The 144,179-nt window shown below is 44.5% G+C and overlaps 1 protein-coding gene across 2 annotated transcripts; it reads left to right on the forward strand.

Moving 5' to 3' along the window:
* The first annotated feature begins 25,482 nt into the window (after nt 1-25,482).
* DET1 (DET1 partner of COP1 E3 ubiquitin ligase) lies at nt 25,483-115,697 on the forward strand. 2 transcript variants are annotated; one of them, XM_069766233.1, is made up of 5 exons: nt 25,483-25,528; nt 40,738-41,843; nt 62,321-62,511; nt 65,613-65,804; nt 110,849-115,697. In XM_069766233.1, exons 2-5 carry the CDS (start codon nt 40,746-40,748, stop codon nt 111,036-111,038), a joined length of 1,671 nt encoding a protein of 556 aa, XP_069622334.1. In that variant the 5' UTR covers nt 25,483-25,528; nt 40,738-40,745; the 3' UTR covers nt 111,039-115,697. The 2 variants fall into 2 exon arrangements, with proteins under 2 accessions (XP_069622334.1, XP_069622335.1); XM_069766234.1 differs by having other exon boundaries at nt 40,738-41,837.
* The last annotated feature ends 28,482 nt before the right edge of the window (nt 115,698-144,179 follow it).

Raw genomic sequence — 144,179 nt, forward strand, 5'->3', positions numbered from 1 at the left:
CGTATTTAGGGATGTGTCAGGGATGTGTCAGTTGTCAAAGTGTGTGCTGTAGTTTACTATAGGGATGAGCAAGCACTAAAATGCTTGCATGCTCATTACTTGAACAGAGCAATTACTAATGCTCAGATGCTTGTTTCGAGTAACAAGTCAATGGGAGTCAATGGGAAATCTGAGCATTTTTCCAGTAGACCCTACAAAGAGGTCTGGGTGGCAGTGAAAATGTTTGAATGGATGGGAAAAGTGCTTAATGGAAGGAGAAGAGCATGGGGAAGACTCCTGGAAGCATCTCTGACTCCCAGATCGCTGCTGAGAACAATGTCACACTTTTACTCCACTTTAGGGACTGACAAAAAAACATTACAATTCGACAAGAAATTGGAGTTTACAAGAATAAAATGTTAAGAAACATTCTTTCCCGTATAGCGACTTGTGTATAAGGCAACATTTTAAAAGGATTTTGAAAACAATAATAATTTAAGTAAACAAAAATTGAAATTTGTATTAAAACAATGAAAATTTCAGTGTAATTTATGAAGGAAGCAATATCTGCCAAAAATACGATGGAAGAGGGACTCAGATACACCCTGTATTAAACATAAAGGAGGGCCTCATACACATTCTGTTCAAATGGTCATGTAGTGCTACCTAGACTCATAAAGGCTGTGCATTAAATGCAAAGCCTGCCAAAAATGACAAGGGTCATCCATACACCCTTTAAGTCACCAAATATAGTGCCTCATTCAAATATTAAGAAAGAGTAGTTGTGGTACTTCTATACTCATAAAGGCTCTGCACACAGCACAAAAGCAGTATAAAATTAATCTGATGGTCATCCATATACTCTTAAAAGCACCAAGGGAAGGGCCTTATACAAAAATTAACAAAGTGTAGTTGATATACTCATACACTCATAAAGGCTTTGCTCAAAGTGCAAAGCTAACCAAAATTATAAGGAAGGTCTACATTCCAAAAGAAAGTCAAGGTATGTTCAAAGGCTAGACAATATCCGCCTTACATATTAGGTCCCTTGGAGACACATACTGCTTTAGATTCAGCAGTATGGTTAAATAAGACATGTACACAACGGCCTTTTCATTCCGTCATCACCAGCTTCTGTAGTGGTGTCTCTCTTCTTACACGCTGGTCTTTATGATGGGATGATAAAGTTACACTTAGAGATCCTGGAGGTTATTTTGTTCTCATATATACCAAAATCAATTACGGTATATACTCGAGTATAAGCCGAGACTTTCAGCCCAAAATTTTGGGCTGAAAGTGCTCCTCTCGGCTTATACTCGAGTCACGGTGGGCAGCAGGGTCGGCGGGTGAGACGGAGAGGGCGCTGAGGTATACTTACCTAGTCCCGGCGATCCTGACGCTCCCCCTGCCTGTCACACGGTCTTCGGTGCTGCAGCTCTTCCCCTGTTCTTCGGTCACGTGGGACCGCTCATTAGAGAAATGAATATGCGGCTCCACCTCCCATAGGGGTGGAGCCGCATATTAATTTCTCTAATCAGCGGTGTCGGTGACCGCTGATAGAGAAAGAGGCTGCGGCACCGAAGACCAGCTGTCCGGGGGAAGGAGCGGGACACCGGGAGCAGGTAAGTATGTCATATTCATCTGTCCGCGTTGCACACGCCGGCGCCGCTCTGTCTTTGCGTCCTCTTGCACTGACTGTTCAGATCAGAGGGCGCGATGACGCATATAGTGTGCACGGCGCCCTCTGCCTGATCAGTCAGTGTGGAGAGACGCCGGGACGGGACACTGAGGAGCTGCAAGCAGCGAGGTGAGTATGGTATTTTTTTTTTTTATTGCAGCAGCAGCAGCAGCAATGGCACAGCTTTCTATGGCACAGCTATGGGGCAGGAATGAACGGCACAGAGCACTACATGGCACAGCTATGGGGCAATAATGAACGGCGCAGAGCACTATATGGCAGCTATGGGGCAATAATGAACGGCGCAGAGCACTATATGGCACAGCTATGGGGCAATAATGAACGGAGCAGAGCACTATATGGCAGCTATGGGGCAATAATGAACGGCGCAGAGCACTATATGGCAGCTATGGGGCAATAATGAACGGCGCAGAGCACTATATGGCAGCTATGGGGCAATAATGAACGGCGCAGAGCACTATATGGCACAGCTATGGGGCAATAATGAACGGCGCAGAGCACTATATGGCACAGCTATGGGGCAATAATGAACGGCGCAGAGCACTATATGGCACAGCTATGGGGCAATAATGAACGGTGCAGAGCACTATATGGCACATCTATGGGGTAATACTGAACGGTGCAGAGCACTATATGGCACAGCTATGGGGCAATAATGAACGGTGCAGAGCACTATATGGCACAGCTATGGGGCAGGAATGAACGGTGCAGAGCACTATATGGCACAGCTATGGGGCAGGAATGAACGGTGCAGAGCACTATATGGCACAGCTATGGGGCAGGAATGAACGGTGCAGAGCACTATATGGCACAGCTATGGGGCAGGAATGAACGGTGCAGAGCACTATATGGCACATCTATGGGGCAATACTGAACGGTGCAGAGCACTATATGGCACAGCTATGGGGCAATAATGAACGGTGCAGAGCACTATATGGCACAGCTATGGGGCAGGAATGAACGGTGCAGAGCACTATATGGCACAGCTATGGGGCAGGAATGAACGGTGCAGAGCACTATATGGCACAGCTATGGGGCAATAATGAACGGTGCAGAGCACTATATGGCAGCTATGGGGCAATAATGAACGGCGCAGAGCACTATATGGCACAGCTATGGGGCAATAATGAACGGTGCAGAGCACGATATGGCACAGCTATGGGGCAAGAATGAACGGTGCAGAACACTATATAGCACAGCTATGGGGCAAGAATGAACGGTGCAGAGCACTATATGGCACAGCTATGGGGCAAGAATGAAAGGTGCAGAGCACTATATGGCACAGTTATGGGGCAATAATGAACGGTGCAGAGCACTATATGGCACAGCTATGGGGCAATAATGAACTGTGAAGAGCACTATATGGCACAGCTATGGGGCAATAATGAACGGTTCAGAGCACTATATGGCACAGCTATGGGGCAATAATGAACGGTGCAGAGCACTATATGGCACAGCTATGGGGCAATAATGAACTGTGAAGAGCACTATATGGCACAGCTATGGGGCAATAATGAACGGTTCAGAGCACTATATGGCACAGCTTTGGGGCAATAATGAACGGTTCAGAGCACTATATGGCACAGCTATGGGGCAATAATGAACGGTGCAGAGCACTATATGGCACAGCTTTCTATGGTACATCTATGGGGCAATAATGAATGGTGCAGGGCACTATATGGCACAGCTATGGGGCCATAATGAACGGTATGGAGCATCTATTTTTATTTTTGAAATTCACTGGTAGCTGCTGCATTTTCCACCCTAGGCTTATACTCGAGTCAATAAGTTTTCCCAGGTTTTGGTGGCAAAATTAGGGGGTCGGCTTATACTCGGGTCGGCTTATACTCGAGTATATACGGTATAAAGGAAATGCAATGCTTTCCATTTACAACCCTCATTCAGCTTCTCTAAATGTAATCAAGTGGGTGGTGAGCTTTACCTTAAATTACCGTATATACTCGAGTATAAGCCGAGATTTTCAGCCCAAATTTTTGGGCTGAAAGTGCCCCTCTCGGCTTATACTCGAGTCAAGGTGGGTGGCAGGGTCGGCGGGTGAGGGCGCTGAGGCATACTTACCTGCTTCCAGCGATCCTGGTGCTCCCTGCCTGTCCCACGGTCTTCGGTGCTGCAGCTCTTCCCCTCTTCAGCGGTCACGCGGGACCGCTTATTAGAGAAATGAATATGCGGCTCCACCTCCCAAGGGGTGGAGCCGCATATTTATTTCTCTAATCAGCGGTGCCGGTGACCGCTGATAGAGGAAGAGGCTGCGGCACCGAAGACAGATGTCCGGGAGAAGGAGCGGGACGCTGGGACCAGGTAAGTATCGCATATTCACCTGTCCACGATCCAGCCGCCGGGCGCCGCTCCATCTTCCCGGCGTCTCTCCGCTCTGACTGTGCAGGTCAGAGGGCGCGATGACGCATATAGTGTGCGCGGCGCCCTCTGCCTGATCAGTCAGAGCAGAGAGTCGCCGGGACCGGACGCCGGGAGCTGCAAGCAAGAGAGGTGAGTATGGCATTTTTTTTTATTGCAGCAATGACACAGCTTTATGTGGAGCATCTATGGGGAAATATGAACGGTGCAGAGCACTATATGGGGCACAGCTATGGGGCAATATGAACGGTGCAGAGCACTATATGGCACAGCTATGGGACAATATTAACGGTGCAGAGCACTATATGGCACAGCTATGGGGAAATATGAACGGTGCAGAGCACTATATGGCACATCTATGGGGAAATAATTATCTATTTTTATTTTTGAAATTCACCGGTAAATGCTGCATTTCCACCCAAGGCTTATACTCGAGTCAATAAGTTTTCCCAGTTTTTTGTGGCAAAATTAGGGGGGTCGGCTTATACTCGGGTCGGCTCGAGTATATACGGTACCCTGATACATCTATGCGTATGAGTGAAAAAATGTCCAATTTGCCTTTTTTGCTGTTTTTTGTTTTGTTCCAATGTATGCAAGAGTATTAAATGTGTATAACAAAATGTGTAATTGCAATAATTATCTGGGAGAAATACTTCATTTTCTGGACAACACTTTCGGCCATGACTGAATGTATAGAAGCACTAACCAGGTCTATGGTAATATTGGAATCTGAAAAAAAAGCCTCTAAGAGTCATTAAAGTTAGGGAATATTAAATGTGCTGAGTAGTGAAGTCATTCTGATAAATTAGCATGAGCACCGCCCGACGATAGGATTGGGGCACTATCAGTTGTTCTGCCGTATGTGTCCCTATTACTGCACCTGATACCCCAATACTGAGATGCTGCTGCCGTATGTGACCCTATTGCTGCACCTGATACCCCAATACTGAGCCGCTGCTGCCGTATGTGTCCCTATAACTGCACCTGATACCCCAATACTGAGATGCTGCTGCCGTATGTGTCCCTATAACTGCACCTGCTACCCCAATACTGAGCGGCTGCTGCCGTATGTGTCCCTATTACTGCACCTGATACCCCAATACTGAGCCGCTGCTGCCATGTGTCCCTATTACTGCAACTGCTGTGTGGTTTAATAATGGCTCCTCTTAACGCCCCACATAATAATGCCACCACTGTTCCCCTTACATAGCAATAATGACTCCTTTGTGCTCTCTAGAGAGTAAAATTGCCCCCCTGGAAAATATTAATGCCCTTTCCTAGTGCCCTCTACATTTTGCCCTAGAAGTAATAATACTCCATATGCAACTTTGATTGTCACAATACTCTGAGTGCCCCTATAACAATAATGCTTAAGTGCCCACTTAACATTTAATAATGTGCCCTAAGTTCCCCCATGTACTGCTCCATTATACACAGTATGGTGAGCTCAAAGCTTCCCTATACACAGTATAAGGCCCCCACAGCTCCCCTATACACAGTATGATGATCCCATAACTCTCCTATACACCGCATGACGTTCCCACTGCTTTCCTTTACACAGTATGATGTTCCCGCTGCTCCCCTATAGACAGTATGAGCCCAATGCTCACCTTTACACAGTATAATGCTGACAGAGCTCCACTATAGAAAGTACAATGCCCCCCAGAGCCCCCTATATACAGTGTAATGGGCTAACCGCTTCAATATGCACAATATGCCTTCACAGTTCCCTATGCACAGTATTGTGGGTCCACAGCTCCCTTATACACAGTTTGATGAGTCCACAGCTCCCTTATACACAGTATGATGGGCCCGCAGCTCCCTTATACACAGTCTGATGGGCCTGCAGCTCTCGTACAAACAGTAAGATGTCCCCCACAGTTTCCCTGTACACAGTATGATGAGCCCGCAGGTCCCTTATACACAGTATGATGGGCCCACAGCTCCCTTATACACAGTACGATTGGCCAGCAGCTCCCCTATACATAGTATGATTGGCCCACAGCTCCCATATACATAGTATGATTGGCCCGCAGATCCCTTATACATAGTGTGATGTCTCCCACAGTTTCCCTGTACACAGTATGATGGGCCCACAGCTCCCTTATACATAATATGATGGGCCCGCAGCTCCCCTATACACAGTATGATTGTCCCGCAGCTCCCCTATACACAGTATGATTGGCCCACAGCTCCATTATACACAGTATGATGGGCCCACAGCTCCCTTATACACAGTATGATGGGCCCGCAGCTCCCTTATACACAGTATGATGGGCCCGCAGCTCCCTTATACACAGTATGATGGGCCCGCAGCTCCCTTATACACAGTATGATGGGCCTGCAGCTCCCTTATACATAGTATGATGGGCCCGCAGCTCCCTTATACACAGTATGATGGGCCCACAGCTCCCCTATACACAGTATGATTGGTCAGCAGCTCCCCTATACATAGTATGATTGGCCCACAGCTCCCGTATACACAGTATGATGGGCCCGCATCTCCCTTATCACAGTATGATGAGCCCACAGCTCCCTTATACATAGTATGATGGGCCCGCAGCTCCCTTATACACAGTATGATGGGCCCGCAGCTCCCTTATACACAGTATGATGGGCCCACAGCTCCCATATACATAGTATGATTGGCCCGCAGATCCCTTATACATAGTGTGATGTCTCCCACAGTTTCCCTGTACACAGTATGATGGGCCCACAGCTCCCTTATACATAATATGATGGGCCCGCAGCTCCCCTATACACAGTATGATTGTCCCGCAGCTCCCCTATACACAGTATGATTGGCCCACAGCTCCATTATACACAGTATGATGGGCCCACAGCTCCCTTATACACAGTATGATGGGCCCGCAGCTCCCTTATACACAGTATGATGGGCCCGCAGCTCCCTTATACACAGTATGATGGGCCTGCAGCTCCCTTATACACAGTATGATGGGCCTGCAGCTCCCTTATACATAGTATGATGGGCCCGCAGCTCCCTTATACACAGTATGATGGGCCCACAGCTCCCCTATACACAGTATGATTGGTCAGCAGCTCCCCTATACATAGTATGATTGGCCCACAGCTCCCGTATACACAGTATGATGGGCCCGCATCTCCCTTATCACAGTATGATGAGCCCACAGCTCCCTTATACATAGTATGATGGGCCCGCAGCTCCCTTATACACAGTATGATGGGCCCGCAGCTCCCTTATACACAGTATGATGGGCCCTCAGCTCCCTTATACACAGTATGATGGGCCCGCAGCTCCCTTATACACAGTACTATTGGCCCGCAGCTCCCTATACACAGTATAATTGGCCCACAGCTCCCATAAACACAGTATGATGGGCCCGCAGCTCCCTTATACACAGTATGATGGGACCGCAACTCCCTTATACACAGTATGATGAGCCCGCAGCTCCCTTATACACAGTATGATGGACCCACAGCTCCCGTATACACAGTATGATGGGCCCGCAGCTCCCTTATACACAGTACTATTGGCCCGCAGCTCTCCTGTACACAGTATGATGGGCCCGCAGCTCCCTTATACACAGTACTATTGGCCCGCAGCTCCCCTATACACAGTATGATTGGCCCACAGCTCCCTTATACACAGTATGATGGGCCCGCAGCTCCCTTATACACAGTATGATGGGACCGCAGCTTCCTTATACACAATATGATGGGCCCGCAGCTCCCTTATACACAGTATGATGGGACCGCAGCTCCCTTATACACAGTATGATGGGCCCACAGCTCCCGTATACACAGTATGATGGGCCCGCAGCTCCCTTATACACAGTACTATTGGCCCGCAGCTCCCCTGTACACAGTATGATGGGCCCTCAGCTCCCTTATACACAGTATGATGGGCCCGCAGCTCCCTTATACACAGTACTATTGGCCCGCAGCTCCCCTATACACAGTATGATTGGCCCACAGCTCCCTTATACACAGTATGATGGGCCCGCAGCTCCCTTATACACAGTATGATGGGACCGCAGCTTCCTTATACACAATATGATGGGCCCGCAGCTCCCTTATACACAGTATGATGGGACCGCAGCTTCCTTATACACAATATGATGGGCCCGCAGCTCCCTTATATACAGTATGATGGGCCCGCAGCTCCCTTATACACAGTATGATGAGCCCGCAGTGCCCTTATACACAGTATGATGGGCCCGCAGCTCCCTTATACACAGTATGATGGGCCCGCAGCTCCCTTATACACAGTATGATGAGCCAGCAGCTCCCTTATACAGTATGATGGGCCTGCAGCTCCCTTATACACAGTATGATGGGCCCGCAGCTCCCTTATACACAGTACGATGGGCCGGCAGCTCCCTTATACACAGTATGATGGGCCCGCAGCTCCCTTATACACAATATGATGGGCCCGCAGCTCCCTTACACACAATATGATGGGCCCACAGCTCCCGGTCATGATTTGGCAGTCTGCAGTCACATAAAGTGAATGCAGACATTTATTCCAAGCCTTTATTAACTTTATAGTAATAAATTGCTTATTGTTAAATTATTAAAGCACCACTCTAGCAGGTTTTTTTTTCCAACGCTGGAATGGTGATTTAAGTGCAAGTCCCCTGCCCTGGTCATTTAATCATCCTCCGGCATATTCACTATTTGGTGGGCGCAGCTTCTGACTGGCCAGAAGGTAGAAGCTATGTCACAAGCGCTCAATGTAAGTATGAGAGTGAGAAAGAGGCCAGAACGAGGCTCCCATAGACTCACATTGATTAGTGACCTCTGCACCGCTCAATGAAACACTGGAGCTGCGGACAGGTTACAAACTGCAGGAGACAGAGCCGAGGGGGAAAACAGATGAAAACGCCGGAAGGTGAGTATTAGGGAGTCACACACAATGTTTAAAAAATCTGTCCGATTTTGTCTGCTGAGAATCGCACAAATGTTCTCCGTATCGTATAGTGATCCGTATCTCATCCGTGTGCAATGCCAGGATGCGTTTTAGTCTCAAAAAAGTATCCATGTGTCATCCGTATGGTGAGATTTTCTCACACACTTGCAAAATGAGCAAATAATGGCTGAGCCTTTCCTGTCACCTGCCCAATGCCTGAGAATTTCTCGCAAGTCACACGCATGGTCCGTGTGCTGTGCGATTTTTTTCTCGCACCCATAGACTTGCATTGGCGTTTCTCGGCTGAGATACGCGGACAATCGCAGCATGCTGCCATTTCTCTCGCAAGTGTAATACAGACGAGAAAAAAATGGATGATGGGAGCTGCCCCATAAATTAACATTGGTCCGAGTGCTATGCGAGTTTTTATCGCATAGCACTTGTCCGTATTACGGTCTAGTGTGACCATGGCTTTAGAGAGGGGGCAGGAGACTTGGATTTTCAGCACCACTCCAGCAGTGAAATAAAAAAATACTGGAGTGGTGCTGTAAATGTGATGAAGCTCTTGGTTACTGTATGGGGGCTCCTTATACTAATACTCATAAAAGAACCAGGTGGTAAGCATCAAAAGCCCCCTAACCCCCCCATCTCCAGCCTCCCCAGACAGCAAGTTACATGTGATAGAGTACATATAATAAAATAACATAACAAAATAATATAATATTCAGCCCCCAGTGCCCTCCCCCCCCCTCCGTCCTCAACAATACCCCCAGCATCTCACATCCACCCGCTCAGTGCCCTGTCCCCTTTCACCCACCTTCAGCCCCCACAATAATAATCTTAATAATCTTTATTTTTATATAGCACTAACATATTCCGCAGCGCTTTACAGTTTGCACACATTATCATCGCTGTCCCCGATGGGGCTCACAATCTAAATTCCCTATCAGTATGTCTTTGGAATGTGGGAGGAAACCGGAGAACCCGAAGGAAACCCACGCAAACACGGAGAGAACATACAAACTCCTTGCAGATGTTGTCCAAGGTGGGATTAGAACTCAGGACTCCAGCGCTGCAGTGCTAACCACTGAGCCACCGTGCTGCCCAACAATACACTATGCCATGGCCTCACATTCATCCTCCAGTGCCCTGCCCCCCTCAGCCACTTTCAGCACCCACAGTACCCCAATGATCTCACATTCACCTCAAAGTGACATACCTGAATTCAGTAAACCTAACAAGTTCCATCCCCACTTAGGCTACTTTCACACATCAGGTTTTTTGCTTCAGGGTAAATCCGGCTCTTTGGAGAAAAACCGGAACCGGAAAAAATAAAAACCGGAACTGGTTTTTCCCCCATTGACTTGTATTAGCACCGGATTGCGCCGCATGGCCCGGCGTTTCTTCCGTTTTTTTTCCGGATCCGGCGAACATTTGATTCCGGCGTCTGGAAAAAAACGTCTACTGTAACGTTTTTTGTCTCCTGTGAAAAAGCCTGAAGCGCCGGAAGCGTTTCCGGCTGTTTGCTAGAATGGAAGCCTATGGGAGCCGGAAGGTGCCGGATCCAGAAAAAGGCGGATCCGGTGGCCTGATCCAGTTTTTTAAACTGAGCATGCTCCAATATTTTTTTTTTTATCCAATCTAGATAGGCTAGCTGGATCTGTCAAAAAAAACGGATCCGTCGCATCAGTTTTACACAATCTGCGCCGGATCCAGTTTTTCCAACGCCGGATTTAGCCTGAAACAAAAAACCTGACGTGTGAAAGTAGCCTGACTGATGATGAAGTTTGCAGGCAGGACCAGGAAGTGTCAGTGAAATGCAAGGTGTGGGCACTAGGACCCAGTGTGCACACTGCACGGAGTGAAGAGGAACTGCAGCCGGGAAAAGCTTCATCATCAGGTCAGACACAGGCATCACCGTTCACTGCAGGAGGGAGACTCTGCAGCCGGCCACTGTGCTAGCAAGCTTGCAGAGTCTCCATCAGACGGCAGCAGACACTATACTACTCTGTGACTCTGCTCCTATGCTGTGTTCTTCCTCGTCACAGAAGTGACCCCGCTCTGGCTCCCAGTGGGCCCCTTCATGTGACAGGGCCCAGGGCAACGGCCCCCTCTGCCCCCCTTCCCCAGCAGCTACGCTACTGCCCAAGACATAAAAAAGCCAGGTTGGAGTTTGCCAAAACTTACCTGAAAAAGCCTAAAACGTTTTGGAAGAATGTTCTCTGGTCAGATGAAACAAAAGTAGAGCTTTTTGGGCAAAGGCATCAACATAGAGTTTACAGGAGAAAAAAGAGGCATTCAAAGAAAAGAACATGGTCCCTACAGTCAAACATGGCGGAGGTTCCCTGATGTTTTGGGGTTGCTTTGCTGCCTCTGGCACTGGACTGCTTGACCGTGTGCATGGCATTATGAAGTCTGAAGACTACCAACAAATTTTGCAGCATAATGTAGGGCCCAGTGTGAGAAAGCTGGGTCTCCCTCGGAGGTCATGGGTCTTCCAGCAGGACAATGACCCAAAACACACTTCAAAAAGCACTAGAAAATGGTTTGAGAGGAAGCACTGGAGACTTCTAAGGTGGCCAGCAATGAGTCAAGACGTGAATCCCATAGAACACCTGTGGAGAGATCTAAAAATGGCAGTTTGGAGAAGGCACCCTTCAAATATCAGGGACCTGGAGCAGTTTGCCAAAGAAGAATGGTCTAAAATTCCAGCAGAGCATTGTAGGAAACTCATTGATGGTTACCGGAAGTGGTTGGTCGCAGTTATTTTGGCTAAAGGTTGTGCAACCAAGTATTAGGCTGAGGGTGCCAATACTTTTGTCTGGCCCATTTTTGGAATTTTGTGTGAAATGATCAATGTTTTGCTTCATTCTCTATTGTGTTTTTTCATTTAAGACAAATTAAATGAAGATAATAATACCAAATAATTTGGTAGAAACTGAGTATTATCTGTCAGAATTGCAGGGGTGTCAATACTTTTGGCCACAACTGTATGTTGTCTGTCTGTATATGTGGTTTTTTTGTACATTCAACACATTAGCCGGATGATAGGACGATGCCTGCACACAGAGACACACACCAATGAACCCCCCCCGCCCGAAGCAGACCCCAGCACGGCCAGCGGACCCATTGCACACACCCGCAGACCCCAGCACCGCCCAGCGCCCGCACATGCCGGCGCAGCCACGCAGACCCCCTTGCGCCCGCACAGCCACGCAGACCCCCTTGCGCCCACATCCCAGCGCAGCCCCACCCATCCCAGCACAGCCCCGCCCAGCGCAGACCCACCACACCGCCCGCACATCCCAGCGCAGCCCCACCACCCCTTATACATAATATGATGGGCCCGCAGCTCCCCTATACACAGTATGATTGTCCCGCAGCTCCCCTATACACAGTATGATTGGCCCACAGCTCCATTATACACAGTATGATGGGACCACAGCTCCCTTATACACAGTATGATGGGCCCGCAGCTCCCTTATACACAGTATGATGGGCCCGCAGCTCCCTTATACACAGTATGATGGGCCCGCAGCTCCCTTATACACAGTATGATGGGCCCGCAGCTCCCTTATACAGAGTATGATGGGCCTGCAGCTCCCTTATACATAGTATGATGGGCCCGCAGCTCCCTTATACACAGTATGATGGGCCCACAGCTCCCCTATACACAGTATGATTGGTCAGCAGCTCCCCTATACATAGTATGATTGGCCCACAGCTCCCGTATACACAGTATGATGGGCCCGCATCTCCCTTATCACAGTATGATGAGCCCACAGCTCCCTTATACACAGTATGATGGACCCGCAGCTCCCTTATACACACTATCATGGGCCCGCAGCTCCCTTATACACAGTATGATGGGCCCTCAGCTCCCTTATACACAGTATGATGGGCCCGCAGCTCCCTTTTACACAGTACTATTGGCCCGCAGCTCCCTATACACAGTATAATTGGCCCACAGCTCCCATAAACACAGTATGATGAGCCCGCAGCTCCCTTATACACAGTATGATGGGCCCACAGCTCCCGTACACACAGTATGATGGGCCCGCAGCTCCCTTATACACAGTACTATTGCCCAACAGCTCCCCTATACACAGTATGATGGGCCCTCAGCTCCCTTATACACAGTATGATGGGACCGCAGCTCCCTTATACACAGTATGATGGGACCGCAGCTCCTTTATAGACAGTATGATGGGCCCACAGCTCCCGTATACACAGTATGATGGGCCCGCAGCTCCCTTATACACAGTACTATTGGCCCGCAGCTCCCCTGTACACAGTATGATGGGCCCTCAGCTCCCTTATACACAGTATGATGGGCCCGCAGCTCCCTTATACACAGTACTATTGGCCCGCAGCTCCCCTATACACAGTATGATTGGCCCACAGCTCCCTTATACACAGTATGATGGGCCCGCAGCTCCCTTATACACAGTATGATGGGACCGCAGCTTCCTTATACACAATATGATGGGCCCGCAGCTCCCTTATACACAGTATGATGGGACCGCAGCTCCCTTATACACAGTATGATGGGCCCACAGCTCCCGTATACACAGTATGATGGGCCCGCAGCTCCCTTATACACAGTACTATTGGCCCGCAGCTCCCCTGTACACAGTATGATGGGCCCTCAGCTCCCTTATACACAGTATGATGGGCCCGCAGCTCCCTTATACACAGTACTATTGGCCCGCAGCTCCCCTATACACAGTATGATTGGCCCACAGCTCCCTTATACACAGTATGATGGGCCCGCAGCTCCCTTATACACAGTATGATGGGACCGCAGCTTCCTTATACACAATATGATGGGCCCGCAGCTCCCTTATACACAGTATGATGGGACCGCAGCTTCCTTATACACAATATGATGGGCCTGCAGCTCCCTTATATACAGTATGATGGGCCCGCAGCTCCCTTATACACAGTATGATGAGCCCGCAGTGCCCTTATACACAGTATGATGGGCCCGCAGCTCCCTTATACACAGTATGATGGGCCCGCAGCTCCCTTATACACAGTATGATGAGCCAGCAGCTCCCTTATACAGTATGATGGGCCTGTAGCTCCCTTATACACAGTATGATGGGCCCGCAGCTCCCTTATACACAGTACGATGGGCCGGCAGCTCCCTTATACACAGTATGATGGGCCCGCAGCTCCCTTATACACAATATGATGGGCCCGCAGCTCCCTTACACACAATATGATGGGCCCACAGCTCCCGGTCATGATTTGGCAGTCTGCAGTCACATAAAGTGAATGCAGACATTTATTCCAAGCCTTTATTAACTTTATAGTAATAAATTGCTTATTATTAAATTATTAAAGCACCACTCTAGCAGGTTTTTTTTCCAACGCTGGAATGGTGATTTAAGTGCAAGTCCCCTGCCCTGGTCATTTAATCATCCTCCGGCATATTCACTATTTGGTGGGCGCAGCTTCTGACTGGCCAGAAGGTAGAAGCTATGTCACAAGCGCTCAATGTAAGTATGAGAGTGAGAAAGAGGCCAGAACGAGGCTCCCATAGACTCACATTGATTAGTGACCTCTGCACCGCTCCATGAAACACTGGAGCCGCGGACAAGTTACAAAGTGCAGGAGACAGAGCCGAGGGTGAAAACAGATGAAAACGCCGGAAGGTGAGTATTAGGGAGTCACACACAATGTTTAAAAAATCTGTCCGATTTTGTCTGCTGAGAATCGCACAAATGTTCTCCGTATCGTATAGTGATCCGTATCTCATCCGTGTGCAATGCCAGGATGCGTTTTATTCTCAAAAAAGTATCCATGTGTCATCCGTATGGTGAGATTTTCTCACACACTTGCAAAATGAGCAAATAATGGCTCAGCCTTTCCTGTCACCTGCCCAATGCCAAATACTGGAGTGGTGCTGTAAATGTGATGAAGCTCTTGGTTACTGTATGGGGGCTCCTTATACTAATACTCATAAAAGAACCAGGTGGTAAGCTGTTGTGAATTCTGTGGCTGAATTCACTCCTGTGGTCACAAGTGGTACTGCAGCTTCTGAGCTTCCTCCCTCAGGTGTTCTGGTGAGCTCGTTAACTGCTTCATTACTTAACTCCGCCTGATGCTGCTATCCTTGCTCCTTGTCAATGTTTCAGTGTTGGATCTGAGCTTCTCCTGATTGTTCCTGTGACCTGCTGCTCTGTATAGCTAAGTGCTTTTTGCTTTTTTGTTGCTTTTTTTCTGTCCAGCTTGTCTTTTGTTTTGCTGGAAGCTCTGAGACGCAAAGGGTGTACCGCCGTGCCGTTAGTTCGGCACGGTGGGTTTTTTTTGCCCCCTTTGCGTGGTTTTGCTTTAGGGTTTTTTGTAGACTGCAAAGTTCGCTTTACTGTCCTCGCTCTGTCCTAGAATATCGGGCCCCACTTTGCTGAATCTATTTCATCCCTACGTTTTGTCTTTTCATCTTATTCACAGTCATTATATGTGGGGGGCTGCCTTTTCCTTTGGGGAATTTCTCTGGGGCAAGTCAGGCCTATTTTTCTATCTTCAGGCTAGCTAGTTTCTTAGGCTGTGCCGAGTTGCCTAGGTAGTTGTTAGGCGCAATCCACAGCCGCTTTTAGTTGTGTTTAGGATAGGATCAGGTGTGCAGTCTACAGAGTTTCCACGTCTCAGAGCTCGTTCTTGTATTTTTGGGTATTTGTCAGATCACTGTGTGCGCTCTGATCGCTAAGCACACTGTGTTTCTGGATTGCCTTCATAACACCTGTCATTAGCAAACATAACAGTACAAGGAGCCGACTAATGATTCTCAATAGAGGGAAAGAAAAAGTTCTGACATCATTTTTTTTTTTTTTTCTGCTCTGTGTTCACTTTTTTTTTTCCCCTAGACATTTGGGTGATTCTGGACACAGGTGTGGACATGGATATTCAGGGTCTGTGCTCTTCAATGGATAATCTCGTTATAAATGTACAAAAAATTCAAGATACTATTGATCAGAAATCTATGTTAGAACCAAGAATTCCTATTCCTGATTTGTTTTTTGGAGATAGAACTAAGTTTCTAAGTTTCAAAAATAATTGTAAGCTATTTCTGGCCTTGAAACCTCATTCTTCTGGTAATCCTATTCAACAGGTTTTGATTATTATTTCTTTTTTGCGCGGCGACCCTCAAGACTGGGCATTTTCTCTTGCGCCAGGAGACCCTGCATTGAGTAGTGTCGATGCGTTTTTCCTGGCGCTCGGATTGCTGTACGATGAGCCTAATTCAGTGGATCAGGCTGAGAAAAATTTGCTGGCTTTGTGCCAGAGTCAGGATGATATAGAAGTATATTGTCAGAAATTTAGGAAATGGTCAGTACTCACTCAGTGGAATGAATCTGCGCTGGCAGCTTTGTTCAGAAAGGGTCTCTCTGAGGCTCTTAAGGATGTCATGGTGGGATTTCCTATGCCTGCTGGTTTGAATGAGTCTTTGTCTTTGGCCATTCAGATCGGTCGACGCTTGCGCGAGCGTAAATCTGTGCACCATTTGGCGGTACTGCCTGAGGTTAAACCTGAGCCTATGCAGTGCGATAGTACTATGACTAGAGTTGAACGGCAGGAATACAGACGTCTGAATGGTCTGTGTTTCTACTGTGGTGATTCCACTCATGCTATTTCTGATTGTCCTAAGCGCACTAAGCGGTCCGCTAGGTCTGCCGTCATTGGTACTGTACAGTCCAAATTCCTTCTGTCCATTACCTTGATATGCTCTTTGTCGTCGTTTTCTGTCATGGCGTTTGTGGATTCGGGCGCTGCCCTGAATCTGATGGATTTGGATTATGCTAAACGTTGTGGGTTTTTCTTGGAGCCTTTGCGGTGTCCTATTCCATTGAGAGGAATTGATGCTACACCTTTGGCCAAGAATAAACCTCAATACTGGGCCCAGCTGACCATGTGCATGGCTCCTGCACATCAGGAAGTTATTCGCTTTCTGGTGTTGCATAATCTGCATGATGTGGTCGTGTTGGGGTTGCCATGGCTACAAACCCATAATCCAGTATTGGATTGGAATTCCATGTCGGTATCCAGCTGGGGTTGTCAGGGGGTACATGGTGATGTTCCATTTTTGTCGATTTCGTCATCCACCCCTTCTGAGGTCCCAGAGTTCTTGTCTGATTATCAGGATGTATTTGAAGAGCCCAAGTCCGATGCTCTACCTCCGCATAGGGATTGTGATTGTGCTATCAATTTGATTCCTGGTAGTAAATTCCCTAAAGGTCGATTATTTAATTTATCCGTGCCCGAACACGCCGCTATGCGCAGTTATGTGAAGGAATCCCTGGAGAAGGGACATATTCGCCCATCGTCATCACCACTGGGAGCAGGGTTCTTCTTTGTAGCCAAGAAGGATGGTTCGCTGAGACCGTGTATTGATTACTGCCTTCTTAATAAGATCACTGTTAAATTTCAGTATCCCTTGCCATTGTTATCTGACTTGTTTGCTCGGATTAAGGGGGCTAGTTGGTTCACTAAGATAGATCTTCGTGGTGCGTATAATCTGGTGAGAATCAGGCAAGGAGATGAATGGAAAACTGCATTCAATACGCCCGAGGGTCATTTTGAGTATCTAGTGATGCCGTTCGGACTTGCCAATGCTCCATCTGTGTTTCAGTCTTTTATGCATGACATCTTCCGTGAGTATCTGGATAAATTCCTGATTGTTTACTTGGATGACATTTTGATCTTCTCAGATGATTGGGAGTCTCATGTGAAGCAGGTCAGAATGTTTTTTCAGGTCCTGCGTGCTAACTCTTTGTTTGTGAAGGGATCAAAGTGTCTCTTCGGTGTGCAGAAAGTTTCATTTTTGGGGTTCATCTTTACCCCTTCTACTATCGAGATGGATCCAGTTAAGGTCCAAGCCATCCAGGATTGGATTCAGCCGACATCTCTGAAAAGTCTGCAAAAGTTCCTGGGCTTTGCTAATTTTTATCGTCGCTTCATCTGTAATTTTTCTAGCATTGCCAAACCATTGACCGATTTGACCAAGAAGGGTGCTGATTTGGTTAATTGGTCTTCTGCTGCTGTGGAAGCTTTTCAGGAGTTGAAGCGTCGTTTTTGTTCTGCCCCTGTGTTGTGTCAGCCAGATGTTTCTCTTCCGTTCCAGGTCGAGGTTGATGCTTCTGAGATTGGAGCAGGGGCGGTTTTGTCACAGAGAGGTTCTGATTGCTCAGTGATGAAACCATGTGCTTTCTTTTCCAGGAAGTTTTCGCCCGCTGAGCGTAATTATGATGTGGGCAATCGAGAGTTGCTGGCCATGAAGTGGGCATTCGAGGAGTGGCGTCATTGGCTTGAAGGAGCTAAGCATCCCGTGGTGGTATTGACTGATCATAAGAACTTGACTTATCTCGAGTCTGCCAAGCGCTTGAATCCTAGACAGGCCCGTTGGTCGTTATTTTTTGCCTGCTTCGACTTTGTGATTTCGTACCTTCCGGGCTCTAAAAATGTGAAGGCGGATGCTCTGTCTAGGAGTTTTGTGCCCGACTCTCCGGGTTTATCTGAGCCAGCGGGTATCCTCAAGGACGGAGTCATTGTGTCTGCCATCTCCCCTAATTTGCGGCGGGTGCTGCAAAAATTTCAGGCGAATAAACCTGATCGTTGTCCAGCAGAGAAACTGTTCGTCCCTGATAGATGGACTAATAAACTTATCTCTGAACTTCATTGTTCGGTGTTGGCTGGTCATCCTGGAATCTTTGGTACCAGAGAGTTAGTGGCTAGATCCTTCTGGTGGCCATCTCTGACACGGGATGTACGTACTTTTGTGCAGTCCTGTGGGATTTGTGCTAGGGCTAAGCCCTGCTGTTCTCGTGCCAGTGGGTTGCTTTTGCCCTTGCCGGTCCCAAAGAGGCCTTGGACACATATTTCGATGGATTTCATTTCTGACCTTCCCGTTTCTCAAAAGATGTCAGTCATTTGGGTGGTCTGTGATCGCTTTTCTAAAATGGTCCATCTGGTGCCCTTGGCTAAATTGCCTTCCTCCTCTGATTTGGTACCTTTGTTCTTTCAGCATGTGGTTCGGTTGCATGGCATTCCTGAGAATATTGTTTCTGACAGAGGTTCCCAGTTTGTTTCAAGGTTTTGGCGAGCCTTTTGTGGTAGGATGGGCATTGACCTATCCTTTTCCTCGGCTTTCCATCCTCAGACTAATGGCCAGACCGAACGAACCAATCAGACCTTGGAAACATATCTGAGATGTTTTGTTTCTGCAGACCAGGATGATTGGGTGTCCTTTTTGCCGTTGGCTGAGTTCGCCCTTAATAATCGGGCCAGCTCGGCTACCTTGGTTTCTCCATTTTTTTGCAATTCTGGGTTCCATCCTCGTTTCTCTTCAGGACAGGTTGAGTCTTCGGACTGTCCTGGTGTGGATTCTGTGGTGGATAGGTTGCAGCAGATCTGGACTCAGGTAGTGGACAATTTGATCTTGTCCCAGGAGAAAGCTCAACTTTTCGCTAATCACAGACGCCGTGTGGGTCCCCGACTTCGTGTTGGGGATCTGGTTTGGTTATCTTCTCGTCATATTCCTATGAAGGTTTCCTCTCCTAAATTTAAACCTCGTTTTATTGGTCCGTATAGGATTTCTGAGGTTCTCAATCCTGTGTCTTTTCGTTTGACCCTCCCAGACTCCTTTTCCATACATAATGTATTCCATAGGTCGTTGTTGCGGAGATACGTGGCACCTATGGTTCCATCTGTTGAGCCTCCTGCCCCGGTTTTGGTGGAGGGGGAATTGGAGTATATTGTGGAGAAGATTTTGGATTCTCGTGTTTCTAGACGGAAACTCCAGTATCTGGTTAAATGGAAGGGTTATGCTCAGGAAGATAATTCCTGGGTTTTTGCCTCTGATGTTCATGCTTCCGATCTTGTTCGTGCCTTTCATGCGGCTCATCCTGGTCGGCCTGGGGGCTCTGGTGAGGGTTCGGTGACCCCTCCTCAAGGGGGGGGTACTGTTGTGAATTCTGTGGCTGAATTCACTCCTGTGGTCACAAGTGGTACTGCAGCTTCTGAGCTTCCTCCCTCAGGTGTTCTGGTGAGCTCGTTAACTGCTTCATTACTTAACTCCGCCTGATGCTGCTATCCTTGCTACTTGTCAATGTTTCAGTGTTGGATCTGAGCTTCTCCTGATTGTTCCTGTGACCTGCTGCTCTGTATAGCTAAGTGCTTTTTGCTTTTTTGTTGCTTTTTTTCTGTCCAGCTTGTCTTTTGTTTTGCTGGAAGCTCTGAGACGCAAAGGGTGTACCGCCGTGCCGTTAGTTCGGCACGGTGGGTATTTTTTGCCCCCTTTGCGTGGTTTTGCTTTAGGGTTTTTTGTAGACTGCAAAGTTCGCTTTACTGTCCTCGCTCTGTCCTAGAATATCGGGCCCCACTTTGCTGAATCTATTTCATCCCTACGTTTTGTCTTTTCATCTTATTCACAGTCATTATATGTGGGGGGCTGCCTTTTCCTTTGGGGAATTTCTCTGGGGCAAGTCAGGCCTATTTTTCTATCTTCAGGCTAGCTAGTTTCTTAGGCTGTGCCGAGTTGCCTAGGTAGTTGTTAGGCGCAATCCACAGCCGCTTTTAGTTGTGTTTAGGATAGGATCAGGTGTGCAGTCTACAGAGTTTCCACATCTCAGAGCTCGTTCTTGTATTTTTGGGTATTTGTCAGATCACTGTGTGCGCTCTGATCGCTAAGCACACTGTGTTTCTGGATTGCCTTCATAACACCTGTTATTAGCAAACATAACAGTAAGCATCAAAAGCCCCCTAACCCCCCCCATCTCCAGCCTCCCCAGACAGCAAGTTACATGTGATAGAGTACATATAATAAAATAACATAACAAAATAATATAATATTCAGCCCCCAGTGCCCTCCCCCCCCCTCCGTCCTCAACAATACCCCCATCATCTCACATCCACCCGCTCAGTGCCCTGTCCCCTTTCACCCACCTTCAGCCCCCACAATAATAATCTTAATAATCTTTATTTTTATATAGCACTAACATATTCCGCAGCGCTTTACAGTTTGCACACATTATCATCGCTGTCCCCGATGGGGCTCACAATCTAAATTCCCTATCAGTATGTCTTTGGAATGTGGGAGGAAACCGGAGAACCCGGAGGAAACCCACGCAAACACGGAGAGAACATACAAACTCCTTGCAGATGTTGTCCAAGGTGGGATTAGAACCCAGGACTCCAGCGCTGCAGTGCTAACCACTGAGCCACCGTGCTGCCCAACAATACACTATGCCATGGCCTCACATTCATCCTCCAGTGCCCTGCCCCCCTCACCCACTTTCAGCACCCACAGTACCCCAATGATCTCACATTCACCTCACAGTGACATACCTGAATTCAGTAAACCTAACAAGTTCCATCCCCACTTAGGCTACTTTCACACATCAGGTTTTTTGCTTCAGGGTAAATCCGGCTCTTTGGAGAAAAACCGGAACCGGAAAAAATAAAAACCGGAACTGGTTTTTCCCCCATTGACTTGCATTAGCGCCGGATTGCGCCGCATGGCCCGGCGTTTCTTCCGTTTTTTTTCCGGATCCGGCGAACATTTGATTCCGGCGTCTGGAAAAAAACGTCTACTGTAACGTTTTTTGTCTCCTGTGAAAAAGCCTGAAGCGCCGGAAGCGTTTCCGGCTGTTTGCTAGAATGGAAGCCTATGGGAGCCGGAAGGTGCCGGATCCAGAAAAAGGCGGATCCGGTGGCCTGATCCAGTTTTTTAAACTGAGCATGCTCCAATATTTTTTTTTTATCCAATCTAGATAGGCTAGCCGGATCTGTCAAAAAACCGGATCCGTCGCATCAGTTTTACACAATCTGCGCCGGATCCAGTTTTTCCAACGCCGGATTTAGCCTGAAACAAAAAACCTGACGTGTGAAAGTAGCCTGACTGATGATGAAGTTTGCAGGCAGGACCAGGAAATGTCAGTGAAATGCAAGGTGTGGGCACTAGGACCCAGTGTGCACACTGCACGGAGTGAAGAGGAACTGCAGCCGGGAAAAGCTTCATCATCAGGTCAGACACAGGCATCACCGTTCACTGCAGGAGGGAGACTCTGCAGCCGGCCACTGTGCTAGCCAGCTTGCAGAGTCTCCTTCAGACGGCAGCAGACACTATACTACTCTGTGACTCTGCTCCTATGCTGTGTTCTTCCTCGTCACAGAAGTGACCCCGCTCTGGCTCCCAGTGGGCCCCTTCATGTGACAGGGCCCAGGGCAACGGCCCCCTCTGCCCCCCTTCCCCAGCAGCTACGCTACTGCCCAAGACATAAAAAAGCCAGGCTGGAGTTTGCCAAAACTTACCTGAAAAAGCCTAAAACGTTTTGGAAGAATGTTCTCTGGTCAGATGAAACAAAAGTAGAGCTTTTTGGGCAAAGGCATCAACATAGAGTTTACAGGAGAAAAAAGAGGCATTCAAAGAAAAGAACATGGTCCCTACAGTCAAACATGGCGGAGGTTCCCTGATGTTTTGGGGTTGCTTTGCTGCCTCTGGCACTGGACTGCTTGACCGTGTGCATTGCATTATGAAGTCTGAAGACTACCAACAAATTTTGCAGCATAATGTAGGGCCCAGTGTGAGAAAGCTGGGTCTCCCTCAGAGGTCATGGGTCTTCCAGCAGGACAATGACCCAAAACACACTTCAAAAAGCACTAGAAAATGGTTTGAGAGAAAGCACTGGAGACTTCTAAGGTGGCCAGTAATGAGTCCACACCTGAATCCCATAGAACACCTGTGGAGAAATCTAAAAATGGCAGTTTGGAGAAGGCACCCTTCAAATATCAGGGACCTGGAGCAGTTTGCCAAAGAATGGTCTAAATTTCCAGCAGAGCATTGTAAGAAACTCATTGATGGTTACCGGAAGTGGTTGGTCGCAGTTATTTTGGCTAAAGGTTGTGCAACCAAGTATTAGGCTGAGGGTGCCAATACTTTTGTCTGGCCCATTTCTGGAGTTTTGTGTGAAATGATCAATGTTTTGCTCATTCTCTATTGTGTTTTTTCATTTAAGACAAATTAAATGAAGATAATAATACCAAAGAATTTGGTAGAAACTGAGTATTATCTGTCAGAATTGCAGGGGTGTCAATACTTTTGGCCACAACTGTATGTTGTCTGTCTGTATATGTGGTTTTTTTGTACATTCAACACATTAGCCGGATGATAGGACGATGCCTGCACACAGAGACACACACACCAATGAACCCCCCCCCGCCCGAAGCAGACCCCAGCACGGCCAGCGGACCCATTGCACACACCCGCAGACCCCAGCACCGCCCAGCGCCCGCACATCCCGGCGCAGCCACGCAGACCCCCTTGCGCCCGCACAGCCACGCAGACCCCCTTGCGCCCACACATCCCAGCGCAGCCCCACCCATCCCAGCACAGCCCCGCCCAGCGCAGACCCACCACACCGCCCGCACATCCCAGCGCAGCCCCACCACCCGCACATCCCGGCGCAGCCACGCAGACCCCCTTGCGCCCGCACATCCCGGCACAGCCACGCAGACCCCCTCGCACCCAAACATCACAGCGCAGCCCCATCCATCCCAGCACAGCCCCGCCCAGCGCAGACCCACCATACCTCCCGCACATCACAGCGCAGCCCCACCACACCGCCCGCACATCCCGGCGCAGCCACGCAGACCCCCTTGCGCCCGCACATCCCGGCACAGCCACGCAGACCCCCTCGCACCCACACATCACAGCGCAGCCCCATCCATCCCAGCACAGCCCCGCCCAGCGCAGACCCACCACACCTCCTGCACATCCCAGCGCAGCCCCACCACACCGCCCGCACATCCCGGCGCAGCCACGCAGACCCCCTTGCGCCCGCACATCCCGGCACAGCCACGCAGACCCCCCCGCACCCACACATCCCAGCGCAGACCCACCACACCGCCCGCACATCCCAGCACAGCCTGCACATCCTTGCCCAGCACGCAGCCCCCAGCACCGCCCACGGCCCAGTCACTCTTGATGAGTGACCGCTGTCTGTGGAGGCTGGTCACTCCTACTGATGACATCACATCATTTTCCAGAGTCTGGAAATTGACGTGACGTTGGTGGAAATTAGCGGCGGCTGCAGCCTGGGGGGTCATGTGATCCGGACAGGCAAAAAAAGGCAACACAAGGTATATACAAAATTCATTAGGGGCCCCAGGGGGGATACATTGGGGGGTTAACTGAAAGTAGTGAACAACCCCTTTAAGGTCCTGCTGTGTATCTGCGATCTTCACAGAAAGAACACAACATACACCCCTGGTCCTACTGCAAATTTGGCAGAAATATATGAAAGAAAATTGGACGTTAATGAAAAGGGAACCGCAAACACTTCAAATTTTGGGATCAGGGTGGGACCCCCAATGATGATTAGAGGACTCTAGAGTTTTTATTTCACTGCCAGGGTGGTATCACTAATGCAGGTTCCCTGCCCCTAGTAATATACTAACTAGTGAAGAACAAATGAGCTCAGATAAGGTGTTATCTCAGCATGCTCGGGTGCTATCAATGTCTTCTGCGTGCTCAAAATATATTTGAGTCCCTGTGGCTGCATGTCTCACGGCTGTACGACAGCCTGTTGGGCAATCCCTGCATGTGTGGCGGCTGTCAAACAACTGTGAAACACGCAGATCGGGTGACTTGAACATATTTTTCGAGGATTTCCTCTCACTCCTCTCCAGAATCGAAAATAGCCGGCAGATCCACAAACTCGGATCAGGCGGAAAAAAAATCTGTCGCATCACTTTTTCACAAGTTGGAAAGGATCCGTTTTTTTAAAAATTCGCCAGATTAAGGCTTCTTTCACACATCAGGTTTTTTTTTGCATCCGACGAATGTTGGAAAAACTGGATCTGGAGCAGATTGTGAAAAACTGATGTGACAGATCCGACTAGAATATCCAGATTATTGGGTAAAAAAAAAAATTTGGAGCATGCTCAGTTTAAAAAGCTGGAATCCGTCATTTTCTGGATCCGGCACCTTCCGGCTCCCATTCTAGCAAACAGCTGGACGCGGCACTTTCAGCTTTTTCGCCGGAGACAAAAAACGTTGTTATGGACATTTTTTCCAGAAACCGGACACGGCAGATTTGGACAAAACGCGAAGTCATCATCCACCGGATCCGGTTTTTTTAAATTTATCCGAATTGAGCCTGACAGTGAAAACCTGATGTGTGAAAGAGCCTTAGGACAGGCTGGAGGGACGAGAACTCACAGCAGCAGAAGAGACACTGACTACAGGCATTTAGCCCTCTGGCTACCACCCTGCGGGGCCCATTTTGATGCCCATCGTGTCGGGGCCTCGCTGCCCGGTATTCTATCATTATAACACTTGTAGCAGACACGGAGACCGCTGCCCGTGAGTGACAGCAGGGACCCCGTGTGCAGTGAGGGAGACCCCGTGTGAGAGAGGGAGACCCCGTGTGAGAGAGGGAGACCCCGTGCAGCCTCGCGTCTTCCTGCTCCCGGGCAGCACCTCACTTCCTGCACATAGCTTAGGCTCCGCCCACGTGGACTGGTCATATGGCCATGACGTCATCAGAGGTCCTGCAGCCACTAGGATTTCCCTGTCCCCGGTAAGTCCGCGGAGCGCCCGGCGCTGGGAGTGGAGGTGCTGCTCCCTGGCATTGCTGCTGGCTCAGTGCGTGACGTCAGGGGTTCGGCAGTCCCGCTCCGGGGCACACGGCGGCTGTGCTTCCTCTCCTCCTCAGTCATTCAGCTGTCTGTTGATGCCGCAGTTAGTTTGCCGCTACTTTGTAGTGTCTGTGGGGGAGTGTCCGTGACAATGTGCCAGTGCCCGCAGTGCACGGAGCTGTGTGGCGTTACCTCTGCACAGCTGAGGGTTTGCCACAGTTGTTTCCTCCGGGTTACATCTGATAATCTGGACGGGAAGTGTAGTGGTTTGGTTTTGAGAGAATTCCCAGCCTGGATACCTGTAGTGAGCCCCCTGTTCGTGCCCTTAGTGAGTGAGCCCCCCTGTGTGCTCTGCCAGTAGTGAGCGGGCCCCCCTGTGTGTGCGCTGCCAGTAGTGAGCGGGCCCCCTGTGTGTGCTCTGCTAGTAGTGAGTGAGCCCCCCTGTGTGCTCTGCCAGTAGTGAGCGGGCCCCCCTGTGTGTGCTCTGCCAGTAGTGAGCGGGCCCCCCTGTGTGTGCTCTGCCAGTAGTGAGCGGGCCCCCCTGTGTGTGCGCTGCCAGTAGTGAGTGAGCCCCCCTGTGTGTGCGCTGCCAGTAGTGAGCGGGACCCCCTGTGTGTGCGCTGCCAGTAGTGAGTGAGCCCCCCTGTGTGTGCGCTGCCAGTAGTGAGCGGGACCCCCTGTGTGTGCTCTGCCAGTAGTGAGCGGGCCCCCCTGTGTGTGCGCTGTCAGTAGTGAGCGGGCCCCCCTGTGTGTGCGCTGTCAGTAGTGAGCGGGCCCCCCTGTGTGTGCTCTGCCAGTAGTGAGGGAGCCCCCCTGTGTGTGCTCTGCCAGTAGTGAGCGGGCCCCCCTGTGTGTGCGCTGCCAGTAGTGAGCGGGCCCCCTGTGTGTGCTCTGCTAGTAGTGAGTGAGCCCCCCTGTGTGTGCTCTGCCAGTAGTGAGCGGGCCCCCCTGTGTGTGCGCTGTCAGTAGTGAGCGGGCCCCCCTGTGTGTGCGCTGTCAGTAGTGAGCGGGCCCCCCTGTGTGTGCTCTGCCAGTAGTGAGCGGGCCCCCCTGTGTGTGCGCTGTCAGTAGTGAGCGGGCCCCCCTGTGTGTGCGCTGTCAGTAGTGAGCGGGCCCCCCTGTGTGTGCTCTGCCAGTAGTGAGGGAGCCCCCCTGTGTGTGCTCTGCCAGTAGTGAGCGGGCCCCCCTGTGTGTGCTCTGCCAGTAGTGAGCGGGCCCCCCTGTGTGTGCTCTGCCAGTAGTGAGCGGGCCCCCCTGTGTGTGCTCTGCCAGTAGTGAGCGGGCCCCCCTGTGTGTGCTCTGCCAGTAGTGAGCGGGCCCCCCTGTGTGTGCGCTGCCAGTAGTGAGCGGGCCCCCCTGTGTGTGCGCTGTCAGTAGTGAGCGGGCCCCCCTGTGTGTGCGCTGCCAGTAGTGAGCGGGCCCCCCTGTGTGTGCGCTGTCAGTAGTGAGTGAGCCCCCCTGTGTGTGTGTGCGCTGTCAGTAGTGAGCGGGCCCCCCTGTGTGTGCTCTGCCAGTAGTGAGCGGGCCCCCCTGTGTGTGCTCTGCCAGTAGTGAGCGGGCCCCCCTGTGTGTGCGCTGCCAGTAGTGAGCGGGCCCCCCTGTGTGTGCTCTGCCAGTAGTGAGCGGGCCCCCCTGTGTGTGCTCTGCCAGTAGTGAGCGGGCCCCCCTGTGTGTGCTCTGCCAGTAGTGAGCGGGCCCCCCTGTGTGTGCTCTGCCAGTAGTGAGCGGGCCCCCCTGTGTGTGCTCTGCCAGTAGTGAGCGGGCCCCCCTGTGTGTGCTCTGCCAGTAGTGAGCGGGCCCCCCTGTGTGTGCGCTGCCAGTAGTGAGCGGGCCCCCCTGTGTGTGCGCTGTCAGTAGTGAGCGGGCCCCCCTGTGTGTGCGCTGCCAGTAGTGAGCGGGCCCCCCTGTGTGTGCGCTGTCAGTAGTGAGTGAGCCCCCCTGTGTGTGTGTGCGCTGTCAGTAGTGAGCGGGCCCCCCTGTGTGTGCTCTGCCAGTAGTGAGCGGGCCCCCCTGTGTGTGCGCTGCCAGTAGTGAGCGGGCCCCCCTGTGTGTGCGCTGCCAGTAGTGAGCGGGCCCCCCTGTGTGTGCGCTGCCAGTAGTGAGCGGGCCCCCCTGTGTGTGCTCTGCCAGTAGTGAGCGGGCCCCCCTGTGTGTGCGCTGCCAGTAGTGAGCGGGCCCCCCTGTGTGTGCGCTGCCAGTAGTGAGCGGGCCCCCCTGTGTGTGCTCTGCCAGTAGTGAGCGGGCCCCCTGTGTGTGCTCTGCTAGTAGTGAGTGAGCCCCCCTGTGTGTGCTCTGCCAGTAGTGAGCGGGCCCCCCTGTGTGTGCGCTGCCAGTAGTGAGCGGGCCCCCCTGTGTGTGCGCTGTCAGTAGTGAGCGGGCCCCCCTGTGTGTGCGCTGTCAGTAGTGAGCGGGCCCCCCTGTGTGTGCTCTGCCAGTAGTGAGTGAGCCCCCCTGTGTGTGCTCTGCCAGTAGTGAGCGGGCCCCCCTGTGTGTGCTCTGCCAGTAGTGAGCGGGCCCCCCTGTGTGTGCTCTGCCAGTAGTGAGCGGGCCCCCCTGTGTGTGCTCTGCCAGTAGTGAGCGGGCCCCCCTGTGTGTGCTCTGCCAGTAGTGAGCGGGCCCCCCTGTGTGTGCGCTGTCAGTAGTGAGCGGGCCCCCCTGTGTGTGCGCTGTCAGTAGTGAGCGGGCCCCCCTGTGTGTGCGCTGTCAGTAGTGAGCGGGCCCCCCTGTGTGCGCTGTCAGTAGTGAGCGGGCCCCCCTGTGTGTGCTCTGCCAGTAGTGAGCGGGCCCCCCTGTGTGTGCGCTGTCAGTAGTGAGCGGGCCCCCCTGTGTGTGCGCTGTCAGTAGTGAGTGAGCCCCCCTGTGTGTGTGTGCGCTGTCAGTAGTGAGCGGGCCCCCCTGTGCGCTGCCAGTAGTGAGCGGGTCCCCCGTGTGTGCGCTGTCAGTAGTGAGCGGGCCCCCCTGTGTGTGCGCTGCCAGTAGTGAGCGGGCCCCCCTGTGTGTGCGCTGCCAGTAGTGAGCGGGCCCCCCTGTGTGTGCGCTGCCAGTAGTGAGCGGGCCCCCCTGTGTGTGCGCTGCCAGTAGTGAGCGGGCCCCCCTGTGTGTGCGCTGCCAGTAGTGAGCGGGCCCCCCTGTGTGTGCGCTCTCTCAGCAGTGAGCGGGCCCCCCTGTGTGTGTGCGCTGCCAGTAGTGAGCGGGCCCCCCTGTGTGTGTGCGCTGCCAGTAGTGAGCGGGCCCCCCTGTGTGTGCGCTGCCAGTAGTGAGCGGGCCCCCCTGTGTGTGCGCTGCCAGTAGTGAGCGGGCCCCCCTGTGTGTGCGCTGCCAGTAGTGAGCGGGCCCCCCTGTGTGTGCGCTGCCAGTAGTGAGCGGGCCCCCCTGTGTGTGCGCTCTCTCAGCAGTGAGCGGGCCCCCCTGTGTGTGCGCGCTGTCAGCAGTGAGCGGGCCCCCCTGTGTGTGCGCTGCCAGTAGTGAGCGGGCCCCCCTGTGTGTGCGCTGCCAGTAGTGAGCGGGCCCCCCTGTGTGTGCTCTGCCAGTAGTGAGCGGGCCCCCCTGTGTGTGCTCTGCCAGTAGTGAGCGGGCCCCCCTGTGTGTGCTCTGCCAGTAGTGAGCGGGCCCCCCTGTGTGTGCGCTGCCAGTAGTGAGCGGGCCCCCCTGTGTGTGCGCTGTCAGTAGTGAGCGGGCCCCCCTGTGTGTGCGCTGCCAGTAGTGAGCGGGCCCCCCTGTGTGTGCGCTGTCAGTAGTGAGTGAGCCCCCCTGTGTGTGTGTGCGCTGTCAGTAGTGAGCGGGCCCCCCTGTGTGTGCTCTGCCAGTAGTGAGCGGGCCCCCCTGTGTGTGCGCTGCCAGTAGTGAGCGGGCCCCCCTGTGTGTGCGCTGCCAGTAGTGAGCGGGCCCCCCTGTGTGTGCGCTGCCAGTAGTGAGCGGGCCCCCCTGTGTGTGCTCTGCCAGTAGTGAGCGGGCCCCCCTGTGTGTGCGCTGCCAGTAGTGAGCGGGCCCCCCTGTGTGTGCGCTGCCAGTAGTGAGCGGGCCCCCCTGTGTGTGCTCTGCCAGTAGTGAGCGGGCCCCCTGTGTGTGCTCTGCTAGTAGTGAGTGAGCCCCCCTGTGTGTGCTCTGCCAGTAGTGAGCGGGCCCCCCTGTGTGTGCGCTGCCAGTAGTGAGCGGGCCCCCCTGTGTGTGCGCTGTCAGTAGTGAGCGGGCCCCCCTGTGTGTGCGCTGTCAGTAGTGAGCGGGCCCCCCTGTGTGTGCTCTGCCAGTAGTGAGTGAGCCCCCCTGTGTGTGCTCTGCCAGTAGTGAGCGGGCCCCCCTGTGTGTGCTCTGCCAGTAGTGAGCGGGCCCCCCTGTGTGTGCTCTGCCAGTAGTGAGCGGGCCCCCCTGTGTGTGCTCTGCCAGTAGTGAGCGGGCCCCCCTGTGTGTGCTCTGCCAGTAGTGAGCGGGCCCCCCTGTGTGTGCGCTGTCAGTAGTGAGCGGGCCCCCCTGTGTGTGCGCTGTCAGTAGTGAGCGGGCCCCCCTGTGTGTGCGCTGTCAGTAGTGAGCGGGCCCCCCTGTGTGCGCTGTCAGTAGTGAGCGGGCCCCCCTGTGTGTGCTCTGCCAGTAGTGAGCGGGCCCCCCTGTGTGTGCGCTGTCAGTAGTGAGCGGGCCCCCCTGTGTGTGCGCTGTCAGTAGTGAGTGAGCCCCCCTGTGTGTGTGTGCGCTGTCAGTAGTGAGCGGGCCCCCCTGTGCGCTGCCAGTAGTGAGCGGGTCCCCCGTGTGTGCGCTGTCAGTAGTGAGCGGGCCCCCCTGTGTGTGCGCTGCCAGTAGTGAGCGGGCCCCCCTGTGTGTGCGCTGCCAGTAGTGAGCGGGCCCCCCTGTGTGTGCGCTGCCAGTAGTGAGCGGGCCCCCCTGTGTGTGCGCTGCCAGTAGTGAGCGGGCCCCCCTGTGTGTGCGCTGCCAGTAGTGAGCGGGCCCCCCTGTGTGTGCGCTCTCTCAGCAGTGAGCGGGCCCCCCTGTGTGTGTGCGCTGCCAGTAGTGAGCGGGCCCCCCTGTGTGTGTGCGCTGCCAGTAGTGAGCGGGCCCCCCTGTGTGTGCGCTGCCAGTAGTGAGCGGGCCCCCCTGTGTGTGCGCTGCCAGTAGTGAGCGGGCCCCCCTGTGTGTGCGCTGCCAGTAGTGAGCGGGCCCCCCTGTGTGTGCGCTGCCAGTAGTGAGCGGGCCCCCCTGTGTGTGCGCTCTCTCAGCAGTGAGCGGGCCCCCCTGTGTGTGCGCGCTGTCAGCAGTGAGCGGGCCCCCCTGTGTGTGCGCTGCCAGTAGTGAGCGGGCCCCCCTGTGTGTGCGCTGCCAGTAGTGAGCGGGCCCCCCTGTGTGTGCTCTGCCAGTAGTGAGCGGGCCCCCCTGTGTGTGCTCTGCCAGTAGTGAGCGTCACATTCACGGACAGCAAGAAGAGGTGTTAGGGAGACAGATTGTAAAGTGAGTAACAAGTGGCCGTGTCCACAGAGCCACATAAGCAGCGGCCATTATGCGGGCTGGTGCCATGAGGTGCCCACTGTGGCCCGTGCAAACAGCTGATTTCCTATTGGTTCATGCAGAAAAATCTCCGCATACTGTTGTTATACAGAGTGGAGCAATGTCTGAAATGAGTCAGCGCAGACCCCCCACCTGCAACGCGAGAAACACAGATCAATATGCACCTGATTATCAATACAGCCATCTGCATACAGCCTTATCCAGAGTGGAAGCTGCAGGGGGCGCTGTGTTGGGTGTGAAGGAATTCTATATTTGTGGTATGGGTTGTGTGCCTGGGGTTATAATGAATGTGAAAACGGAGTGCAAGAATAATAATAATAATCTTTATTTATATAGCGCCAACATATTCCGCAGCGCTTTACAGTTTAAACAGTTTCAAACACAAAAGTCATAAGTAACAACGTTAACAATACAATAATTAAAGCAAAATAAGGCGACCCTGCTCGTGAGAGCTTACAATCTACAATGAACACTTTAGAGCGGAGGCCCCCTGTGGTTGCCTGTATAGGTGAAACTTGTGGGGAGGTAGTGATACCTGTATATACTACTGCAAATAGATATCCGAATGATGCTGCATTGATCCATGGACTGCAGCCATAGTCGACTTAGGACACTACACTCCCTGACAGAAGTTATGTCGCTTACCCATGTTATGTAAATAAAAGCTTATAACCTGACGTTAAATTCATCCATTGGTTGTATAAATTATTCTTTTGAAAGATGAAACCCTCCGAAATGTGGTTTAGGTTTAGAAAATAAATTGGCATCAATGCAGAAATATTGATCAGTTAGGCTATGTGCACACGTATTCTTGGCCACTGCGGATGTCTCCGCAGCAGATTTGATAAAGCTGCAGGGCAAAAACGCTGCGTTTTTGCTGCAGATTTATTGTGGATTTACTACAGTTTTTCTGCGGTTTTCACTGCGATTTTACAACTGCAGTTTTCCATAGGGGCAGCTGTAAAACCGCTGTGAAATCCGCAGAAAGAAGTGACATGCTGCGGAATGTTAACCGCTGCGTTTCCGCAGCATGTGCACAGCGTTTTTGGTTTCCCATAGGTTTACATTGAACTGTAAACTCATGGGAAACAGCTGCGGACCCGCTGCGGATCCACAGCAAAATCCACATCGTGTGCACATACCCTTAATGGACACAGAATGGTCAGATTGTGGAAAGACAAAAGTTTTGTCACCCACAGAAAGTAATGTGATATTCAAACGAATAATTAACTTAAAATACAAATATATGTTACATAACATTGGTAAATTAAGTTTTGGTGCTATTAGTCATATTTAATATTTTGTGTGACATCTATGAGCTTGAAGGACTGCATCCATGCAGTTCAACAATGATTAATGAAGTCATCAGGAATAGCAAAGAATGCAGTCTTGGGGTACGTGCACACGTATTCTAGGTCCACTGCGGATTTTTTCCCTTCACCATGACAGCGCCGCACGTGAGAGATGGCATCCGCCCCCAGGAACAGGAAACCTGTAGCAGAGATATAAGAATGGGGCGGCCCCTCTCTCCTCAATTTCATAGAGACCAGGAAATTATTCTGCCCTCTTTTTGTTCCCAACCAAAATCCCAGGGAGAGAAGACCTTCCATTGTCTCGATGTCAGACGCTGCCTCCTTCAATACTTAGAGGCCACAAATTCCTGGCGTCAGTCATCGGCCCTTTTTGTCACCTATCAGGGGACAAACAGGGGAAAAAAGGCCTCAAAGGCAACTATTGCACGGTGGTTGCGTACGGCTATTTCACTTTCGTATTCTTTTTCTGGTCAAGTTCCCCCACAGGGTGTTACGGCTCACTCCACGCGTGCTATAGCCACTTCTTGGGCGGAAAGGGCTAACGCCTCGATAGAACAGATTTGTAAAGCGGCAGTATGGTCCTCACCCTCTACCTTCTTCCGACATTATAGGTTAGACTTAGGTCAATCAGACTTGTCTTTTGGGAGAAAGGTGTTGTCTGCTGTCGTCCCACCCTAGGAATCTTCTATTTTTTCCTCTCACGTGCGGCGCTGTCATGGTGAAGGGAAAAATGATAATTACTTATGGGTAATTTGATTTTCCGGAACCATGACAGCGCCGCATTAATTCCCGCCCTATCTTGGTGATGGTGGTGTGATTCACAAAAAAAACTTATTGTATATGGATAAATGTATATGTACAAAGCATGTGTGTACACAAGAGCTAACGAAATGGCTATACAAATGTAAATATGATACATAACTGTGTACTAACAAAGCGGTCATCTTCCATACTCTGCAAACAAACTGAGGAGAGAGGGGCCGCCCCATTCTTATATCTCTGCTACAGGTTTCCTGTTCCTGGGGGCGGATGCCATCTCTCACGTGCGGCGCTGTCATGGTTCCGGAAAATCAAATTACCCGTAAGTAATTATCATTTTCTGCAGCGGATTTCAGCAGATTTGATAAATCCGCAGTGGAAAACCACCGCGGTTTTCACTGCGGTTTTACATAGGGACAGTTGTAAAACCGCTGCGGAATCCGCAGAAAAGTGACATGCTGCGGAATGTAAACCGCTGCGTTTCCGCGCAATTTTTTCCGCAGCATGTGCACAGCGTTTTTGGTTTCCCATAGGTTTACATTGAACTGTAAACGCATGGGAAACTGCTGCGGACACGCTGCGGATCTGCAGCAAAATCCGCATCGTGTGCATATACCCTTACATGCCTCCCAGAGTTCATCTAGATTCTTTGTTTTTGTCTTCCAAGCTTCCTTTCATCCTACCCCAAACATGCTCAATGATGTTCAAGTCTGGTGACTGGGCTGGCCAGTCCTTGAGCACCTTGATCTTTTTTGCCTGGAGGAACTTTGTTGTAGGCCAGTCTCACACGTCCAGATAATTCTGGTACCGGAAAAATCGGTACCGGAATTATCTGTGTCCATGTGCCCGTGCGTTTCTGTGGCACATCAGTGTGGGAGGTGGAGCCGCATATTCATGACTGTAATGGGCGGCCCCACGTGACCGCATACAGGAGAAGCTGCGGCCAGGACAGGACACTGCGAGGGAGCCGGGTGAGTATTTTAATAACAGCGGGCGGGCGCACGGGGTGGGAGGGGGTTGGGGACAGGGATCAAAAAAAAAAAAGGATTTTTCATATCTTCTCTACAGCAAACGCTGCTGCAGAGAAGATATGAATCGCGGCTTCAGCACCATGTGGGGGGGACAGCGCTTACTGTAGCGCTGTCTCCTGCATGGCACACGGACTGCACACGGACAATGTCCGTGTGCGGTACGTGTTTTACACGGACCCATTGACTTTAATGGGTCCGTGTAATCCGTGTGCTCCCACGAACACTGACATGTCTCCGTGTTTTGCACACGGACACACGGTCTGTGAAAACACGCTGACATGTGCAGAGACACATTGATTTCAATGTGTGTACGGAAGTCAGTGTCTCCGGGACGTGAGGAAACTGTCACCTCACTTACCGGAGCCACTGACGTGTGAAACCGCCGTAGAGACGGATGTATGAGACGGAGCACCATCCTGCGGCAGAATTTGACCCCTTTTTTGATTTGGAATATAAGAGGTAGCTAATACTTCTTGATATTTTAGGCTATTGATATTGTCTTCCACCTTGCAAATGTTTCACACACCCCCATACTGAATGTAACCCCAGACCACGATCTTTCCACCACCAAATTTAACTGTTTTCTGGGTGTATTTTGGATCCATACGGGCTCCAGTGACTCTCCTGCAGTATTTACGGCAGCTGTGGTGTAATTCTGCTGAAAATTCATTGGAGAAATCCACCTTCTGCCATTTTTCCAGCATCCATCTGCTTAGCAGGCTGTGGGACTTTGCAAATGCCAAACGGTTTTTATTTGCCTTTTGTTTAGTGCTGGCTTCTGGGCACTGATTCGACCATGGAGGCCATTTCGAGACAGAATCCTACAAACTGTTCTAGTTGACACAGGGACTTGAGGTGACCAGGCCTGTTGGAGCTCTGCTGCAGTGGAAGAGGGGTTTGCTTTGGATTTTCTAACCAACAAACGTTCCTCCTGAGGAGGTTTTCTTGCGGGGTCTGCCGGACCTGGGCTTGTTAAACACATCTCCAGTCTCTTCAAATCTTTTTTTTATTTCTTTGTACTTGACACTGAGACACATAAAGGTGCCAGCCACCTCTGCAGTGGATTTGGTCTTCAGCCTCTTGATAATCCAGGCTTTGGTCGCAGGGTGGATTTTTGGCATGTTGTCAGAGCTCAAGTTGCATTTCAAGTAAAGGTCTGGGGTGCTGGGTTTTTTACACACACACACACACACACACACACACACACACACACACACACACACACACACACACACACACACACACACACACACACCATTTACTGAGCACAGGTGAGGATGTAACTAGGATTGGGTGCATTATATGACCAGGCGACAAAACTGTTGTCTTGCCAAAATCTGACCATTCTGTGTCCCGTAACTGATCAATATTTCTGCATTGATGCCAACTTATTTTCTTAACCTAAACCACATTTCGGAGGGTTTCAGCTTTCAAAAGAATTATTTATACAACCAATGAATTAATTTAACGTCAGGTTATAAGCTTTTATTTACATAACATGGATAAGCGACATATCTTCTGTCAGGGAGTGTAAATGCATCATCAGCAGAGAGGATAGGGCTCTAAATTTTATGAGCCTGTATGGAAAGGAAAATACAGGTTCACCACTGTAACTTTAAGAACAGTAAAGTTTGGCGTCCGTACCGATACTTACTGTTCGGGCATGGGCCCCAAACACAGACTTCACCAGTAAGTCCGTGTTACTGTTCGGATTTCACCCCCCGAACATCATGTCTTTGTCGCGCTGTCATCTGCATGACAACACAGCAAACACTGCTTCTGATCGGCAGTAAAATCATTACCACCAGTCAGACATCCGTGGTTCCTTAGCTCTGAATTGACTGCGTGAGTCCGCAGCTGTGATCGGAGGTATAAATTTTACCTCCGGTCACTGGCTTCGGATGATGGGATTACTGCTCCCATCAGCCTACACCTGCTGCCACTAATAACAGCGAGAGCAGGAGCGGCTGATGGGAGTATTCATCAGCCTGAACTCTTAAAAAAAAAAAAAAAAAGATGGCGTGGGTTCCCTTGTATTTTTGATAATCTGCCAGCAACACCGACAGGCCTCAGCTATCAGCGTTGGCAAGGTTGGTTATCAAGAATTGAGGGGTCCCCACTGTGTTTTTTTAAAGGGAATCTGTCACCCCAAATTTCACCTATAAGCTTCGGCCACCGGTCTCAGGGGCTTATCTACAGCAATCTGTAATGCTGTAGATAAGCCCCGATGTAACCTGAAAGATAAGAAAAACAGGTTATATTATACTCATCCAGGGGCGGTCCAGAGTGCTGGTGGCAGTGCTAGGTGTTGATGCGAGAGACTCACGCGAGTCTCTCGCATCACACTCGCAAGTGTGACACCCGACCACACAGGAAGTTCCTGAAAGCAGAGAGAGGTCAGTAATATGTAATGTTGTTTTTTTTATTAGTTTTTTTTTTTAAATGGCATGGGGTCCCCTATATATTTAAAGCAGACTACTGGGACTGGTATTTCAGGCTGGTAAGGAACCAATCTATGAACCTTACCAGCCTGATAATACCAGGCCGCAGCAGTCTGCTTACCTTGGATGGTTAGCAAAATAGGGGGATTCCCTCCAAAATAAAACAGCATGGGGTCCCCCTATATTTGTTAACCAGCCAAGGAAAAAGCAGCTGCGGCCTGGTGTTCTCAAGCTGGTAGGGATCCAATATCCATGAACCTGACCAGCCTGAAAATACCAGGCCGTAGCAGTCTGCTTACCTTGGATGGTTAGCAAAAATGTGGGATCCCCTCCAAAAAGAATAGTGTGGGCACCTCCTATTTTTTTTTTTTTTAACTAGCCAAGTAAAAAGCAGACTGCTGCGGCCTGGTATTCTCAGGCCGGCGAGGCCCATGGATTTTGGCCCTCACCAGCCTAAAAATAACAGCCTGCAGAAGCCCCACATTTGGCGCATCCAAAGATGTGCCAATTGTGGCAATTTACCCGACTCTTCCCACTTGCCCTGTAGCGGTGGCAAGTGGGGTAATATTTGTGGGGTTAATGTCACCTGTGTATTGTAAGGTGACATTAAGCCGGCTTAGTAATGGAGAGGTGTCAATTAGACACCTATCCATTGCTAATCCTATAGTTGTTAGATGCTAAATAAAGACACAGCCAGAATAAAATATGTTATTGAAATAAAAGTTTTCCCATTTTATTTTTACTCCTAATCTGTGCGATGCTCTCGAGCTCCTGTAATAAAAATAAAATAATATACCAACACAAATACTCCCTGTCCGACGTAGTCCTAAATAACGAGTGTCCCATGACGATCTCCAGGTCTGCTACATCTGGATGCCTGGCTCAGCCTGACATCCAGACACAGCAGAGCTTGTTGATGACAACCGGAGATAACTTGGTCTCCTGTGGTCACCTGCACTGCAATTCTCACAATCCTCTAACCGTGAGAACTTGCCTAGTGACCGGAAATAACCCCGGCTGTCACGTGCACGGCAGTTCTCGCGGTCAGCTCAGTCATCGCAAGAACTGCAGTGGACACGAACTTCCGGCGGTGTCACAAGGTAAGACATTATTTCAATTAGTACACATGCGTAGTAAGCGGAGTTCCCGCAGGTATTACACGTGACTAATAATTAGATGCGGTTTTACCGTGACTAATGATTAGATGTGGTTTTACCGCATCTAATGATAGTCAGTGGGAAATTTACGCTGCGGAGACTGAACGTTTCTGCATCATAAACAAACATGCTGCGGTCTAAAACATTCCTTATCTAAGAACTGGTCCAATATTTATGGACATAACGGTTTATCACTCTTGGTAATTCTGTTTCATGTCACCTGTCTTATCCATGTGCATAAATATGTGATTCTTCAGAATTTCTGATGAAGAGTCCTGTGTAGTCTCGAAAGCTTGCAGTGTGTTACCATCTTTTCAGTTAGCCATTAAAAGGTATCAACCACTAAGGACTCTCAATTCTAAATATTTTTCTATCTACTGGCTAACACGGTACCAAGATATATATCTTTCCTGTATCAACATATCCCAGTGATTCGGTGACTTTTTTCGTGGCACATTGTACTTTATGATAAAGATAAATTTAGGTCGATATGTTTTGTGCATTTATAAAAAATATAAAAAATTTGACCAACCGAAATACATGCAGCCGCACACTTCGGTCCGAGTGCCGGCGGCAGTATTGATGCGAGAGACTTGTGCTAGTTTCTGCATTGGTGTCCACTGGTTGGGCCCAGTCCTTTTGTCTTCCCTTATTCACACACTGAGGTCAGCTCTGACACATGGTAAGGTTTCTAATATTAGCCAGTGTAGGTCCCTCCTGATCAGGGTCACCTTGTCGCCAGTGTGGTGGCTTTTATGCTATTTTTGATCAAAAGCAGTATTACTAAGAACTGTGTTATTTAAATGCACTTTTGCTTTTTACTTATTTAGTAGCCGCATGGTATTTGCTCAATTTGTTTCTTGTAGGCTTTTTATATTTTGTCTTTAGACTAAAAGGAGAATGCTTGCAGTTTTGAGCCGTATTCTTGATTCAAGTGTTTTCCGCTCTGCTCAGAGATGATAGGGCTGTCGTAGAGGTGTTGGCGTACATGTAAAACATACTCTTAGGCCGGCCTCACACTAGCGAGTTTTACGGACGTAAGAGCGCAGAAACTACGTCCGTAAAACTCGCATAAAATACGGCACAATTATTCTCTATGCCCCTGCTCCTATCTGCCGTATTTTCCTGATCAGTATTATACGGCTTTCTACGGCCGTAGAAAATCGCAGCATGCTGCGTTTGTCACCGTATTGCGCAAATAAAACGTCAATGAAAGTCTATGGAAGCCCCAAAAATACGGATCACACAAGGACCAGCAGTGTGACTTGCGAGGAATACGCAGCGGTGTTAGCGAGAAAAGCCGGTAATTCATTGCGGTGTACAGTAAAATCACACTGACAGCTTACAGTAGAATAGGTAGAATAAATGTGTACACATAGAATAGGTATATATAAATATATATATATGTCAGTGAGACACATATATGCATATATATTTATTACTTCATACAGCGCGATCTAGCAAAAGCCGGTAATTCAATTACCGGCTTTTGCTTTCTCCTTCCTAAACCCGACATGATATGAGACATGGTTTACATACAGTAAACCATCTCATATCCCCATTTTTTTTTTGCATATTCCACACTACTAATGTCAGTAGTGTGTCTATGCAAAATTTGGCCGTTCTAGCTAGTAAATTAAAGGGTTAAATGGCGGAAAAAAATTGGCGTGGGCTCCCGCACAATTTTCTCCGCCAGAGTAGTAAAGCCAGTGACTGAGGGCAGATATTAATAGCCTGGAGAGGGTCCACGGTTATAGGCCCCCCCCTGGCTAAAAACACCTGCCCCCAGCCACCCCAGAAAAGGCACATCTGGAAGATGCGCCTATTCTGGCACTTGGCCACTCTCTTCCCATTCCCGTGTAGCGGTGGGATATGGGGTAATGAAGGGTTAATGCCACCTTGCTATTGTAAGGTAAAATTAAGCCAAATTAATAATGGAGAGGCGTCAATTATGACACCTATCCATTATTAATCCAATACTAGTAAAGGGTTAAAAAAAAAACACACACACATTATTAAAAATTAATTTAATGAAAAAATCACAAAGGTTTTTGTATTAATTTATTCTACTCTCAATCCACTCACTGAAGACCCTCGATCTGTAAATAAAAAAAAAAAGTAAACCAACAATATACATACCTTCCGAGGATCTGTCACGTCCAACGATGTAAATCCATCTGAAGGGGTTAAAATATTTTGCAGCCACGAGCTTTGCTAATGCAACGTTGCTCATGTCTGCAAAACCCCGGAGAATGTAGGTAAAGTAGGTCATTGACCTATATTTACCTGCATTTGCGGTGAGGCGCCCTCTGCTGGTTGTCCTCATATGAACTCGAGCCAGGGAGCTTTCTAGGAAAGTTCCCACGATCTAGGAACAGCCAGCAGAGGGCGCCTCACCGCAAATGCAGGTAAATATAGGTCATTGACCTACTTTACCTACATGCTCCGGAGTTTTGCAGACATGAGCAACGTTGCATTAGCAAAGCTCGTGGCTGCAAAATATTTTAACCCCTTCAGATGGATTTACATCGTTGGACGTGACAGATCCTCGGAAGGTATCCATCCATGCAGATCTTAGATTCCATAGCAAAAATGTGTTGACTGTTTCCCCTTAAAGGGGTTGTCCACTACTGGCGCAAACCTTTCTGGATCTGAACTTCCCAGGGCTCTCGTGCGTTTCTTATAACACGTGAGCCCGGCGCCCAATGGGCACTGGCATCACTGCCCCCACCTTCAGACAAATCGAACATCAAGAGGAGGTGAGAGCCGGCACAGCCCCCTCTTCGTCTTTGCCTACCATGGCAAAAAAAAAGTGCTGAAAAAAATGAAGGAAAAACGTAGCGTGAATAGTTCTTCAATGCGTTAATTGGAGAGAATCCGTTAATTTTCAGTTTGTTTTAAAGAATTGTTTAGATAGATTTTGAATAGTTAAGTCACTTTTGTTATATTTGTTTTTGTAGATGAAGGTATGTTTAAGATGGATTATCACGCCCCTACTATTAAACCCCGGAGAATACAGAACCAAAATGTAATCCATCGCCTCGAACGCCGGAAGATCAGCTCGGGGAAGCCTGGCTCTCACTGGCACCAAGTGCGTATTTTCCATCAGAATGTCTTTCCTAACTACACAGTTGTCAATGTGGAAAAGCCGCCATGTTTCCTGCGCAAGTTCTCCCCGGATGGTAGATACTTTATTGCGTTTTCTTCTGATCAGACCTCCTTAGAGATTTATGAGTATCAAGGCTGCCAGGCAGCTGAAGATCTTTTAAATGGCTACGAAGGCGAAATCTTGGCAAATTCTAATGATCAGCGGTCGGTGAACATTCGAGGACGCTTGTTTGAGCGCTTTTTTGTTCTCCTCCATATCACTAATGTGGCTTCAAATGGGGAGCACTTGAACAGAGAGTGCAGCCTGTTTACTGATGACTGTCGTTATGTGATTGTGGGATCGGCAGCCTATCTTCCCGAGGAACCATATCCACCTTTTCATGAAATCTATCGTAATAGTGAGTCTGTGACTCCCAACCCCAGATCCCCCCTGGAGGACTATTCCCTTCACATAATAGACCTCCACACCGGCAGACTCTGTGACACCAGGACCTTTAAATGTGATAAAATCATCCTTTCACACAACCAAGGCCTGTACTTGTATAAAAACATCCTGGCCATCCTTTCTGTGCAGCAACAAACCATTCATGTCTTTCAGGTGACGACAGAAGGCACCTTCATTGACGTACGGACTATAGGGCGATTTTGTTACGAAGACGACCTACTAATATTGTCCGCTGTTTACCCTGAAGTACAACGCGAAACTCAAACTGGAATGGCAAATTTATACAATGAGCCATTTATTAATTCATTGAAGCATAGACTTCTGGTTTACCTATGGAGGAGGGCAGAGCGAGATGGTAGTGCCACGGCCAAAAGGCGGTTTTTCCAGTATTTTGACCAACTAAGACAACTCAGAATGTGGAAGATGCAACTACTGGATGAAAGTCACCTATTCATCAAGTACACCAGCGAGGATGTGGTTACACTACGAGTCAACGACCCATCACAGGTACAGGTATAAAAGATTTTTCCTAAATTACTTCTACTTTCGTAAGGGTGGACACTTTTTTATTTTTATTTTGTTTTTAAAGGGGTCATCGGACAAGTAAAAACAAAAAAATTATTGGCAGATAGTTTTTTTTTTTTTAACCCCTTAACATCCTTTATTGCGTGCAGGGTGTGAAGAGGAGCTGATCCCTCAACACCAAGCCGGTACCGTCTGTGTTTCACAGCCAACATCTGTCTCTAACAGCAGGGACTAACGCTATCTCCAATTGCGGCTGGATAACCATTTAATTACCGCTTTCAGTCACTTGACAGCGGCTAGTAAATGGCCTCCTTGCTGGTGTGCAAGTATACCAGGTTTGAGGCAATGGGTTAGTGGCCCCTTTTTTCCACATTCACATATTGAAAAAAAACAAAAAAAAACAATGTTTTGTTGTGTCCATAAAAGTGTCCCATCCCCTGGTGACCCTTTGTTTGATAGATGGTAGCAGCGGCTTATAGAATCTATGTAGTGGCAGATTAGGGATAGTTTTTTTTTAAAAAACACTATTTTTTGTAATATCATTGATAAAAGTTAAGTTTTATAACCTGTTAGAGAGGGTTTACACAATGGGGTTCTCCCCTTCTATTTTTCTATGGTAATATATCCCTCCCAGGCCATTCGTTCCTCCCTGTTATTTATTTCCAATCTGTCAAAATATAAAACATTTACACCATGCGTTAAATGGCTAAAAGAAAAATTTACTTTCCAGAATTGCTTTAATTCAGTCCTCCACATTTCTTACTCCACCTCCAAAAATTGCAATAAAAAAGCAATCAAAATACTATATGTACCCCAATATGGTGTCAATAGAAACTGCAGCTCTGTGTGCAAACAAGCTCTCATCCAGGTCCATTAACAGAAAACTAAAAAAACCTTCAGATCTCAGAATATGGTGATACAAACCCAAGTGTATTATTTTGTTTCAATTTTTTTTTCTTCTCAACAATACAAAACTTTAATAAATGTGTACATGATTATATATGTCCAAAACGTTAATAAATGTGTATATGATTATATATGTCCAAAATATATGCAACATTGGCACTGCCACATCTATTATCATATCATATTACTAGCTGTTTATAGCCAGCTAACGCTCGGCACACTCATTGCTATCTAATTAACGCTGCTGGTGATTAAACTAAAGTAAATAATGAGAACATTCAACAGCGCTTACGCAGGAGGTAAATTAACGTAAAATAAGTGTATAGTACCACTTCCGCAGCACGACGCAAACTTTGCACTGTGTAATTTTTCTTTCCAAACGTGAGATGCACCGCAATCACTACACGTAACGTCTCGCTTTCCCACGTGGTGTTCACTGGGTATATTCTCTGGATTTCTTGCTGCATACCTCGAAGGTGGTGGCAGTTTACGTCGACAATCATTGTTGTTTTCAACTTCCGCACGTGTCAAATTCCTTCTTCGTTGACGCTGGTTATATATATCAGCTTCCCTTCTTTCTGTCACTCGGTTGATATAAGCCTTGTGATATCTCTCTGTCCTTATCAATCTGCTCAGGTGTTCGTTGTTGATAGCCAATCCTACGATATTGTTGTTGTCGATCAGCTACTGCATCGTTGTCCGGATTTTCCTGCGGCCTGTGAGATGGACCTGGTGACTCTTCTTGGCTCATTTTGAGAATGAGGATTCAATTAAATGTACGTTTACCTTGGCTGAAGTGGTTGAATTACATTAAAAAAGTGCTGCGTGTGTTAATGTGTGGGGGCGGAGCCTCGCGCGGTACCGTGTGGGGGCGGAGCCTCGCGCGGTACCGTGTGGGGGCGGAGCCTCGCGTGGTACCGTGTGGGGGCGGAGCCTCGCGTGGTACCGTGTGGGGGCGGAGCCTCGCGCGGTACCGTGTGGGGCGGAGCCTCGCACGGTAACGCGTGGGGGCGGGATTGTGTGTGGTGATGGGGTGGGGGGCGGGATTATGTGCGGGGGTGGCGGAGCTACTGTGCAGGGGGCGGGATATATATATATATATATATATATATATATATATATATATATATATATATATATATATATATATATATATATATATATATATATATATTCTATCCCTTGTCTACTATCACAATGTCTGGTTGGTTAGCCAACACCTGCTTATCCATCTGGATCTTGAAGTCCCACAGGATTTTAGCCCTTTCATTCTTCACCACTTTCTCTGGGGTCTCCCACCTGGACTTAGGGGGACTTAGCTCATATGCTGTGCAGATGTTCCTGTATACAATTCTTGCTACTTGGTTGTGGCGTTCGGTATAAGCTGTTCCTGCTTGCATTTTGCACCCTGCCACTATGTGTTGTACTGTTTCTGAGGTTTCTTTGCGTAGTCTGCACCTTGGGTCTTGTCTTGTGTGGTAGATTCCTGCTTCTATGGATCTGGTACTTAGTGCTTGCTCTTGTGCTGCTATGATTAGTGCCTTTGTGTGTCTCGGAGTCCAACTTTCTCCAGCCATTGGTAGAATTTCTCCATGTCAGCCACCTCTATTATCTGTCGATGGTACGTCCCATGCAGCGGCTTGCCTTGCCATGGCGCTTCATCTTCCTGTTCTTCCTTCCAGATCTGTTGTTGTAGCTGTCTTAAGGTACCGTCACATTTAGCGACGCTGCAGCGATATAGACAATGAGCCGATCGCTGCAGCGTCGCTGTTTAGGTCGCTAGGAGATGTCAAACACCGGCAACAGCTGAGCGATGCAGGAGCGATCCAGTGACGTACTTATCGTTCTCACTGGTTGTTCGCTCCATGGAAAACCATTGCAGGCATCGTTGCTTTTGCTGTCAAACATGACGAATCACGCCGACCTGACGACCAAATAAAGTTCCGGACTTTCAGCTACGACCAGCAATGTCACAGCAGGATCCTGATCGCTGCTGCGTGTCAAACACAACGATATCCAGGACACTGCAACGTCACGGAACGCTGTCGTTCTCGTTGGAAAGTTGCTCAGTGTGAAGGTACCTTTAGGGTGGAGATCTCCATGCATTGTAAGGAGCTTTCGTGTCTTTACATCTACAGCTTCCATCTCTTCTTTTGGCCAGCACACTATGCCAGCAGGGTATCTGATAACTGGCAGGGCATATGTTTTGATGGCACAGATTTTATTCTTCCCATTGAGCTAGCTCTTCAGAACCGTTCTTACCCTTTGATGGTATTTAGATGTTGCAGCTTTCCTTGCCTCCTCATAATGGTTACCATATCCCTGTGGGATGCCAAGGTACTTTTAGCATGTTTGCACATCTGCTATGTGTCCTGCTGGTAATTCCACTCCATCAGTCTTGACTACTTTGCCTCTCTTTATTACCAACCGACCGCTCTTCTGCAGTCCAAAGGACATCCTGATGTCTTCACTGTAGATCCTTGTCAGATGGATCAGTGAATTGATGTCTTATTTGTTTTTCGCATACATCTTGATGTCATCCATATAGAGGAGGTGGCTGATGATGCTTCCACTCTTGAACTTGTATCCATAGCCAGACTCTGCAATTATCTGACTGAGGGGGTTCAAGCCTATGCAGAACAGCAGTGAAGACAGTGCACCACCTTGGTATATGCTGCATTTGATGGTCACTTTTACTAGTTGTCTTGAGTTGACTTCCAATGTTGTTCTCATTGCCCCACTGAGTTTCTGAGGAAGGTTCTTGATTTCCTGTTGACATTGTAGAGAGCCAAGCATTCACAGATCCATGTGTGTGGCATTGAGTCATAGGATTTCCTACAGTCAATCCAGGCTGAGATTGGTCTGTCTGAATCTTGAGTCTTGAGTGACTGCTCTATTTACTAGGGGCTGGTGCTTAAAGCCTCTGGTGTTGGTCCCAATGCCTTTCTGAGCTGGATTCATATGGTTTATATGGCTCTGTAGCTTGGTTGCTATGATGCCTGACAGGAGTTTCCATGTTGTTGTAAGGCCAGTTATTGGGCAGTAGTTGTATGGAACTGTCATGTCTGGGCCCGGTGCTGTCCAGTTCTTCATATACTTGACCTGCTGTTGGATGTCTGCTACTGTAATGGTGACTGGATCTTGCTCTAGGTGGTTGCTGTGTTTCATTCTTAGATCTTGCAGCCACATTGCACTGGTGTTGTGTGTTTTTTTTTCTTCTCCCATATGTTCCTCCAGTATTGTTCAGTCTCTGGTCTCTGCTATTGTTGGAGTTGCTGCCTTTTGTGTTGTTACTCTGTAGTTGGGAGTACACCTTGTATGGTTCTTTTGGAGAACAGGGCATTTATCTTCTTGGCCTCAGCTCCTCTAGTGTATCTTCCTAGTCTTTCAGCGAGTGCTCGGAGCCTTTGTTTAGCAGTCTCTAGGGCTTCAGTTGGGGTCAGGCCTTGGTACTTGTCTAACTTGGTCTTATTCTTGATCTTTACAACCTTCTGTATTTCTGTTAGTTGGCTGACTTTCCTTTGTGTCACCTTTGATCTTTGTCTCCAGTCTTTTTTTCCAAGGGGCAAGTAGTTTTGTTATTCTTGCTGAGGCCGTAGCATAGATCAGTTTTAGTTTGCGCTTTGGTGGTGGTAGGTATTGATGCTCTATTGGCATCTTCTAGCATACTGTCTGGTGGTATTGATGGTATTTAGTTTATCTGAGATCTGTTTCTGATCAGCTGCAGTGCTCTCTAGTTGCAGGATTGGATCAGGATTTTCAGGGGGTTGAAAATGTTGCACTTCCAGGTCTTCATGTGGGGTGGATCGGCAGTGCATTTGATCCATTTCAAGTTGTGACTTTTTCTTTATGATATTGAAATGTTGGGTGTTTCTCAGTCAGTGGACATGCAGGTCTTGTATCCATCCAGAGTTTTCTCCTTCGCTTCAAATATCCTCTCTCATATTTAATAAGATCCAGGTTCTCTTGCCTTGTTCATGTATGGTTTGTTCCAGTAGCCCATTTATCATCAGATTGTCCTGGTTCCTCGACATCTGATGTGGACCTTGTTAATCCGGGCGATGTCCGAGCTGGTATGACTCTCTTTGTTCGTGACACTCTTATGTTTATTGAGGGTAGACACTATAGTGTTAGTAGTCTTGCCCAAGGACCACTACTGGTATATTATTTCCAACAGGGCAGAGCCAGGATTTGAACGCCAGTCTCCCATTTCGCTATAACAGCCACTTAGAGTAGTTATTATAGTGTATTATAGTATTAGGAGCCTTGGTATATAATTTATTTTAATTTATTTTTTCTACAGGGATTTGAACCCCAGTCTCCCATTAACCATTACATTCTACCAGCCACTATATTGTTCATTATGTGGTCAGTATTTTACATCAGTATTTGCAAGCCAAAATTAGGAGTGGAACAATCAGGAAACGTAAAAAAAATAGAAACACGTCACCACTTCTGCATTTGTCACCCATTTCTGGTTTTGGCTTACAAATACTGATGTAAAATACTGACCAAATATTAGACGTGAACATGGCCTCAATTTGACAGTATTCACATCCTAATTAGAGTAAGGGTTTAGGAATTACTGCTCATTAATATGTACCTGTCTCTTTTTAAAGGGACCAAAAGTAATTGGGCAATTATCTCGAGAGCTCTTTAATGGGCTGCATGTGCAATGCCCTCGTTAATCCATGATCAATTAAGCAGGTAAAAGGTCAGTAGCTTATTCCAGTTGTGGCATTTAAATTTGGAAGCTGTTGCTGTGAACCAACAACATGCAGTTAAATGAGCTCTCAATGGAAGAGAAACAGACCATCATTAGGCTGATGGAAAAGAAGACATCCATCAAAGAGATAGCAGAAATGATTGGAGTGGCCAAATCAACAGTTTGGTACATTCTTCAAAAAAAAGAGTGTACTGGTCACTGAAAAAGGCCAGGACGTCTACCAAAGACAACTGCTGGATGATCGCAGAATCTTTTCGATGCTGAAGAAAAACCCCTTCAAAACATCCGCCTAAGTGAAGAGCACTTTCCAGGAAGTGCCATATTTTTTGGACTATAAGATGCCTTTTTTCCCTCAAATTTGGAAGGAAAATAAGGGTGCGTCTTATATTCTGAATGTAGCTTACCTGGGATGCGAGAAGGCATGGCGTCAAGCGATCCTGCTGGCTGGGAAGAGGGGTGTTTGGCAGTGCAAATCTGCAAGTTCCCAACTGGTAGGATGGAGTGATTGGCGATTCCGGGGCTCCACCATGCTTTCAATGCAATGCAAGCTGGGAAAATGGCCACTGGAGATCTCTTCTCCCGTGATCAAATGTATCACACAATCACATCTCGCCACCTGTGCACTTGACTCGATCCCGGCCCACGAATCATGCAGCCGCAGAGACATACATATTATTTGAGCACACCCAAGATACTCTGACAAAGCGTTATCCAAGCATGTTGGCTCATCACTAATTAGGATATTTAATCTTCAGCTCCTCCATGGAGTGTTTACTGTTTCATGCTGCGTCCCCGCCACCTCTGCGCTGTGGTGTAGGCTGCATCAGCATTGTGATGTCACGCCCCTGCACTTCTGGGTGGGGGCTGATGATTGAATATAGAAAGATGAGAACTGCAGTCTTCCTCTTCTCTGCGAGCCACAAAACATCCTATGTATGCCTGTATTACACTCACGTACGTGATCCCTAACCAAGGAATTGGATAAAAGGCTGCAGTGGTGATGAACGCAAAGCTTTTACACAAGAGTGACCTGTGCCTTAGGCTTCTTTCACACTTCCGTTGTTTGGCCTCCGTCACAATGCGTCGTTTTGGGAAAAAAACGCATCCTGAATGTGCCCGCAGGATGCATTTTTTTCACATAGACTTGTATTGCCGACGGATCGTGATGCATGGCCATATGTCACCTCCGTCGTGCACTGTATCCATCGTGTTTTGGTGGAACGTCACGAAAAAACACGTCGCATCCTGCATTTCCTACCGCGCATGTGCAGCCGGAACTCCGCCCCCTCCTCCCTGGGACTTTAGAATGGGCAGCAGATGCGTTGAAAAACTGCATTGCGTTGCGCCGAGGCTTAGCGACAGCCGCGTACCAACGCAAGTGTGAAAGAAGCCTTTGTGTCAGTTTTGTTGTATTATGAGTTTCTTTTAGTGGTAAGAACATGAGCATTTCATAGAAAAATAAACTATTTTTAATATGTTCATGAAACAATCTGTATTTATATTGAATTATATTTATTATAAAGAGTTTTTATTTTTTTGTCACTTTTGTTTTTCAACACAATTGTCTGTATTGTTCAGGTGGCCTCGAATGGTAAAGGTGACAGCCAGAAATCACCATTTTGCGCTTTGTAAGCCTCTTTGGTTGTGTTTAAAACTGTTAATTTGCTTTGTGCTCTCTCTACTATTTTGTCTTTCAATCATACCATGCCAAGCACACATTAAATGCTATTAGCAGCTTCTAACATTTTAGGGAAAAAACAAATGGATAAAAACTACTTGTTGGAAGATTTGGTAATGATAAAGCTGTATGTTAACCACTTGGCACCGAGGACATTTTTAGTATCAACTTTAGTTTTCCACCATTGCCACCTTCCAAAAACCATAACTTTATATTTTCATCAACAAAGCCATAAAGAATAGATTCATCAGAACTGGGGAGACTTTACTCTGGAAAATCCAAATCAGCAGTGTGTCGCTCTTCTGAGTTATAATCTGGATTGTCTCCACATATCCCCGGAGTCTGAGATTTTTTTTGTTCATAAGACATTGGACCTTCTGATAGTAAAATTTTAACCCCTCTCTGACCTTAGACGTACTATCCCGCCGAGGTGACCTGGGCCTATCTGACCCACGACTTGATAGTACGTCATAGCGATCGGCCGCGCTCACTGACTGTCACAGCTGACATCCGGCACTATGTGCAGGGAGCTGTCACGGACCGCCCCTGGCACATTAACCCCGGCACACTGCGATCAAAGATGATTGCAGTGTTCCGGCGGCATAGGGAAGCATCGCGCAGGGGGGCTCCCTGCGATGTGATCGCGTTGCTCTGAGGGTCTCCTGCCTCCTCCTCCCTGCATGCCACAGATCCAAAATGGCCGCGGGGCTACTTCTGGGTCCTGCAGGGAGGTGGCTTACAAGCGCATGCTGAGAGCAGGCGTCTGTAAGCCTCCAGCAGTGCACGTCAGATCGCTGATCTGACCCTAAAACAGCATGCCCCCCTCGGGGCAATATTATAAAGAAAAAAAAAAAATTCACACATGGAAAAAAAAAATAAAAAAAATCCTAAGTAAAGAAAAAAAAATATTGTTACCATAAATACATTTCTTTATCTAAAAAAGACAAAAAAAAACAATAAAAATACACATATTTAGCATCACCGCGTCCGTAACGACCCGACCTATAAAACTGTCCCACTTAACCCCTTCAGTGATCACCGTAAAAAGAAACCAAAAAAAGAGGCAAAAAAATGCTTTATTATCATACCGTCGAACAAAAAGTAGAATAACACGCGATCAAAAATACGGAAGTATTTTTTTTTATATAAAGTAGTTTTTATCGTATAAAAGCGCCAAAACATAAAAAAATTATATAAATGAAGTATCGCCGCAATCGTACTGACCCGAAGAATAAAATTGCTTTATCAATTTTACCAAACGTGTAACGGTATAAATGCCCTCCCCCCCCCCCCCCCCTAAAAGAAATTCATGAACAGCTCGTTTTTGGTCATTCTGCCTCACAAAAATCAGAGTAAAATGTGATCAAAAAATGTCACGTGCCCGAAAATGGTACCAATAAAAACGTCAACTCGTCCCACAAAAAACAAGACTTCACATGACTCTGTGGACCAAAAGATGGAAAAATTATAGCTCTCAAAATGTGGTAACACAAAAAATATTTTTTGCAATAAAAAGCGTCTTTTACTGTGTGATGGCTGCCAGTCATAAAAATCCGCTAAAAAACCCGCTATAAAAGTAAATCAAACCCCGCTTCATCACCCCCTTAGTTAGGGAAAAATAAAAAAAATTAAAAAATGTATTTATTTCCATTTTCCTGTTAGGGCTAGGGTTAGGGCTTGGGTTAGGGTTAAGGCTACAGTTAAGGTTGGGGCTAAAGTTAGGGTTGGGGCTAAGGTTAGGGTTTGGATTACATTTACGGTTGGGATTAGGGTTAGGGGTGTGTCAGGGTTAGGGGTGTGGTTAGGGTTACCGTTGGGATTAGGGTTAGGGGTGTGTTTGGATTAGGGTTTTAGTTATAATTGGGGGGTTTCCACTGTTTAGGCACATCAGGGGCTCTCCAATCGCAACATGGCGTCCGATCTCAATTCCAGCCAATTCTGCGTTGAAAAAGTAAAACAGTGCTCCTTCCCTTCCGAGCTCTCCCGTGCGCCTAAACATATTGGGTATCCGTGTACTCGGGACACATTGGACAACAACTTTTGGGGTCCAATTTCTCCTGTTACCCTTGGGAAAATACGAAACTGGGGGCTAAAAAATAATTTTTTTGGAAAAAAAAAGATTTTTTATTTTCACGGCTCTGCGTTATAAACTGTAGTGAAACACTTGGGGGCTCAAAGCTCTCATAACATATCTAGATGAGTTCCTTAGGGGGTCTACGTTCCAAAATGGTGTCACTTGTGGGGGGGTTTCAATGTTTAGGCACATCAGTGGCTCTCTAAACGCAACATGGTGTCCCATCTCAATTCCAGTCAATTTGGCATTGAAAAGTCAAATGGCGCTCCTTACCTTCCAAGCTCTGCCATGCGCTCAAACAGTGGTTTACCCCCACATATGGGGTATCGGCGTACTCAGGACAAATTGTACAACAACTTTTGGGGTCCATTTTCTCCTGTTACCCTTGGTAAAATAAAACAAATTGGAGCTGAAGTAAATTTTTTGTGAAAAATGTTAAATGTTCATTTTTATTTAAACATTCCAAAAATTCCTGTGACACACCTGAAGGGTTAATAAACTTCTTGAATGTGGTTTTGAACACCTTGAGAGGTGCAGTTTTTAGAATGGTGTCACACTTGGGTATTTTCTATCATATAGACCCCTCAAAATGACTTCAAATGAGATGTGGTCCCTAAAAAAAAAAATGGTGTTGTAAAAATGAGAAATTGCTGGTCAACTTTTAACCCTTATAACACCCTAACAAAAAAAAAATGTTGGTTCCAAAATTGTGCTGATGTAAAGTAGACATGTGGGAAATGTTACTTATTAAGTATTTTGTGTGACATATCTCTGTGATTTAATTGCAAAAAAATTCAAAGTTGGAAAATTGCGAAATTTTCACCAAATTTCCATTTTTTTACCACAAATAAACGCAGGTAATATCAAAGAAATTTTACCACTATCATGAAGTACAATATGTCATGAGAAAACCATGTCAGAGTCACCGGGATCCGTTGAAGCGTTCTAGAGTTATAACCTCATAAAGGGACAGTGGTCAGAATTGTAAAAATTGGCCTGGTCATTAACGTGCAAACCACCCTTGGGGGTAAAGGGGTTAAATAGTAAATATATCGGATTTTAATATTCTCATTTTTCAAGCTGGTGTTGTAAAGTATTCTAATTTACTGAGATAATGACTTTTGGGTTTTTTATTGTAAGCTATAATCATCAACATTAAAAGACGTAAACACTTGAAATAGATCACTCTGTAATGACTCTACAGTTAAGTCCATATATATTTGGACAGAGACATTTTTCTAATTTTGGTGTTAGACATTACCACAATGAATTTTAAACAAAACAATTCATATGCAGTTGAAGTTCAGACTTTCAGCTTTCATTTGAGGCTATCCACATTAAAATTGGATGAAGGGTTTAGGAGTTTCAGCTCCTTAACATGTGCCACCCTGTTTTTAAAGGGACCAAAAGTAATTGGACACTTGACTCCAAGGCTACTTCATGGACAGATGTGGGCAATCCCTTCGTTATGTCCTTCTCAATTAAGCAGATAAAAGGCCTGGAGTTGATTTGAGGTTTGGTACTTGCATTTGGAAGGTTTTGCTGTGAAGTAAACATGCGGTCAAAGGAGCTCTCCATGCAGGTGAAACAAGCCATCCTTAAGCTGCGAAAACAGAAAAAACCTATCCGAGAAATTGCTACAATATTAGGAGTGGCAAAATCTACAGTTTGGTACATCCTGAGAAAAAAAGAAAGAAAGCACTGGTGAACTCATCAATGCAAAAAGACCTTGGCGCCCACGGAAGACAACAGTGGTGGATGATCGCAGAATAATCTCCATGGTGAAGAGAAACCCCTTCACAACAGTCAACCAAGTGAGCAACACTTTCCAGGAGGTAGGCGTATCAATATCCAAATCTACCATAAAGAGAAGACTGCATGAAAGTAAATATGGAGGGTTCACTGCACGGTGCAAGCCACTCATAAGCATCAAGAATAATAAGTCTAGACTGGACTTTGCTAAAAAAAAAATCTAAAAAAGCCAGCACAGTTCTGGAAGAACATTCTTTGGACAGATAAAACCGAGATCAACCTCTACCAGAATGATGGAAAGAGAAAAGTATGGCGAAGGCGTGGTAAAGCTCATGATCCAAAGCATGCCACATCATCTGTAAAACACGGCAGAGGCAGTTTGATGGCTTCGGCATGCATGGCTGCCAGTGGCACTGGGTCACTAGTGTTTACTGATGATGTGACATAGGACAGAAGCAGCCGAATGAATTCTGAGGTATTCAGAGCCATACTGTGTGCTCAGATCCAGCCAAATGCAGCCAAACTAATTGTTCGTCGTTTCATATTACAGATGGACAATGACCCAAAACATAAAGCCAAAGCAACCCAGGAGTTTATTAAAGCAAAGAAGTGGAATATTATTGAATGGCCAAGTCAGTCACCTGATCTCAACCCAATTGAGCGTGCATTTCACTTGTTAAAGACTAAACTTCAGACAGAAAGGCCCACAAACAAACAGCAACTGAAAACCACCGCAGTGATGGCCTGGCAGAGCATCAAAAAGGAGGAAACACAGCGTCTGGTGATGTCCATGAGTTCAAGACTTCAGGCAGTCATTGCCAACAAAGGGTTTTCAACCAAGAACTAGAAATGAACATTTTATTTAAAATTATTGAATCTGTCCAATTACTTTTGGTCCCTTTAAAAACAGGGTGGCACATGTTAAGGAGCTGAAACTCCTAAACCCTTCATCCAATTTTAATGTGGATACCCTCAAATGAAAGCTGAAAGTCTGAACTTCAACAGCATCTGAATTGTTTTGTTTAAAATTCATTGTGGTAATGTCTATAACCAAAATTAGAAAAATGTTGTCTCTGTCCAAATATATATGGACTTAACTGTATATAATGAGTTTCACTTTTTGTATTGAAGAACTGAAATAAAATAACTTTTTAATGATATTCTAATTTAGTAAGAAGCACCTATATATGGACTATACTCCTAAAATAAAGGCACTTATTATAGCACAAATTAGTCAATTCATTAGAGCCCATCAGTCATGACCAGGTATACATTTCTTTTATGGGACCCTAACTTAGTATTTCTCAAACATGCCCCCTCATTCTAAAAGTCTACAAATTTGAAGGGCAGTTAGGATCCACCACTAATTAACAATAGTTTAAGGGCTCTGTCACAAGTAGGTTGCAAAGTTGACTTTGAAATATTTTGGTAAGCTGTACAGAAAAAAAAATTTAAACAACATTTTTTACTGACACTTTGGAAAACCATAATCAATCATTCAAACATTGAAAATATGATATTTAGACTGAATTACTGCTATATGAAATACTTATAATATGAATTTACTTAGCGCAGACATTTCTGCGTTATGTACCTTCATCTTATAAGTATATTCTGTATTGCATTAATGTAGTCTAAATTGAATATGTTCACAGGAAACACGAAAGAGGTCAAATAGCCCCTCCTACCTCCTCTCCTCAATGTATTTTCTGTTTCTATGTGGATGAAGAGGTCATCCTAGAGTGCTCTGTGCCGGCGGCAGACACTGGGGAAGATATTAGCTGGACAGCATGAGATCGATTGGGCTTAACTCTTCTCTCATTGCGCAGTTCCTAAATCCCATGGACTCTACCCTCCAATCCACGCCTTTGGGTAAGGTCTGTTGTGTCTGGAGGGCTCTCTGAGCTCTCCAGCCCATCTCCTCCCTATCCTCCTTTACTTGCTGGGCCAGTGAGGCTGGCACACAGCGGTGCTTCTGGCTTCTCTCGTTGGATCTCATGTGACGCGGTCCAGTCACCATAAGTGATGCCAGGCTTCTTCTATAAGGTCACTTATGGTTTCTACATTCCACGGTGGACGCAGCGATGCAAATCAGAGGAGGCCTGTGGATACTGCCTCTGATCGGTTGCCCTCACACCTGGAACATAGGGGGAGGAGTCCGTCTAATGCAGAGGAGGCTTTGGTCTGGACGCCTGTATAAAGAGCCCCGGACAGAGGACAGATTAAGGTAGGACCAAATCTATGGTGATAGCATGGAGATTTTAGGTCCTTACCGCTCTGCATCTGCGGAGCCCAGCGCTGTTCTGGTTCCTGTAAGTATGCAGGCATTGAGATTCCCCTCCATGGGGCAGGAACAGGACATGAGCTAATTTCCTTCTCCCCTTTCAGGGGGACAAGGAACCTGCACCAAAGAGTAAATCGAAGACCGCGAATTGCAAGTGTGCAATCTGCGAAAAAATTTGTGTCTTCACATAGAAAGGCCCAATGTCAAGAATGCAAAAAAATAATTGTCAGACAGGAGCAACCCTTCATAAGGGAAGTGGATTAATGGGATAGTCCACCAGGAAATACAATCCTCTCTGGCTTCCTTCTCCCAGTCAGTACCTGCTCCCAGTGTCCCTTCAGCGGTTAAAAAAGAGGAAGGGGTGCCAAGAAGAGGATTCGGACTGTCAGGAGGAGATGTCCATGCCGGAGAAACTTCTGGAGGAGGGTGAGCTAAGCACTGGCCCGGAAGCTCTTCAGGATAGGAAGTACTATTTTTCCTTTGAGATCGTGGAAGAACTCCTTATAGCTGTAAGGAGAACTACGAAGGTGAGAGGAGAAAACTACACTTATGTTGCAAGACTAAATGTTCAGCAGTTTCCGATTGAGAAGGAAGCTACTGTTCCCCATATATAGGACCATCCAGGATTTAGTCTTGGATGAATGAGATTTTCCATAGAAGATGTTAAGCACACCCGCAGAGCTAAAAGAGAGATTTCCAGTGGATGAGGTAATTGCGGAATGCTGGTCTGATGTGCCGAAGGTAGATATTCAGGTTGCACGGGTGACTTAGAAGACAACTTTGCCATTTGAGGATTCCTCCCAGCTAAAGGATTGCCTGGAAATCTTGGAAAATCTTATTAGCACTACTGAACACTAATGCAGTCTCTATGTGCGTAGCTAGATCAATGTCTCATTGTCTTGTTCAGTAAGAGGAACATCTTCCTGCGGGTACTCCCTGAGAAAACATTCTAGCTTCATTACCTCTTCTCCAGAAGCTTACAAAATTTCTAGCAGACGCCTCTGTGGAATCATTAAGAGTGGTGGCAATATCATCAGCTTTATCAAATTCGGTGACACTTGCACTCTGGCTAAAGTCATGGCGTGATGACACAACTTAAAAAAATGAAGCTGTATACTATTCCCTTTAAAGGGAAGTACATGTTTGGACAGGCCATAGATGAGTTACCGGAGAAGGCTTTGGGCAATAAAAAAAAGTCCCTGCTTAAGCTGAGAAGGTCTAGGAAAAAGGTCCTTTCGGCAACGTCGGGAACAACATCTTCAGTACAGAGGAAAAACAGAAGATGGGGAGGTGAAGCTACCCCAAAGGCGGCAAAGGCAGAAATTGATTTCTCTCCCAGGGCCAGCATCAGAATATGCCATGACGCCAAAAGTGGGGGGTCGTATTGCAGGAATTCTTCCACAGTGGCAAAAGGTGTGCACAAACCCGTGGGTCCTAAAATTCATCCTGGAAGAAGTAAAAATAGTTTGTCTCCTATCCCCCACAGAGAGTGAGAATAACCCGACTCTCTTCACAAGGACTTCAGAACACCTTATATTCCGATCTAAAAGACCTGCTTTCCTCAGGGATGGTCTCACTAGTCCCAGGAATGGAGAAAAACAGGCGACACTACTACCGTCTATTTCTGGTAAGAAAACCAAGTTGACCCTACAGAAATATAATCAACTTGAAACCCCTGAACCAATATATTATATATTATGTACAGGAGGTTAAAGATGGAATCTGTCAGATCAATAATTCCCCTTGATAGGACAAAATTTTGCCATGGCTACTATCGATCTGCAGGACGCATACTATCATGTCCCGATTCACCCGACCTATTAGAAATTTCTAAGGTTTGCGATTGTCCAGGGGAAGCACATAAGGAATTATCAATTCAATGTACTCCCATTCGGAATAACTTTGGTGCCACGGATCTTCACGAAGATTATTGCGGAAGTCATGGCTTGCATCACAAGGCAGGATATCTGTATAATACCATATCTCGACAACTTCCTGCTTGTGGCCCCATCTGTGCCATTACTCCGGGAGCATCTACAAATGACGACCCAGATTCTGACATCCCTAAGGTGGCCAGTGACAAAACAAAGGTCGGAAATGGTCCCATCCACAAAGCAGACATCTTTTTTACCCAAGCCAAGACCGATCCAGTTAAAATCAAGGATAAGCATCCTATGGAGCAAAAGATCAATATCAGTGAGGTTCGCTATGTCAGTCTTCAACTCCATGACGTCCTGCATTTCGACAGTCACCTGGTAGCAAGCACACACCAGAACCCTTCAGAGGTATGTTATGACAAATTGGGATGGATCCCCAAGTCCCTGAACACAAAATTTCCAATATCTTCCTGAATAAAAGCCTGTCCGATATGGTGGAGTAACCCAAAAAACCTAAACAGAGTTGTCCCTTGGTTCCAGGACCCGCTGATAACCATAAAGGTAGATGCCAGCAAAAGAGGATGGGGAACCATGGTCTCCCAGACCTCCTTCCAGGGTCTCTGGTCAGTACAAGTCTGCAGACAGTCTTCCAATTTCAGGGAATTAAAGGCGACAGAAATACTCAGGTCAGTAATATCTTTGATTTGAAGATGCCAAATGTGAAAGTGTATTCAGACAATACTAGTTGGCCTGTGCGCAATTTTCGCACATTGGTTGTCATGGGCGCAAGCAATTTAATGGAAAATCAAGTCAAATGTTAATGTATTTAATGAGATGATGAACACTGAATGATATTTATATATGTAGATTGGTAATACAATAAATTGGTTTGATAAGTAGAGGCAACAAAAATGTCTTGAGGTTGTAGTGCCACCTGCAGGTTATTGGGTTTTTTTTTTCTGCAGGTTTCTGAAAATTTCCTACGCCACTGGACGTGCTCATATAGGTCTGGAGGAACTCTCGCTTCTGCATAGCGCCGGGTGCTCAGAAGCGAGAGGAACATGTGAATTGCGGCGGGGGCCAGGTAAAAGGGATTTTCTCAGTTTTTTTTTTTTATAGTCCGGCCCTCCAACGGTCTGAGGGACAGTGGACTGGCCCCCTGTGTAAAAAGTTTGGGGACCCCTGCACTAGACATTAAGGACACTGCTCTGTCCTGGTTCTCTTCCTATCTTTCTGACCGCTCCTTCAGTGTTCTGTTCGCAGGCTCCTCTTCATCTCTTCCTCTCACTGTTAGGGTACCTCAGGGCTCAGTCCTTGGCCCCCTTCTCTTCTCTCTCTACAGGTCCCCAATTGGACAGACCATCAGCAGATTTGGCTTTCTGTACCATCTTTATGCCGATTACACACCACTATACACGTCATCCCCTGATCTTACTCCTGCTGTACTAGAGAACGCCAGTGACTGTCTGTCTGCAGTCTCTGACATCATGTCGGAAACTCAACCTCTCCAAAACTGAACTTCTGCTTCCACCGTATACTAACCTCCCTAAACGTGACATTTCCTTCTCTGTGGGTGGCACCATAATAACACCCCGGCAGCAGGCGCGCTGTTTTGATGTTACGTTTGATACCAATCTCTCCTTCACTTTCCATATACAATCTCTTGCTTGCTCGTGCCGCATACACCTAAAGAGCATCTCTAGAATCCGTCCTTTTCTCATCATGCAAACAACAAAAACCCTCACTGTCGCCATGATCCACTCCCGCCTGGACTACTGTAACGCTCTATTAATTTGCCTCCCCGTTACTCTACTTTCCCATCTTCAGTCTGTCCTCAATGCAGCAGCCATGGTCATCTATCTGGCTAATCGGTATTCAGATACAGCCGCTCTTCGCCAGTTATTACAATGGCTACCCATTCATTATAGGATCCTATTCCAAGTACTTGTTCTCACCGACAAAGTGCTCGACAATGCGGCACCCCCTTACATCTCCTCCCTCGTTTCTGTCTATCGGCCTAGCCGATGCGCTCTGTAAATGACTTTCGACTAACCTCTGCACTAATCCGTACCTCCCACTCCCGTCTCCAAGACTTCTCCCGTGCCGCACCAATCCTCTGGAATGCTCTACCCCAAGCAATTAGTACCATTCACAATTTGTATAGTTTTAGGCGCCCCCCCTCAAAACATTTGTTCAGAGCGGCCTATGACGGTCCCTAATAAAAGTCATTTTAGGTTTTTGTGTGTGTAGCCCTTTCACTACTTCCATCTATCCCCCATCCCCTGAAGATGGCTGCATCTTCATTGTAAGTACATCATTGTAAATACACACCTGTACCTTGTATCTCCCCCACCTCATTGTAGATTGTAAGCTCTCATGAGCAGGGTTGTCTTATTTTGCTTTAATTATTGTTAACGTTGTTACTTATGACTTGCGTTTGAAACTGTTAAACTGTAAAGCGCTGCAGAATATGTTGGCGCTATATAAATGAAGATTATTATTATTTAAGGAAGCGTGTCTTCAGAAACATGAGCTGGTCCAGATTCGCTGGTCACTACAAAAGCAGTTTGCAATTTCCTGTCAGCAACATCCAATACTGCTTGTTTCTGGAAAATACCCATGGAGTCAAAATCATCTCTACACTTGAAGATAAATTCCCAAAGGGGTATAATTTCTAAAATGGGGCCACTTGAAGGGGTATTTTGCTCTTCTAGCACTTGGGGTCCTCTGTATATGGAGTCTGCAAAGTATTTTAGAAACGTATGCGCTCCAGGAAGGCAAAGAGCGCTCCGTCCCTCCCATGTCTCACCGTGTGGCTAAGGAGAACTCTACAGCCACATATGGAGTATTTCTACTTTCAATAGACTTTCAAGTTTGGTGCCATTTTTGCACATTTCCCAAAATTGCGAAAATGTAAAATCTGGGCCTAAAACTTCATTTTGATGGTAAAATTGTAATAATCTTTTCTTTTACTTCCCAATGTTATAAAATTCTTTGACACACCTTTGGTGGCACTATGATCACTGCACCCCTAGATGAATTCATTGAAAAGTGTAGTTTGGAAAATGGGGATACTTGTGGGAGGTTCTGCTGTTCTGGCACCTCAGGGGCTCTGCCAATGTGACATGGCACCCTCAAACCAGTCCTGTGATTTTTTTTTTTTCATTTTTTTTTTTCATGGCTCTACGTTACAAACTTCTGGGAACAACCTGGGGGTTCAAGGTGCTCACAACACATCTAGATACATTCCTTGAGGGGTTAGTTTCCAAAATGGGATCACTTGTGGGGGATTTCCACTGTGTAGGCACATCAGGGGATTTCCAAATACAACATGATGTCCGCTAAATATTCCAGCAAATTTTGCTTTCAAAAAGTCAAATTTCATTCTTTCCCTACCAAGCCCTGCCATACGCCCAAACAGTAGTTTTTTCCCCCACATTTGGGGTATCGTCATACTCTGGACAAATTGCACAACAAATTTTGTGGTCAATTTTTTTCTGTTACTCTTGCAAAAATAAAATAAAAATAGAGGGCAAAAGTAATATTTTTGTGAAAAAAAAAAAAAAAAGTTTCACATTCCAAAAATTCCTGTGAAGCACTTGAAGGGTTAGTAAGCTTCTTGAATATAATTTTGGACACCCTGAGGGATGCAGTTTTTAGACTGAGTATTGGGTAATTTATAAAACTTTTTTTTTTTTTTTTAAGAAATCGCTGGTCAACTTTTAACCCTTATATCTTACTGACGGAAAAAAAATGTTTAAAAACTTGTGCTGATGTAAAGTAAACATTTGGAAAATGTTATTTATGAACAAGTTTTGTGTAAAATAACTCTGTGATTTGAGGACGTAAAAAATAAAAGTTTGAAAAATGCAAAATTTTCTAAATTTTTTCCAAATTTCCATTTTTTCACAAATAAACACAAGTCAATTCGAAGAAATTTTACCACCAGCATTAAGTACAATGTGTCACAAAAAAAACTTACCGCATGAAGGGACACTGGTCCGAATTGTAAAATTTGGCCTTGTCATGAAGGTGCAAACATGCTTGGGGGTAAGGCTACTTTCACACTAGAGTTTTTTGCAATATGTCGCAATGCGTCGTTTATGGGAAAAAACGCATCCTGCAAAGTTGTTTGCAGGATGCGTTTTTGCCCCATAGATTAACATTAGCGACGCATTGCCACATGTCGCAACCGTCGTGCGATGGTTGCGCCGTGTTGTGGCGGACCGCCGGGAGCAAAAAACGCTACATGTAACGTTTTTTGCTGCCGACGGACTGCTTTTTCCGACCGCGCATGTGCGGCCGGAACTCCTCCCCCACCTCCCTGCACCTCACAATGGGGCGGCGGATGCGATGAAAATCTGCATCCGCTGCACCCGTTGTGCGGCGCAAACAACGCTAGCGTCGGTAACCCAAGGTAGCCCGAGGCTAGTGTGAAAGTAGCCTAAAGATGTTAAAGGAGTTGTCCTTTGAGCAAAGGACAATTTAATCCATAGATCTTGGAATTAAAAAAGCTTCACAAGTTGGATGTGTTCGAAAAAACAAAGGTTCCTATGCTGATATAATCCTATAAATGTGCCCCTACTCTGTCTAACCATACAGGAACATGGTCTGATTATAAAACAGCTCCTGGATGCTGGAGGACGCATGGGACTGTGCAGCTGTTGGTTTCTATAAGAAAAAAACTTTTCTCTGTTTAAAAACTTGTTTTATCCCACAGAATCAGCTGTGATCCTATGCTGTTGTGTCTGTATACTCTCTTTTGATTTCTCCCCAGGAGATGTGTTATGTTCCTGCACAGTCAGACTTCGACATTACACAGCACACAGAAAGGGCACATTTATAAGATTATCTCGGGACATGAACATTTTTTTTAACACATCCCATTGTGAAACGTAGTTGTATTCTAAGATCTATTAAAAAATAAAATATACTTTGTTCATGGGACAACTCCTTTGTGTTCCTTTATTTTTTGAGCACTGGTAATTGGCAGCTTAGAATTCTCACTCATTGACATTGATTTGTTTTTGAGAACACAATATTTGAAAGAAGGAAAATGAACTGTAGAAAAGTGCAATAGAAAATGTCACGTTGCATAGTACGGCACAGTGTGATAGATGATTATTTCTGAATCTTTTATCCTGGACTTGTGTTTTGTCTTCTCGCAGCCCTCTTTTTTTGTGGTATATAATATGGTTACCACAGAAGTAATTGCGGTCTTTGAGAACACATCCAATGAGCTGTTGGAGCTGTTTGAGAACTTCTGCGACCTTTTCCGGAATGCTACCCTTCACAGTGAAGCCGTGCAGTTCCCCTGCTCTGCCTCCAGCAACAACTTTGCCAGACAGATCCAGCGCAGGTCAGATATGCTATGTTGTTTTCTGGGATTCAATTAACACATGTAAGATTCTATAAAGGTGTATTTCCAAGTGATGATATTTTGCTAGGATATTCCATTACTTTGATCGTTGGCAGTAAAGAACAATTGCCGAAATGCCGTTGCCACAATTGACAGAGGCATCTATGGGGTTTAACTACTGCGATTAGAGCGATTTCTGATTACAGCAGTTACATTTAAGCGCTAGATGTTTATCTCCACACGTGTAGTGCACACGGAAAGGGTCAACTTGGTGAGATTGGACGTTGTACATAACTGTCCTCCATAAGGTTGACCATACACCCTACCGAACCGGTCAGGATTGTGTTCAGTAAACTACAGGCACTGTTAGGTTGACGCTGTTAAAGTGTTTAAAATGATACCTTTGTTGATGAAATCCATCTTGTGGTTGTTCTTTATTTGCAGTTTTCAGTTAATGAGATTCTCGTGCTCCTGGGCGGCCTGTGGGGGCATTTTTGGGATTCTCTGTTCTCATATTCATCCTTATGAATTAATCTGATCGGTAAGCTGGGTAACGAGAAAAAAACGAAACAGAATTGATTTTTTTGGTCGCTGCAACATTGGAATAAAGTGCAATAAGGGGTGATCAAAATGTTGTATTTTCCCCAAAATAGTATAATTAAAACACCAGCACAGGGAGCAAAAAACTTATTTTATTTTTACCACCCAACCCCACATCCCGAAAATTGAAAACATTGCGAGTCTTGAAAAATAGCATCACGCGTAAAATATTTTTTACACTGCTTAAATAAAAAAAACTATACATGTTTGGTAGCTGCGTAAATTGCTGCTGCCCATCAATTTGTGAAGGACTTATAAGACCATTTCTAAAGAATTTGGAGTCCATTATTCTACAATGAGAAAGATTATTCACTAGTGGTGAATGTCTCAACAAATACAGCTAAATATCAGACTGCAATTCTCATAGAAAATGCAAAAAGCTCAAGAGCTACAGCTCAGACTCTAAAGTCCTCAGTAAGCATGTTACAGGGAGCCTGCCACGCAATTCATCCTGTTGAAACCACAGGCTCAGATTGGACCACCAAGGGACAGGTGAATTCCCCCGTGTTCCTTTGCAGTAGTGAGCCCACCCCCCCCACCGCCCCCCTTATGAACTGTAGTTGATAATTGAATCACTATGTGCAAAAACTGCATCTCATCTTCTTTTAACAAACTACCAAGTTTTTTATTATTAGTGTGAAATGGAGAAATGTAATATTTACATGTAATTGAACAGAGGGAGCCCTAGAATCAATGTTACTTGTAGGCACTGGCAACCCAGTCCAACACTGCATGGGAAGCATGCCTTGGATCCTAGCTCCACGATTGTGGCCATATATACAGTATATATCTTTTTTAAATGCTCCAGCGTTTTAGAGAACATATTGTTTGAAGAGCTGGCAGGGAACCATAGGCAGTGACAATACTAGTCCGACGCTGCCTCCAGCTGGCTTCACCCTGCACTGCACCAGGTGATTGACAGGTCTCTATCGAAGATTCCCAAGGCAATTTAAACTACCGTGTATACTCGAGTATAAGCCGAGATTTTCAGCCCATTTTTTAGGCTGAAGGTGCCCCTCAGCTTATACTCGAGTCACCCCCACCGGTCTGTCTCCCTTCTCCCCTGGTCCGTCTCTCTTCCCTGGGGGTGTTTATTACCCCCTCCTTTATAGCAGCAGTGGCGTATCATGACATGTATTGAGTCTCTGAGGGAAGCGGAGTGCCGGTAATCTATGGAGCAAGCGGGAGTGGTGCCATCCTGTCATGTATGGAGACGCGGAGGTACCGGCGTGCTGGTAACATATAGCGCAGTAGTCGTGGATGCAAACAGTAGTCATACGGCAGGTGGAGGTTGCGGGCGGCCTGTATTTTCAGTTCCGCCAACTTCACTTCCGGTGATGTCACGAATATTCATAAGCCATAATGAGGGGGACTAGAAGTAAAGTGTGCGCAGCGAAAATACAGGCCTCCCGCAATCTCCACCTGCCGTTTGGCTGCCGCTTGCCTCCACGACTGCTACTGCTGCTCCATACTTTACCGGCATGCCGCTACCTCCGGGACTCCATACGTGTACGTGACCAGATGGCACTACTCCGCTACCGCTTGCTCCAGAGGTTACCGGCACGCCGCTACCTCTAGGACTCAATGCATGACAGGATGGCGCTTCTCTGCTGTGGTCGCAGCTATGTAGAAGTAGGTAAGAAACACCCCCATGGGAAACTTGAGGACCAACAGGGAAAGGGGAGACTCGCCGCTACTGTGCAGAAGTGGCTAAGAAACACCCCCATGAGAGACTCGTGGACCGATGGGGAGAGGGAAGACTTGCAGGGAGAGGGGAGACTTATGGACCCAGTAGCTGCGGCATCTCCCCCCCTCTCGGCGTATACTCGATTCAATAAGTTTTCCCAGTTTTTGAGGTAAAATTAGGTACCTCGGCTTATACTCGGGTCAGCTTATACTCGAGTATATACGGTATGTTTTCTCCACAATCAAGGTCTGGTTCATGTTACCTGTGGTTCGGAGAGCATGTATGTCCTCCCGTGTTTGCGTTGGTTTCGTCCAGGTTCTTTTGCGTCTTCACACACTCCAAAGACATACTAATTGGGATGATAATGTCTTTAAAGCAGTGTGCAATATGATGGCGCTACATAAGAAAGCATAAAAAATGTGGAACCATAGAAATCAAAGAGGGGGGTACTCTTGTTTTTCTCATGACTGTCCATTATTCCCAGATTGTGTGCAATACTTAAGAATGTTATATTTTATTTTTGCTGCAGGGGATATTTCCGTGAGATCGTTTGTAGTCAGTTCCCGCGGTGTTTTAGGGGCTGTATACTCATGACAAATTCCCTTTAAGAAATAACCAATGATTGTCTAGTGGCAGATGTGCTAAGCCTTAGATCATCTGCCATTAGACATTCCTTGCTTATAATCTAAGGTATTGTTATTGTGACCTGTATACGTGTGTACTGTGTTTGTTTATTGCTGCAGGTATAGAATATAGTGTCATGGCCCTTCATTACCGATGCACCATGCATTAACGTGAATCTCTGTGCTTTTAGGTTCAAAGATACAATTGTGAATGCCAAGTATGGAGGCCACACTGAAGCGGTGAGGAGGCTTCTGAGCCAGCTGCCTATCAGCGCACAGTCTTATAGTGGTAGTCCTTACCTTGACCTCTCTCTCTTCAGCTACGATGATAAGTGGGTCTCTGTTATGGAGAGGCCTAAAACCTGCGGCGATCACCCAATCAGGTACGTCAAAGCCCAGTGCGTCTGGCAATGTGCTTATTATCATGTATTGCCTATTATACTTAAGGATTTCTTTCAGTTATGTCTTCTATTGTTGGTCATTGATTACTACATGCCTTTACTTATCTCACTAATATGTTCATGCTATGCATGTCTTTTTTTTAATATTTTTTTAACCCCCTGCATGCATTTTAGCTAGCAATAATTTTTTTTCTTTGTCTTCCAAGACCAAAACCTTTTGTAGCATTTTTCAGTATATGCAATTTTTTTAAACACTTTTTTATTTATTTGTTTTTCTATTTTTTTTTTTTTTTTTTGGAGGCATAGGACAAAAACAATAATTCTGATGTTGCTTTTTTAGTTTTTATATTCAACATTTACTGTAAGGGATAAATGTGTTATTTTTTTTTTGTTTTTTTTAACTAATGTCTTGCTTCCATTTATATTTCTATATTTCCGTATAAACTCTAGTACAAGCCGAGATTTTCAACCCATTTTTTTTAGGCTGAAAGTGCCCCTCTCGGCTTATACTCGAGTCATTGTCCCAGGGGGTCGGCGGGGGAGGGGGAGTGGCGGCTGTCCCATCATACTCTCCCCCTCCTGGCACGGTCTCTGCTTCTCAGATTGTCTCCGGCGCCAGCAGCTTGTTCCTGTGTTCAGGAATATGCACGCGACTCTACTCCCATAGGCGTGAAGCGCATATTCATTACTTTAATGAGCGGTACCATGTGACCGCTGAACACAGGAACAAGCTGCCGGCACCGGAGACCATCGGAGAAGCAGGGACATGCAGAGACTGCACCAGGAGTATTAGGTGAGTATGACGGGGGAGGGTGAGCCATTCAATACTCACCTGTCCCCTTTCCACCGCATCCTCTGGCTGTGACGTTCAGGTCAGAGGGCGCGATGACGTGTTTATTTTTTAAATTAACCAGTACCTGCTGCATTTCCCACCCTAGGCTTATACTCGAGTCAATAAGTTTTCCCAGTTTTTTTGTGGAAAAATTAGGGGTCTCGGCTTATACTCTGGTTGGCTTATACTCGAGTATATATGGTATTTTGCTTTCAGTATATTTAACACAGCCTGCTAGCGTCACAGACAGATATGTCCTTTATCCCAGACCTTTTTTTTTTTGTGAAGCTTCTCTATTGGCACATAACAGAGGAGCAATCATTTTAATTTTTGGGAACATAGTCATATAAGGACTTGTTTTTGGGATGAATTGTATGTGTCAGTGGCATTTATATTGGAGTATATGTAAGTTATTAATCAGCTTTCATTAACTTATAAACAAGACAGCAATTCTGCCACTCTTTTTTGTGTATTGAATTGTACATTATTCACTGTGCTGCACAAAATACGTTTTGGCTTTATTTTATAGTGAGTACATATATGACTAACAAATATGTATAATTTTATTCCATTATTGAAGCTGTATGTGGGCTTATTTTGTGTGTGATATACTAGTTTTTATTTCTATTTTTTGGTTCATGCTACTTTCTTATCACTTTTTTTTGCACTCGGAACAAAATACCGTATATACTCGAGTATAAGCCGACCCGAGTATAAGCCGACCCCCTAATTTTGCCACAAAAAACTGGGAAAACTTATTGACTCAAGTATAAGCCTAGGGTGGAAATGCAGCATTTACCGGTGAATTTCAAAAATAAAAATAGATCATTATTTCCCCATAGCTGTTATATATATTGCTCTGCACCGTTCATATTGCCCCATATCTGTGCCCCATATATGCTCTGCACCGTTCATTTTTGCCCAATATCTGTGCCCCATACAGTGCTCTGCACCGTTCATATTGCCCCATAGATGCTGCACAGATGCCCCATAGTGCTCTGCACCGTTCATATTGCCCCATAGATGCTGCACAGATGCCCCATATAGTGCTCTGCAGCGTTCATTGTGCCCCATAGATGCTGCACAGATGCCCCATATATTGCTCTGCAGCGTTCATTGTGCCCCATAGATGCTGCACAGATGCCCCATATATTGCTCTGCAGCGTTCATTGTGCCCCATAGATGCTGCACAGATGCCCCATATAGTGCTCTGCAGCGTTCATTGTGCCCCATAGATGCTGCACAGATGCCCCATATATTGCTCTGCAGCGTTCATTGTGCCCCATAGATGCTGCACAGATGCCCCATATATTGCTCTGCAGCGTTCATTGTGCCCCATAGATGCTGCACAGATGCCCCATACAGTGCTCTGCAGCGTTCATTGTGCCCCATAGATGCTGCACATAAATCTGTGCCATGGCCGCTGCTGCTGCAATAAAAAAAAACAAACACATACTCACCTCTCTTGATTGCAGCTCCCAGCGTCTCGTTCCGGCGTCTCCCCGCTCTGACTGATCAGGCAGAGGGCGCCGCGCTCACTATATGCGTCATCGCGCCCTCTGACCTGAACAGTCAGAGCGCAGACGTCGGGAAGATGGAGCGACGCCCGGCGGCTGGAACGTGGACAGGTAAATATAACATACTCACCTAGTCCCAGCGATCCTCGCGCTGTCCCTGCCTTCCTCCCCGTCTTCTGTGCTGCAGCCTCTTCCTGTCAGCGGTCACCGGCACCGCTGATTAGAGAAATGAATAGGCGGCTCCACCCCTATGGGAGGTGGAGCCGCCTATTCATTTCTGTAATGAGCGGTCCCACGTGACCGCTGAAGAGGGGTAGAAGCTGCAGCACAGAAGACGGGGAGGAAGGCAGGGACAGCGCGAGGATCGCTGGGACTAGGTAAGTATACCTTAGCGCCCTCACCCGCCGACCCCACCGCTACCGTGACTCGAGTATAAGCCGAGAGGGGCACTTTCAGCCCAAAAATTTGGGCTGAAAATCTCGGCTTATACTCGAGTATATACGGTAAATTCTGAATTTGTTAATTTTTTTTAAACACTGTTCTCTGTTAGGTCTGATTGTTATGTTTTATTCTGTGAATATGTGCACAAGGATAGTGTTTATGTTTTGACATTTTTTTTCAAAAACCGTAACTTAAAAAAAATCTTTTCAGTAGATGAAGTTGTGTGAGTACTTGTTTTTGCAGAAGAAGCTGTAGTGTTTGGTATTATTTTTAAATAGGACTTTTTGATCACTTTCTAATTTAATTTTTTAAGTGGTGTCATGAACAAAAAAAAGCAATACATTTTAAATACACTGCTTTAAAAAAAAATTGAAGGGAACAATAAAATACCACATCCTAGATTTCACTGAATTATATATTCCGGTTGCAAATCTTTATTCATTACATAGTAGAATGCATTGAGAACAATGAAACCTAAAAATGATCAACGTAAATCAAAATTAATATCCCATTGAGGTCTGAAGTTGGAATGATACTCAAAATCAAAGTGGAAAATGAATTACAGGCTGATCCAATAGTGTGTGTGGCCTCCACATTTTTTTTTGTGCTGAAAACGCCCCCCTCGGCTTATACACGAGTCATGGTCCAGAAAGCCGGCAGCATCCAGCTTCCATAAAACATCGATACTCGCCCTCTGTCGCTGCACCTCCATCCCTGCATCTCTTTCCCGGCGCAGGAAGCTCTTTCATGTAGCTGTGTTCAGCAATCAGGTGGTACCGCTCATTAAGGTAATGAATATGCACGTGACTCCACTCCCATAGGCGTGTAGCACATATTCATGATCTTAATGAGCAGTACCACGTGACCGTTCAGCACAGGAAGAAGCTACTGCGCAGGGACAACGGAGATGCAGGGATGTTCAGCGAGGGTGCGAGGAGGGTGAAGAGGACGGGGGCGCCCAGCCATGTCTCGGGTCCTTCTCCGGTAACACATAATCAACAGAGCAAGAGAATAGTGAGTAACTCCAAGACCTTTATTTAGGCAAAAATACGAAAGGTCCATATACGATCCACCACACAAAGGATAAAATAGTCCAGAACACGAATGCAGTTCAGTAACCGGATAAAAGTCCAACAATCCAGCAGACGGAGGATAGCATAGTCCATATACTCTTTCATCATTCCATACAGGACTGATCTAATCTGATCTGTGTCTCACTTCCCTGATATTTTAAGTCTCCCTCCTCATTCACAGGTCAGGAAGGGGAAGGTCTCGGGAGCTCATTGTTTCAACAAGCTAGGACAACATGTCATTGGCATATTAGCAATCCGTACAGTGCTGTGGGGGCTGATATCAAATGGCAGCAACAGCCATTCATCAATTAGCAAATAACTCCTTCTACAAGAGAACACCATGAAAATAAGTAAAATAGAAATATACACAAAAATGATACCCACATGGCATATCACACATGCATACAAGATGGGACAGGGAAGCCATGCATACAAGATGGGACGGGGAAGCCATGCATGCAAGATGGAACGGGGGGAGCCATGCATACAAGATGGAACGGGGGGAGCCATGCATACAAGATGGAACGGGGGGAGCCATGCGTTCAAGGATGGGATGGGGGAGCCATGCATACAAGGATGGGACGGGGAGCCAGGCATACAAGATGCTGCCGGTGGGGAGCCATGCATAGAACAGGGGGAGTCACACAGAGCAGGACGGGGGGGGGGAGGGGGAGTCACACAGAGCAGGACAGGACAGGGGGAGCCATATATAGCAGGACAGGGATGAGGGGACAATACATACTCTGCTTGTACTCAAGTCAATAAACTTATCCAGTTTTCCATGGCAAAGTTAGGTGCCTCGGCTTATACTCGGGTCGGCTTATACTCGAGTATATACGGTATATGGGACATGATACAGAAAAAGCAGCAGATGCATAACTCACTCAATTTAAGGACATCTTATATTAGTAATACCCCAGGCAATTCATGATTTATAATAAAAAAAAAAATTCCTATCCCAATAAGTATTGCTGTGGTACAAACGGTAGTATCATGCCTATTGGCAAATATAGACTCTGTTAAGGACAGTAACATTTAATACATAAGTACACTTATCCTAAACGTTAACTTATTATACCAATCATCAGCTAAATGCTACTATATGCGCCCACAACTATCACCCCACTTGCCACCGCTACAGGGCAAGTGGGAAGAGCGAGGATAAGTGCCAGAATTGGCACATCTTAGAAATGTGCCTTTTCTGGGATGGCTGAGAGCTGATCCATGGTATCCATGGTCCCTTCCTAGGCTATTAATATCAGCCCGCTGCTGTCTGCATAGCCTTTGCTGGTTATTAATTATAGAGGGACTCTACGTGATTTGTATTTACTGTATGTAATCCATCTCTTCTATCCTGTCGGTGATTTTACAGAACACGGCAGATGAATTATCATCCTTTCCTCTATATATCCATGTAATATGCATATTGTGAGATAGCGCTCATTAACGGGTAGCGGAATACTCGCTTGGTAACGGGATGAATGCACGTGGGCACGGTTTTTTTTTAACACAAAACAGTCTATTCGGTTTATTCAGGTATCATAAATCACAACCATGAACAGTTCATTACATCAGTTCATATACGGCTTCATATCACAGACACTAGACCTTACATTGTCCAGTTGCCATGGGTGACCGCATGCTGCACAATTCATTAGTTCATGGAACACATTAAGCACCAACAGTCTGTGGAGGTACCTTACGGGAGCTCCTGCTCCACCTTCTGACTCCTTGTCAGTCCTCTCTCCCAGGTAAAGCTGCCTTACAGGGATCACCAATTCGCCTGACAGACATACACCAGTCAGTTCCAGACCCACCGAAGGATGTTATTTTCCCCAACACAGTAGCCGTCACTGACTCTGCAGGTCCTAGGCCTCACCTCGTGCTCTTCAGGGATGCGGTCCACACACACACAACCTCCCAACACAGTGGCAACTCAGGACCACGGCATCACCAGGTGCTCTTCAGGGATCCGCTCCCCACTCTGGACCTCCCAACACCCAGGCCATTCATCTCACAGGACCTTCCAGCCAAGATCCATTGAGGTCCATACACAGGAACCATGTGATCCTCACCCTGGTCACATTATCAAGCTGTAACCACTCCCATAGATGGGTGGTGTGTGTGTGGCTAGTTCGACCCGCCCAGCTCTCAAACTAGCCCTGAAAGCCTCCCTCTAAAACAACACGAATGCTTGTGGGACTACAGGTCCAAGAACAACCTTACTTCAGGCTTACAGTGCAGAGTATCTTCCTCTGTGACACACACCTGCCATTCACAATAATGCCAGACTTTGTCTCATTACCATAGTTATGCCTGCGACTGCCATGCATTCCTACGGCCTCCATGCATATTCTGGGGAAACTATGCAGCGCCCCCTACCTTTTAATTTTAACCCCGCGCGTTCCAATTCACCAAACAATTTTGCCCCTATCTACATAATAGGGAAAAAGTGAAAGGAAAAGTGTTGGAGGCAAATTGACAGATGCCAGATGTGAACAAGGGGGACTTAAAGAGTGAGAGCGATGGCGCCAAAGAGTATATACCGTACAGATGCTAAGGGACATGGGATACTTACCACACACGGGGATATGAACACACACACAAAAGGCGCCACAAACTACCACATGCTTGAATGCATATACCACCCTTAGCACACATTTCACCACACATACACCAACCTCGCCACATAAAAGTTGAAACACAAAAGTCGCCGCTCAAAACTCGCCACATGCAAAACTAGGCTCACGCAAAACTCGCCACACGTGCAAAACTCACCTCATGGAAAACTCGCCACACGCAAAACTTGCACCCGCGGAAAAATTGCTACATGCACAAAAGTTGCAACACATGCAAAAGTTGCCTCACTCAAAACTTGAACATGCTCAAAACGCACCACACATAAAACTCGCCACGTGCAAAACTCGCCATGCGCAAAACTTGCTGCACACAACTTGCTACACTAACCTGTCACATGCAACTCGACACACAAAAAGTTGCTAAACTCATGTCGCCACACAAAACTTATTTCACAAAAGTCGCTACATGCATGTCGCCACATGCAACTCAACACACACAACATGACACATGAAACTCGCCCTAAAACACACACAAGTCTGGAATTATCCTTCAAAAATAAAAATCTGATTAATAAGCAGACAAACTACAAGAGCAACAAACGTATCATATAGGAAATACGGCAGCTGTCAGTCACATGACCTGTCTATTATGTGTATGTGTGAGCTAATATATACTGCCAGGGGGGAGGGCTTACTGATGGCTGGGGATTTATCAGGTTGCCAATTTAGTACTATATACAGGAGAGATGACACACAAGTATATACTATATACAGGAGGAGATGACACACAGGTATATACTATATACAGGAGGAGATGACACACAGGTATATACTATATACAGGAGGAGATGACACACAGGTATATACTATATACAGGAGATGATATACAGGTATATACTATATATAGGAGGAGATGACATACAGGTATATAGTATATAAAGAAGCGATGACATACAGGTATATAATATATACAGGAGGAGATGACACATGGGTATATACAATATACACGGGCAGCACGGTGGCGCAGTGGATAGCACAGCAGCTTTGCAGCGCTGGAGTCCTGGGTTCAAGCCCCGCTAAGGACAACATCTGCTAAGAGTTTGTATGTTCTCTCCATGTTTGCGTGGGTTTCCTCCGGGTACTCCGGTTTCCTCCCACATTCCAAAGACATACTGATAGGAAATTTAGATTGTGAGCCCCAACGGGGACAGCGATGATATTGTGTGCAACCTGTAAAGCGCTGCGGAATATGTTAGCGCTATATAAAAATAAAGATTATTATTACAGCAGGTATATACTATTTACAGGGGAGATGGCATACAGGTATATACTATATACAAGAGAAGACATACAGGTGTATACTATATGTAAGGGAGATAACAAACGTATATACTGAGGTGAAAATGAGGGGTGTGAGGTGAAAATGATAAGGAGTGAGGGAAAATAGTGGAGTGATTGGAAAATGACAGTGTTAAGGGGGAATGAGAGGATTGAGGGGGAAAATGAGAGGCATGATGGGAAAATAAGAGACGTGAGGTGCTATAAACTAACCTCAGATATTTACTATGCCCAGGCAACGCCGGGCTCTTCAGCTAATATATATATATATATATATATATATATATATATATATATATATATACATACATACATACATACATACATACATACATACATACATACATACATACATATATACATATATATATATATATATATATACATATACATATATACACACACACACACACACACACACACACACACACACACACACACACACACACACACACACACATATATATATATATACATACATACATACAGTGGGGCAAAAAAGTATTTAGTCAGTCAGCAATAGTGCAAGTTCCACCATTTAAAAAGATGAGAGGCGTCTGTAATTTACATCATAGGTAGACCTCAACTATGGGAGACAAACTGAGAAAAAAAAATCCAGAAAATCACATTGTCTGTTTTTTTATCATTTTATTTGCATATTATGGTGGAAAATAAGTATTTGGTCAGAAACAAAATTTCATCTCAATACTTTGTAATATATCCTTTGTTGGCAATGACAGAGGTCAAACGTTTTCTGTAAGTCTTCACAAGGTTGCCACACACTGTTGTTGGTATGTTGGCCCATTCCTCCATGCAGATCTCCTCTAGAGCAGTGATGTTTTTGGCTTTTCGCTTGGCAACACGGACTTTCAACTCCCTCCAAAGGTTTTCTATAGGGTTGAGATCTGGAGACTGGCTAGGCCACTCCAGGACCTTGAAATGCTTCTTACGAAGCCACTCCTTCGTTGCCCTGGCAGTGTGCTTTGGATCATTGTCATGTTGAAATACCCAGCCACGTTTCATCCTCAATGCCCTTGCTGATGGAAGGAGGTTTGCACTCAAAATCTCACGATACATGGCCCCATTCATTCTTTCATGTACCCGGATCAGTCGTCCTGGCCCCTTTGCAGAGAAACAGCCCCAAAGCATGATGTTTCCACCACCATGCTTTACAGGTAGGTATGGTGTTTGATGGATGCAACTCAGTATTCTTTTTCCTCCAAACACGACAAGTTGTGTTTCTACCAAACAGTTCCAGTTTGGTTTCATCAGACCATAGGACATTCTCCCAAAACTCCTCTGGATCATCCAAATGCTCTCTAGCAAACTTCAGACGGGCCCGGACATGTACTGGCTTAAGCAGTGGGACACGTCTGGCACTGCAGGATCTGAGTCCATGGTGGCGTAGTGTGTTACTTATGGTAGGCCTTGTTACATTGGTCCCAGCTCTCTGCAGTTCATTCACTAGGTCCCCCCGCGTGGTTCTGGGATTTTTGCTCACCGTTCTTGTGATCATTCTGACCCCACGGGGTGGGATTTTGCGTGGAGCCCCAGATCGAGGGAGATTATCAGTGGTCTTGTATGTCTTCCATTTTCTAATTATTGCTCCCACTGTTGATTTCTTCATTCCAAGCTGGTTGGCTATTGCAGATTCAGTCTTCCCAGCCTGGTGCAGGGCTACAATTTTGTTTCTGGTGTCCTTTGACAGCTCTTTGGTCTTCACCATAGTGGAGTTTGGAGTCAGACTGTTTGAGGGTGTGCACAGGTGTCTTTTTATACTGATAACAAGTTTAAACAGGTGCCATTACTACAGGTAATGAGTGGAGGAAAGAGGAGACTCTTAAAGAAGAAGTTACAGGTCTCTGAGAGCCAGAAATCTTGATTGTTTGTTTCTGACCAAATACTTATTTTCCACCATAATATGCAAATAAAATGATAAAAAAACAGACAATGTGATTTTCTGGATTTTTTTTTCTCAGTTTGTCTCCCATAGTTGAGGTCTACCTATGATGTAAATTACAGACGCCTCTCATCTTTTTAAGTGGTGGAACTTGCACTATTGCTGACTGACTAAACACTTTTTTGCCCCACTGTACATACACATATATATATATATATATATATATATATATATATATATATATATATATATATATATATATATATATATATATATATATATATATATATATATATATATATATACATACATACATACACATGGATAGATTCAGATTCAAAGAAGCTTTATTGGCAGGACCAGATACACATCAGTTTTGCCAAAGCAAGTGTATAAAGGCTATAGGGATAGGGACTGTGGGGATGTTGGGTAGGAGCTGTAGGGAAGGTGGATGGGGGCAGATCCATTGTGGGGGCTATAGTCCATAGCATAGGGGAGGTGGATGGGGGCTATAGTCCATGGCATATGGGAGGTGTATGGGAGCAGATCCAGGATGGGGGCTATAGTCCATGGCATAGGGAAGGTGGATGGGGGCAGATCCATTGTGGGGGCTATAGTCCATGGCATAGGGGAGGTGGATGGGGCAGATCCAGGTTGGGGGCTATAGTCCATGGCATAGAGGAGGTGGATGGGGCAGATCTATAGTGGGGGCTATAGTCCATGGCATAGGGGAGGTGGATGGGGCAGATCCATTGTGGGGGCTATAGTCCATGGCATAGGGGAGGTGGATGGGGCAGATCCATTGTGGGGGCTATAGTCCATGGCATAGGGGAGGTGGATGGGGCAGGTCCAGGTTGGGGGCTATAGTCCATGGCATCATAGTTCTCTTTCTCGCAGTCTATGACATTCGCTCACATACCGCGCTGCTATCTCCACTGCTCTCTCTTCTTCTCCCAGCAGGATATATGTTTCCTCTTCCTCCTTCATGGTGATGAAGTCCGGGAAGAGACGTGAGAGTCTCCTGAAGTGAGTGTCCCTCACTGCTGAGTATTTAGAGCAGTGTAGCAGGGCCATGGATTTTTAACAAGTTGTATTCTATTAATAAAGTACGAATCACTGTGAAGACTGGTGAGTGCCCTCATTTCTTGTATTGGATCTATATATCTATGTATTCTATTTGTATATATCTATTTTATTCAAGCTTGTCAGTGTGATTTTTCTGTACGCGCACATGAATTGCCGGCTTTTCAGAGGACACCGGTGCGTAAAAATCGGACAGCACTTGCATGGTCCGAGTCCTGTGTGATTTATATTTTTTTTTTTTTCTCGCACCCATAGGCTCGCCAGAGTCTCGGACAATATACGTAAAATCACAGCATGCGTCTAATGCGCCTGAGAAAAAATACGGTAATGTGAGCTTCCCCATAGATTAACACTGGTCCGAGTGCTATGCAATGTTTTCTTGCATAGCACTTGTCCGTATTCTACGGTAGTGTGACCCTGGCCTTAGGCCACACGTCAGGGCTGAGAAGGAAACAGCGCTATTTGGCATTTGGAGCACAGATTTTGTTAGAATAGTTTGTGGGTGACATTTGCGGAGCCCTGAAGGTGCCAGAACAGCAGTAAAACACCAAAAGTGTCCCCATTGTAGAAACTGCACTTCTTAATGAGTTCATCTATGGCTGCAGTGACCATTTTGTAACATTCGCACCTTGCATTAGAATTGCAAATCTGCCAGTCTAGTACCCATACATTGTGCCCACATACAGTGTAGTGCCACATTGTGCCCAGCTTGTGTTACTACCAATACACACCCGCAAATTAAGTGCCTTCTCTCCGTTATAATGCCAAACATGTGGCCTCTTACTGTGGTTTAGGCACAGTGGGGCATTTGGATTTGGAAGCGTAGAATTCACTGGATTTTATTTGAGGGGAGGGGAGCCATGTCGCTTTTTCAAAGTCTTTGTTCTACCAGTATCGTGGGATCACCCTATAGTTCCAGTGACAGATGACAGACCTGAGTGGGAACTGGTTTTGTGTGTGATAAATTAGGGTTTTTATTGGTAGAATGTAGTCCGCAAGGACAGGGTCCTCTCCACCAGTCTGTCAGTGTAAATTTGTTTACTGTAAATGATATCTATAACCCTGTATGTAACCCCTTTTCTCATGTACAGCACCATGGAGTTAATGGTGCTATATAAATAAATAATAATTGGTAACATTTTATGGTACATAATATTATTCAATCGCTTCCAGACTAAGGCTGGGATCACATTCTTATGTTCTACACTGAGCACCTACTTGGGGGTTTCCATGTAAAACCCACAAAAATGTGATTTAGATTAAACCCCCAAGCAGGGTGGATTTGATTTAAATCTAACTGATTTAAATCACGATTTAAATCACGATTTAAATCACTAGTCAGTAAGGCTTTATTTAAATCAGTGATTTAAATCAAAGTTTCTACCTAAACTAGTTCTTGCTACTTTAACATGCAAGTAGATGAAGATTTTTAGAATCACTTTTTATATTACTTTTTTCTCCCCAGTTTAATGGGTTAATCATTCATATTTGGACACCACTGTTCTGTTGTACTTAGGAAGGAGAAAAATAATCCTGACCTTAATAACAATTTAAATAGATTTATTCAACTGAAACAATAACAACATTACAGCATAAGTTATTTGCTTGAACAAACATCCATGTTTGTTAACTAATTTGGCTAAACAAAATATATATATGTTATAAGAAACTTAAGGTACCGTCACACTTAACGATATCGTTAACGATATCGTTAATGATATCGTTGCTTTTTGTGACGTAGCAACGATATCGTTAAGGAAATCGTTGTGTGACAGCGACCAACGATCAGGCCCCTGCTGGGAGATCGTTGGTCGCTGAGGAAAGTCCAGAACTTTATTTCGTCGCTGGACTTCCCGCTGACATCGCTGGATCGGCGTGTGTGACACCGATCCAGCGATGTCTTCACTGGTAACCAGGGTAAACATCGGGTTACTAAGCGCAGGGCCGCACTTAGTAACCCGATGTTTACCCTGGTTACAAGCGTAAACGTTAAAAAAACAAACACTACATACTTACCTTCAGCTGTCTGTCCCCGGCGCTCTGCTTCTCTGCACTCCTCCTGCATCCTGTGTCAGCGCCAGCCAGCCGGAAAGCACAGCGGTGACGTCACCGCTCTGCTTTCCGGCTGACCAGCGCTGACCGTGCAGAGGAAAGCACAGCGCCGGGGGACAAACAGCGGAAGGTAAGTATGTAGTATTTGTTTTTTTAACGTTTACGCTGGTAACCAGGGTAAACATCGGGTTACTAAGCGCGGCCCTGCGCTTAGTAGCCCGATGTTTACCCTGGTTACCGGGGACCTCGGGATCGTTGGTCGCTGGAGAGCTGTCTGTGTGACAGCTCTCCAGCGACCAAACAGCGACACTGCAGCGATCGACATCGTTGTCGGTATCGCTGCAGCGTCGCTTAGTGTGACGGTACCTTTAGACTGTCAGCCCAGCCGACACATGAAAAACTTAAATACAACTGTCCCTGCTGTCCTCTGTAGCTCACTTGTCGTCATCTTCATTATCATCTTCTTCTTTGTTCCTATTCATAATCTGGAAAAGAAAAACAAGCTTTCCTGCTTTATTGGGTCCCAACCGATTTCTCAATTTAGAATGAATGAGTCCAAAGGAAGAGAATATTCTTTCAACGCCTGCAGAAGAAGCTACTGCTGTTAAAAGTGAAATCATTACTTGAACAGTCTCTAACTCCAAGCTCTTAAGTGACTTCCACCAGTTTACTGGTGTGACCTTCCTTAAAATATCTTCCGCAAACATATATTTCTTGAATGGTTCCCCCTTGGCTCTGAAGTTTATTATAGTTGGCATTAAAGATGGATGATTGCTGGATACCCATGTCATAGCTAACTCCTCTTCCTCAGCACTTAGGTTTTGACCCTGATATTGGATATTGACAATATTTGCCAAAAAATTAGCTGGAGTCAGTGCTTGTCCCATTCGTTTGTTTACTGCTTGTAATTTAATTCTGTCCATGTGTAGTTCTGTTTTTAAGTGTTCACTCAGTTCCTTCCAAATTTCAACAGCATCCGCAATAAAACAGCTATTTTTCTGTATTTTGTTTAAGAAGCTCAGCATATGTTCAACATTTCTCTTAAGCCCAATGTTGAGGATTTTGGCCGTGACAGTGCCATCTATTTTATCTCGATTTTCTTCACAAAGTGTCATCAGAATAGGCCAGTTTTTGATATACTGCTCAAAACAGTCCACCACAGAGTTCCATCTAACATCTTGTGGGAGCATTAGCTTGGTTCCACCCATCCTTTTCAGAGCTGCTGCAGCAAAATGATTATTACGGAAGTACAGGTCCTTCTCAAAAAATTAGCATATAGTGTTAAATTTCATTATTTACCATAATGTAATGATTACAATTAAACATTCATATATTATAGATTCATTATCCACCAACTGAAATTTGTCAGGTCTTTTATTGTTTTAATACTGATGATTTTGGCATACAACTCCTGATAACCCAAAAAACCTGTCTCAATAAATTAGCATATCAAGAAAAGGTTCTCTAAACGACCTATTACCCTAATCTTCTGAATCAACTAATTAACTCTAAACACATGCAAAAGATACCTGAGGCTTTTATAAACTCCCTGCCTGGTTCATTACTCAAAACCCCCATCATGGGTAAGACTAGCGACCTGACAGATGTCAAGAAGGCCATCATTGACACCCTCAAGCAAGAGGGTAAGACCCAGAAAGAAATTTCTCAACAAATAGGCTGTTCCCAGAGTGCTGTATCAAGGCACCTCAATGGTAAGTGTGTTGGAAGGAAACAATGTGGCAGAATACGCTGTACAACGAGAAGAGGAGACCGGACCCTGAGGAAGATTGTGGAGAAGGACCGATTCCAGACCTTGGGGAACCTGAGGAAGCAGTGGACTGAGTCTGGTGTGGAAACATCCAGAGCCACCGTGCACAGGCGTGTGCAGGAAATGGGCTACAGGTGCCGCATTCCCCAGGTAAAGCCACTTTTGAGCTACAGAGAAGCAGCACTGGACTGTTGCTAAGTGGTCCCAAGTACTTTTTTCTGATGAAAGCAAATTTTGCATGTCATTCGGAAATCAAGGTGCCAGAGTCTGGAGGAAGACTGGGGAGAAGGAAATGCCAAAATGCCTGAAGTCCAGTGTCAAGTACCCACAGTCAGTGATGGTGTGGGGTGCCATGTCAGCTGCTGGTGTTGGTCCACTGTGTTTCATCAAGGGCAGGGTCAATGCAGCTAGCTATCAGGAGATTTTGGAGCACTTCATGCTTCCATCGGCTGAAATGCTTTATGGAGATGAAGATTTCATTTTTCAGCACGACCTGGCACCTGCTCACAGTGCTAAAACCACTGGTAAATGGTTTACTGACCATGGTATTACTGTGCTCAATTGGCCTGCCAACTCTCCTGACCTGAACCCCATAGAGAATCTGTGGGATATTGTGAAGAGAAAGTTGAGAGACGCAAGACCCAACACTCTGGATGAGCTTAAGGCCGCTATTGAAGCATCCTGGGCCTCCTGTTGTGAATTCTGTGGCTGAGTTCACTTCTGTGGTCACAAGTGGTATTGCAGTCTCTGGGCTTCCTCCCTCAGGTGTTTTGGTGAGCTCGTTGGCTGCCTTGCTATTTAGCTCCACCTGAGTCTGTCTTCCTTGCTCCTTGTCAATGTTCCAGTGTTGGATCTGAGCTACTGCATCTTTCCTTGGGCCTGCTGCTCTGCTAGATAAGTGCTTCTAGTTTGTTTTCTGTTTTTTCTGTCTAGCTTGCTATTATCTTTTGCTGGAAGCTCTGAGAAGCAAAGGGGTGCACCGCCGTGCTGTTAGTTCGGCACGGTGGGTCTTTTTGCCCCTTTGCGTGGTTTTCGTTTTAGGGTTTTTTGTAGACTGCATAGTTCTCTTTGCTATCCTCGCTCTGTCTAGAATATCGGGCCTCACTTTGCTGAATCTATTTCATTCCTACGTTTGTCTTTTCATCTTGCTAACAGTCATTATATGTGGGGGGCTGCCTATTCCTTTGGGGTATTTCTCTGAGGTAAGTCAGGCTTGTATTTCTATCTTCAGGCTAGTCAGCTCCTCAGGCAGTGCCGAGTTGCATAGGTAGTTGTTAGGCGCAATCCACTGCTGCTTATAGTTGTGTGAGGATAGATTAGGTACTGCAGTCTACAGAGATTCCACGTCTCAGAGCTTGTCCTATTGTTTTTGGTTATTGCCAGATCTCTGTATGTGCGCTGATTACTGCACGCTGTGTTGCCTGATTGCCAGCCATAACAGTACAAGGAGCCAACACCAATGATTCCCAATAGAGGGAAAAAAGAAATCCTGACATCATTTTTTTTTCTTAGCTCTGTCTTCAGTCTTTTTTTTCCCCTAGACATTAGAGTGCTTCAGGACACAGCTGTGGACATGGATATTCAGGCTCTGTGCTCCTCAATGGATAATCTCGTTGTAAATGTACAAAAGATTCAAGATACTATTGATCAGAAATCGATGCTAGAACCAAGAATTCCGATTCCTGATTTGTTTTTTGGTGACAGAACTAAGTTCCTGAGCTTCAGAAATAATTGTAAGCTATTTTTGGCCTTGAAACCTCATTCTTCTGGTAATCCTATTCAACAGGTTTTGATTATTATTTCTTTTTTGCGCGGCGACCCACAGGACTGGGCGTTTTCTCTTGCGCCAGGAGACCCTGCATTGAGTAGTGTCGATGCGTTTTTCCTGGCGCTCGGATTGCTTTACGATGAGCCTAATTCAGTGGATCAGGCTGAGAAAAATCTGCTGGCTTTATGCCAGGGTCAGGATGATATAGAAGTATATTGTCAGAAATTTAGAAAGTGGTCAGTACTCACTCTGTGGAATGAATCTGCACTAGCGGCTTTGTTCAGAAAGGGTCTTTCTGAAGCTCTTAAGGATGTAATGGTGGGATTTCCTATGCCTGCTGGTTTGAATGAGTCCATGTCCTTGGCCATTCAGATCGGTCGTCGCTTGCGCGAGCGTAAATCTGTGCACCATCTGGCGGTATTGTCTGAGAGTAAACCTGAGCCTATGCAGTGCGACAGGACTATGACTAAGGTAGAACGGCAAGAACACAGACGTCTGAACAGACTGTGTTTCTATTGTGGTGATTCTACTCATGCTATTTCTAATTGTCCTAAACGCACTAGGCGGTTCGATAGCTCTGCCGTTATTGGTACTGTACAGTCCAAATTCCTTTTGTCCATTACCTTAATGTGCTCTTTGTCATCGTATTCTGTCATGGCGTTTGTGGATTCAGGCGCTGCCCTGAATCTGATGGATTTGGATTATGCTAAACGTTGTGGATTTTTCTTGGAGCCTTTGCGGTGTCCTATTCCGTTGAGAGGAATTGATGCTACACCTTTGGCCAAGAATAAGCCTCAGTACTGGGCCCAGCTGACCATGTGCATGGCTCCTGCACATCAGGAAGTTATTCGCTTTCTGGTACTGCATAATTTGCATGATGTGGTCGTGTTGGGGTTGCCATGGCTACAAACCCATAATCCAGTATTGGATTGGAACTCTATGTCGGTAACCAGCTGGGGTTGTCAGGGAGTACATGGTGATGTTCCATTTTTGTCTATTTCGTCATCCATTCCTTCTGACATCCCAGAGTTCTTGTCGGACTTTCAGGATGTATTTGAAGAGTCCAAGTCTGATGCCCTACCTCCGCATAGGAATTGTGATTGTGCTATCGATTTGATTCCTGGTAGTAAATTCCCTAAGGGTCGTTTATTTAATTTGTCCGTACCTGAACACACCGCTATGCGCAGTTATGTGAAGGAGTCCCTGGAGAAGGGACATATTCGCCCATCGTCGTCACCATTGGGAGCAGGGTTCTTTTTTGTAGCCAAGAAGGATGGTTCGCTAAGACCGTGTATTGATTACCGCCTTCTTAATAAGATCACTGTTAAGTTTCAGTATCCCTTTCCATTGATTTCTGACTTGTTTGCTCGGATTAAGGGGGCTAGTTGGTTCACCAAGATAGATCTTCGTGGTGCGTATAATCTGATGAGAATCAGGCAAGGAGATGAATGGAAAACGGCATTTAATACGCCCGAGGGTCATTTTGAGTATCTGGTGATGCCGTTTGGACTTGCCAATGCTCCATCTGTTTTTCAGTCTTTTATGCATGACATTTTCCGTGAGTATCTGGATAAATTCTTGATTGTTTACTTGGATGACATTTTGATCTTCTCTGATGATTGGGAGTCTCATGTGAAGCAAGTCAGAATGGTTTTCCAGGTACTGCGTGCTAATTCCTTGTTCGTGAAGGGATCAAAGTGTCTCTTCGGTGTGCAGAAAGTTTCATTTTTGGGGTTCATCTTTTCCCCTTCTACTATCGAGATGGATCCGGTTAAGGTTCAGGCCATCCAGGATTGGACTCAGCCGACATCTCTAAAAAGTCTGCAGAAATTCCTGGGCTTTGCTAATTTTTATCGTCGCTTCATCTGTAATTTTTCTAGCATTGCCAGACCATTGACCGATTTGACCAAGAAGGGTGCTGATTTGGTTAATTGGTCTTCTGCTGCCGTGGAAGCTTTTCAGGAGTTGAAGCGTCGTTTCTGCTGTGCCCCTGTGTTGTGTCAACCTGATGTTTCTCTTCCGTTCCAGGTCGAGGTTGATGCTTCTGAGATTGGTGCAGGGGCGGTTTTGTCACAGAGAGGTTCTGGTTGCTCAGTGTTCAAACCATGTGCTTTCTTTTCCAGGAAATTTTCTGCTGCTGAGCGTAATTATGATGTGGGCAACCGAGAGTTGCTGGCCATGAAGTGGGCATTCGAGGAGTGGCGTCATTGGCTTGAGGGTGCTAAGCATCGCGTGGTGGTTTTGACTGATCATAAGAACCTTACTTATCTTGAGTCTGCCAAGCGCTTGAATCCTAGACAGGCCCGTTGGTCGTTATTTTTTGCTCGTTTTGATTTTGTGGTTTCATACCTTCCGGGCTCTAAAAATGTGAAGGCGGATGCTCTGTCTAGGAGTTTTGTGCCCGACTCTCCGGGGTTATCTGAGCCTGCGAGTATCCTCAAGGAAGGAGTCATTGTGTCTGCCATCTCCCCTGATTTGCGGAGAGTGTTGCAGAAATTTCAGGCTAATAAACCTGATCGTTGTCCGGCCGAGAAACTGTTCGTCCCTGATAGGTGGACTAGTAAAGTTATCTCTGAACTTCATTGTTCGGTGCTGGCCGGTCATCCAGGAATCTTTGGTACCAGGGAGTTGGTTGCTAGATCCTTCTGGTGGCCATCTCTGTCACGGGATGTGCGTGCTTTTGTGCAGTCCTGTGGAATTTGTGCTAGGGCTAAGCCCTGCTGTTCACGTGCCAGTGGGTTGCTTTTGCCCTTGCCGGTCCCGAAGAGGCCTTGGACACATATTTCGATGGATTTCATTTCTGACCTTCCCGTTTCTCAAAAAATGTCAGTCATTTGGGTGGTCTGTGATCGCTTTTCTAAAATGGTCCATCTGGTGCCCTTGGTTAAATTGCCTTCCTCCTCTGATTTGGTGCCTTTGTTCTTCCAGCATGTGGTTCGTTTACATGGCATTCCTGAGAATATTGTTTCTGACAGAGGTTCCCAGTTTGTCTCGAGGTTCTGGCGAGCCTTTTGTGGTAGGATGGGCATTGACCTATCTTTTTCCTCGGCCTTCCATCCTCAGACTAATGGCCAGACCGAACGAACCAATCAGACCTTGGAAACATATCTGAGATGTTTTGTTTCCGCTGACCAGGATGATTGGGTGTCATTTTTGCCGTTGGCTGAGTTCGCCCTTAATAATCGGGCCAGCTCGGCTACCTTGGTCTCTCCATTTTTCTGCAATTCTGGGTTCCATCCTCGTTTCTCTTCAGGACAGGTTGAGTCTTCGGACTGTCCTGGTGTGGATTCTGTGGTGGACAGGTTGCAGCAGATCTGGACTCAGGTGGTGGACAATTTGACCTTGTCCCAGGAGAAGGCTCAGCTTTTCGCTAATCGCAGACGCCGTGTGGGACCCCGACTTCGTGTTGGGGATCTGGTTTGGTTATCTTCTCGTCATATTCCTATGAAGGTTTCCTCTCCTAAATTTAAACCTCGTTTTATTGGTCCGTATAGGATTTCTGAGATTCTCAATCCGGTGTCTTTTCGTCTGACCCTCCCAGACTCCTTTTCCATACATAATGTATTCCATAGGTCGTTGTTGAGGAGATACGTGGCACCTATGGTTCCATCTGTGGAGCCTCCTGCCCCTGTTTTGGTGGAGGGGGAATTGGAGTATATTGTGGAGAAGATTTTGGATTCTCGTGTCTCTAGACGGAAACTCCAGTATCTGGTCAAATGGAAGGGTTATGCTCAGGAAGATAATTCCTGGGTTTTTGCCTCTGATGTCCATGCCCCAGATCTTGTTCGTGCCTTTCATGTGGCTCATCCTGGTCGGCCTGGGGGTTCTGGTGAGGGTTCGGTGACCCCTCCTCAAGGGGGGGGTACTGTTGTGAATTCTGTGGCTGAGTTCACTTCTGTGGTCACAAGTGGTATTGCAGTCTCTGGGCTTCCTCCCTCAGGTGTTTTGGTGAGCTCGTTGGCTGCCTTGCTATTTAGCTCCACCTGAGTCTGTCTTCCTTGCTCCTTGTCAATGTTCCAGTGTTGGATCTGAGCTACTGCATCTTTCCTTGGGCCTGCTGCTCTGCTAGATAAGTGCTTCTAGTTTGTTTTCTGTTTTTTCTGTCTAGCTTGCTATTATCTTTTGCTGGAAGCTCTGAGAAGCAAAGGGGTGCACCGCCGTGCTGTTAGTTCGGCACGGTGGGTCTTTTTGCCCCTTTGCGTGGTTTTCGTTTTAGGGTTTTTTGTAGACTGCATAGTTCTCTTTGCTATCCTCGCTCTGTCTAGAATATCGGGCCTCACTTTGCTGAATCTATTTCATTCCTACGTTTGTCTTTTCATCTTGCTAACAGTCATTATATGTGGGGGGCTGCCTATTCCTTTGGGGTATTTCTCTGAGGTAAGTCAGGCTTGTATTTCTATCTTCAGGCTAGTCAGCTCCTCAGGCAGTGCCGAGTTGCATAGGTAGTTGTTAGGCGCAATCCACTGCTGCTTATAGTTGTGTGAGGATAGATTAGGTACTGCAGTCTACAGAGATTCCACGTCTCAGAGCTTGTCCTATTGTTTTTGGTTATTGCCAGATCTCTGTATGTGCGCTGATTACTGCACGCTGTGTTGCCTGATTGCCAGCCATAACAGCCTCCATAACATCTCAGCAGTGTCACAGGCTGATTGCCTCCATGCCACGCCGCATTGAAGCAGTCATTTCTGCCAAAGGATTCCCGACCAAGTATTGAGTGCATAACTGAACATTATTATTTGTTGGTTTTTTTGTTTGTTATTAAAAAACACTTTTATTTGATTGGATGGGTGAAATATGCTAATTTATTGAGACAGGTTTTTTGGGTTATCAGGAGTTGTATGCCAAAATCGGCAGTATTAAAACAATAAAAGACCTGACAAATTTCAGTTGGTGGATAATGAATCTATAATATATGAAAGTTTAATTGTAATCATTACATTATGGTAAATAATGAAATTTAACACTATATGCTAATTTTTTGAGAAGGACCTGTATTTAGCAATTTCAACAACATTAGCCTTTATTTCTGGAACACTTAAGTCTTTGGCTAAGAGGTGCAGCAAATGAGCACTGCAACCATATGTTATTAGCAGCTTTGTATTCCCTCCCTGCTCTTCTAAATCTCTTCTCATCTTGGATACGTTTGCAGCATTGTCAGTGACCAAACTGCGTACTAGACATTTGAATTTTTGTTCACATGTCGTTATAGCTTTTACTGCCACTTCTTGTAAGTATTCTGCTGTGTGTGCATTTCCTGACGTATCAGTTGTTTGTGCAAGGAAGACTTTACCTTCTTCTGTTGTTATACAAGCACATAAAATAGGATCATTGTGGACATTACTCCACCCATCAATACTTAGGTTAACAATTTTACCCTCCAGAGCTGTTGCACATTGCTCCATTTCTCTGTCATACACTTGATCCAGCAGTTTCCCTGCAACATCAGCTCTGCTGGGTGGACTGTATCCTGGTCTCAGTGACTGAACCATATTAATGAAATGTGGGTTCTCAGTCAGACGGAAAGAAGAGTTCATTGCATAAATAAACTGGGCAATTTTTTCATCAATCAACTCTTTTTCTAATCTGCTAGTTCTCATCACAAACCTATCTATGGTGGTTCCAGGAGGTAAAGGTTTTTTCTTCCTTTTGGGTGATGGTGATATGTGGCTGTGGGTGTCTGATGATGATGCTGCTGCTAATGAAGCACTATCCTGGATGGATAACTCTGAAACTGTAGAACAGGATGATGGTGATCTTGGAGGTGGATAGTTTCCAGAATCCATGAATTCCCCTAAACAAAAAAAGTCAATCTTGTTATTTTATTGCTTATACAATTTCTGCTTATTGTACACAACACATCATTGCCCCAAAAGGAATATTTGTTTTTCTTCATAACTGTACCAAATGACCGTAACATGCAGTAATAATAAGAAATATAATTTTTCTCACACATGACAGTTCAGTCTTTAGAAATAGGATTCAATAAAAATGTTTACCAACCTGAAGATCCTGCCTGTTCAGAAGTGTTTCTTTGGTCATCTTCATCACCGCACTTCTCATGATGTTGCTTCATTCGCGCCACCAGGCCTTGCATCTCTTTGTTGCATCGTTTGCATTTTGCACGCATGCCTGCCTTACCAATAGGCGAAGGAGCTTCATTAAAATATTCCCAAACTGGGTCTCTTTTACGGCCTGCTGCCATTATAAGGAAAGAATGTAATAAACCTCAGATCGTACACACAAACAGATCCAGACTTGTCTGTCTGTGGCTATGCTGCAGTATTGTGCTCAAAGTTTCACTTTCATTTTCTTGTCTGCTTGCCCTTCCTCCTCCTCACACTTAGATTCACATTCTTCTTGTGTTGTGCAGATCTATTCCACTCCAAACAATCAGAAACATATTGTCTAACTTCTTGGACTTGGCACTGAAGGGGTTGATTCTGTATTCATAGGTTTGTAGAACAATAGGATTAAGGTCTTTTTCTCAACTCTGTTCATGTTGTAACATTTTTGCCGTGAAGAAGAGGCTGGGACCTCTGCGGAGTCGAATTCAGTTTTGAGAACTGCGTAAGTAAAGTGAGCGTCTGTGATAATATAGGAGAGAAACTGCCCACTAATCCTACAGAAACCTCTGGGAGAGCATGGCATTGTGAATGTTACACATATACAGCCTTTATTCTACTGAGTTAAACAACTCGGCTTTATCTCATGATGGAAGAACCTTTGGATGGTAAAATATTTTCCTCAAAAAGCAGTTTATTGAAAAAAAATCCGATTTTAAATCAAAAAAATTCCGATTTAAATAAAAAAAAATCCGTTTTTTTTTTTTTTTTTTTTGTAAACATTGATTTTTATCCACCCTGCCCCCAAGGGAACCACCCACCATGAGGCAGATGGAGACACTTCGTACTCCGATTGGCGTCTGCTCCGGTGGTCTCCATCTTTTTAGGTGTGCACAGATCTGTTGTCGCCCACACTTTTGTGCTAAAAAGATGCCTAAAATTATGGGAAACTGCTGGAACACAGACCAGTCCAAAGTGCCTCATAGTAACATAGTTAGCAAGGCCAAAAAAAGACATTTGTCCATCCAGTTCAGCCTATATTCTATCAGAATAAATCCCCAGATCTACGTCATCCTAAATAACCTAATAACTGTTAATTACAATATTGTTACCCCCCAGGAAGACATCCAGGCCTCTCTTGAACCCCTCGACTGAGTTCACCATCACCACCTCCTCAGGCAAGGAATTCCAAATTCTCACTGCCCTAACAGTAAAGAATCCTCTTCTATGTTGGTGGAAAAAACTTCTCTCCTCCAGACCCAGAGAATGCCCCCTTGTGACCGTCATATTCCTTGGTATAAACAGATGCTCGGAGAGATATTTGTATGGTCCCCTTATATACTTATACATAGTTATTAGATCGCCCTTCAGTCGTCTTTTTTTCTAGACTAAATACCGTATATACTCGAGTATAAGCCGACACGAGTATAAGCCGACCCAACTAATTTTGCCACAAAAAACTGGGAAAACTTAATGACTCGCGTATAAGCCTAGGGTGGGACATGCAGCAGCTACCGGTAAATGTCAAAAGTAAAAATAGATACCAATAAAAGTAAAATTAATTGAGACATCAGTAGGTTAAGTGTTTTGAATATCCATGTATTTTTTTACATATGACTTTTTGATCGGTTTATATTAACTTTTTTGTAAGTTACTATGATGAAAAAGCGACATTTTTGCCATGTTTTTTATTATTTTTACGTCGTTCGCTAAGCGGAATAAAGTGCCAGTTTTATAGAGCGGGTCAATACAGACGCGGCGATACCAATTGTGTGCATTTTTTTATTATTGTTTTATCCGAAAGTTTTAAGTGGCAAATGGATTTTAGTGATTGTGTGCGCATTTTTGTGTGTTTTTTTCACTCTTATATATTTTACTTTTTTCACTTTTTTATACACTTTTTTTTTACTGCGGGACATGTATAATTTTTACTTTTTTCACTGGTCTCATACACTGCTTTACTCGTGCCTCACTGGCACTCACTGGCTCAGCCTGTGAGACCCAGCCTATTGCTGGATCTCAGACTATAGTACTCTGGGGTCATCACATGACCTCAAGGTACCATGGTAACCATCGGGACCCGTGATTCTGTTAGTCGACCCCAATTGGACGCAAAACCGGTAGGGTCCGATACTGCAGAGTGTCAGCTGACACCTGCGGGAATCGCCATATTCCCTTTTTCCTCAGCGCCGTTAAAAAGCATTGCTGAAGAATATTTACCCTTAATGACCGTTGGTAAAAGGCGTATCAGTGGTTAAGGGGTTAAATGATTCAAGAGAGAAGTGCCAATTCCAGAAGAACACATTCTGATTTTTGCTTGCAAATACTGACCAAATACTGGAGTTGGACAATCAGAAAAAAAGTATAATACAAACATGTCACCACATCTGAATTTGTCACCCATTCCTGGTTTTGGCTTCCAAATCTAAGATATAAAGCTGAATGTGTGTGTGTGTATGTCCGGGATTGGCATCTGCACCGTCGCAGCTACACCAACAAAATTTTGCAGTCACACGTCTGGACCCTGAGAGCGTCATAGGCTACGTTGTGAGGTGAAATTTTAACCCCGCGCTTTCCAATTCACCAAACAATTTTGCCCCTATCTACATAATGGGGAAAAAGTGAAATGAAAAGTGTTGGAGGCGTCGCAGCTACAGCCACAAAATTTTGCACAGTCACGTCTGGACCCTGAGAACGTCATAAGCTATGTTGTGAGGTGAAATTTTAACTCCGCACTTTCCAATTCACCAAACTATTTTTCCCCTATCTACATAATGGGGAAAAGTGAAAGGAAAAGTGTTGGAGGCGAATTGACAGCTGCCAGATGTGAACAAGGGGGACTTAAAGAATGAGAGCGATGGCGCAAAAGAGTATATACCGATCAGTTGCTAAGGTGGGGCCCCGACATGAGATACTCACCACACATGGGGATATGAACACACACACAAAATGCGCCACACACTACCACGTGCTTGAACACATATACCACCCTCAGCACACATTTCACCACACATACACCAACCTCGCCACATAAAAGTCGAAACACAAAAGTCGCCACTCAAAACTCGCCACGCGCAAAACTCGCCACATGCAAAAACTAGGCTCACGCAAAGCTCGCCACAAGTGCAAAACTCACCTCATGGAAAACTCGCCACACGCAAAACTTGCACACGCGGAAAAATTACCATATGCACAAAATTTGCAACACATGCAAAAGTTGCCTCACACAAAACTTGCACATACTCAAAAGGCACCAGACATAAAACTCACCACGCGCAAAACTCGCCATGCGCAAAACTTGCCGCACACAACTTGCTACACTAACCTGTTACATGCAACTCGACACACAAAAAGTTGCTACACGCATGTTGCCACACAAAACTCCTCTCACAAAAGTCGCTACATGCATGTCGCCACACACAACTCAACACACACAACTTGACAAACGAAACTCGCCCTAAAACACACACAAGTCTGGTATTATCCTTCAAAAATAAAAATCTGATTAATAAGCAGACAAACTACAAGAGCAACAAATGTACCATATAGGAAAGACAGCAGCTGTCAGTCACATGACCTGTCTATTATGTGTATGTGTGAGCTAATATATACTGCCTGGGGGAGGGCTTCCTGTTGGCTGGGGATATATCAGACTGCCAATTTATCTTACAAATACTGAGGTAAAAATACTGAGCAAACAACGTGTTAACGAGGTCTAATACAGGAGATCACACAGGTATATACTATATGCAGGGGAGATGACACACAGATATATACTATATACAGGAGAGATAACACACAGGTATATACTATATAGAGGAGGAGATGACATACAGGTACATACTATATACAGGAGGAGATGACATACAGGTATATACTAAATGCAGGAGGAGATGACATACAGGTATATACTTACTATGTTACTATGGTTCTGTAGAAGGACGTAGATCTGGGGATTTATTATGATGGAATATAGGCTGAACTGGATGGACAAATGTCTTTTTTCGGCCTTACTAACTATGTTACTATGATACTATATATAGGAGGAGATGACATACAGGTATATACTATATACAGGGAAGATGACACACAACAGGTATATACTATATACAGGGGAGATGACATACAGGTATATACTATATACAGGAGATGACATGCAGGTGTATACTATATATAAGGGAGATTACAAACAAGTATATACTGAGGTGAAAATGAGAGGTGTGAGGTGAAAATGAAAAGGTTTGAGTGCAAAATGAGAGGAGTGAGGGAAAATAGTGTAGTGATAGGAAAATGACAGATGTGAGGTCGAAATGACAAGTGTTAGGGGGGAATGAGAGGTGTGAGGGAGAAAATGAGAGATGTGAGGGGAAAAATGAGAGGCGTGATGGGAAAATAAGAGAAGTGAGGTGCTATAACTAACCACAGATATTTACTTTGCCCAGGCAACGCCGGGCTCTTCAGCTAGTCTACTATATAAAGCTGAATGTGTGTGTGTGTGTGTCCGGGATTGGCATCTGCACCGTCGCAGCTACAGCCACAAAATTTTGCACAGTCACACGTCTGGACCCCGAGAGCGTCATAGGCTATATTGTGAGGCGAAATTTTAACCCCGCGCTTTCCAATTCACCAAACAATTTTGCCCCTATCTACATAATGGGGAAAAAAGTGAAAGGAAAAGTGTTGGAGGCGTCGCAGCTACAGAAACAAAATTTTGCACAGTCACACGTCTGGACCCTGAGAGCGTCATAGGCTACGTTGTGAGGTGAAATTTTAACCCCGCGCGTTCCAATTCACCAAACAATTTTGCCCCTATCTACATAATGGGAAAAAATGAAAGGAAAAGTGTAGGAGGCAAATTGACAGCTGCCAGATGTGAACAAGGGGGACTTAAAGAATGAGAGCGATGGCGCCAAAGAGTATATACCGTACAGTTGCTAAGGTGGGGCCTCGACATGTGATACTCACCACACACGGGGATATGAACACACACAAAATGCGCCACACACTACCACGTGCTTGAACACATATTACCCTCAGCACACATTTCACCACAAATACACCAACCTCGCCACATAAAAGTCAAAACACAAAAGTCGCCACTCAAAACTCGCCACGCGCAGAACTCGCCACATGCAAAAACTAGGCTCTTGCAAAACTTGCCACAAGTGCAAAATTCTCCTCATGAAAAACTCGCCACACGCAAAACTTGCACACGCGGAAAAATTGCCACATGCACGAAAGTTGCAACACATGCAAAAGTTGCCTCACACAAAACTTGCACATACTCAAAAGGCACCACACATAATACTCGCAACGCGCAAAACTCGCCATGCGCAAAACTTGCTGCACACAACTTGCTACACTAACCTGTCACATGCAACTCAACACACAAAAAGTTGCTACACGCATGTTGCTACACAAAACTCATCTCACAAAAGTCGCTACATGCATGTCGCCACACGCAACTCAACACACATAACTTGACAAACGAAACTCGCCCTAAAACACACACAAGTCTGGTATTATCCTTCAAAAATAAAAATCTGATTAATAAACAGACAAACTACAACAATTGCACCATATAGGAAATACGGCAGCTGTCAGTCACATGACCTGTCTATTATGTGTATGTGTGAGCTAATATATACTGCCAGGGGGAGGGCTTCCTGTTGGCTGGGGATTTATCAGGCTGCCAATTTAGCTTACAAATACTGAGGTAAAAATACTGAGCAAATAACGTGTGAACGAGGTCTAATACAGGAGGAGATGACACACAGGTATATACTATATACAGGGGAGATGACACACAGATATATACTATATACAGAAGAGATGACACACAGGTATATACTATATAGAGGAGGAGATGACATATACGTACATATATATACAGGAGGAGATGACATACAGGTATATACTATATACAGGAGGAGATGACATACAGGTATATGCTATATATAGTAGATGACATGCAGGTATATACTATATGCAGGAGGAGATGACACTCAGATATATACTATATACAGGGGAGATGACACAGGTATATACTATATACAGGAGGAGATGACATACAGGTATATACTATATACAGGAGGAGATGACATACAGGTATATGCTATATATAGTAGATGACATGCAGGTATATACTATATGCAGGAGGAGATGACACTCAGATATATACTATATACAGGGGAGATGACACACAGGTATATACTATATATAGAAGGAGATGACATTCAGGTATATACTATATACAGGGGAGATGACATACAGGTATATACTATATACAGGAGATAACCTACAGATGTATACTATATATAAGGGAGATGACAAACATGTATATACTGAGGTGATGAGGTGAAAATGAGAGGTATGAGGTGAAAATGAAAAGGTGTGAGAGCAAAATGAGAGGAGTGAGGAAAAATAGTGGAGTGATCAGAAAATGACAGATGTGAGGTTGAAATGACAAGTGTTAGGGGGGAATGAGAGGAGTGAGGGAGAAAATGAGAGGTGTGAGGGAGAAAATGAGAGATGTGACGGGGAAAATGAAAGATGTGATGGGAAAATAAGAGAAGTGAGGTGCTATAACTAACCACAGATATTTACTATGCCCAGGCAACGCCGGGCTCTTCAGCTAGTCTAATATATAAAGCTGAATGTGTGTGTGTGTGTGTGTGTGTGTGTGTATGTCCGGGATTGGCATCTGCACCGTCGCAGCTACAGCCACAAAATTTTGCACAGTCACACGTCTGGACCCCGAGAGCGTCATAGGCTATGTTGTGAGGTGAAATTTTAACCCCGCGCTTTCCAATTCACCAAACAATTTTGCCCCTATCTACATAATGGGGAAAAGTGAAAGGAAAAGTGTTGGAGGCGTCGCAGCTACAGCCACAAAATTTTGCACAGTTGCACGTCTGGACCCCGAGAGCGTCATAGGCTATGTTGTGAGGTGAAATTTTAACCCCGCGCTTTCCAATTCACCAAACAATTTTGCCCCTATCTACATAATGGGGAAAAGTGAAAGGAAAAGTGTTGGAGGCAAATTGACAGCTGCCAGATGTGAACAAGGGGGACTTAAAGAATGAGAGCAATGGCGCCAAAGAGTATATACCGTACAGTTGCTAAGGTGGGGTCCCGACATGGGATACTCGCCACACACGGGGATATGAACACACACACAAAATGCGCCACACACTACCACGTGCTTGAACACATATTACCCTCAGCACACATACACCAACCTCGACACATAAAAGTCGAAACACAAAAGTCGGCGCTCAAAACTCGCCACACGCAAAACTCGCCACATGCAAAAACTAGGCTCACGCAAAACTCGCCACAAGTGCAAAACTCACCTCATGGAAAACTCGCCACATGCAAAACTTGCACACGCGGAAAAAATACCACATGCACAAAAGTTGCAACACATGCAAAAGTGGCCTCACACAAAACTTGCACATACTCCAAAGGCACCACACATAAAACTCGCCACGCGCTAAACTCGCCATGCGCAAAACTTGCTGCACACAACTTGCTACACTAACCTGTCACATGCAACTCGACACACAAAAAGTTGCTACACAAAACTCATCTCACAAAAGTCGCTACATGCATGTCGCCACACGCAACTCAACACACATAACTTGACAAACGAAACTAGCCCTAAAACACACAAGAGTATGGTATTATCCTTCAAAAATAAAAATCTGATTAATAAACAGACAAACTTCAAGAGCAACAAATGTACCATATAGGAAATATGGCAGCTGTCAGTCACATGACCTGTCTATTATGTTATGTGTATGTGTGAGCTAATATATACTGCCAGGGGGGAGGGCTTCCTGTTGGCTGGGGATTTATCAGGCTGCCAATTTAGCTTACAAATACTGAGGTAAAAATACTGAGCAAATAACGTGTGAACGAGGTCTAATACAGGAGGAGATGACACACAGGTATATACTATACACAGGGGAGATGACACACAGATATATACTATATACAGGAGAGATGACACACAGGTATATACTATATAGAGGAGGAGATGACATACAGGTACATACTATATACAGGAGGAGATGACATACAGGTATATACTATATACAGGAGGAGATGACCTACAGGTATATAGTATATACAGGAGATGACATACAGGTATATGCTATATATAGAAGATGACATACAGGTATATACTATATAAAGGGGAGATGACACACAGGTATATACTATATACAGGAGATGACATACAGGTATATACTATATACAGGAGATGACATACAGGTGTATACTATATATAAGGTAGATAACAAACATGTATTTACTGAGGTGAAAATGAGAGGAGTGAGGGAAAATAGTGGAGTGATCGGAAAATGACAGATGTGAGGTCGAAATGACAAGTGTTAGAGGGGAATGAGAGGAGTGAGGGAGAAAATGAGAGGTGTGAGGGGAAAAAGTGAGGTGCTACAGATATTTACTATGCCCAGGCAACGCCGGGCTCTTCAGCTAGTCTAAGATACAAAGCTGAATGTGTGTGTGTATGTCCGGGATTGGCATCTGCACCGTCGCAGCTACAGCCACAAAATTTTCCACAGTCACACGTCTGGACCCCGAGAGCGTCATAGGCTATGTTGTGAGGCGAAATTTTAACCCCGCGTGTTCCAATTCACCAAACAATTTTGCCCCTATCTACATAATGGGGAAAAAGTGAAAGGAAAAGTGTTGGAGGCAAATTGACAGCTACCAGATGTGAACAAGGGGGACTTAGAGTGAGAGCAATGGCGCCAAAGAGTATATACCGTACAGTTGCTAAGGTGGGGCCCCGACATGGGATACTCACCACACACTGGGATATCAACACACACACAAAATGCGCCATACACTACCACGTGCTTGAACACATATACCACCCTCAACCCACATTTCACCACACATACACCAACCTCGCCACATAAAAGTCGAAACAAAATTCGCCGCTCAAAACTCGCCACGCGCAAAACACGCCACCTGCAAAACTAGGCTCACGCAAAACTCGCCACACATGCAAAACTCACCTCATGGAAAACTCGCCACACGTGGAAAAATTGCCACATTCACAAAAGTTGCAACACATGCAAAAGTTGCCTCACACAAAACTTGCGCATACTCAAAACGCACTACACACAAAACTCGCCACACGCAAAACTCACCATGCGCAAAACTTGCTGCACACAACTTGCTACACTAACGTGTCACATGTAACTCGACACAAAAAGTTGCTACACGCATGTCGCCACACAAAACTCAACACACACAACTTGACACATGAAACTCGCCCTAAAACACACACACAAGTCTGGTATTATCCTTCAAAAATAAAAATCTGATTAATAAGCAGACAAACTAGAAGAGTAACAAATGTACCATTATAGGAAATACGGCAGTTGTCAGTCACATGACCTGTTTATTATGTGCCTGTGTGAGCTAATATATACTGCCAGGGGGGAGGGCTTCCTGTTGGCTGGGGATTTATCAGGCTGCCAATTTAGCTTACAAATACGGAGGTAAAAATACTGAGCAAATAACGTGTGAACGAGGTCTAATACAGGAGGAGATGACACAGATATATACTATATACAGGAGGAGATGACACACAGGTATATACTATATACAGGAGGAGATGACACACACACATATATACTATATACAGGGGAGATGACACAGGTATATACTATATACAGGAGGAGATGAGACACTGGTATATACTATATACAGCGGAGATGACACACAGGTATATACTATATACAGGGGAGATGACACACAGGTATATACTAATATACAGGGGAGATAATGCACAGGTATATACTATATACAAGGGGAGATGATACACAGGTATATACTATATACAGGAGGAGATGACACACAGGTATATACTATATACAGGAGCAGATGTCACACAGGTATATATATACAGGAGGAGATGACACGTATATACTATATAAAAGAGGAGATGACACATAGGTATATAGAGGAGGAGATGACATACAGCAGGTATATACTATATACAGGGGAGAAGACATACAGGTATATACTATATACAGGAGATGACATACAGGTATATACTATATATAGGAGGAGATGACACACATGTATATACTATATACAGGAGCAGATGACACACAGGTATATACTATATACAGGAGGAGATGACACACGTATATACTATATAAAAGAGGAGATGACACATAGGTATATAGAGAAGGAAATGACATACAGCAGGTATACTATATATAGGGGAGATGACATACAGGTATATACTATATACAGGAGATGACATACAGGTGTATACTATATATAAGGGAGATGACAAACATGTATATACTGAGGGGAAAATGAGAGGTGTGAGGTGAAAATGAGGTGTGGGGTGAAAATGAGAGGTGTGAGGTGAAAATGAGAGGTGTGGTGAAAATGAGAGGTGTGAGGTGAAAATGAGAGGTGTGAGGTGAAAATGAGGGGTGTGAGGTGAAAATGAAAAGGTGTGAGTGCAAAATGAGAGGAGTGAGGGAAAATAGTGGAGTGATTGGAAAATGACAGATGTGAGGTCAAAATGACAAGTGTTAGGGGGAATGAGAGGAGTGAGGGGGAAAATGAGGTGTAAGGGAGAAAATGAGAGATGTGAGGGGGAAAATGAGAAGCGAGATGGGAAAATAAGAGAAGTGAGGTGCTATAACTAACCACAGATATTTACTATGCCCAGGCAACGCCGGGCTCTTCAGCTAGTGTTGATATAAAATACTGAACGTGTGACTGTGGCCTAATAGTGATGTTACTAAATAAATTGGACCTTTAGTTCATTGACTTGTATTATGTACTCCCGGTCTTGGAACTAAATGCCTGGTAGTGTAGAAGAAAATCTATGGTATTTCTATCTAAAGAAGCCCATTCTTGGAGGCAACAATGTATTCTTAACTTTTCTTTTGACGTACATAATGCGTAAGCTGCACACAATATTAGTGCCACTCGTAAGTCCTAATTGTAGTGCTTGTAAAGCTGTCAAAATAGAGGATGTGACAGTACTGTTGCTACAAAGAAGAATTACCCACAGGCTGCAAAAAAAAAAAAAAATGCCCCGTGGCGAACCTGTGTCACACCTAGCTTTTGAAAACGTAAGCTGCATGGTGCTTCATAATCCCCCTCAACATGCCATTTACCTAGTCCAACACTTCTATAGAATAAAGAAGGCAAGATGGCTCGTAGTCTCCTAAGCTGTGGATGCCTGCGTGTTAATTTCCCATAATCTTGCATTTCGGACCACATTTAATGTTGGTAAATAAGCGTAACTGCCTTTGAAGTGGTCTTGATTACTAGCTGTTTAAATGGTATTTTTAGTTTTCGTTAGCATTGTGAGAAATTACAGAGAATTTGCCTCGTGTGCTGTAAATTGCTTCACATCAGAGAGTTCCAAACATAATTTTGCTAATGTTTTGGGAAGGAAAAGCTTTCCTCTTTAGTACTGGAAATGGAATCAAAATAGCAAATAAACGTAATGGCCGCCTTCAATTCCACACAAAAACATCACTGTGATCGCTAATGGGAAGAGCAAGAATTCCGAGTCCCAATCATTTCTGTTTCTCTTTTCGCTCCATTTTGTACATGGATGCATAGTTTTTGTTTCTGGTTCTCTTGGAACATACCTAAAGTCAAGTTTGTGATCTTCTCTATAGAGCGGTATGAACAGCTGGAAAGCTTTTAGCCATTGCATAAATCAGCGAAGTAAAAGCATAAAGGAGTGCAGGCTTCCCATGTATGTCGGCCCTGATTATTATTCACATTGCTTTCCGCTGTTCTTACACTATTAGAGGAATGTTTGGATGCGTACTTAGAGCTGTTATTCTACCACTTGGGCTAAGAAATATTCGAATCTCGGCTACTGGCGCTGTGCACATTACTATGTGAATTTTAGTAATGAGTGGAATTCTCCACTTAGAGCCCAGGAATACACAGCTTCATGGCTTGTGAGTGCATAGAAATTGTACAACGCTTCTACAAAAAACTGATAAAAATGGTCCCATTGTTTGCTCTGGCTAGCATGTAGGTTATAATGTAAAGATCTTGAGGGTTTCTCCATCCGAATTCTTGATACTACTTCATCTGTTCTCTCTCTTTTTTTTTTTTTTTCCTCAAGATCTTTTCAAAATAATCTTAGAACTGCTCATATAGTAAGCCGTACTGTGGCTTACATCTGGGTCGTACCCTTAATGGTTTGTTCACGCAGAGTTTTTCAGAAGGTTTTTAAAGTCTATCAGCTCCAAAACTCACATCAAAAAAACAATTCAAATGCAAGGTCAGTTCCTTGTTGGATCTCCTCCAGACTTGACACTGTCAAGTTGAAAAGCTGTGAAACACCATGTGGGAGAAAAAAAAAACTCTTTAAACATCTCTTCATGAAACAAAAACAAAATAATTCAGCCAAAAGTAAAATGGAAGTGTTTCCTGTACTTCAAAAAAAAAGGTCAGATTTTTGTGCGACGAAAAAAAAATACCATGTGAACATACCCTTTTTAGACTGTAGTCCAGCAAAACCGTTTTAGGCAGGTTATTACAGTAAGGAACCCACTATCAGTGATGTGCGCGGAAAAAAATTAATAATGAAAATGGGTAAAATCTACATTTTGTTTAAAATTGAATGAATTGTTGAATTGAATTGAGAACTACAATACCCAGATAGATTAGCGAAATTAGGATTATTTAGTCTAGAAAAAAGACGACTGAGGGGCGATCTAATAACCATGTATAAGTATATAAGGGGACAATACAAATATCTCGCTGAGGATCTGTTTATACCAAGGAAGGTGACGGGCACAAGGGGGCATTCTTTGCGTCTGGAGGAGAGAAGGTTTTTCCACCAACATAGAAGAGGATTCTTTACTGTTAGGGCAGTGAGAATCTGGAATTGCTTGCCTGAGGAGGTGGTGATGGCGAACTCAGTCGAGGGGTTCAAGAGAGGCCTGGATGTCTTCCTGGAGCAGAACAATATTGTATCATACAATTATTAGGTTCTGTAGAAGGACGTAGATCTGGGGATTTATTATGATGGAATATAGGCTGAACTGGATGGACAAATGTCTTTTTTCGGCCTTACTAACTATGTTACTATGTTACTATGTTACTATGAATGTAAAAATATGCATATTCAGCCATGGCCAAAAGTCTTGGCACCCTTGAAGTTGTTGGAGAAAATGAAGTATTTCTCCAAGAAAATTTTGTTTTGTTATACACATGTTTATTTCATTTGTGTGTATTGGAACAACACAAAAAAACTGAAAAAAGGCAAACTAGTCATAATTTCATAAAAAAAAAAATGGGAAAGGATAGTTGACGCCTTCAACTTAATTTTTGGTTGCACTCCATTTGGAGTAAATGACTGCAATCAATCACTTCCTATAACAATTAACAGGCTTCTTACACCTCTCAGCTGAAATTTTAGACCAATCTTCTTTTGCAAACTGCTCCAGGTATATCATATTTGAAGGGAGACCTTTCCCAAGAGGAACTTCAAGCTCTTTCCACAGGTGTTAAGTCGGATTAAGATCCAGATTCATTGCTGGTAACTTTAGAACTCTCCTGCGCTTTGTTGCTATCCATTTCTGGGTGGTTCTTGAAGTATGTTTAGGGTCATTGTCTTGCTGAAAGACCCATGACCTAAGACGCAAACCCTGCTTTCTGACGCTGAGCACTACCTTGTGACCCAAAATCTTTTGGTAATCTTCAGATTTCAAGATAGTCAAGGCACCCAGTGCCAGAGGCAGCAAAACAACCCCAAAACCTCTTTGAACATCTACTATATAATTGTCTAAGGGTCACTTCCGTCTGTCCTTCTGTCTGTCGCGGATATTCATTGGTCGCGGCCTCTGTCTGTTATGGAAATCCAAGTCGCTTATTGGTCGTGGCAAAACAGCCACAACCAATCAGCGACGGGCACAGTCCGGCGACAAAATTGCCGCTCCTTACTCTCCGCAGTCAGTGCCCGCTCCGTACTCCCCTCCAGTCAGCGCTCGCTCCGTACTCCCCTCCAGTCAGCGCTCACACCGGGTCAATGGCAGCGCTAATGGACCGCGTTATGCCACGGTGTAACGTGCTCCATTAACGCTGCTATTAACCCTGTGTGACCAACTTTTTACTATTGACAATGCCTATGCAGAATCAATAGTAAAAAGATCTAATGTTAAAAATAATTAAAAAAAAAATAAAAAATCGTTTTATACTCACCGTCCGTCAGCCCCTCGGATCCAGAACAGGCCTTTCCCGATCCTCGCGACACTCCGGTGACCGCTCCATGCATTGCGATCTCGCGAGATGATGATGTAGCGGTCTCGCGAGACCGCTACGTCATCATCTCGCGAAACCGCAATGCACTCTTCAGACCGGAGCGCGTGAGGAGCGTCGGTAACCGCTTCGATCCGGGGGCCAATGGAAGGTGATTATATAACTAACTATTTTTTATTTTAATTCTTTTTTTTTTTTTTTACAGGGATATGATGCCCACATTGCTATATACTACGTGGGCTGTGCAATATACTACGTGGGCTGTGCAATATACTACATGGGCTGTGAAATATACAACGTGGGCTGTGCTATATACTACGTGGCCAGCCGCGAACAATCAGCGACAGGCGCAGTCCGGCCGCGAATTGATGCGGGATTTGAACCACGCTTCGCTAATTGATCGCGGCCGGCCGAATCCTGTGTATTCAATGTATTCTAAAATCTTCATAAATAAACTACATACATATTGTAGAATACCCGATGCGTTAGAATCAGGCTACCTTCTAGTCTACCATATTTGACTGTAGATACTGTGTTCTTTTCTTTGTAGGCTTCATTCTGTTTTCAGTAAACAGTAAGAGTAAAAAGCTTTATAATGGTCTCATCTGTCTACAAGATACTTTCCCAGGAGGATCTCCTGGGTTTCCTGTCATAGCGTTTCATGTCATTCAAATGTCGATGGATAGTTTGTGCTGACACTGAAGCAGCCTGCAGAACACATCTTGAATTTTTTTGAAACTTGATTGAGGATGCTTATCCACCATCCAGACTATACCTGTGTTGTATGCTTTCCTAAATTTTTCTCTGCTGTCCAAATCCAGTGAGATTAGCTACAGTGCCATGAGTTGTAAATGTCTTAATTATGTTGCGCACCGTGGACAAATTAACATTAGGATCTCTGGAGATGGACCTGTAACCTTGAGATTGTTGATATTTTTCAAGAGTTTTGATTCTCAAGTCCTCAGACAGTTCTCATGCTTATTGTGGCACACACAATGCAAATATTGAGTCAACTACTCCCCTTTTAATCTGGTTCCAGGTGTAATTTTCATATTGCCCACACCTGTTACTTGCCACAGGTGAGTTTGAACGAGCATCACATGCTTGAACCAAAGTTGTTAACTCACAAATTTGATAAGGTGCCAACAATTTTCACCTGATCATTTTGAGGGCTTTGTGTGAAATTATGTCCAATTTGCCTTTTTTTTCTTCCTTTTTTTTGTGTTCCAATACACACAAGGGAAATAAATGTGTATAACAAAACGCTTAATTGCAATAATTTTCTGGGAGATTTACTTAATTTTCTGGAACAACTTCAAGGGTGCCCACACTTTTGGCCATGACTAACCAGGTATGCCTGCAATAGAAACAAATGGAGTCGTTTACGGGCTAATATTTCTTATTTGGTTGGGTCACCCCACAGACGACATTCGAGTCCTATTTATACATGCCAAGAAAGCCAGCTTGTTGCTAGGCAACACATCATATTAAAAGCGTCGCAAAACACTCATTCTAGACCTCGGGTTGAAAGAATGAAAACAAGGTACATACATTTTATTGAATTTCTCATGTTGAGGAATGGTTTGTCTGCCCAGTAGATTATTTCCAGCGTCGTGTAGTAAATTAAAGTAGAGACATTTTTAATTATGGCAAATTAGTACTTTTATTGCTGGAAAGTGATGTAAAAATCATTTTTAGCTGTGAAAGTCCTTGTTCATGTTCATAGATAATCTCAAAAACCCTCCTAAATACAGTCTCCTAAAATGCATTTTAGCCAGGATTGGCAGATTACTCTGAATGAACCTCTTTGGAAGCTGTTTTTTTTTTTTTCTTGTGGAATATTAACGTAGAAATAAAGTCATAGTTTATTATTTTTTCTGATATCTCTGTATTTCTATTCATCTTTTTCTTTACTGCCTGGCAAGCGGACCATTTTATGTGTCTTCTATTCATTATACGAAACTTGGTGGAAAAAGCCGTTCTGTGAAGCAACTTCATTTCTTTTTATCCTTTAAAACAAAACAAAACAGGTTTTTAGCCTGTTAGATGTTAGATGTTCTTCTGCCATTTTAACCCCTTCAATATCGGTTTAGAGTGAATGTATACGGGGGAGCCGTTAAAAAATAGAAATCGACTAAACAAGCATTCGGCCAACAGCTACCTAGGATGCATGGGCAACTTCAGGCTGTTCATGTTCCATTTCGGTGCCCATGAGTGTGCCTTAAGAACTAGGCAGTACTGTTTTATTGTGTCAAATAAGACCGGATTTTCAACAGAGGTGCTAACCCTAAGTTCCCCAAGACATCATTTTTTTTTTTTTTTTTCTTGTACGGCTATTTTTACCATCAGTGTGGCATTCCCGTTTTCTTGTAATAAAAAAAAAAAAAAATTCTAAGCTTCGTTTACCAACAGTAAACAAAAACAGTCGAAAGCTATTTATTTTATTTGGCTGACGCATTCACTTGAATTGGTGAGTTTGAACCTCAGATTTTTTTAAAAAAATTGTCGTTTCCAAATGAGTCCAAAAAAGTAAGCCCTAATGAAAATTTTCAAACCTCTTCTCTCATAACGTTGCTTTGGTGATTTATTTTCTACTAAACGGCTGTTAATTTGTTTTTGAACAGTTCAACCGATCAAGTAGAATCTTGGTTGAAGAAGTCACAACCCTATAAATGATGGGAAGGGGGAGACACTAGTGATTGTATGGCAGTTAATAGCCATTCATCTTCTGCATGGCGGACAAGAAGCCAATCGTTCAGTATGACAGGACTCTCACGTGATGGTTACCTGGATTATTGTTAGGCAATGACCCAGACAGTCTATCGTAAAGCCTGTTTTAGTTTGTGGGCACACACACGTCTTTTTCAGATGGTTCTTCTCCATAACCCACCTGAAAAATCGCTAACTTGAATACAGTGCAATGTAAAAATGGTGTGCAGTGCGTATGTGCTGTTTTTAAGCTGCTTTTAACTGCTTTAGGCTACTTTCACACATCAGTTTTTTACCGGCAGGCACAATCCGGCGAATTAAAAAAAAAAAAAAAAACGGATCCAGCAAAAGTTGCCGCTGGATCCATTTTTTTCTCATAGACTTGTATTGGCGACGGATGGCCTCACGTTTCATCCGTTTTTCGCCGGATCGAAAATTGTTTTTCTGGCGGCCGGAGAAAACGGACATAGTAACTTTTTTGTCTGTCGAAAAAAACGGACAGCGTCGGATCCTTCGCCATCTGTCATTGACTATAATGGAACCCCATGGCGCTGGATCCGTTAAGTGACGGAATCCGGCGACAGATTCCGTTTTTTTTTTTTTTTTTAAACGGATCTGTCGCATTAATTGTTCACAATTTGCGACGGATCCGTTTTTTTTTTCAAAATTCGCTGGATTGTGCCTGACGGCAAAAAACTAATGTGTAAAAGTAACCTTAGGCTTCAAAAGACACAAAGCTTTTAAAAGAAGTGACCCTTGGGAGCCGCTCATTAGTTAACCATCGTCCGGCTGAGTAGGTACAATTGTAACTATTCCATTTTAAAATTGCAATAACTTTTTTTTTTTTTTCGAAAAGCGTAGAGGGCTGAAATTTCGTGACATCTCTGCAGTTTTGGTCCAGAATATATTGGCCAAATTTCAATAAAATATATATGAAGGTACAATTGTACCTCTGCAGCCTGTTAACGTTGTAAAATTATGCAGCCTGACGAAGGTTAATAAAGAAAAACACTGGTGGTAAAAGACGTTGCAAAAACTTCTCAGAAAATGACCTGAGAAGCCAAAAAAACTCTTCAGGAATAAAAGCATTGATTCCTGATGCATCTTTGTGAAAAACAAGAAAAAGATTCTACCAGCTCCTTGGATAAATATGAATGCTCCTTTATTAAAAAAAAAACATAAAAATTCCATGTAGAAATTCCCTGTATAAGCTGAAAGAGTGAAAACTTTACGGATCTCGGAAAATGGTGACTCAATCAAGAAATAAAATGTCCTTAACATTTTTTTTTTACCACTAAAATAATGATGCCAAAACTTGTCCAGTTTTTTTTTTTTTTTAAATCGCTAAAAGTTTTACTGATGAGGAAAATCCTATTGCCATGTTATTTTTACCCCACATTGTGCGCTGTAAAGACAATGCCCAAAAGCAAGATCAGAATTGTGTTGTTTTGCAACACAGCACTTGATTTTTTTTTTTCCCATTTCCAATGCGCTATGTGGTAAAATGAATGGTGTCATTCAAAACAACGTCTAGTTATAATTTACTATGTTTTACCCTGGAAGTGTGAAGAGTCTATACAATGGAGATCCTTTCTGCCAAAAGTGGGAGTCCTATCCTTTTTCTAAAATGAAAACGAGCCTTCGTATAAAGGAAAGCTTGATATTTAACTAACCAGACTGTGGCACCCTCACTATTGTGCCATCACCTCATTCGCTTTGTCTTTCTGTGTTCCTAATTATCATAATATTCTACAAAGCCATCGCACAGAAGTAACGTTATTGGACACAAATATATCAATTTTTACAGCTGTCGCAATACCCCAAAACACCCCTGTCACTCCTGCATGGCTTCTTCACCCGCTATTGTCTTTCCCTGAATACAAGGAAACACTGGTTACCATGGAAACATTTGCTTTTCTGGTACTTATGGTGAATAGGCTACACTTCACGCCTGCATCTCTCATCTACACAGAAACCTACTTCTCGCCAAGCCTTGCCCATCTGCTCAACATACGTAGGAAAAAAGATGAGGATTACGATATTGTAGCACAATCACTGAATACATAGTAACATAGTTAGTAAGGCCGAAAAAAGACATTTGTCCATCCAGTTCAGCCTATATTCCATCATAATAAATCCCCAGATTTACGTCCTTCTACAGAACCTAATAATTGTATGATACAATATTGTTCTGCTCCAGGAAGACATCCAGGCCTCTCTTGAACCCCTCGACTGAGTATAGAGGTATAAATCTTATACCACACGTGGAGATCACGAGAATTGTGATATTTGTATTTTCATTGTCTTCTTTTAGATGAAGCTTTTGTTTTGTTTATTTTTTTTTCCAATTTTAAGCCATTATTGATCCTTTTGGTATCTACACTTATTTTGTTGGGATTTTTCTTTCACAAAAATATTAAGTTTATCAGAATTTTTTTTTTTTTTTTCCAAGGAAGTTTACCAATCCTATTGTTTAAGAACCTCTTCACTTTTGAAGTAACTTTGAGGGGCTTTAATGTCAGCCCGCAAACAAGAAGCAGTTTTTAAAACTGCACCCCACGGAGAATTGAAAACCATATTATGTAATACCGTATGTTAATCCTTCAGGTATTTCAGAAGAATTAACACAAATCGTAAAGAAAAAATTAAAAATTAAATTTTTTCCAGTTAAATGTTTTAGCTTCAATATTTTTTATATTCAACAGGGGTAATATGAGAAAATGAAGCCTAAACATTGTTGTCCAATTTCTCCTGAACGCAACAATACACCATATGTGGTTTGAAATTGTGATCACACGGCAGAAGGGAAGAAGCCATATTTATCTTTTGGCGTGCAAATTTGGCTGGAATAGATTGCAGACACCATGTCACGTTGTCTGAGACTTTGGGGTGCTAAAATAGCAGAAACACCCCATAAGTGACCCCATTTTAGAAACTGCAACCTATAGGGAATTCATCTAAGTGGGGCATTAAGCGTTTTTTTACTCTCAGGTGCTTAAAAGAATGTTATACTCTTCCCTCCTCCCCACAGAAATAATCTAATTGCACCAGTGCCTTTTGTTGTTGAAATCTACTGTGTAAGCACAGGACAGGGATCATAATTTAAGGAGCACAATTTGTCCTTTGGAGTGTAGTTTTAGGTGGAATAAACTGTGAGGACCATGTCACATTTTCAGAGTGACCCCATTGTGGAAACTACTGCAACATCCCTCGTGGAATTAATGTATGGGTGTATCGAGCATTTTGAATCCACAGTTGCTTTCCAACAAAATGTTGCTTTAGCCCAAAATTTTTTATTTTTATAAGGGGTAGCCGTAGAAAAATAACCCTATAATTAATACGCCGATACACTAAAATTTGATAGAAATTATGGTTTGGCCACACTGCAAAGCTCAGAAGGGAAGGAGGGTTGTTATGGAGTGCATGTTTGCTGGAATGGTTTATGGGTGCCATGTCACAGTAGCAGAGATTGATACTGCCCGAAGAGCACCCCGGTGGAGTCCAGAGTTATAGTGAATGACTTCATCAGGGTTTTTACTTGACTCCTGTTTTCATGAGATTGACGTAAGTGTTCAGTGTATAGAGCACAGGATAAATGTATGGAGCCTTCTTCAATCTGGCTCCCAAAATCGAAAGAAGTTTAGGTTCACATTTATCCTGTGCTCTACTCTGAGCACCTACTCCACTTTGGCAGATAGTATCTGTCGTTTTATGCATGTATGAAAGCCTGCTCAACCAAACTTTTGTGCAAATGCAAGACACAGCCGGAACAGAATCACATAGTCCAAAATGATTGTCTGTGAAAAGTGTTGAAAATTTTAGTGACGCCATTCTTCTTTTCATACTTTTTGGTTGCTTACAATTTGATTGTGTTTTATTCCACTTCTTATATGGCAGTAAGATGAAATAATGGCATTTTGATTTTTATTTTCTTATGGCGTTCACTTTAAATAGGGAGACTGTTACATAGTTCAGCTTTTTTCCAAGTGGGTATGAATACCAATTGGAATACCAATACCAATATTTGAATATTATTCTTTTTCACTTACCGTATTTGCTTAGTCTAGCTATGGGACTTTGTCCCTGAATTGACAGATCACTAGTTTAATAGGCTGTTATATTCATAAAATAAATTGGGTTCAGTAGTTCAGCACAGGATGTGCTGTAAATATTTTCATAAGCATTTGGGAAAGTTATAAAATGTCCTATAAATGTCTGTTTCATTCCTGATCTAAGGATTTCGGCTATTAGCTGAGATAAATCTGTGCTGCACTTTATGTACATGCTCAGTAGTGAAGCACTGCTGTGGAGTTGGAGTCGGATGTCAGAGAAATTGAGGATTCTGAGTCGGTGGTTTGGCTTACCACCTCCACAGCCTGGATTGGTGCTGGCACTGACCCGGTTTGTTGCTGCAGGACCTCAGCTGTCCATTAAATAGAGCTTCTGGCAGTGGGTCAACCTGGTAATCCTGTTGCAGGAACACCTTCCCAAATGGGAAATGACAGGATGTCTGTCAGGAAGGGGTTAATCATGCACGTGCTAATTTATGATTACTTTGAAATGGTCGTTTCCATAGAGCTGTTGTTCCAAAAGTCACACAGTCCCCAGTGGCTCCACTCAGATGAATTCTTGAGGATTACTAGAATACAGCACATTGATAATTTAGTTATCTTTCTCCACTACACTTTTATGTCTCCAGACACTTACTTGGAGAAGTACTAAAGAGCTACATAACATATTTGGTGGTTTGCAGTCAATAACCTAGGTGATGGGTTCCCTTTATGTGTTGAGATGGTCGTTCAGTTCATAAAAATGCCATTTTGGAGGTACAATGACAGTAATGCCCATTGCTCTTAACATCATAATCTTTTTCTGGTAAAGACAGATTCTTCTTAAAAGTGCCCCACTATATATTTTACTTGAAACCTTTTATCCCAGATTTTCTGTAATTTTAGCATTTTTCTGAGATGACAAGAATGCAATAAATCCTATTTGAGCCTTAGATTCTGAGCTATGTGACCGTGTTACCTACATTGAGAAGCGAAGAACGATCATCATTGCTTTCTTCCATAATTTAAGGCACTGCATCGTTTTACTTGTCATGAATTTCCACCAGTTGTCCAGAGCAATCTCTGCTCTTACTCTTCATTGATGTCTTTTCCTTCTCAACATAGTAATTTTGTTTTATTTCTAACAAAACCATTTTATCACAGCACTGAACTAATTAATGCAACAGCATACATCTTTTTACTGGTTACATAAGCATCCTACAGCTTGTAAAAAGCAACCAAGAGATATTCCCAAACTAAGCATTTATTGTAGATCCTCAAGATAAGTTTTCAATGATTGTTAGGTGTGCGTACTACAAATGGTCTCCTCATAGCCACAAATAAATGAGATCCATTTTTCTCTGCTGCCACTCAAGCATGTCATTGAGCTTGAATGTTTAGGTTTGCCTCCATCCGAAGGGGAACCTATTTCAAGTGTGTTACAAAATGCTTTTTGCATTGCCACCTATAGATGGCCTTATACAATCAACTAGGTTGGATTATGTTTGGAGTGAAAACATTTCTTCGTCTTCTAATTCTTTTGCTTTTCTTTTCTAGGTTCTATGCAAGAGATTCAGGACTTTTAAAGTTTAAAATCCAGGCTGGCCTTCTTGGGCGACCCATCAATCACACTGTACGTAGGCTTGTGGCTTTCACATTTCATCCATTTGAGCCATTTGCAATATCTGTGCAGAGGACTAATGCAGAATATGTGGTGAACTTTCACATGAGACACATCTGCACCTAGAAGATTTCCGAGTTCTAACCTGCTGCCTTAATAGCGTCATTTTTTTAAATAACTATAAAACCAAATCATGACATTCACCTCTAAAGCTCACTGTACAAATGATGAATAAAAAACAGGATGTCGAAATACACCACAATAATTCACAGTAAGGTTTTAACACTGACCCCTCAATAATTGTAACCCACCACACTTAAGATGGTGTCTACCTCCAGGATTACGTGAAGTCATCTTCTGTCTCTACAGGTACCTGAAGTACTCAAAAGATCACATCTTGTTTGACCTTTCCATATGTCAGTACCAAAAGTAAGCAATCCTTATATACAACCCTTTACTCACAAGGGTTTTCTGGAAGTATTCATTAATGGCCTATTATTAAGATCATAATCTTCAACCACATTGTCATCGATGAGGGTTTGGAAATCAGTTTATCAAGGCGCTGCACTGTGTACATGTTGCTCTGCCTGGTATTGCCGGTCAGCTCAATTAAAACATCAGCTGATGATTACATTTTTATTAATTGAGACAAATGAAAGTGGAAAAAAGCAGTCAGCACGTCATTGTAAGTATTCAATTTGCATATGAAGCAGTCACGTGACGAATACCGTGAGTGTAGAAACAGCAGAATCCTAACAGTGAATATATTACACAATGTTAGGATACTGCCTAAGTTGGTGTCATTATATAAAAGTCCCAAACAACCCCTCTAAAGTGAACAGGTCTATGCTTGAGGATCTGACTTAGCTGCATTCATTAAGTGCCTTATCCTGGGGTGTTGTATCACTAATCACGTTGATAGCCTATGTTAAATGTGCACAGAACAAAAGGATCAAGCCTTTATAATTTGGCTGTTTAAGGCCTCACTCACTTATTTTTTTTCTTATGTGTGAAAAAAATGGGACAGATCTACATCAGTGTACTGGATCAGATTTTCACAAGTGCTTTGCCTTTGTCTGTTTTTACCTGCAGTATTTTCTCATACTGTAAAGTTGAAAAAAAAAATTGCAAAGCTTCTCCAACCAATTACAATGTTAAAAACCGATCCATAGACATGTATGGTTGACTTTGATCAAAATACAAAATGGACATGTCTCTGACTTTTCTTGTGCAGACACACTGTCTGCAAAGAAAACATGGACATATGAACTGAACCATAGGCTTTAATAGGTCAAGGTTTTATCCACGAAAAACACAGAACACGTATTTGAGAAACGGATGTCTGAATGAGGCCTTAAAGGACTTGTCCACTACTTGGACAACCCCTTCTCATTCCCCATGTTTGGTACGTGGTCATTGCTCCAAAAACCGGCTACCACTGATACATTGCAGAGATGGCTGGTAACCAAGACAGCAAGAAGCAAATTATAGAAATAGGAATCCCTGCATTCTTGATAACTAATAGAATTTGTAATAAGAGGTAACTTGCAATGTTTCTTGGCCAAGCAAGATGTTTAATTTGGTATGCCAACGTAAGATCAGGCCCCAATGTGTTTTCCTGAAAAACTGCTGAATAGGCAGCGCAGTGTGGAGGAATCCCTGACCTGCCTGGCTAGTTAATAATGCAAGAAGATTTGATTGGGCAAACAAGGGAGACAGAGAATTTGTTGCACTGCACTGCCCTTCATCACCAGCACAATAGAAGGAAGCAGTATGAAGCAGTGTTTGGAGGCCTCTTCCAAGAGCAGGTACCTACTGCTAATGGGGAAAGGTGACGCCTACAAATGAATGGGTCCTCTCGAATCTCTTGGGATTTTCATATTCCTGTTCTTGATGAATGAAGACAGATTTCCCCAGTCCAGTGTGAATGCTGCATGGAGCATGATTTGTACTGACAGTTCTCTCAATGTGTTATTAAAACTCTGTTTTTGGGAAAAGTGTTACTGCAATTTTACAATACTATACAATATTTGAGTGAAGTGGGTCATCTACAGATATTGAAATATAAATATATGTTCTATGTACTAAAGTGTATGTTGCTTCTATCGTGTGCCAGTAATGCTGTGTCAAGAAACGACAATGCCCAGTCTGCTAAATCTTTAAACATTCACCTTATTTTACAGTATATCGGTTAGTGGAAGCCAATGCTGAGAGTTGAACAAAAAGATTTGTAGGACCCTGGTCCAGTTACAATATTGGTAGTTTGTGGCCAATGCACCAGAGTCCAGTAAAATTTTCCTACTGGCTGGCATCCCCGGGGAATCTTCTGATTAGTAAGCCCATGACACCATCACGCATGGGTCATGCCACAAAGATGATGTGCCTGGCCTTATTAATCAGATCAGGTACCAGGGATGCCAGTAGGTAGGACTGGGTTCATAGCGCCGTTGTCTGGAGGCCACAGCATGGCTTTCTGCTTAATTGTAATCACTAACTATCACCGATAAGGACTTCTGATCATCGCGTTAACCATTTTCAGAAACCGCTTAACATTTCATAAAGACCTGTTAGAAGATATATTCTGTGGGTGTCTTGAAGGAGAGACCTTCACCAGTTACTAAAATACATTGACAGAAGTATTCAGACAATTGTGCTGCTCTCGTCATGGAATGAATAATGGTTCATAGACTTCTTGTTGAGCTGGTCTTCAGTCTCAAAGGAGAGCAGTACCTGGGTGAGCACTTCCTCCTCTTTATTTTTGGTGATCTATGGAGGAGATGTCACACAAACCTCCATTAATCAAACCTTCTGACAATTTTCAGTGGAGTCAGAAGTTCTGTGTAAGTACATTTACATGTTAGTCTTATAATTATATTATAGCAATTTTTTCTTTTAATTATTTCATGTATGAAATCCTGAAGTTGGCAGAGGACTTAGCAGCTCAGTTGTGATCATTGGGATGTTAAATTATATAAGGACATTTGTGTGATTTTTGGTATTGTCTGTGTAATACTTTCATAGACAAAATTCTTGATAACCATTGTCTTTGATGATTTTTTTTTTCATGAAATTATCAGCTTTTCCCTCATTGATAGTTGCCTATACTTTGATATCCAGATCTAGTTTATGAGCACTTTATCTCCTCTTTAGTCTCCTGTAATCTAGTGGTCATATTAGGACATAAAATTGTATATACATATTATTCCATTATACCTGGTGGATGGCCTGAACAGACCGTGCAAGTCACAAAGATTCATTGATAGAGTATCTCTGTAAGAGGCTGAAGTCCTGCACAACTCCGAGTACTGCTTATTATGTGTATGTTCTCACATTGTTTACTTGCTGTGGATTTTCTTAGCAGATTTGCTCATGGATACACTTCTGTGTAATATAAAGTACCAGCTAATTAGATGAATGTTAAAAATATCTCCCTGGAATTTGTGTAAACTTCACCCTTTGCAATGGAAAAGCTGAAATCTGTGGCAAATCTGAAACAAAATCTGCACGTAAAATATGTAGATTTTACTGCAGATAATCTATGGAAAGATCTGCAGCAAATTTAATACATCCTAAAAAGTTTGACAAGTAATATAAGAGAATGGCTGAAAAAATAGAACACAAGCGGTTACCCATCGAAGTTTTCTATCGACAATCTGGGACTAGTTTACTCTGCATTGTACAAGATGTAGGAGATAGATTAAAACCTTGTGCAAATGTTAAAGGGGTTATCAATATAGTTTTCGATCAGAAGAAAAAAAGGATCATTTATTAACATGCCTATATGTTAAATTCTGCTTTTCAACCCCCCTCTTGGTTCCCCAAGGCCAGCAACAGATGCTCAGTCTGTTTTATATATGGCACTTATGGTCTGCTCAAAAAGACTACATTTCCCATGACTCACAAGCAGCACTGTTGCCGCTCCTGTAAACTTTAAATGATTGTGTCTGCACACTACCCTTTCAGCCCCATCTTAAGACTTTCACAGCACTGGTATGCCTATATCACCCCATCACCACCACTTTCCTTGTCCACCCTGAACAGCTTTCTTGAGACTGTTTTCTTTCAATATTTGTCACCCACTTCTCTCTGGGATATTTTGAGACTTGTGTCTCTAGTTTGCCCTCTTAGATTGCTGCCAGCTGGTCTGTCACTGACATATCACCACTTGTTGCGCATTGCACACCCACACACTGCCCACCATGGTAAATACAGTCTAGAAATGACAGAATAAATTCTCCAAACCCTGGTTCAGCAGCAACATCCGTATTATGCAACACTGTGTCTTGCCAGGCAAACTAATCAAAGTAGTGAGAGATGCCGGCAATTAGTAGGCAGATTGCTGGGCTCGTCCCAACAGCCACCGAATATGGACTGGTTGCTGGACTTACAGTTCCTGCAAATTAATTTGCTCATCTCTAGTAGCCATGCCACCTGTGAACATTGCCATGTTGTGATCTTTCAGCCCAGCTAGTCCAGCACTTTCCCTGGATAGGATAGGGTCACACGACCAATTTTATTTCATCTGAGAAAATCTGTCCGATTATGCGACTCAGACTCTGATCAGAGTGTGATCTGATTTTGTCGGATGTAAAGAATTTAAAAAAAAAACTAAAATCTTCCATCTTCTCCGTTCAGCGTGTCCATGAAATTTAGATGTCCCGCACTGGGATGTCGTCATCCCAGTGCGGTCCACTGTTTTTCATGAACACAGACATGAATTGGTGAGTTCCATACGATTATCGATAGGAACTCGTGCATGCTGTGATTTTTTTTTTTTTTTGTTTTTCATCAAAGCAAAGGGTAGCTACTTTGAAATACGTTATGTGACTGGTTATGGACAATCACTTCAGTCTCTCTCTGCACTACTTTCTATACATCGTAAGTGAACATGGAGTGTGGAGCTGATCATGACCTTTTGTGGTGAAATATGAGTAGAAAAAAATATTTAGACGTGTGTGTACAAGTATATATTATACGGCAGGTGTGTTAAACACGTCACTAATTTTTTAAATAAATATATTTCTTTTGCAACTATTGACATGAAATTTTAACCAGATGTCTGTAACAACCCATCCAATCTACACAGGCAAATATATATAAGTTATGTCTAATAATGAGAAGTGACACAGGGAAAAAGTTTTGAACACACTTACTGAAATGTATTTAATACTTTGTACAAAAGCCTTTGTTGGTGATGACAGTGTCAATACGCCTCCTGTATGGAGAAACTAGTCGCATGCATTGCTCAGGTGTGATTTTGGCCCATTCTTCTACACGAACAGTCTTCAAATCCTGAAGGTTCTGCGGGCTCCTTCTTTGAACTCTGAGCTTTAGTTCCTTCCATATATTTTCTATTGGATTCAGGTCGGGTGATTGGCTGGGCCATTTTAGCAGCTTTATTTTGTTTCTCTGTAACCAGTTGAGAGTTTCCTTGCCTGTGTGGATTAGATGGGTTGTTACCGGCATCGAGGGAGGGTTTCATGACATTAACACTCTGAGAAATATATTTACTTAAAAAATTGTTGACATGTTCAATAGTTATTTCACCTGCTGTGCGCGCGCGTTTTTGTGATACAGATTTTATTTTTTTTGCAATGCATCCCAAGGGGTTTCATTTGTTTAGCAGGATACCTAGACTTCAGGTTTTTCCATTCTTTATTGGGTTACTCACATAGGTACAAATATTAAACCATTCAAAAACAATCAGATAATCTCCATAAATAACATGCAATTTGAATAAACCTCTGGTCTAAAAAAAAAAAAAAAGTCCTATTCTCTCTACTTTATAGTTAAATACTTTTTATCGCTTGGAAAAATGAGTGGAAACATAACTGATACTTGGACTTCTCCATCATGATGGGTCTACACTGCAGATCTGTCTGATTTGGTCACACTGCCGTACCTTTTTCTGACAGCAGAATTATCTGTGATTCTTTGACCAGCATTACTTGTACTTGGCTTGCTGTTCTTCTGTGTATCGCATTTAGAAAACAATATGTTAAATGTTCCATTCTCTGTATAATATTTTCCGTATCCAAGGACCTCGCCAAAGATGGCACAACACAATGGTAAATCAATTCTGATCCGTCTAGCGCTATCTTTCCCTCACAGTGCTATTGAAGGCCTTAAAATGAAGTAAAACACATAGATAAAACCTGTAAAACCGAATGTGGGGAAACCTTGTAACCTTTTGTGTTTGAGAGTGCTGTAAAACCAAATGCAAAAGTCTCTCTAAATGACTAATTTATTTAGTACTAAGGAGAAATCCATTTTCTGTAAAGCAGCTCCTATAAAGATCCTCACTTCATGTCAAACCTTTCAACCTCGAGGTTTAACGGGAACTCTGTCTCTATTCAGCAAGTCTTTGTCTCCTGAAGGTGAAATCTCTGTGTGGGCGTGATAAAGCTCAACACGTATTTCATTTAACAGAGGCATTTTCATGTAAGCCTTTAAAGATAATATTTTCTGGTTTGATTATTTTGTCTTTATGCATTTTAAAAGGCAAAAGCAAAATTCTTTGATGCCAAAGGTGGTATTTTTTATGCATTCTGTAGGATGACTGTATTTTACATGGATGAATTATAGTCATATGCCACAATGGAGTTTTATATACATATGTATAGATAGTAAAATATTTATGTTTTTATTTAAATAAAAGGTTTTTTATGTATCTGTGGCTGGTTATGAGTTTCATTGTATGGTAAACACTTATACAATTTCCCTAATTCCATTAACATTAAAGTAATTAACTGGTGCAAAGATGAAGAGAAGTTGTCTTTAGTAACGAATTAAATACTACTTGTACTAGCAAAATGCCCTCAGGAATTGACACCTTTTTATTATAGGTTCCACTTTTCTTTTGCATAATTTTTGCAGATCTCCCACAGCCTACGTTGACTTAGAGCTCAATTAGACGTCCATTTTTCTGTTACAAATTCTATCTTCGATTTTCACAGGAAGAACTTGTATACCTTTTATACTCCACGAAGGTGTTCAGATGTCCGCGTATTTTAGGGGACCAAGCGATCCACACAAAATCATGGAGACGTGGACGGTTTTGATGCAAATCTCAAATCAACTTCGCCAATTCAAGTCTATGGGTCCATGAAGAACCTCAGCACCAGGATGCTTGTCTGCTGTCTGTTATTCTCAAGGAGAAGCTAGTGAAACCTCCACTGTTTTGTTTTTTCATCCAAGAAACACTGATGAATCTCTGCCTAAACTCTGGTAAACAGGGAAAATGAAGACCGGTCTCAGGAGCGCAGAAAGAAGACTCAAACACCAGGTTGTATTTGAACCACAACGCGTTTCAACGGATAACACCGTCTTCATCAGGTGGGCAGGTGAAACTGGAGGTGTTCGGCTGGAAGCTGCGGGGGACTCTGCACCTTTTCTTCCCTCTCCCCTCTCTGGGTCTACCTCCTGGCGCTCCACTACTAAACCGCCTTTTACTATAATCCATTTAAACATTTAAACACTCTGGTAAAAACTGACACCCTTGTCAAAAAACACAGATGAATCTTGGAACTTTTTTTGTGCTTTAAAAAAAACTGACATTTGAAAAATACCTTACTGAAACTGAATGGATTTTGGATGCCGAAAATGGTGGTTTTCCGTGACTGGGTATAATAATACAATGCTACAATATGGGAAAGTCTAGATTGATAGCTGAAGTGCACAATACCATACATGAACAGTACTGTAAAACTTTGCATAGAGGCCACATTGTATTACAAATCAATGCAGAAATATAGGTTATTCCAAATGGTTCAATTCCTTTTTTTCTTTTATTGAAACTGTATACAGCACAGTGAATGCCATTAAAAATAAACCCAAAAAGCAATCTGCTATAAATTGGGAAATGTGTCCTCTCACCCCAATGAAAACTTAGAATTGTTTTCCAATGCATGATATGTATTTCAAAATGCTGCTTTTAAAAAAACAATTGCTTGGTGCTCAAAGCCCAAAATAAACTGACTGTCAAGTGGGGTTCCCCACCACTCCACAGTTTAAAGAAGTAATCTTCATCCCATCAAAGTTTGTATCAATATATTGCAGTCATCATATCATATCACTGTGTACTTACAATTGCTCATTTTGCCTTTCTACCCAGTTACATTCTTCTGTTTTCGATTAGGTCTATGACATCACATGATTAAAAACTGTCTGAATCCTTCTAAGCTCTAAGTAGAAACAGGCAGTCTCTTCCCTGCAAGAGTCATTCCCCTCTTCAACTTCTGACCCAGCTCTCCCATTTCTCCACCCTGCCAGTGACTTTGTGAAGAGTGTTATTGTAAGGTCGGGATCACACTTGCCTGTGCAATGCGAGAAACTCGCGCATCGATACCCACACACTCGGGACCAGAGCGTTGAGCTGCATGTATTTCTATGCAGTCGCACGCTCTGGTCCCAAGTGCCGGCGGCAGTGCCGGGTACTGATGCAAGAGACTTGCCCGAGTTCTTCGCATTGCACATGCAAGTGTGACACCGCCCTAATTCTAATGCTCACTCGTACAGGGAAAAGAGATTTCCTGTGTCTACATAGAGCTTAGAAGGATTCAACTTGTCAGCTATTAATCACGTGTTGTCAGGGATCTAATGGAAAAGAGAAAAATTTGCTGGCTGGAAACAAAATGAGCAATTGTAAACACACAGCACAATATATTATGAGGATAACAATTTTGACGGGAGCGCTTCTTTAACCACTCATGTCCTGTAACTAATAAAAATAAAAAATCACTTTGGACATAGGCTTTGCAAATAACAGACTATATTCGTACTACATTGTAATTTCTGGGATGGGGCACATACACTAAACAAGTCTATAGAGAGCTATAGGGATGGCTCTTTTGGCATCTTGCAGAAGGACACAACTAGCTACTCTATCTCCACCAGATAGACACCTCACTTAACTAGCATATTGGATGTCATATGGTCCAATGGATAATGCATGCAAACATACAGTTAAAAACAATGGAGCTTTACAATGCAAATATGAAATGTGTGTAGAGACATAGATGTATGGTGTCGAGATTTCATACATAACATTAATATAGCTGGCCACTTTAAAGGGAATCGGTCCCCTCAGAAAATGCTATTTACCTACTAAAATAGGGTTAATAGCATTATTATGATTCCTAGCCACCATTCTGAATATCCGGAGAAAATGAATTTATTTCCTCCTGGGAGCTGCCAACTTTCGGTGATGGGGGTGGTGCAGGGAGCGATTTACAGCCACTGCCCACTGCATTGCTCATTATACTGTGAGCGCCAGTTGTAAGCACGCCCCAGCACTTGGATTGACAGCTCACTCTGCACATATATTTTAAAGGCTCAAAAGCACAACCATATTTTCAGTACAACTGCTGACAAAAAAAAAAACAGACTCACCAATGTTAATCAGTGGGGCAGTCTAGATGAGTTATTTTTTAGTCACTGACAGCATCTGCTTTTTTGCAGCAGCAGCTATTAATAATTAACAATTATGTATACCCCTCCTCCCATGTAAAGCGCCATGGAATAAATGGCGCTATAACAATAAATAATAATAATAATAACAAGCCCACTTACAATTTCCAAAGTTAAAAAATTACAATGCATCTGTAAAAAATGGATTCTATACGTCAAGCACGAGATTATTTTTGTGCACTCATAGACTTAATGTGCAGTCTTATCCGATTTATATAGCCTTTCTCACAGAAAGAATCGGCTGCAATCCTGTAATTTCTGTATACTCTTCTGCGTCCTCCCCTACCCAGGAGCTGTGGCATGATCAGACCATGTTCCTGCAAGGTCAGACACGGCCATTACACAGTACAGAGCATTGACCCATTTATAAGATTATCTCGAAACAGGAACTTTTTTTTAACGCATCCAATTGTGGAACTTATTTCAAGATCTATTAGTTAAAAATACTTTTATTCGTGGGAAAACTCCCTGTGAGGGATCGGTTCTGCAGTAGATGCTTGTTCACACACAGGATGTGCTTAGTAGGTTCAAAATAAACAGGTGGTTTATTAACCCCTTCACCCCCGGAGCTTTTTCCGCATTTTCGTTTTTTGCTCCCCTCCTTCCCAGAGCCATAACTTTTTTGTTTTTGCGTCAATATGGCCATGTGAGGGCTTATTTTTTGCGGGACGAGATGTACTTTTGAAAGATACCATTGATTTTACCATGCCATGTAACAGAAAACGGGAAAAAAATTCCAAGTGTGATGAAATTGCAAAAAAAGTGCAATCTCACACTTGTTTTTTGTTTGGCTTTTTTGCTAGGTTCACTAAATGCTAAAACTAACCTGCCATTATGATTCTCCAGGTCATTACGAGTTCATAGACACCAAACATGTCTAGGTTATTTTTTATCTAAGTGGTGAAAAAAAATTCCAAATTTTGCTTTAAAAAAAAAAATGCGCGATTTTCCGATACCCGTAGCGTCTCCAATTTTCGTGATCTGGGGTCAGGTGAGGGCTTATTTTTTGCGTGCCGAACTGGCGTTTTTAATGATACCATTTTGGTGTAGATACGTTCTTTTGATTGCCCGTTATTGCATTTTAATGCAATGTCGCGGCGACCAAAAAAACGTTATTTTGGTGTTTTGATTTTTTTTCTCGCTGCGTCATTTAGCGGTCAGGTTAATCCTTTGTTTTTATTGATAGATCGGGCGATTCTGAACGCGGCGATACCAAATATGTGTATGTTTGATTTTTTTTTAATTGTTTTATTTTGATTGGGGTGATTTGAACTTTTATATATTTTTTATTTTTTTTATATTTTTAATCACTTTTTTTTTTTAGTTTTGGCATGCTTCAATAGCCTCCACAGGAGGCTAGAAGCATGCATAACTCGATCGGCTCTGCTGCATAGAGGTGAAGTACAGATCACCTCTATGTAGCAGAAATGCAAGGTTGCTTTGAACGCCGACCACAGGGTGGCGCTCAAAGCAATCGGCCATCAACAACCATAGTGGTCTCAAGGAGACCTCTGGTTGTTATGGCGATGCACTGCTGACCCCCGATCATGTGACGGGGGTCCGCAGTGCGAGCACTTCAGGCCGCGCGGCCGGGAACGCTAGTTAAATGCCGCTGTCAGCGCTTGACGGCGGCATTTAACTAGTTAATGGGCGCGGGCGGATCGCGATTCCGCTCGCGCTCATTGCGCGCACATGTCAGCTGTACAAAACAGCTGACATGTCGCGGCTTGGAGGTGGGCTCACTGCCGGAGCCCACCTCAAAGCAGGGGATCTGCCAGCTGACGTACTAATCCGTCAGCTGGCAGAAAGGGGTTAAAAGAAGTTCATAAACTGTCGGGGTTAAAAAAAAATAAAGCAGCCTCTTCCAGGTAAACTAAAGTATAATAGAACAAAGCAGAACATAACAAGTCCATGTTACGCACGGGCTCAGCTGTTTAAATGTGAGTCTTTTTCTCTCAGATTCCAGCAGGGTCTGAGCAGCACATGCAAGGCTTCCTCACATTGCAAAACACACAAATAAAAGTGAGACTGCCCCAGCTGTCTTAAAGGGAAGGTGCCACCAGTTTTTCTGTAGTTTGTTTTTTGTGAAATTAAGCTTAAAATAGTAAATAAAATGTATTAATGCAATGTTTGCACTGTTTGCAAACATTTCTATATGAAAAATATTATAGATTTTCTTACAAATATATATTGACCACTAGGGGGAGCATTTTCCATTTTAGACCTCAAGCAGCTATAGCAAGACTCACCAGCTTTACTGTTAGCTGGAAAATTGGGGCAGTAACTGCTGACATCACCATTTCCCTCCCCTTTTGGGTGGTCTAATATCCCTGGGGCAGAATGAAGAGCAGCATCACAGGGCAGAGCCATTTTGTGTGTGACTGCCCTGTGATCTGCTATCACCAGCAGTTACTGCATCAGAAACACAGCTACAGAGTTTACAAAAAAGCAGAACACAGTGGGCTCAGCAGCATGGTGGACTGGAGGAAAAGTGAAGACATGTGGTGTTTATGTATGGAGCAGCATTATCTGAGCAGAGCTGTCTGTGACTCATCCCTCAGTAAGATAAGAAGGAGGAGATTCATGTCTGTAGAGAATGGCCAGGCATTGTGGAGGGAGGGGAGAGATGCATTGTATGGCAGAGAGAGAGAGGCAGGCTGTGAATGCAGCTTACCGGAGATCACGGGGTCTGTGTGAGGAGGCAGAGACAGAGCAGGAGAAACACACAGGGAGGGCTGTTATGATCCAGTGACCTTGGAGCTGCATGAGAACTTTCACTGGAGAAAGTGGCCACTATACTGACCGCAAACCTGAACTAAACACCGCAACTTGAAGTAGCCGTGGAGTGTACCTAACACACCTAGACACCTCGTCACAGCCGGAGAACTAAATACCCCTAAAGATGGGAATCGGAATACTGTCTTGCCTCAGAGAAAATCCCCAAAGGATAGACAGCCCCCCACAAATATTGGCGGTGAGTCGGAGAGGAAAAAACATACAGAGGCAGAAAAAACAGGATTTGGCACAGGAGGCCACTCTAGCTGGATAGGACAGGATAGGACAGAGTTCTGTGCGGTCAGTAAAAAACCCTTCAAAAATCCACAGCAGAATATACAAAAAACTTCCTACATCTAACTAAAGATGAAGGAGCGTATATCTGCAACTCCAGTGAAACCAACCAGACTGAGATAACACAGACACAGTCTAATCTGGACAAAAGACAAACAAATGAACAGTACTGAAAATAAGCACACTGCATGTGTGCCACAGGAAAAGAAACAGACACTTATCTTTGCTGAACTGGCAGATAAGCAGGAGAGGCCAGGCAGAGATCCAATACTTCCAAAGAAACATTGACAACTGGCAAGGGCTAAAGGATCCTGCACACCTAAATATCCCAGTCAGAATTGTAATTATCCGATACACCTGGCCAGGACTGCGAGTCAGAGACAACTGCATTCCCACCAACAACCACTGGAGGGAACCCAAGAGCAGAATTCACAACAGAGGGCAGCGTGTGAGAGCAGAGGATGTCTGCCCAGGACGTGCAGTGCAGTGCCTGGAGTACAGAGGAGCATGGAGATAAATCACCGCACTCCCCATCCTCCGGTTCCAGTGAGTGCTTCTCTCCTGCGATAGAAAGTAAGTGGAGCTCAGCAGATAGCACTGGGCTATAATAAAATGGCGGCCAGTCACACCTACAGCAGTGAATTGTGCAGCCCACAGAGGCGTGCCCAGCTCACTGCTAAAGCAGCTACAATGTTAGAGATAGGGTCAGCGTCGGTCTATTATCTCCTATGTCCATGGGGTGCCATAAAATGACACTGATAGTGTCATGAACTGCTGTGAAACCAAGATGTCAGCCCCCAGTGCCTTCTTTAAACTCATATTACACACGTAATCTGTTTCACATGCATTTAAAACTTGGTTATAGCAGCATGTTATGCTACATTATAGTGATGTATTAATGATCTACAAACGCGGTACCTTCCCTTTAAATCAGACTGTCCATGACCTGGACTGGAGGAAAGTGAGCAACTGATCCCACCCAGCTCTTTCAGCTGCGTGTAAAACACTGATCCATAATCTTGGCTCATTGAAACACCTCTCAGCACTAATTGTGCTGGAGCCTGCTTCTCCTGGTCCAACATCACCAAGGCTTGGTACCTTGATACCTCCCATCCACGACCTGTCCAGGTTCCACCTTACATACCCCCTACTTTTACACTCGGCGTGTTTTTTGCGGCTCGTTATTGCCGGTCATATCGCCACAAAAAAGGCGGTCTGCCGCAATAACTGACCACAAAAAACTTGCGGATCGCTGTTTTTCCGTTTTCCAATACTATAGAAGAAGCAATGGAAAAAAAACGGCGTTCTACAAAACCGGAAGGGACGGTGCACCGCAAAAACAACTTCTGTTTGATTTTCAATGGGGGACGTGTCCGTACACCGTGAGAAATATTGAGCAGGCTCGATCTTTTTTCATGGCCGCAAATATGGCGCACCGTGGAACTTTTGCTGGCCGATTTTGAAGCCTCATAGAAATTTATTGGGGCCGCAAAAACAGCCAGGAAAAACACTGTATGTGTAAAAGAAACCGAAGGATTACGTCTCACATGTGTATAGCTTCCAACTGAGGTACATTACAGGGTGTTCCTCTCCGTTAATCTCCTAAGACAAAACTGCTCCCAGCCCGACATCCGATGCGTCTTTCTGGACCACAAACTCTTGGGAGAAGTTGGGCACCACCAAAACTGGCTGTTTCCAAAGGACCAGTTTCAGTTCCTGGAAGGCCACCTTAGCTTCCAGGGACCACGTAGCCATAGCCGGCTTCGTTCCTTTCAGATGATCCATCAGCAGGGCTGCTATCAGGGCTAAATTAGGTACAAATCTTTGTAGCCCACGATACCTAGAAATGCCCTGATTTGCTTCTGCGAAAGGGGCTGTGGCCAGTTCTGGTTCACATCCGCCTTATTTATTTGAGGTTTTATTTCACCTCTACCTACCATGTTGCCCAGGTACTTGACTTCCTCCATCCCCATAGCACATTTTTGGGGGTTAATGGTAAAGCCTGACTTCCTTAGGGCGTCAAGTATGGCCTGCACTTTGTCAAGATGAATTCCCCAGTCCTGGCTGAATATGACAATGTCATCTAGGTAGGCCGCTGCATACTTTTTGTGGGGTGCCAAGATCCGGTCCATGGCTCTCTGGAAAGTGACTGGAGTTCCCTGCCATCCAAACAGCATCCTGACGTACTGATAACCTTCTCAACGCCAGATGGATGTTATCTTCTCCTTGGCCTCTTCAGACAGGGGAATTTTCCAGTATCCTTTAGTGAGATCCAGAGTGGTGATGTATAAATAAGTTCATCTACCCTAGGCACTGAGTAGGTGTCGAACTGGGAGAGCTTCCTGTAGTCATTACAGAACTCCCACTCCCCATCTGGTTTTGGCACCAACACTATGGGACTGGATCAGCCACTCTTGAACTCTTCAATGATCCCTAGATTCAGCATCCGCTTCACCTTTTTCGAGATCACATCTCTGCTGGCCTATGGAATCCGATACGGCTTCAGATTGATGCGAACATGAGACTCTGGGAGTACCTCATGCCCTATAACCTGTGTAAGGCCTGACAACTCAGAAAACAGGTCTTTATTCTGCTGCAACAGCTCCCAACATTGCTGCTTCTGTGAGTGGGACAAGGTGTCCGCCACCTTAACATCTTCAACACTGACATCAGACGTGGCTACCAGGCAAGGAACTTAACAGGTTCTCTGTCCTGCCACAATTTATTCAAGTTAACATGATAAACCTGGTAGGGCTTCCTCTTCCCTTCTTGGTGGATTTTATAGTTGACTTCACCAACTTTTTCTACTACTTCATAGGGTCCTGCCAATTGGCCAGGAACTTGCTCTTCACCGTGGGCACCAACACAAGTACTCGATCCTTTGGGTTGATCTGTCTCACCCTGGCTGACCTATTATACACTCTGGACTGTGCTTCCTGTGCTCTTTCACAATGGGCATCACATTGGCCATCCTCTCTTGCATAAAGGGGATTTTCTCTATCACGCTTCTATGGAGTGTGGTTTCAGCTTCCCCAGACTCTTTTGCCATATCCAGCAGTCCTCGAGGGTGTCGGCCATAGAGTAGTTCAAATGGGGAGATGCTTGGGGAACTTCCCTGATGGAGAACAACAGGTAGGGAAGCAGACAGTCTCAGTCTCGGCCATCCTTTTCCATTGCTTTCTTTAACATAGCCTTCAAGGTTTTGTTAAACCTCTCCACCAGTCCATCAGTCTGGGGATGGTATACTGAGGGTCTGAGTTGTGAAATCTGCAGTGTCTTGCACAACTCCCTTATGTCCTTTGACATGAAGGGGGGTCCCTTGATCCGTTAGTATCTCCTTCAGCAGACCGATTCAAGAGAAGATATGGAGCAGCTCCCAAAAGATACACTTTGCAGAAGAATTTCTTAAGGGTACCGCCTCTGACTACTGGGTAGCAAAATCCAAGACCACCAATATATAGTGATGTCCTCTTGCAGAGTTTACCAGGGATCCCACTAAATCCATGTCTATGCGATCGGATAGAACCTCGATGATGTATACCGGTACTAGAGGACTGCGTAAGTGGGCCACCGGGGTGGTCAGCTTGCGTGTGGTGCAGGAACGACAATAGCTCAAAATTTCTCTATAACACCCAGGCCAGTAGAATCTCTGGAAGACACGCTCCTGAGTCTTATCTGCCCCCAGGTGACCACCCAACACATGGGAATGAGCCATGTCTAACCTCCTGCACCTATAGGCCAATGGCACCAGTAACTCTTTGCCCCCATTCATAGCACAATGAGGGAACTGACTGTCGGCCCCGGCTACTAAGGCATACCACTTAACAATGTTACATTTTTAAATGCCCCTTTAAGAGTTAGGTCCTTGATTTGGAATGTTCTAATGTTTCCCTCGGACACCTCCAGCTCAGGGATGCTACCTCACCCTCATCACCCTCATCACCAATAAGCACACACATGGGAAACTCGTCTGCTATGGCCTGCGGTGAGGTGTCTTTACTGGTGATCTGGCTGTCGTCTGAACACTCCTATGTCCCCACTTTCCCACACATGTCCCAGAATAGTACAAAGTCCCATCCTATTATTATGGGGTGCAACAAGTCCTTGACAACACCCTCTTCCTGAGACGCAGTGCTACAGTTTGTGCTTACAGTGATCTGGGCCACAGAATAGTTTGTAGCATCCCCATGGCTACAGCAGATGCTTACCACCTTCCCAGGGACCAGCCTATGAGGAAGTGTGTCCCTTATCAGTCACCAAACTTCCTGAGTCCAATAGTTCAGGAAATCACACCCTGTTTACATACACCGAGCATGTCTGAGGGCCATTGACAGGTGGAGGAACTGTGCTGCACGTGGGATAGGCAAAATAGGTACAACACCAGCCTATGCTAATGTCCATTGGCTTAGAATTCAATGGACAGTGGACAGTGGGAGGCTATATGGCCAGGGGCATGACACCTCCCAATGGAGAACGGCAGGTGACTGATTACTCGGCTATGACTCAAATCTCTCTTGGGACTTTGGACACCACTCCAGTGCAGATTTAGTCCTCTTCTTTTGAGAGCCATCCCCTTTTGGGAACCCCAGAAAGGTGACCTTACCCCTACTTGACAACTCAGGCAACCCTCTACTGCCCGGGACCTCTCAATTAGGCCTACATGGTTGTCGGCATTTTGGGGATCTCCCTGGGGACCCAGGACTGAATCAGCTTTGGCAGAGAGTGGATAAACCGATCCATGACCACTCTCTTGACCATCTCGGCTGGGGAACAAGTCTCTGGCTGTAGCCACTTCTGTACCAGGTGTAGAAGGTCAAACATTTGTGACTGGGGAGATTTATCACTGTGAAAGTCCCAGAGGTGGACCCGTTGTGCCCTGACTGCCAGGGTAACACCCAGCTATGCTAAGATCTCAGCTTTAAATTTGTCATACTCTGTGGCGTCTTGTAGGACCAAATCAAAGTGTGCTTTCTGTGGCTCTTCAGTCAGATATGATGCTAGCACCTCCGCCCATGGCTCCGGTGGTAGTCTCTCATGGTCCACCACCCTTTCAAACACGGCCAGCAACACCCTGACATCATCCCTTGGAGTTATCTTTTACAACGTCCCTCTCATGGTTTTCCTTACCTCGGTCTCGTCGCTTCGCCTGGAGGTGGTGCCGCCGCACCTCTAACACAAACAGCTTCTGCCAGCAGCATCCTCTGTTCCGGCTGCTGTTGTTGCTGCTGCTGCATTTGTTGTACCAACAGCTTGTTGGTCTCCAGCTGAACTTGCTGCTGATGTAGATTCGCTTGTACCAGCTGTTTAATGATCTCCTCCATGATTGCAGGCTGTGCTTGCACTGCTACAGCTGTCTTGACCCAGGACATGCAGTTTCCAGACAGCAATCACCTGTCCTTTAGGAATTCTTCCCCCATTCTTCACCAATTGTGAGAGATCGGCTCTGCAGTAGACGCTGATTCATACACAGAATGTGGTTCGTTGGTTCAAAATAAACAGGCGATTTCTTAAAAAGAAGTTCATTAACTGTCAGGGTTCCAAATAAGGCAGCCTCTTCCGGGTAAACAAAGGTATAACAGAACATAACAAAACAGAAAATAACAAGTCCATATAAAACACGGGCTCAGCAGTTTTTAATGGACAGTCTTTTCCTCTCAGATTCCAGCAGGGTCTGAGCAGCACATGCAAGGCCTCCTCACCTTGCAAAACACAGACAAAAGTGAGACTGCCCCAGCTGCCTTAAATCAGATCATCCAAGACCTGGACTAGAGGTAAGTGAGCAGCCGATCCCACCCAGGTCTTTCAGCTGTTCATAAAACCCAGATCCATAATCCAGGCTCATTAAAACACCTCTCAGCACTAAGTGTACTGTAGCCTGCTACTCCAGGTCCTACATCACCAAGCCTTGGTACCTTGAGGACACATACCTTCCATCCACAACGTGTCCAGGTGCCACCTTACACACTTTAACCCCTTTCTATAATACGTCCCTGGGCCTATCTGACTATTACTACATGGCGATCGTCCGCGGACTCAGGCTGTGCGTGGGCAATCGCTGGGTGTCAGCTGATTCTAACATCTCACACCGCTCCCGGCACTTTAACCCCTTCATGACCCAGCCTATTTTGACCTTAATGACCTGGCCGTTTTTTGCAATTCTGACCAGTGTCCCTTTATGAGGTAATTACTCAGGAACGCTTCAATGGATCCTAGCGGTTCTGAGATTGTTTTTTCGTGACATATTGGGCTTCATGTTAGTGGTAAATATAGGTCAATAAATTCTGTGTTTACTTGTGATAAAAACGGAAATTTGGCGAAAATTTTGAAAATTTCGCAATTTTTACATTTTGAATTTTTATTCTGTTAAACCAGAGAGTTATGTGACACAAAATAGTTAATAAATAACATTTCCCACACGTCTACTTTACATCAGCACAATTTTGGAAACAAAATTTTTTTTTCCTAGGAAGTTATAAGGGTTAAAATTTGACCAGCGATTTCTCATTTTTATAACGAAATTTACAAAATCATTTTTTTTAGGGACCACCTCACATTTGAAGTCAGTTTGAGGGGTCCATATGGCTGAAAATACCCAAAAGTAACACCATTCTAAAAACTGCACCCCTCAAGGTGCACAAAACCACATTCAAGAAGTTTATTAACCCTTCAGGTGCTTCACAGCAGCAGAAGCAACATGGAAGGAAAAAATGAACATTTAACTTTAGTCACAAAAATGAACTTTTAGCAACAATTTTTTATTTTCCCAATGGTAAAAGGAGAAACTGAACCACAAAAGTTGTTGTCCAATTTGTCCTGAGTACGCTGATACCTCACATGTGGGGGTAAACCACTGTTTGGGCACATGGTAAGGCTCAGAAGGGAATGAGCGCCATTTGACTTTTTGAATGAAAAATTATCTCCATCGTTAGCGGACACCATGTTGTGTTTGGAGAGACCCTGTGTGCCTAAACATTGGAGCTGCCCCACAAGTGACCTCATTTTGGAAACTGGACCCCCCAAGGAACTTATCTAGATGCCTAGTGAGCACTTTAAACCCTCAGGTGCTTCACAAATTGATCCGTAAAAATAAAAAAGTACTTTTTTTCACAAAAAAATTATTTTCACCTCAATTTTTTCATTTTCACATGGGCAATAGGATAAAATGGATCCTAAAATTTGTTGGGCAATGTCTCCCGAGTACGCCGATACCTCATATGTGGGGGTAAACCACTGTTTGGAAAATTAGCTCCAATTGTTAGCGGACACCATGTCGCATTTGGAGAGCCCCTGTGTGCATAAGCATTGGAGCTCCCCCACAAGTGACCCCATTTTGGAAACTAGACCCCGCAAGGAACTTATCTAGATACATACTGAGCACTTTAAACCCCCAGGTGCTTCACAGTAGTTTATAACGCAGAGCCATGAAAATAAAAAAAATAATTTTTCTTTCCTCAAAAATGATTTTTTAGCCTGGAATTTCCTATTTTGCCAACGGTAATAGGAGAAATTGGACAACAAATGTTGTTGTCCAGTTTGTCCTGAGTACGCAGATACCCCATATGTGGGGGTAAACCACTGTTTGGTCACACGGCAGGGCTCGGAAGGGAAGGCGCGCCTTTTGACTTTTTGAATGGAAAATTAGCTCCAATTGTTAGCGGACACCATGTCGCATTTGGAGAGCCCCTGTGTGCATAAGCATTGGAAATCCCCCACAAATGACCCCATTTTGGAAACTAGACCCCCATAGGAACTAATCTAGATGTGTGGTGAGCACTTTGAACCCTCAAGTGCTTCACAGAAGTTTATAACGCAGAGCCATGAAAATAAAAAGAAAATTTTCTTTTCTCAAAAGATTTTTTAGCCCCCAATTTTTTATTTTCCCAAGGGTAACAGGAGAAATTTGACCCCAAAAGTTGTTGTCCAGTTTCTCCTGAGTATGCTGATACCCCATATGTGGGGGTAAACCACTGTTTGGGCACATGCCGGGGCTCGGAAGTGAAGTAGTGACGTTTTGAAATGCAGACTTTGATGGAATGCTCTGCGGGCGTCATGTTGCGTTTGCAGAGCCCCTGATGTGGCTAAACAGTAGAAACCCCCCACAAGTGACCCCATTTTGGAAACTAGACCCAGAAAGGAACTTATCTAGATGTGAGGTGAGCACTTTCAACCCCCAAGTGCTTCACAGAAGTTTATAACGCAGAGCCGTGAAAATAAAAAATCATTTTTCTTTCCTCAAAAATTATGTTTTAGCAAGCAATTTTTTATTTTCTCAAGGGTAACAGGAGAAATTGGACCCCAGTAATTGTTGCGCAGTTTGTCTCGAGTATGCTGGTACCCCATATTTGGGGGTAAACTTCTGATTGGGCACACATCGGGGCTCGGAAGTGAGGGAGCACCATTTGACTTTTTGAATACAAGATTGGCTGGAATCAATGGTGGCGCCATGTTGCGTTTGGAGACCCCCTGATGTGCCTAAACAGTGGAAACCCCTCAATTCTAACTCCAACACACCCCTAACCCTAACCACAACCCTAATTCCAACCCAACCCTAACCCTAAGGCTATGTGCCCACGTTGCGGATTCGTGTGAGATTTTTCAGCACCATTTTTGAAAAATCTGCGGGTAAAAGACACTGCGTTTTTACCTGCGGATTTACCGCGGATTGCCAGTGTTTTTTGTGCGGATTTCACCTGCGGATTCCTATTGAGGAACAGGTGTAAAACGCTGCGGAATCCGCACAAAGAATTGACATGCTGCGGAAAATACAACGCAGTGTTTCCGCGTGGTATTTTCCGCACCATGGGCACAGCGGATTTGGTTTTCCATATGTTTACATGGTACTGTAAACCTGATGGAACACTGCTGCGGATCTGCAGCCAAATCCGCACCGTGTGCACATAGCCTAATTCTAAAGGTATGTGCACACGCTGCGGAAAACGCTGCGGATCCGCAGCAGTTTCCCATGAGTTTAAAGTTCAATGTAAACCTATGGGAAACAAAAATCGCTGTACACATGCTGCAGAAAAACTGCACGGAAACGCAGCGGTTTACATTCCGCAGCATGTCACTTCTTTCTGCGGATTCCGCAGCGGTTTTACAACTGCTCCAATAGAAAATCGCAGTTGTAAAACCGCAGTGAAATGCGCAGAAAAACTGCGATAAATCCACAGCGGTTTAGCACTGCGGATTTATCAAATCTGCTGCGGAAAAATCTGCAGAGGACCAGAATACGTGTGCACATACCTAACCCTAACCCTAGTTCTAACTCCAACCTTAGTGGAAAAAAAAAATTCTTTATTTTATTATTGTCCCTACCTATGGGGGTGACAAAGGGGGGGGGTCATTTGCTGTTTTTTTTATTTTGATCACTGTGATAGGTTTTATCATAGTGATCAAAATTCACATTGGAACGAATCTGCCGGCCGGCAGTGCGCCCGCCATTTTGGAAGATGGTGGCGCCCAGGAAAGAAGACGGACGGACCCTGGGAGGCTAGGTAAGTATAAGGGGGGGAGATCAGGGCACGGGGGGGCGTCGGAGCATGGGGGGTGGATCGGAATACGAGGGGGGTGAATCGGAGCACAGGGGGGGTGGATTGGAGCACGGGGAGTGGATTGGAGCACGGGGGTGGATCGGAGTGCAGGGGGGTGGGATTGGAGCACGGGGGGTGGGATTGGAGCATGGGGGGAGCGGACAGGAGGACGGGGGAGCGGAGCACAGGACGGAGGGGAGCGGACCACAGATCGGAGGGCTGGGGGGGCGATCGGTGGGGTGGGTGCACAGTAGTGTTTCCAGCCATGGCCGATGATATTGCAGCATCGGCCATGGCTGGATTGTAATATTTCACCAGTTTTTTAGGTGAAATATTACAAATCGCTCTGATTGGCAGTTTCACTTTCAACAGCCAATCAGAGCGATTGTAGCCACGTGGGGGGGGGGGTGAAGCCACCTCCCCTGGGCTAAAGTACAACTCCTCCTGTCCCTGCAGGCCGGGTGAAATTACAGTTAACCCTTTCACCCAGCCTGCAGGAGCCCATTCCGGCCATGACGCATATGCTGTGTCACAGGTCGGAATGGCACAGGTTTTCATGATGCATACGGTGCGTCAAAGGTCGGGAAGGGGTTGACCCCCTAAACGATGCGATCGAAAGCGATTGCAGCATTCCAGGAGACGGCAGACACGATTGCTGCCATGATATCTGGGTCACCAGAGCTAGGAATCTTGCTGATCATGCGCAGTGCATGATCAGTAACTTTCTCTGTCAGTGCAGAGCTGACAGTTTCTACAGCTTGGGGGTTGCTGCACAAGCGATCGGTCTGCAAAAAAATGATAGTCCCATATTGGGACAAAGTTTAAAAAAAAAAAGTGAAAAAATGTTTAATTTTCAAAGAATTGTAAAAATATTTTTTTTTAAATATCAAAATAAAAAAAAATCAAGATATTGAATCTATAAATATTTGTATGAAAAAAAAACAATAAAAGTGCACATATTTGGTATTGCCGCATCCACAACGACCCTACCTATAAGGTCAGCGTCACACTTAGCGTAGGGAAATACGGTCCGTTTTTTACAGGTGTAATACGCAGAAAGGTTCCTGAACAGTGACCCGTAGTCAACGCGAGGATGCAATTTTTTTCTCTAAAAATTATCCGTGTCATCCGTATGGCAAGATTTTCTCGCCGGCTTGCAAAATGAACATAGGATGGATCCATAGGCTCAAATATATAGCATAAAAGCCGGTAATTCAATTGCCGGCTTTTGCCATCTCCTTATAAAACCTGACAGGATATGAGACATGGTTTACATACAGTAAACCATTTCATATCCCTTATTTTTTTATTTATTTTTTTTTTTTTTTTACATATTCCTCACTACTAATGTTAGAGGTGTCTGTGTGAAAAATTTGGTGGCTCTAGGTGTTAAATCACAGAAAAAACTGGTGCGAGCTCCCGCGCAATTTTCTCCACCAGAGTGGGAAAGCCAGTGACTGAGGGCAGATATTAATAGCCTAGAGAGGGACCATGGTTATTGCCCCCCCTGGCTAAAAACATCTGCCCCCAGCCACCCCAGAAAAGGCACATCTGTAAGATGCACCTATTCTGGCACTTAGCCTCTCTCTTCCCACTCCAGAGTAGCGGTGGGATATGGGGTAATAAAGGGTTAATGTCACTTTGCTAATGTTAGGTGACATTAAGCCTGGTAATAATGGAGAGATGTCAATAAGACAATTTAGAACCAGGAGCCTGCTAATGCAGATGTTGGTTGTAAAAACTGGGGAATGAATGGAATGCAGGGGAACGTAGCATCATAGACTTGCGGTGATGGGCCCCCTGCTGGCATAAACTCATATGAACTCTAGCGTGGGAAAATATTTAGAAAAATTCCCATGCTAGAGTTCATATGAGTTTATGCCAGCAGGGGGCGCAGCACTGCAAGTCTAGGTAGCTATGCTCACCTGCATTCCATTCATTCCCCTGTTTTTCAACCAGGAGCAACAGCTGCATTAGCAGGCTCCTAGTTGTAAATTTATTTAACCCCTTCAGATGGATTTACAGCGTGGGACATGACTGGTCGCTGGAAAGGTATGGGATATTGTTCCTTTCTTATTTTATTTTTTTACAGAATGATGGTCTTCAGGTGTATTAAGCGTACAAAAAAGATAATAAAACCCCATGTGTGTATTTATTTCATTAAAATACTTTATTCATAATATGTGTGTGTATTATTAACCCTTCACTACTATTGGATTAATGATGAATAGGTGTCTTATTGACATCTCTCCATTATTAACCAGGCTTAATGTCACTTTACATTAGCAAGGTGACATTAACCCTTTATTACCCCATATCCCACCTCTACTCTGGAGTGGGAAGAGAGAGGCTTAGGGCTCATACCCATTTGCGAGTAAAAAAAAACGGTCCGTAATCTGGACGGAAAAAATTGGATGCAAACTATGTGATTGTCATGCGAGTTCAATGCGATTTTTAATTGCACCATCCGTTTTACATCCGTATGACATCCGTATGCAATGCGTTTTTTTCTCTGCAACTGTTTATATACAATCATTTACAGAACCATTTACAGTGTTGACACTCCTGCAATTCTGTCAGATAATTCTCAGTTTCTTCCTGAAAATGATTGCAATCACAAATTCTTTGGTATTATCTTCATTTAATTTGTCTTAAATGAAAAAACACAAAAGAGAATGAAGCAAAAAGCAAAACATTGATCATTTCACACAAAACTCCAAAAATGGGCCAGACAAAAGTATTGGCACCATCAGCCTAATACTTGGTTGCACAACCTTTAGCCAAAATAACTGTGACCAACCGCTTCCGGTAACCATCAATGAGTTTCTTACAATGCTCTGCTGGAATTTTAGATCATTCTTCTTTTGCAAACTGCTCCAGGTCCCTGATATTTGAAGGGTGCCTTCTCCAAAGTGCCATTTTTAGATCTCTCCACAGGTGTTCTATGGGATTCAGGTCTGGATTCATTGCTGGCCACCTTAGAAGTCTCCAGTGCTTTCTCTCAAACCATTTTCTAGTGCTTTTTGAAGTGTGTTTTGGGTCATTGTCCTGCTGGAAGACCCATGTCCTCTGAGGGAGACCCAGCTTTCTCACACTGGGCCCTACATTATGCTGCAAAATTTGTTGGTAGTCTTCAGACTTCATAATGCCAAGCACACGGTCAAGCAGTCCAGTGCCAGAGGCAGCAAAGCAACCCCAAAACATCAGGGAACCTCCGCCATGTTTGACTGTAGGGACCGTGTTCTTTTCTTTGAATGCCTCTTTTTTTCTCCTGTAAACTCTATGTTGATGCTTTGGGGATTCTGCACTACTAGCAATTAGTGGCTCTGTATATGGAGTCTGCAAACTGTTCTAGCAAAACCTGTGCTCCAGGAGGTAAATAGCGCTGTTCCTCCCAAGTCTCTCTGTATGGCTGAAGTAGTACTGGGCAGCCATATATGGGGTATTGCCACGTTCAGTAGAAATCATGGGACAAATTTTGGTGCCATTTTTACCCACTTCTTGTGTGAAAATGTAAAATCTGGGGCTAATACAAAATTTGCTAAAATTTATTCTATCTTCACCGCTGAATGGTATAACATTCTGTGAGGCACATGTGGTGTCAATATGATCACCACTAGATGAATTAACTGGGGAGTTTAGTTTGTAAAATGAGTTCACGTATAGGGGGATTCTGTTGTTCTGGCACCTCAGAGGCTCTGCCAATGTAACATTAGGAAAGACAAATGGTTAGCACTCGACTTTTTGTAAAACGGTGCTAGTGAAGGGAACCAAAGGTCCCATAGGCCTAAGTTCAGAAAAAAATCACTGCACACGTACAAGAAAAATAATGCTTCAGGTGAGTATTTATTTGATGCTGATAGGTGATTGGCTAAAATAACATTTTTGTGGGGAAAATGTGATTTTATTATCTTCGTGGCTTAGTGTTATAAACTTTGAAGCACTTGGGGGTTCAAGTTGCTCATTACACATCTGAATACAATTCTCATGGGATCTTGTTCCCAAAATGGGGTTACTTGTGGGGTGTTTCCAGTGTTTTCGCACATCAGGGGCTTTCCAAATGGGACATGACGAACACTAGTGATTCCAGGAAATTTTATATTCAAAAAGTCAAATAACGCCTCTACTTTTCTGAGTCCTGCTGTGCGCCCAAACAGTAGTTTTCTCCCTCATATGGGTTATCGGCGTACTCAGGAGAAATTGCTCTACAAATTGTATGGTTTAATTTCTCCTGTTCCCCTTATGAAAATGCAAAATTTCGGGCTAAAATAACATTTTTCTGAGGAAAATGTGATTTTATTATTTTCGCGGCTCAATGTGTTGTATACTTCTGTGAAGCACCTGGGGATTCAAGGTGCTTACCAGACATCTAAACACATTCCTTGAGGGGTCTGTTATCTAAAATTAGGTCAATTGTGGGGGGTTCCACATTTTGGGCACATCAGGGGCTTTCCAAATTAGAAATTACATCCGCTAATCATTCCAGGAAATTTTACATTCAAAAGTCAAATGATGCTCCTTTCCTTCCGAGCCTTGCCGTGCGACCAAACAGTTTTCTCCCTCATATTGGGTATCGGCGTACTCAGGAGAAATTGCACAACAAATTGTATGGTGCAATTTCTCCTGTTATCCTTATGAAAATGCAATATTTTTTGCTAAAAACAAATTTGTGGGAAAGATTAGAGTTTTTTTATTTTTACGGCTCCTCCTGAAGAAGCTGCCTTTGCAGTGAAACGCGCGTCGAGGTGCGCCCAGCCGGTACGACCCCTCCCTCCCTGGTTCCAGCATGACCACAGGTAGTTATCATCTCTAGCTGCTTATGTTTTCTTACCTTCTGGTGATTGTTGTGCCTACGCCGTTAGTACACACGGCATAGATACTGATTATTTCTGGCTGCTAGCTCTGTTCCCAGTCTCTGGTTACTACTTTATGTACATTGGCACTGCTATATGGTTATGGGGTATAGGGTTTCTAGTCATGTGGGACTTCTGCTGTACCAGGACTATTGAGGGATCTGCTAGTTAATTACGGCATTTTTTGGACCTGTTATGTGTTATATATTAGGGGGTTGTACCTGGTTGGAGCTTCTGTTCTGACCTTGTATATGTCTATTCTAGTCTTACTAGTGTGTTACACTATTTATATTATGTATATGTATTTTTGATATTTTCTAATAAAATTGTGGTTTTATTCTTGATCCAGCGTCTTCATAGTTCTCTATTGGTGTATAGTGTTGGTTTATGAAGGGATCCTTGTACTGGATATGAGGGTGTGTTGCTCTTTACATTCCTTGAGGGGTCTGTTATCTAAAATTAGGTCAATTGTGGGGGGTTCCACTGTTTGGGCACATCAGGGGCTTTCCAAATTAGAAATTACATCCGCTAATCATTCCAGGAAATTTTACATTCAAAAGTCAAATGATGCTCCTTTCCTTCCGAGCCTTGCCGTGCGACCAAACAGTTTTCTCCCTCATATTGGGTATCGGCGTACTCAGGAGAAATTGCACAACAAATTGTATGGTGCAATTTCTCCTGTTATCCTTATGAAAATGCAATATTTTTTGCTAAAAACAAATTTGTGGGAAAGATTAGAGTTTTTTTATTTTTACGGCTCAACGTTATAAACTTCTGTGAAGCACCTGAGGGTTCAATCTGTTCACCACACCTCGAGATCAGTTCCATGAGGGATCTAGTTTCCAAAATGGTGTGATTTGTGGGGGATTTTCACTGTTTAGACTCATCAGAGACTCTCCAAATGCCACATGGCATCCGCAAATTGTTCCAGGAAATTTTACATTAAAAAAATCAAATGGCACTCCTTCCCTTCCAAACTCTGCCATGTGCCCAAAAAGAGATTTTCTCCCTCATATGGGGTATCTGCATGCTAGGGAGAAATTACTCAACAAATTTTGGGGGCCATTTTTTACTGTTACCCTGGTCAAAATACAAAAAATTGGATCTGAACTAATTTTTTTGTGAAAAAAGTTAAATGTTCATTTTTTTTCCCACATTCCAAAACTTTCAGGTGTAAAGCACCTGAAGTGTTAATAAACTTCTTCAATGTAGTTTTGATTACCTTGAGGGGTTCAGTTTTTAGAAAGGTGTCAGTTTTGGGTCTCTTCTATCATATAGACCCCTCAAAGTGATTTCAAATGTGATGTGGTCCCTAAAAAAAAAAAAAAAAAATGGTTTTGTAAATTTTGTTGTAAAAATGAGAAATCGCTGGTCAACTTTTAACTCTTATAACTTCCTAACCAAAAAAATATTTTTTCAGAATTGTGCTGATGTAAAGTAGACATGGGGGAAATGTTACTTATTAACTATTTTGTGTGACATATCTCTGTGAGTTAAGGCCATGAAAATTCAAAGTTGGAAAATTGCAAAATTTCGCCAAATTTCTGTTTTTTTTCACAAGTAAATGAAAGTCATACTGAAGAAATTTTACCACTATAATGAAGTACAATATGTCATGAAAAAACATTCTCAGAATCACCAGGATATGTTGAAGCGCTCTAAAGTTAACAACATAAATTGACACTGGTCAAAATTGTAAAAATTGGCCTGGTCAAACCACCTTTGGTGGTAAAGGGGTTAAAAATGGCACATACCTACACTCAGGTGTGAATTAGTAAGGACCTCTTTATTTCTATGTCCAAAGTGTGTGAACCTAGACCAGGGCCATCATTAGGGCATTACTGCCCTAACTACTGTATGGGGCCCAGTGAGCAGTAGCAAAAAGGGGGGCCTGAACACACTGACAGTGCCACGGTTGCACAGGAAGGTGGTACTCGGTAGCCAGCCAGGCAGTCTCTCAGGGACCAGACAAATTAAAAGGGAATATTTACAGGGGATAATAGTTTATGGTTGTATCGTGACGCCAGCTGAGGTGTCTGGCCAGGAAAAGCCAGCGCTGCAAGTGGGGTACCCAGGGGATAGAGGGTAATGCAGCGAGATGGATTACTCCCCTCAGCAGGAGCATGTCCCTGGGGCAATAATGGGAGTTGTAGTGAGCAGTGCAGCAGAAAGAAGCAAGGAGGCGAAGGAATTCAATCTTTACCTTTACTGATGATGGAGGCAGGTTGAATCTTGAGTACTTGTCACTAAGTACAAGCTCCGGCTGATCTGGGAGAAGTTGGAGTCCACTAAGTGGGTAGGATGAGCCTTCTGTTCTGTGTCTGTCTCTTTGGAGATTCAGTAGCTTGTGAGTTGATCTGTACTCCCTGCTTGTCTATTCTGCAGCAGCTCCATCCAGCATACATTGTGAACTCTGCAAGTGGTTTTCTCAGTCCCCGCTCTGAACTCTCTTTAATGTGTTGCTTCTGGTGCTGCAGGGGTGACCAGAGGACCTGCAGTCCCTCCCATCTGCAGATTCTGCTCCCAGGATTTGCAATCCCTGGTAACCTAGGGATTTGGTGCCCTGTTCTCTTCTTATCCTAGGGTGAGCTTTCCATAGCTTCAACCCCTGGAATCTCCATGTACTCTTTCTTCCCTTCCTCACAGTACACTGCACTACTCTCCTCTAACTCCTCCCCCAGCCAGAAAGGACATTCACCCTACAAACTAGGGGCTTGTGCTTCCCCTTCTGGTCAGGGATCAGACTTGTTTGTGGATGTGTGGTTTACTCAGTGTATGGAGCTCCATTTACTTCCAGACATGATACCACCACCTGTTAGGGAGGCGGTATTATTGTGGCAGCCGGACCACAGGAGCACCACAGCAGCCCAGGCCCTCCTCTCTTGCATCTGCTGGCCAGGCCCCAGGCGCAATAGTTCAGGGCCCCTGCAAGCCAGATACATAACACTGTGGTGATTTAAAAAAAAAATACACCTACAGTGTTACTAATGCATCCGGCGGGCAGAAATCGGTGCCGTGCCTTTAAGCCGCAGCACCAACAGCAGGCCTGAGTGCAGCATCATCCTGACACCGGTAATGTGACATGCTGCATGGCCGCGCTCTTCTTAAATCCAGAGCATAGCAGCATGTCACATTTGTGGGAGATAGGAGACATTGAAGTTGACGTGCAGACAGAGGAGGCGGGCAGTGTGTGAGGACTCAGAAGAGGCTGCAGAGGGAAATGAGGGGAGTTAGGAGATGGGAGGCTGCTGAAGAGAAGATGCTGCTGAGGAGATGGGAGGCTGCTGAGGAGATGGGAGGCTGCTGAGGAGATGGGAGGCTGCTGAGGAGAGGGAAGGCTGCTTAGAGGAGTGAGGAGAGGGGAGGCTAGTGACGGGAGGCTGCATCCGGCAGAGGGAGGCTGCTTACGGGAGTGTAGAGAGACTGCGGAGGAAAATCTGCATTCAGCAGGGGGAAGCTGCTGAGGGGAGTCTGCATCTTGCGTCCAATCAGGGTGAGGCTGAGGAGGCGGCGAGGACAACCAGGGCTAGTTGATGAGGAGCAGCGTCGTTGTCAACTTTGTTTTAAAAGCGTGCCAACCTCTGTGGACAGGTAGGATCAGGAGTACTTGACAAATAGGGTGATCCCCTGTATGCTTGAATACTTGATGTTTTTTTTTATTGTCACTTTTTGAGTTCTCGTGTTTTGGGGTGTATTTACAGCATAGTCTATAATTTTTATGTTTTTAATGAATACCAATAAAGAGATTTTTTGGTAGTGTATAGTCGATGAATATATATGCAATACTATACACTGTTTACATTTATTAACCCCTTATCACCAAATGACGTGCAGTGTCTGGGTGCCTCCCCCTCTTTGGTGCGGGCTTTGGCCATGAGCCTGCACCTTTTCCGACACATGACAGCTGATCTGATGAGCGTTCATGTGCCCCTAACAGACGTGGGTGGATTCGCAATCCACCTGCGTCTGTTATCATGTTAAATGCCACTGTGTGTAGCACAGGCGATTGGTTGATCAGAGCTTCTAGTCTCCCATGAAGACTATTGAAGCAAGTAAAAAAAAAAGTTTAAAAAAAAAATATAAAAGTTTAAATCACCCCACATTTGTCCCATTCAAAACAAAACAATAAAAATGTGTATTTTTATTTGATATTGCCGGGTTCAGAATCGCCCGATCTATCAATATATAAAAATAAATAATCCGATCGGTAAACGGCGTAGCGCGAATAAAAACAAAAACAGCAGAATTACTTATTTTAGTCACTGCAACATTGCCGTAAAATACAATAATGGGCGTTAAAAAGATCGTATCTACACAAAGATCAATAAAAACGGCAGATCGGCGCATAAAAAAATAAGCTTTCGCCCAACCCGAGATCACAAAAAATGGAGACACTACGGATATCGGAAAATGGAAACTTTTTTTTCTCTCTCTTTTGACAAACGTTGGATTTTTTTTCACCACTTAGATAAATAAGAGCCTAGACTTCTTAGGTATCAGCAAACTCATAATGACCTGGAGAATCATAATGGTAGGTCAGTTTTAGAATTTGGTGAACATGATTAAAAAAAACAACCAAAAAACAATTCCACTTTTTTTTGCAATTTCACCGCAGTTAGAATTTTTTTCCCGTTTTCCTGTGCACCATTTGGTAAAACCAATCACGTCTTTCAAAAGTACAATTCGTCCAGCAAAAAACAAGCCTTCACATGGCCATGTTGATGGAAAAATAAAAAGTGGGTATACATGATTGGGAATCATCTTCATTTATTATTATGGCAGTATAATTATTGGAAGAGGGAAATTGGTCTGCGCTCGCACTGCAGTGCATGGACTGGTCACCGATCTCCCGACCCTCATCCTCATACAGGTCCTTCTCAAAAAATTAGCATATAGTGTTAAATTTCATTATTTACCATAATGTAATGATTACAATTAAACTTTCATATATTATAGATTCATTATCCACCAACTGAAATTTGTCAGGTCTTTTATTGTTTTAATACTGATGATTTTGGCATACAACTCCTGATAACCCAAAAAACCTGTCTCAATAAATTAGCATATCAAGAAAAGGTTCTCTAAACGACCTATTACCCTAATCTTCTGAATCAACTAATTAACTCTAAACACATGCAAAAGATACCTGAGGCTTTTATAAACTCCCTGCCTGGTTCATTACTCAAAACCCCCATCATGGGTAAGACTAGCGACCTGACAGATGTCAAGAAGGCCATCATTGACACCCTCAAGCAAGAGGGTAAGACCCAGAAAGAAATTTCTCAACAAATAGGCTGTTCCCAGAGTGCTGTATCAAGGCACCTCAATGGTAAGTCTGTTGGAAGGAAACAATGTGGCAGAAAACGCTGTACAACGAGAAGAGGAGACCGGACCCTGAGGAAGATTGTGGAGAAGGACCGATTCCAGACCTTGGGGAACCTGAGGAAGCAGTGGACTGAGTCTGGTGTGGAAACATCCAGAGCCACCGTGCACAGGCGTGTGCAGGAAATGGGCTACAGGTGCCGCATTCCCCAGGTAAAGCCACTTTTGAGCTACAGAGAAGCAGCACTGGACTTTTGCTAAGTGGTCCCAAGTACTTTTTTCTGATGAAAGCAAATTTTGCATGTCATTCGGAAATCAAGGTGCCAGAGTCTGGAGGAAGACTGGGGAGAAGGAAATGCCAAAATGCCTGAAGTCCAGTGTCAAGTACCCACAGTCAGTGATGGTGTGGGGTGCCATGTCAGCTGCTGGTGTTGGTCCACTGTGTTTCATCAAGGGCAGGGTCAATGCAGCTAGCTATCAGGAGATTTTGGAGCACTTCATGCTTCCATCGGCTGAAATGCTTTATGGAGATGAAGATTTCATTTTTCAGCACGACCTGGCACCTGCTCACAGTGCCAAAACCACTGGTAAATGGTTTACTGACCATGGTATTACTGTGCTCAATTTGCCTGCCAACTCTCCTGACCTGAACCCCATAGAGAATCTGTGGGATATTGTGAAGAGAAAGTTGAGAGATGCAAGACCCAACACTCTGGATGAGCTTAAGGCCGCTATTGAAGCATCCTGGGCCTCCATAACATCTCAGCAGTGTCACAGGCTGATTGCCTCCATGCCACGCCGCATTGAAGCAGTCATTTCTGCCAAAGGATTCCCGACCAAGTATTGAGTGCATAACTGAACATTATTATTTGATGGTTTTTTTGTTTGTTATTAAAAAACACTTTTATTTGATTGGATGGGTGAAATATGCTAATTTATTGAGACAGGTTTTTTGGGTTATCAGGAGTTGTATGCCAAAATCATCAGTATTAAAACAATAAAAGACCTGACAAATTTCAGTTGGT

The sequence above is a fragment of the Ranitomeya imitator genome, chromosome 4 (genome assembly GCF_032444005.1).
Source record: "Ranitomeya imitator isolate aRanImi1 chromosome 4, aRanImi1.pri, whole genome shotgun sequence".
In the NCBI taxonomy this organism is placed as follows: domain Eukaryota; kingdom Metazoa; phylum Chordata; class Amphibia; order Anura; family Dendrobatidae; genus Ranitomeya; species Ranitomeya imitator.

Bases quoted from the DNA above. Each gene is read 5' to 3' on its own strand.
- DET1 (XM_069766233.1), top strand. From the start codon at position 40,746: ATGTTTAAGATGGATTATCACGCCCCTACTATTAAACCCCGGAGAATA. The intron at 41,844-62,320 runs GTATAAAAGATT...GTCTTCTCGCAG, and splicing joins ACGACCCATCACAGGTACAG to CCCTCTTTTTTTGTGGTATA. The intron at 65,805-110,848 runs GTACGTCAAAGC...TTTCTTTTCTAG, and splicing joins TGCGGCGATCACCCAATCAG to GTTCTATGCAAGAGATTCAG.